The 144,076-nt window shown below is 47.7% G+C and overlaps 1 protein-coding gene and 1 pseudogene across 1 annotated transcript; one reads left to right on the plus strand and one right to left on the minus strand.

The window, feature by feature from the left end:
* Positions 1-23,842: 23,842 nt before the first annotated feature.
* Spsb4 (splA/ryanodine receptor domain and SOCS box containing 4) lies at positions 23,843-94,740 on the minus strand. The gene is made up of 3 exons (XM_032910676.1): positions 93,972-94,740; positions 73,365-74,211; positions 23,843-25,120 (listed from the first exon to the last, which is right to left on the minus strand). The coding sequence occupies exons 2-3, from the start codon at positions 74,056-74,058 to the stop codon at positions 24,993-24,995; spliced, it is 822 nt and encodes a 273-aa protein (XP_032766567.1). The 5' UTR covers positions 74,059-74,211; positions 93,972-94,740; the 3' UTR covers positions 23,843-24,992.
* Positions 94,741-130,582: 35,842 nt separating this feature from the next.
* On the plus strand, positions 130,583-131,095 carry LOC116908053 (annotated as a pseudogene).
* The last annotated feature ends 12,981 nt before the right edge of the window (positions 131,096-144,076 follow it).

Here is a 144,076-nt window from a genome sequence, read left to right on the forward strand (position 1 = left end):
TTCCTCAAGGCAGCTGGTCTGGTCTGAGTCTTCTCTGCAGCTTTTCTCCTCTGTCTTCTTGAGAGTTCAGCTTCCTTCAGTCTGAGGGGGACTCTCCGATTTTATTTTTTACTCTGGCAGGGAGGGGCTTAGTGAATCTGGTCAGTTTTGGGGACTCCCTGAAACTGCTTGAATTATTGAATTCAATAGCTTGCATACTTGACCCCCAGTTGGTGGAACTGTTTGGGAAGGATTAGGGGGTGTGGCCTCATTGGAGAAAGTGTGTCACTGGGGGAGGGCTTTGAGGTTCCAAAAGTCCATGCTCTCTTTCAGTTAGCTCTCTTTCTCTGCCTTGTACTTCTGGATCTGGATGTAAGATCTCAGCTACTGCTCCAGTCCCATGACTGCCTGCCTGCCTGCCTGCCTGCCTGCCTGTTGTCATGCTCCTTGACATGATAGTCATGAACTTACTTTCCGAAATGATAAGCCCCCAATAATTCTTTCTCCTACAACTTGCCTTAGTCATGGTGTCTCAGGCACAGCTATAGAAAAGTAATTGAGGCAGTTGTTAAATAGCAGGTAACATGGATCACCCTTTTCTTGGACCTTGCTCTGACCCAGATTTTGACAAGTCAGTGGTTGATGCAATAGGAGACTTGGCAGTGCTTTGCTGAAGCTGACTGTCATCTGCTGTAAATCAGCTTCATATACTGACTCAAGTTAGTTTGATTAGTGAGTGGTTTTAGTCTTATTGTCTGTTGTTGAGTAGCTATTTCTTCCAGATAGAAGCATTTCCTCCTGCAGGAAGGTGAGATGCTCACAAGACTCAGGAAGTTCACAAAATTTACAAGACTTATGAGTCCCTCCCTGAAGTTAGACAATCAGCAAACAATCGCTGGAGGAGACTCTTGGGTGGAACTGCCTGTGAGCTGAGCAGACAACTCCAGTTATGCAGCACTCATGAGTTGTCAGTCACCCATGCTAAGGCAAGCTTTTCACTAATGCTGCCTAAGTTACCGACACTCCTGTGAGTTACCCACTGGTCACCAAGCTGGGCTTGGGGTAGGATAATTCCTTTAGCCGGCTGTCATCAGTTCACTGTCTGATGTGTATCTGTTCACATCGTCACTGGCAAAGTAAGGAACACCTGTTTGGTTCGATCATCTGATAGTATAGAGAGTTAGAAAACAAAAAGATGGTGTGACATAGTAAATACAGTGCGGCGGGTGTCAAACAGAAACTTCAGAACAAACAAGAAGCTTGCAAGAGAGGCAGTTTTATTGTGCCCACAGCACAATAAAGTAGCTGGCTAAGCTGCCATTAACATCTACCCAGCCAGAACCACAGCACACTGCTTCTTGACTATTAATTTTTAAATTTAGTCTATATATTAATTAATTAATTATGTATCAGTGCTCTGTCTGCATGTATGCTTACACACCAGAAGAGGACACTGGATCTCATTATAGAGGATTGTGAGCCACCATGGGGTTCCTAGGAATTGAACTCAGGACCTCTGGAAGAACAGCCAGTGCTCTTTACTGCTGAGCCATCTCTCCAGCCTGACTCTTAGTTTTTATAACCAGCCTACAAACAAGAAGCAGAAACTAATGGTGTGGTTCAGTCATTATTTTGAAAACTTAAAGAAAAGCTTGCTAGCATTTGGAAGAAGGGAGAGATATTTTGACTAAGGGAGTCAAGAGATACCATGGAAGGAGGGTAAGCCTGGGAGTAGAAGCGAAAAGGTCACATCTTTATTTCTGAAAATACTCACATCGTCAACAATATATTTGATTGTCTGAATTCAGGCTTAGGAGAAAACTGACAGGTAAAAATCATTAAGTCTAAGATGTGCTAAACACTTGTCATCTGGAGCAATGACCAGAGGGACAGAGGGAATGGATCCAGGGTGGTCCTACTGTGGGGAGGGCGTAGTCAGGCCTCTCTCCCATCAGCAGTTCTTTGTCCCCCTCCCCCGACTTTCTAGTCAGCCTCAGGCATGTGCTAAAATCCCCAGAGCAAGCATGGCCTACTCGTGATTACAGTGGAGGAGGTGAAGAGAGAGGACAGCATTTCACCTGCAGGCCACTCCTAGAATCTGGTTTAGGACTCAAACAGAGCTTTCTAGACGCTCAGAACCCAAAGGGCAGGGACAGAGACAGGATGAACCACACGCAGTGTGCTCCTGCAGGGCAGGGCCAGAAGACCAGGGCAGAGAGGGATGGATTAGTCTGGGGGAGAGAATGCTTTTCTAGGGAGGAGGCGCCTAACCTGAGTTCTGAGGAGGTCAGGCTGGTAAGGAAGGCTGTCCACAGTAAAGCAAACGGTGTAAGTGGAGGAGGGACAGAAGGAAGTCTGCACAGCATCATGAAAAACAGAGGCTGCAGGAGTAAGGAGAGGCCAGGAAAGGGCAGAGCATTGGCTGGAGGGTGAATGGACTGTTTTCTTGTTCCCACTGGGCAACCTCCTCTTGGCTGTGCCCGGGAATCTCTTGTCTCTTAGGGCTTTCGGGCGTTTTGACTTCTGCTCTTCGTAGATGCCCCATCCCTCCCTACTGCTGGATTCAGAGACCCAGTTTAGATGTTGATGTGTCAGACCGCCATGGTTCTACTTACTAGCTTCCTTTCCATATCTGCCTCTCAGCTTGGGAACAGGGATGACCTTGAGCCCATGATCTGGTTCTGTGCTTTCCTCTGGGCAGAGAGCAACTGCTGGAATTCAGATAAGTGAGTGTTGGCTGGTCTCGTCGTTTGTGGCCTTTGGGCAGTGCTCAGTCTGCATGATCAGCCATGGTGTCCCTGATGATTCATTCAGAGTGGAGGGTCCTTCAGAGCAAGGAGGCCACCATACTCCTCTCCATAACAGGATCAGGCTCTCAGTGAGATGAATGGATCCTTCACACTCACGACATTCATTCCAACCGACAAAGTGGAGCCAGGAGTTACAAACTTAGCTTGCCCTACAGTGCCAGGGACACAGGCTGTTCTAAACCTGTGTATTCCCCAACGCTGGCTCAGGCCATACTGATCACTCTATCTCTCCCCTCAGGTGAGACACAGCATGGTCAAGCCTCTGAGGATGTAGAGGGAGTAGGGCTGTCAGATCCTTCTAGTGAAAGGAGGATTGAGTTGTGTGTGTGTGTGTGTGTGTGTGTGTGTGTGTGTGTGTGTATTGGGAGGAGCTAATTGGGATTAGACTTACGAAAGGAACAAACAATGAATAATTAAAATGTCAGGGCCACAATTGGGCTTCCCAAATCCACCATGACTATGCCCACCAAGCTTCTACTGAGACCCCTGGGAGTCTCAAGGAGCCCCAGATGCCTGCTACAAGCTTGAGGGCTCTTTGAAATTACCTACTTCGACTTAAAATTCATGAGGCCTCTGCACTGTACTTCTGGACTCATTTCAATCTAGCATTGATGTGTTAAATTACTTTCTGCTGAGATGTCCGGGTTTGCCCGGCTTCTGCATCCTGCTGGAGGGGGCAAAGGGAGGAGAATGCTACTCTATTCTTTTTCCCTGCCCTACCTCCATACCTTTTCTGGTTCCTGGCCTCGGTTTCCCCTGGGGGAACCAACTTTCTCCACCCTGCCCTCATCGACACTTTAGATTCCTTTCCTCTGAGCACAGCGACACCTCCAGGAATGAGCGCGCAGTCCAGGCAGAGACCATGAGCAGCAACGGGGATGAAACAGAAAGGCCTGTTCAGCTCAGATGCAGGGAACCCCAAGGCCTTCCGGGACGGAAGAGCTGCCTGATAATGAACCGACCAGAGAAAGCTGGGCTGAGAGACAGAAAGAGGCAAAACCTCTGGGAACACGGGCCCCAGCTTAGAGCACAACTTAGTGGGAGGGGTTGGGGGTTTGCCCTGGGAGTTGCCAGACTAGACTGGGGCGTCGGGTTGCTCCCCTAGAGGCGCCACACCTCACTGTGTGGTTTTAGGGGTTGGATTAGGTGATCTTCAGGGTCTCTTTCAGCTGTAAGACTCTCCACCTGGAACTGTAACAGAGATGCAAGGAAGGTTAAGCTTCCTGTTGTTGTAGAGCGGGATTCTGAGCTGCCAGTCTGAAGGGCCCCTGTAGGGCAGGGGTGGGAATCTGTATTTTGAGCACAGCAGCTTGAGGACCTTGATCTACAGCCAGGCTTGGGTGTGGATACTCTTCAGCTGTCCTTCGGCCACTCGAGGAGTCGTGACGGGAACTTACTGAACACCTACTATGAGTCAGTGGCACCTCTGACAAAGACCTCCTTGTAGGGTAGAGAGAGAATGACCTCCAGCCCATGCCAGACTTCCTGTCAAGTCCCAACTGCCAGCTCTGAGGAAAAACACACATTCCTGCAACTTCCTCTCACCATTCGATGGCCCCATAAGCGGCATTTCAAACTTTTATTGATGAATAAGCTATTCAGCGTCCAGTCGGTTCCCTTATAAACAGCACGTAGATGAACGCCAGCCTTTATGTGGCGGCTGCTGTTGATGGCTCATTTAAAACCTTAACAAGGCCACGCCATGGCAACCGTAACTCACACATTGCTTGAATCCAAATGGCTTATTATCAAGATAAACATTTATGATATTAAGGTATGCAATATTAGTGTCATATTTTATACGTGCTTACTTGTAGCATAGTTCAGCTCGAGGCCAACACCATATTGAATTATTTAAAGCCATCTCTCCCAGGCTTATTAAAAAGTTCAGTAAAATATATATTAGTATATAAAAGTTTAATACAGAGTTCACATTGCAGTGTTTGCAAGCTCTTGGCCTTTGGAAGAGAAAGCCAGGGCTGCAGAGCTCCAAACGGACAATGTCTTGAAGAAGCGCGGTGGGTGGGGGAAGATACCAAACACCCTTTCTCTGGGCCTCAGCAGTGACTTGACCCATTCTAGTTGTTAAAATATAAGAAGACTTGCGGGTCCCTCAGCCCGGTAATGAGACTCCCGAGAACGGGGATGGTGTGGGTCAATCGCCTCTGCTCTCTAGAACCCCATGTGGCTTACTGTATCAGTTACTTTTCTCATTCCCTCGACAGAAATACTAACAGGAACAACGCGAGGGAGAAAAGGCTTCTTTTGGTTTAGGATTTCAGAGACTACAGTCTGTCATGGAGGGGCACTCTTCCACCATTAAAGACTAAGAGTGTCTGAAGCCCTGTGAAACTCAATGAGAAGGCAGCAAGAACGTGTTGAGGAGGCTCCTCCATCATGGCGGGCCAGGGGTCAGAGATTTCCAGATAGAATCAAGAGGGGAATAACCTTCCAAGTCCAGAGCCTAGCACCAACTTCCACAAGCCAGGCCCTGCCTTCTAAGAGATCCACAGCCCCGCCTCCCTCGCACCAATAACTTGGGTGACATCCTTAGACATGTCGGTCCACCCAGACGTGGGCCTGCTATAGCCAAGTAGCCTCCCTGAGCCCCAGAGCTCTCACAATAGGGCAGTAGATCTTGCTGGCTGGTGATGGCTCACATGGAAGTCGGACTGTGGGACCGTACGGAACAAGTTGCTCTATTCCTTTTTCCCCACCAAGTACCTGAGGCTATGAATGAGATGTGTTCAAGTAGATTTCCCAGGAACTCATTCCTACACCCTGGACACTGATTTCATCTCCTAGGACCTGGGTCAGCAGCAGCCCCACCTCACCCCATCCCATTCCTTCTTCAGCCCTTCAAAGGTCGGGATCAGGCTGGATTTAGAAAAGTAGAGGTGCAACGATGTCTCATGTTGCTCGTTTCTCTTCTCCTTGTGAGGAGACTCTGGGAAGGAGAAAAGGTCATGTTTTTTTCTGGGTCTGGATTCCTTGGCTCCCTGGAGATAGTGATAGTTTGGGGGTCTCAGCTCTGGGGCATGGATGCCTCTAGGAATCCTGCTTCGTAGTCCTCAGAGCAGGTTCAAGGCTGAGGATTTGGGTCCTCTGAGGTGTCACTCAGAAGGCTCAGGTAGGAGAGAGAAGTGAAATCAGGAGAGAGGAATTTCAAATGCATGATATGGACAACGAAAGTCTCAGTGAGGAACTGAAGACCAGCGATGCTCTCCCAAGTTCTCAAGGCTGAAGGACTCAGTGGCTGTCCAGAGGACCCTAGGGAAACAAGAGCATCTTTGACTATTTAGTTAAACTGGGCATTGCCTTGGTAAGTCAGACTGAACTTGCTTTGGGGAGAAAGCGGGCAAGCTTCTTGTGCGTCAGTGTTGTGGAGTAAATGCTAACCCATTTCTGTAGGCAGAGATCACAGGATAGCTCTGAGCCATGCACAAGGGGAGCCTGAAGTGTAGGTACAACCCTGAAAATGAGCTGCACTCTGGAAGTCCCAAGTGGTCAGTCCAGGCATTGGAAAAATAAGAGTCATCTTTGCAAGGGGAGAAAGGAACAGGGGAGGGAGGGGAGAGGAACGGGGTGCATCAGAAGGTGTCTTGATTTGCTTTGCTTTGCTTTGGTTTTGATTTATTTTGTCTTTTCAAGACAGGATTTCTCTGTGTAGCTCTGGCTGTCCTGAAACTTGCTCTGTAGACCAGGCTGGCCTTGAACTCAAGAGATCCAAATGCCTCTGCCTCCTGAGTGCTAGAATTAAACATATAGGCTACTACCACCTAGCCAGAGGGAGGTTTTAAAAGTCACATTGAAAGTAAAAGGTATCTCTTCCCCCTCTTAAAGACAAGGAGTGTGAGAAATCATGGAGAAGAGGGAAAACCAGACTGGGATCTTTTGGCAGGGTCAAGACACATACAGCAATTCTCAAACACAGAGCCAGAGATCCCCTTCCCTTCAGGGCACCTGTAACTTAGAGAACACGGGCTGGGGACAGGGGCCAGCACCAGGCAGTCTAGGAGGCCTTCATAGTTAGAAAAAAGCAAGGGCAGCTGTTACCCGGGGACCACAGGTTTGTGGAGTCTATCGTTGATTGAGGAACACCCTTGTCTTCATAGACGCACCACAGCCGGTGAGACTCTGTGAAAGGGAAGACCTCTGGATCCAGGGTGGCCAGAGCTAAGTCACCACTGAGTGGGCAGGAGGAGCTATGGAAACATAACCATCAGTTACCTCAGGCATCTGCCCTGGGTCTCACACCTGCGGCATGCCTGAAGCCCTTTCTGCCAAGATACACAGCCCACTGGGGTAAATGAAGGTATTCATTTACCAGGTAAGGTACTAGCAGGTAATTTTCCAGGTAAGATATTACCAGGGAACTCACCAGATAAGATACTACCTGCTAAAGACAAATGTGACAGGCTCTCGGGGGCTGTGCTTTAATTAGCTTCTCAGATACCTGTGTGTGTCTCAGCCAGCCCTGAACTCCCATGGAAACTTTTGTATGACAGAGATGGTCTGACGCATCTTTATGGAGACAGAGTCTTGGTGAGAATGAAGAGGATGTACTCCAGAGATAGGCTAAGGCAAAGCATCATGTGCTTGCCTGGGCACATCGTCCTGTCATCTGGTTCACCTATATACCATGGCGACAAGTATGTGTTATGGTTTCAGTGTGAAATGTCCCTCACAAGTACCTGTATTTGAACACTTGGTCCCCAGCTAGTCGTGCTGTTGGGAAGACTGTGGAACTTTGGGAATGCAGGGCCTAACTATAGGAAGTGGGTCACTGGGCAGAGGACCTTGAAGGTTATACTTGTCTCTGGTCCATGCTTCATCCTGATCAGCCATAACATAAGATCCAGTTTCTCCCACCATGGATGGAGCCATTCCACTTTGCCTTCACAGCCCTCATGGACTGTGGTCCTCTGAACTGTGAGTCAAAAGAAATCTTTCCTAAGTTGCTTCTGCCATGTATTTCTGTCACAGTGTGAGAAAAAGCAAACAACACTGGGCAATCCATTTCTTATAGAGGAAGCAATGAAGGCCAAGTGCCCCTGAACAGAGTTAACCCTGTGTGCTTGGCTCCTACTTCTAGATGGCTCTGAGTTTCACCGAGCTTCCAAGCCTCCATTTTACTACATGGTAAGACTTTAGAGGTCATGAAAAATAGATGAGGCAACTGGATTTAGTGCCCAACTCCTTTTAGATTCCCAGCACATGGAAGCAGCTCTCACTGGAGCAGTGGGAGAATATTAAGTTCGTGGGGAGGTGGGGGGAGGGGAAGGAATAGACCTAAGCCTTCCTTCCTGCGGGTCTCCTTGGTCACACCATCTGGAGGTTCCCTCCTGCCCATTTCTCCTTGGTTTCCATGGCTGAGAAAGGCTTGTGGACACCTTGATCCGGGCGCCTGCATGCAGTGAGGTTATTTCAGAAGCTCGGGCTACAGCGGCTCTTGGCTCATTATTAAAACATGAAGTGACGGCTGGCTCCGACCATTTCTTCAAAGGGCTCCAGACGAGCAGGAATTATTAGAAACAAACCCGACTGCCAAGTTTTAAGGACTGCTGCTATCTGTTTGCGCCCATCTATTCACCTGCCTGTAAGGAAACTGGCTTCTAACCTGTGGTAAAAAGGGAGAGTTAAGAAGCCAGAGAGTGTGGGATCAAGAAACCACTGGAGTGGCTGTCTACACAAAGGCTGAGAACCTCACCTCCTTCCATAGTGAGGAGGCTGGACCATCTTCAGGAGAGTAGAGTCTCCCTAAAGTGCAAACTCGAGAAGCACATGGATATCCATCCCACAGAAACCTTGGCTCGGGCCCCCTTCCTGCATGCTCCAGGCTTTGATTCATATTGCTACTGCTCTTAAGGGGCAAAGTGGCATGCTGGCCAAGGATAAATCTCAGCTCCCTACTCACTCACGGCGGGCAAGCTCTCTAAGCTCCCAAGACTTCTACTTCCACATCGTCAAGGTGAGGGTGGATAAGGTGTCATGTTATGGAAGTTTTTGTGGGTCAAATAGAAGCGAGAGGTATTTAGAGTCACTCTGGGAGTACTGCAAGTGTCCATCAAATATCAGCTATCACCACCATCACCACCATCACCACTATCACCAGCGCCAGCACCCTCCCCTGACTCTCTCATCCTGACAACACAGTTGAGTTAGTGACTCACTGATGGTGATCCCAGAGTAGTTTCCAAAGAAGGTTGAGAAGGCCCATGGCTTCTGATGCCATAGAGAAAACTACACCACCAATGTCTGTTGTTCCTGATTGACAGAGGTAGGACAGTTCGATCATTCATCCATTCATTCTTCAGTGTCTTTGTAGACTGGGCCTCCTGCGTCTCTGTTTGAGCTGATGTATGCCAAGAACTTCCTAATGGGAGAGAAAGGAAATGAAACCTTCGTAGGGAGAGGTGAATTAGAGAACCGTCTACATTGGCAGTTCATGCGGGGCATTGTTTAGACAGTTGAAGTTTTGGCTGCCCGTCATCAGAACCTTCTTTCTGTCTGTGGAGAATCCTCTACCGGTGATGCTCAGTGGGAAAAGCTTCCTTCAGCTCCAGAACCTTGCAGGGTCTAGATCCTCTTGTCTGCCCCCATGGCTCCCTGGGGCAGGAACCCTGAACAAAGCTCTCAGTCACTTGGATATTCCTACAAAGAATTTTGACTCCAGGAAGTAAGGACAAGACACAGGAATGAGTTAGGCATCCAAGTGACGTTGATATTAGTGGTGACCGTGTTAGTGTTAGCTGAGCTCGGTCTCAATAAAGGTCTTCTGTGTAGTAGCTGGGGCATCAGTCGGGGATAGCGTTCTTTGCCTTAAGGAGAGAGCTGGGCAGGCAGGGAGTGTCAGATTCAACACCGTGTTCAGTTTTGACAGAGCTGTAGAAATGATGGTAGGGAAGGCCGCAGGGTGGCGAGCAGAGAAGCAGTGCAGAGCTGGGCAGGAAGTGTGGACACGAGCACTTCTGGTCACCTGGAGGTATGTGTTCCAAGATTTGGGTGGTGGCACCAGCACACAGACAAGGTAGAGTCCCCGTGGGCCTTACATGCAGGCTGATGCATAATTTGCTACTCACGCGTTTTCAGTTAAGCTGTTCGTTTTGAGATAACTGCAGACTTGTGGGCAGTTTTAAGAAATACTAGAGAGAGCCTGTGCTTCCTGGACTCTGCTTGTGAAGCTGGAGCCCTCTTTCACCCATGACATAGAACAACACAGTTAGGAGACAGAGCGGTCCGTCACACAGGATCCTGGATGCCCCCCTCTGCATCCACATCCACACCCTTCACCTTCACATCCGCCTTCCACTTACCTCTCTCCTGGTTCTTCCCCGAAGTGCTGGAGGCTGACCCAGGGCCCCCAACACCTAAGAAAGTGCTGAGCACCTCTGGGCTGTTGCTTTTTTGAGACAGGGCTTTGCTCTGTGGCTCAGACGTGCCTTGAGCTTAGGAGCCTCTTGCTTCTGCCTCCTTCCTGCTGGGGTCACAGATGTTTGCCACCGCGCCAAGCCACTCTCTATTTTTTTTTTTATGATTTTTGTCACTTAACAATGTTATATAAATGGAATTATGTGTTGCCGGGCACTTAGGACTGCTGTTCCGTTCCCACAGAGCAAATTCTCCGGAGAGCCATTCAGGTGGCTGCATGTGGCGTCGCTCATTCCTTTTTTATTGCTAGGCAGTGTTCTAGGGAATGGACACAGTTTGTTAAAACCCTCACCGCCATAGGACCCCGGCTTACCTTCCCAATGAAAACTAGTCTAAATGTTAATGGGCAGGATTTTCCTGAGTGCAATTGCAATGCATTGTGGGAGCTTGATACACGGTTTTTGAGAGATTGCCAAACTGGGAAAAAAAAAAAAAGCCTATCGCTTTATATTCAAGTTCCTCTGCATTCCTTTTTAAAAAGATCTATTTTTATGTGTCTGAGTTCTTGCCTGTGTGTGTGTGTGTGTGTGTGTGTGTGTGTGTATGTGTGTGTGTGTGCATCACACGTGTGCTTGGTGCCACAAAGGCCAAAAGAGGGCGTTAGATCCCCTGGAACATCAGTGATGGGAGGTTGTGAGCCACCGTGTGGGTGCTATGAACTGGACCCAGAGGCTCTACATGAGCAGAGGGTGGTCTTCCTGAGTATTCGGCCGTCCCCATTCCTCTGCAGTCTTATCAGCATTTATATGTCCCCCTATTTTTTTTTAAAGTTTTAGCCATCTAGGCCTCAGTATGGAGACATCTCATTGCGATTTTAATTTACATATCCCTGCTGGCTGGTGATGTGAGCATCTCTTCATGTGTATTCTACTCACTTCAGTAAAATTCCCCTGCTGTGTGTTCATTTCTTGATTGATTTTTGTTACTATTGAATTTTTAGAGCTTTTTATACTTTCCAAACATGAATCCTCCATGTAATCTTTGAATGGTCTCACCCGGTAGCTTGTCCTTTGATCCTGGAAACAGGATCTAATGGGGTAGAAGTTTTAAATTCTGCTTCTACGTACTTGGCCAAGGTTCCCTTCTACAGATCCAGCTTCTGCATTCAGACGGCCTACTTTCCCCTGGAGCCAACCAAGACATCCTGACAACAAATAGGAAAAACGGGGACAAACTGCACTTGGGGGTGAATCAAGGCATGTGATTGCATGTCCAGGAGCTACCTTTGTTGGCTTGTGCTAGGGTGTATGGTGATGGGCAGAAACAGAGGGAGATTTCTGTAGAGAACAAAAGGAGGAGGGGGGGAGGTTGCTACTCAAGGAGCTACCGCTCCTCGAGTTACCATAAAACATTGAGAGCTATGCCCTTTGGTGGCCCAACATGCAGAAAAACTTTCATATTCTTAGTACACTTGGAACGAATGTGAAGAGGGTATTTATTCCGTCAGCTGCTGTGCATGCAGATGCCAGCAGAAACCAGAAGAGGGCGCCAGATCTTCTAGCGCAAAAGTTACAGGCCGCTCTGAGTGGTCCAAAGTGAATGCTGGGAACTTGAATCCCGTAAGAGCAGCAGTGGTTCTTAACCGCTGAGCTTTCCTCTCCAGCCCCCAGGCCTTGCTAGTAGGGAAGGAGACAACAACAACAAAAACCCCAAAACAACCAACAACAACAGTAACCAACCAAACCAAACCAAACCAAACCAAACCAACAACACCCCAAAAACCACTCCCCAAAATACCACTGAGTTTATTTTGCCTTGGTCAAGGACGTGGAGCCTGCCCTTAAGAGTGGTTGTAGACCTGGTTGGCCTCCCCGGAAGAAAGGCTAGGGATGCAGGCTTATGTCCATTTCCACTGTCAGCACACGGAACACGTCAGGCCCAGACTGCTTTCCTGTGCGTCTCTGTGAGCTCACATGTGCACCGGACCTGCTGTGTTTTTTTGTTTTTTTTTGTTTGTTTTTTTTTTCGGAGCTGGGGACCGAACCCAGGTCCTTGCGCTTGCTAGGCAAACGCTCTACCTCTGAGCTAAATCCCCAACCTGCTGTGTTTAGAGGGCCTTTTTTTCTTGGTGTTCTCCATCGCTGCTGGCCCTTACACTATTTCAGCCTCCTCTTCTGCAGGACTCCCTGAGACACTCCTGAATAATAAAGGACCGGTGAGAGGTATCGCCAAGCTCACATTGTACTCCAGAGCCATAGTAATAAAACAGCATGGTATTGGCATAGAAACAGACACCCTCCCCATTCCTACCGACTGGCTTCCCTTCCCGAAACTCAGAGGAGATGGTTGACATCTCTCAAGAGAGCTGGTGGATCTGCCTACCCCTCTTTCCAGCGCGCTGGTGAGCCATCCTCCCCTCCCTCTTAGAAATACACACACGTGTTCTTTATAGTTGGGAATTTCACTCTGTGAGACGTTCATGGTTATCTCTGGTCATACAGCTTGATCAGAGATTTATTTTGCATGGCATTAATGTACTCATTTTTAATTTACATTTTATTTATTTATTTAGGAAGAGGTGAGCACGTGTAACTCAGGCGAGTGGGTCAGGAGACCTCTTCTCCCACCATGTGGACTCCAGGGATCAAAGTCGGGGTTTCAGGCTTACGGCAAGTACCTTTCTTTCCCACCGAGCTCTCTCTCACTCTCAAATCTTAGGTTTTTCTGGGTGTCCTATTCTTACTTCCAATCTGTTTCTTTAAAGTGTGGGTTTGGTTTTAGAAAATCATTAAACTGCTAAAGCCTCCTCCTCTGTCGCTCTCTCCTTTGAAAGCCCATTTACATCACTCCGCTGTCGTCCCCTTTGTGTGTGTGCTTCCTTCTGGCAGGCCCTTGTAGTCTTGGCGGGGTTTCTATTATTTATATATAAAACTTTATATACTGTTTGGTTCCATTTGTTAGCTGATTTGTTCCGGAGAGCGTATTTCAGGTTTTCCCAGAGTCCTAGATCTTAACTTTTTAATTAGAGGATTTGGGTCTCATGCTTTTTCTATGTCACAGATGAAAATAGAGATCCCAGGGAGATGAGAGTTTTCTTAATTGGCTCTATTTAGGTCTAGTGTATACACAATTAGGAGGATCCATTTGAAGGACACACATGGATGAAGCCAGCACCTGAATCAAGACTCAGAGCGTCCACACACCCCCACCCCAGCCCACGCACACTCTCTGGAAATGTGCCCACCAGTCCCGGGCGATGACTTCACCGCTTTTTTCGTTGTGGGTTAATATTTTCTGTTAGCCTCGTGTTGCTGGAACAATACAAAATGACCTTCCATTTTGTGTGTTTAAGTGCATGATCCACGCATATGTGTGTGGATTTGTGTGGGGTGTGTGCGTGTGCATTCATGCATGTGATTATGCACATGCCACAGCCCATGTGCAGAGTTCAGAAGGCTTCTTGGGTGTTGGTCCTTGGCTTGTTTCTTGAGACAGGCTTTCTTTGTTATTCATAGCTGGCTATGTCGGGCTAGCTGGCTCAAAAGCTTCCAGACATGATCCGGTCTTCATATCCCACCTCAAGCCGGGCATTGGGATTTCAGACGCAGACAATGTCACACCCAGCTTTGTGTGTGTTCCGGGGATTCAAACTCAGATCCTCACACTTGGGTAGCAAATGCTGTACTCGCTGAGCTGTTTCCCTGCCTCCAGAATGGCTTTCTAAAGTGTAATTCTTTTAAGTATTCTGTAAGTATTACTCCATATAATAATTTTAAGGTCCATCAATGTCGCTGAATGTTATGAGTAGTTCATTTATTTTTATTGCTGAGTAGAAATCCATTGTTCAGATATATTTTATGTATTCATTAACTGATTAGCTTTTGGGTTATTTCCATTTGAGACAAATTTAAATTAAAGCTTCTATATTTGTAACATTTGTCTATGGGCATTTTTTTTCCATTTCCTTTGGGATAATACCTGGAAGTTTGTATTAGTATTCACTAGGAGCAGAATTGACCAAATGAATATGCAATATGAAAGAGAATTTATTAGACTGGTTTACACAATGCAGGCCTGAGAGATCCAACAATGGTTGTCTTCACACTGGAGAGGCTGGGAATCCACTCATTAGGCTGCGTACTTCATGCCCTAGGCTGGCAGTGGTGGCCTGGGGTGCTCCAGTGGTCTCCAGTCCACGTTGGAAGCTGAAGAAGATGGGCTCTGATGAAAATGAAGGATGTCAGCAGCAGACACAGCAACTACAGGGCAGATGCGCGTACCAGCAAGGAGTGAAGTCAGGCTGGCAAGGCAAAGCTGCTTCCTCCTCAGCTCTCTTTACATCTCTGCCATGGCTAGACACTGACACCCGCCCTGTGGGAGAGGGGCCCATCTCTCTCAGCTAATCCTTCCTGAATATGCCTCCAAAGATCCTCAGAGACTTCTCTATCTCCCAACTCATATCTAGCCAAGTTAGTAACAATCCCAGAGTTAGATAACTGGATCGTACATTTCAACAGCTCAAGAATTTCAAATGTTCCACATCCTCCCAATGCTGACTGGCCCTTGTAAGCATTCAGATTTTATCTTTCCACACAGTGGTTTAAAATATCAAACCCGGGGATTGGAAACTAAAGTCCTTGTCACTGTTGATGTAAAGACAGGAGTGGAATGACCCCACAAAATTGTCCTTTGACTTCCATATACGCAGCACAGCATGTGTGTGTGTGTGTGTGTGTGTGTATGCGTGTGCGCGCATGCACGCCCCAACTCCATATCACTTGCACAACAAAATAAGCAATGAAAAGGTTAGCTGTTACCAAAAGCTTACAATTTCAGAGGTCTTAGCCCATCATAGTGAGGAGTGTAGAGACATCAGAGATACTCTCATCATAGAGGATCATAGAGGAAGAGTGGGGAGAGGGCAATGGGAAGGAGAGGGAAGAGGAGGAACTAGGAACTCTGGGAGAGGACTACTAAGGTAGCCCTCTGGTTTAGAAGTTCTTACTCATCTCAAACTGAAGGTCCTTTTTTTTTTTTTTGTTTTCCTGAACAGTTTGGGACCCTAGTTGTTTCTGCTCATCTTTTGTGTTTAGGTTTATAGACAATTTCAATTTAACTTTTGTCCGTGATATGAGTGAAGGCTCATTTCTGCTCTGTATGGTTCCACAAATCTAAGCAACCTTTACTGAGACCGTCTCTTCCCCCACTGAATGGTGGTGCCATAACTTATTGAGCAGCTACGCCCAGATCTGCTTTTGGCCTCTGTTCTGTTTTCTGGTCTGTTAATTTTTGCCAATGTTGAACTGTCTCAATTGTCATGTCTTTATTAGCTCACAGTGTCTGGTAACGTGGGCCTTTATTTTGTTCTTATTTTCTAAGACAGCCAGAGCTGTTTTAGGTCTTTTGCATTTCCACATTAACTGCTAATCAATTTTCACAGCAAAACATTTTACACACAAACACACACACATACACACACACACACACACACACATACTCATACACACACACACACACACACACATACACACACACAAACACACACACATACTCATACACACACACACACACACACACACACCACCCATCACACTCTCACGCATGGATGAATACATAGGCTGATTTCATTAGGTGACCCTTGTGAACTGTGCTACAATAAACAAGGAAGTGGCTGATGACATCCTGTTTGCCAACCCTCGCTATTGTTTCTTGAACTATGGGGTTGTATTCAGGAAGTCATTGTTTCTGCCCGGGGCCTGAAAGGTTTCCTCTATGTTTTCCTGTCTGTTCAGTTTCACATCTTTCCTTGAGGTCTTTGATCCTCTCAGAGTTGAATTTGTGTGTTTGTTTTTACAGGTCCAGAGGAGTCTAGCATCGACCTTTATAACCCTTTCAGGGATCTCTCTCTCAATGCACTGCTCTAATTCTAATTCAGCTACTCCAAAAGGTAATTGTGACAATGGAAGTCTTTCTCCCATTTCTGATTTTTGGAGAAACAGTTTCAGTTTTTCCCCAATTTAGTCTGATGTTAGCTGTGGGTTCGTTGCAAACAGCCTTTCCTGTGTTAAAGTATCATCCTCCTACAGTCATGTGATCTTTGTCTTTAATTCTATTTGAATGCCGTGTTAGGTTTACTGAGTGGTGAATCTTGATTGTCCTTGGATCTCTGGAAACCAAGTTGAGTGCATGGTGAGTGACCTTTGTAATGAGCTGTTGGACTCAGCGTGCAGGAAGTTCATTAAAACCATTACACTTACCAAGGAAATTGTGTGTGTGTGTGTGTGTGTTGTCTTGTGCAAGAAGAGCCTGAGCTGCTAATTGATGACTCTTCTCTCCAACTCCTGTGTGTGTGTCCATGTGTCTCTGTGTTTGTGTGTGTGTCTCTGTGTGTGTCCTCTCTCCAACTCCTTATCCAGTGCTGATAGCCGAGCAGTGAGGGCTTCATAGAGTGGTGTCCTTTCTGTTTTGTGGAATTGCTTGAGAAGCATTGGTGTTCACTCTTCCTTAAAGACCTAGCAAAACTCAGATGTGACTCCATCCAGTCCTGGGCCTCTCTTCGTTGAGAGATGGTTTGTTATTACATCATTATTTTTATTGATCTCTTCAGGCTATTCCTACTTTTTTAGTTCAACTCTGGTAAGCTGTGTGTTTTAGAGACTAACTGAATTATTTTAGATTTACATTCCACTTGGCATATAATGCAGTTTAACACTACAGTTTCTGTTTTTAAAGATTTGTCCCTCTGTGTATGTGAGTGTGTGTATATCTGTGTGTCCATCTGTCTGTGGTTTTTTTGTTTGTTTGTTTGTTTGTTTGTTTTTTCCTTTTCTATTTTTCGGAGCTGGGGACCGAACCCAGGGCCTTGCGCTTGCTAGGCAAGCGCTCTACCACTGAGCTAAATCCCCAACCCCCATCTGTCTGTGTTTGTGTGTGTGTGTCTCTGTGTGTGTCCATCTGTCTGTGTGTGTATAAGCGTATATACATGTGTGTGTCTGTGTGTCAGTATGTGTCTGTGTATCTGTGTGTATTCATGTATCTATGTGTGGGAGACAGAGACAGAGAGACAGAGAGTGACAGAGAGAGGCTGGAAGGAACATGAGGTGTCCTATCACTTTCTATCTTTTTCCTTTGAGGTGGAATAAAATAATCTATACTGATCATCTGGACTTTAGAGGGGTTTTTCAGAACATCCCATTTCACTTCTGATTCTATTAAAATGGGCTCTGTCTCTCTCTCTCTCTCTCTCTCTCTCTCTCTCTCTCTCTCTCTCTCTCTCTCTCTCTTAGATTAGCTAAGGGTTTGCCAGTCTTGGTTATCTTTTCAAGCCACCGTCTTTCTGCTTCATCGTGTCCTTTGACCTTTAGGCCTCCATTTCATTGCTTTCCATTGTGATCCTTGTAACTTCTTTCCTTCTGGCTTTAGAGTTTGTCTTGGTCTTGTTTGTAAGACTTTGAGATGTGCCATTATGTTCTTTATCTGAGATCTCTGATGCTCACAATGCCGGCTCTCATGGCTGCTGGCGATCCTCTTAGTTTTGCTTTGCTGGAGCTCCTAGATTCTGATTACACTTTCATTTGATCATAGGATTTCTTTAACAATACTTCAATTATTTGCGGTCAATTCTTCAATCCCCACATATGTAGATATTTTTCTGTTTTCCCCTGCTGTTCATTTCTCATTCCATCTCATTATGATCAGATGGGAAGTAAGAAATTATTTCAGTTTTCTGTATTTGCTAAGAATTTTTCACAGCCTAAACTATGGTGTACCGTGAAGAGTATCCCAAGGTCTGCTGAAAAGAGCTTGTAATCTGTAGTTGTTGGACGGGATAGCCTGTAAGTTGGTTAAGTCTGGTATATAGTGCAGTGTAACATTTTTAAAGATTTATTTTACTTATTTCTGGGTGTGTGTATATGCATGTGAGTGTGCACATTGTGTGTATCTGTGTGAGTGTATATGTGTGTTAGCATGTACATAGTCTGTGTGCATGAGTGTATATGCGTGTGAGCATATACATAGTCTGTGTACATGAGTGTATATGCATGGGAGTGTGCACATTGTGTGTATCTGTGTGAGTGTATATGCATGTGAGTGTGCACATGCACAGATGCAGAACGAGAGCACCCTTGTCATGTGCTCTACCTCTTTCCTTTGAAGCAAGGTCTCTCGAGAAACTTAGGGCTCATGTTTTCTTAACAAACCCTGATGATCCTCCTGTTTCTTCCTAACCCTTCCCCTGCCCCCCCAGAGCTAGGGTTAGAGACATTTGTGAGGACAGTCAACTTGTCACACAGGTGCTGGGTTTGTAACTCCAGTCCTCACGATTTGGAGCAAGTGGTCTTCCCCACCGAGCCATCGCCATCATTCCTCCAGCCCAACACTGATGTTTGCTAATTGACGTTTTGCTTGGATGGTGTTGAGATATTGAAGTCTTTCCAAGTTTCATTTCAATCGTTATAATAAATACAATGACCAAACCCAACTTGGTGTGGAAAGGGTTTATTTTATCTGACACTTCAAAGTAGTAGCTCGTCCTTGAGGGATTCAGGGCAGGAACGCAAGGCAGGAACCAAAGCCAAAGTCGTGGAGGAATGATGCTTACTGACTTGCTTTCCATGACTTGCACAGCCTGACTTAATTCAGCTCAGGACCACCTGATCTGGAAGGAGACTTCCCCACAAAGCTTGGCGTTAATCAAGAAATGCCCCAAAGACTTGCCTAGAAGCCAGTCTGATAGAGGTTTCTTCTTAACTAATGTTTCCTCTTTCCAAATGCCTCTAGTTTATACGAAGCTGGCAGAACCAACCAGCAGAGGGTCGCTCAACTCCTGTTGCATTTGGGCTTGTTTATCTGTCTTCTCTGAATTGAAATGTTTCCTCCTGGAGAGAAGAGGGAGGCTCTGCAAGATTCAGGAAGTTAATAAAACTTAAAAGCCTCGAGAAGCTAATGGAACAAGCAAAGACTGTCCCGAGAGTCCCAAGGCCCCTCTGCAAGGTCATAAAAGCATAAACAATTGCTGGGGGCAGAGGGAGCGCTCCAATTGGTGAAGCTAAGCACAGTTCTTTCAAGGAGTTCTGTGGATGCAGCTTTCCTGAGTTGTAGCTCGCATGGGAAGGGATTGTCAGTGGTAAAATTGCCCCCTCCCCCTGCAATGCTCTTGTTAGTAACTCCTTACCTTGACCTTCTAAATAATTCCAAAAGACCCACTGGGTCACTAAGCTAGACTGGGGTGGAATAATTTCTTTGGTCTATTTTCAGTACCCCCTCTAGGATGAATAGATACTTGTTCATGTCTCCCCAGGAAAAGTCACATAACATAATTGGTTCCTGAACAGAGACCAGCAGAGGCAAAGGTAAGTTGAGGATGAGCAGCTGTAGGATCCTATAACGGGGAATGAGATTGGTCTCATCAGACTGGTCTGTGGTAATGTCTCTGGGGCACTGTCTTGATTGCTAATTGACGTAGGAGGGCCTAGCCCACTGTGGGCGGTGCCATTCCCAAGGAGGTGAGCATGGATGGCAGAAGAAAATGAATTGAGTGGAAGCCAGTGAGTGAGTCAGTTAACATCATACCGCCATGGATTTCGCTTCGGTTCCTGACTGAGTTCCTCAAGATGGATTGTGACCTGGAAGTGTAAGGAACAAAAGCCATTTTCTCTCCTGAGTTGCTTTTGGCCAGAGTGTTTCATCACAGCAACAGTGGTACGGGATGGTGAGGTTCTTGCAGTTGTGGTGGATGGCAAAGCCATCTGAGAGTGGACTATCCTGGGGCATAGGGTCTGGAGTGGGCACCTTCCTATATGTAGAATGGGTAGCATGCCTCGCTGATGACTAAAGTCTGCCTCATGAATGAGGAGGCACTCTCAAAGGTTGATGGTCTAGATACTATTTTGCAATCCCTTAAAGTACACACAGGGCAGGATCAGTAAGCAGGCCCTGGGAAGCTTTTGATGTGTGCAGAAAGATACACAACTGAGGCTCAGCTGTCTGCCCATGAAGAGTTCGCCTGTACCACAGTGCAAACAATGTGCAGATGCTAGCCTCTGCGCTAGCCTCTGACTCGGCAGGGAAGGCGGGACAGGCAAGGATGAGCTGGAGGTTCCAGGTTGTCCTTTTATACAGTCGGCAGGATGCAAAGGAGAGAGAGAGCGTGTTAGATGTGTATTAAAGACCTCTTCCTGAGATCTTGGAGCCAATGAAGGATTCAGATAATGGGGCAGGGCAGAGAGAGAGAGAGAGAGAGAGAGAGAGAGAACAAAGTATAAATAATATAAGCTATCTCTCAGGTTCAACCTTTAACACAGAAAAACCTCGACTTGGCATACAGAACAGGTCCTAATAAACGGCCGAGCACCGGAAACTGGTAATCAAGGGATACTCCACATCTGAATTACTTGAATCAGGGAAAGCTTTTAAACAAGGAATAAAAGAGCTTCTCACAGCCTGGCTTGTGCAGCTGTGGGACGAGAGAGGGCAGATGATATCAGTCTGAGTGCTGTGGAAGCAGAGAAGCTAATAAAGCTACCCCTCCCATCCCCCACTCCCCAGGGCAACACAGTCTGCAGCAATACAAGTGAAATCAGTCCCTGATGGACCGGTTCATATGAGCCATTAAAAGCACTTGGTTATTGCCAGTCACTGTGCATGTCATAGACTGGAACGGAATAAAAAAAATAACAGGCATTTGTGAGGTGACTGAGCGTGAAAGGTGACAGATTTGATGCCCAGTTTACCAGGGCAGACAGGTGTGTGTTCACAGGAGTTAAGAGACAGGTGGATTGGCAGGGGCCTCAGGACGAGTGTGCTGCTTGTCTTAGTTATTTTCCTATTGCCATGGCAACGTGATGAAGCCAATTTATAGAAGAGAGCACTTAATGGGAGCTTACAGTTCCAGAGGGTGGATCCATTACCATCTTGGTAGGGAGCATAGCTGCAGACAGACAGGCGTGGCGCTGGAACAGCAGCTGAGAGCTCACATCTGGATCCACAAGCACTGGGCAGAGAGAACTAATGGGGAACGGCTTTTGAAAGCCCAAAGGCCCCCCACTGATATTCCTTATCTAATAATGCCCCACCTCCTAATCCTTCCCAAACAGTTCCACCAACCAGGAACCACATATTCAATATATGAGCCTCTGGGGGCTATTCTCAGGTAGACCACCAGAGTTGTAATGGCTTTTCTGGGCTCTATGATAAAGCATATTCTTTATGAGGGAGGAAAGGATATGACAGATCTGAGTATTTTAGACTGGCATATGGATTGTGCTTGTGAAGTGCTGAAAATAAAAGAACAAGGAAGCAAAGGATCTGTCCAGGGTCACTTGAAGGCAAATGTGACAGGATTCACATGGAGCCAGGGTCCTTAAGGGTAAAAGGTAACAGAAAGCAAATGCTTCCTCAGTGGAGCATAGATTGCAGGATGCATGTGGCCAAAGACAGCTATGAATGTGGCCCAACACGAAAGTGAAAACTACACGTTATATTTTTACTATATAAAAAAAGCCCCAATTGTGTGATTCTGGAGTATGAATTTCATAGGCGATTGTGTTTAGGACATTCCTTGTAAGCTTGGAGCCTGAGCAACGTGTCACAGAGGATAGGAAGGATAAAACCGTGCAGTTGAAGGAGGATGTGATCGTCTGAGGGTGGACAGTTATCCCCTCAGAATATGTGTACCTTTCTTCCCCGAAAGAAAATGCACTGGGGGGTAGAGATTGTTGATCTAGCCTGGGCTCTGTTTAGCAGCCATGGTAGCAGGCAAGGGCCACAGTGCTGGCCTGGAGCCTGTTAGAGCCAGGGACCTGCCTCCAGCTGCAGCATAGTAGGCTAGAGTGTAGTCCTGCTCTCCTCTGGGCCTGAGGTGGGCGGGGCAACACAAGCATCCCCCATTAAGGCCTTCACGGGCAGGGAGATGTGCAGGAGCCCTGTGGCAGGAGCAGTACACCCGGATACTTCACAGGCAGGACAGTTCACAATGATTATAGATTATGGACAGACAGCTGGACGTGATTGTGTCTCCTATTCATCGCTGCTGTATCCAACATTTTTCCAAGTTTTTTTTTTAAAGCATGTATATGAATGTTCTGCCTCCTCTCACTTACCCAGCTCCTTGTCAGGACTCAGTACCTCCCCAGTGGCTTTCTGTAGCCTAATTCCTAACACAACCTCACCCTGTCATCCTCTTTGAACACCACAGTTCTTCATTGCTTGGTGGCCATCTTTGTCCCACCTTAGACTATGAGGTGTGGCAGGACTAGGCCAGATCTCCGTCATTTCAGGATAATGCGTGGGCATGAGCATTAGAGGACAAGGGGCCCAGGAGGACTTAGGGGTAGGTTCTCAGCTCTAGGAGGACCTCATCTCCATTTAAATACCTTTGTAGTTTCCTAGGGGCATCCCAGTTTGTGGAGGACATCTTGCCCATCCTGCCCCTCTACAAGCCTTTGCAGAGCTGAGTGTCTGATGTGCAATGGTGTTGTAGGCACAGGCACAGGCCCAGCCCTCCAGAGACCCACAGCCTGCTAGGTACATGAGGCTACAGGGTATATGGGACTTAATCCAAGTGCTCAGGACAGGGACCTCAGTGCCAGGAGATACATGCTCAGGTGGGGACATGAAGAACTAATGGTTCAGAGCAGGACGACACTGGTAGTTGGTTATGGGGTGTCCAAAGGAAGGCTGATCCCATTAGATCACTAAAGGGTGAAGTAAGGGTGGGGAAGGTATTGCTGGAATAAGAGAATCCACACAAATGAGGCTTAGGAGCTCAGACAAGAGAGCTTCTTCCAAACTAGAAAGTGGTGCCGACACTTGGACCCTAGAGGTTAGGAGAGAGATGGTCCTTAGTCACTGGCTACCTGGCCTAGCTCCCAGTATCCAGAGGGGAAAGTGACTTAGCCAAAGTGACTGTGTAAAAATGACTCCAACCCAGGTTTCCTGACCAATGTCCAAGCTTGTGCCTCTTCAGAAAGCTGCTTTTAGCAATCAGGACAACTAAAGTGTTGGCCGCTGAGTCTGCCAATGGCCAGGCAGGTGCCTAGAGCCTGCAGTCAGGAGATGCCTCTCCTCTCCCATCTCCAGGCTCAGGGTGGGCAGACAATGTTTCATATCCACTCTTCCAATTACAGGAAACTCTCTTCCCTTCCCCTCCTCCTCCCTGCTGAGCGTCTCAAGATCTTACAACAAACTGTAAATGTCCCCACTCAGGACAGAGACATCAGTCTGACAGTGCCCTGGAGTCTGGTGTGGTGTGGTATATGGGTAGCTGCTGCTGCTGTGTGAATCCTGTACTGGTCCTGACCCAGTCCCCTTCCTGTCCCTAACTGCTAACACGCTACCAGTCCCAGCAGACCCAACCTAACTCTGCCTCATTAGCTCTGCATCCATCGGCAGTGCTCCCCGGTGGCCAGCTGCATTCAGTCTCAGCACCAAGTCTTGGGTTTACCCTGACCATCTAAGGCTTCATAGCATCAGGGCGTATGGTAGTCTTTGAACCTGGGGACAGAGTGTCTTCCAGATCTTGTCTCTACAACATCTCTGGGGTTGGGATCCATATGTGGATAGCGTGTGTGTGTGTGTGTGTGTGTGTGTGTGTGTGTGTGTGTAGAGCACGCCCAGGTTTGATGTCTGTGCATCTGGGGATAGACCAGCAAGGTTGAAGGAAAGAGCACTTTACACACAGCTCAAGGACAGAATGACAAACTTTATTAGAAATGTCCCTTGCTTGTAGGTCACATTCACATTAAAGTGTAGGCTGCGCTGCTGTCTGGCTTTGTATCCCACTCTGTGACAATTTCCAGTTAAAACCGAGTCTGGGTGGAGGGTATCTGGAACACACGAAAGATGTCAAATGGTGGCGCTGGTGGCAGTAGCAGCAGCGGCAGCAGCAGCAGCATTCTGTGAGAGGATAGGTCTCAGGTCCTGCAGAGACTGTCACACTTTGCAGTCCCAAGGCCACCCCACGGGGCCCCAGCTGATAAATAAACAGCGCACACCCACGGCCACACCCCACACACACACATATACACAACACACACACACACAACACACACACACACACACACACACACACACACACACACACACACACACCTGCGCTGGAAACGAGAGACAAACTGGAAGTCTCCTGCAGTGAAAAAATAATTTGCTCAGAGAAAGCTTTGTGACAGCCAGGCTTCACCCTGATGATGGCCACCAGAGCCCTGGGTACTCAGGGTGTCTCAGACTTGGTGTCACGAAGCTCCCCTCTTCCTTAGCACCTTTGGGAGAAAGCCACCTTTGCCACACTCCTCTTTCAAAATGCAAACGCTACCGACAACGAACATAGCCAAGAATAAGCTCTGTCCCCGGGGCAAGTCATCAGATTCGTGTCCCTGAATAGAGGGGTGGGGGGTAGCCAAAGAACTCTATCCGTGGGGCAAGAGGGCAGGAAGGGATGAGGAAGCCAAGCTCAGAGAGGTAAGGCCAGGCGTTTTAGCCCTGCTATGGGCCCTGGACCCGTCTCTCAAAGTGGTACTGAGTCTTAATATGGAAGGATGGTCGGATGGTCTCTCTGCCCTGGCCAGGGGCAGGCGGGGAGGAGAGCGTGAAGGCTCGTTCATTATTCAGAACCTATTTTCTCTCCACTGGCCAATCTTCCTGAGCCGTCTGCAGTGGGGAACCAGACGCCATCTCCTACTGAATGTTTTATTCATTCTCTGGAGGAAGAAATGGTCTCTACACTCTGGTTCCCTTGGTGGCCTCCTGGTCCTGGTTGATGGCAGCAAGTCAGTGATGTCATCCCAATGCTCCGGAGCTGTGTGACCACAGGTGACAGCAGGTCCTCAGTGCTGCTCATTGGTACTGCAGATAGTTTTTAAGAGACTGAGGCAGGGGCAGGGAGCCGATGTCCCGCAGGCGCTGTCTGCCCAGGGCTGAGCGGATGGATCGCCGGCATAGGTCCATCAACGGCAGAGGCTCAGCTGCAAAGACAGTGAAACGTGAGTACCCAGACCTCCTCACTCTGCCCCGCTGGCCCGGCACTTACCCTTGCCCCTGAGCAGGCTCAGTGCTCCCTGCTACTAGAGAGCCATTCCTGCCTGCTTGCAGTAAGAGGCCCTCGGCAACGATTGTGAAAGGCAGACGTAGCTGCTCGGACTCGAAGATTTAGAACAACCGGTAAATAGATGAATAGTGGAAATGAACTCATCCACGGCCAGGGTGAGTGCTGATGTGGAATGTGTGGCTCAAAACTTTTGAAAGGGGCATCCTTTTAGAAACAGGATGATTTGTCCCAGCTACTCAGGAGGCAGAGGCAGGAGGATCACTTGAGCTCAGAAGTTCAAGGCCAGCCCGGGCAAGATAGCCAGATCCCGTCCCAACACAAGCAAGCAGACAGGTTAGATGCCACCAGGCCAAGATTCTTTCAAACCCACACACTTTCCATCTAGTGTTTATTAAGGGCAGTGGAAGGATACGTTTTCTTACAGCCCTCAAGTTCGGGGTGGGTTGGGGGGAGGTAAGTTAAAATCCGCCAGGGGTCAGGAAGGTGGCTCAGGGGTAAAAGTGCTCCCCACACACGCCTGATAACCTGGTATTGATCCCCAGTAGCCACTTAAAAAGCCAGATGCACTAGGAGGCATCTGTAAGCCCAGCACTCCAATGTAGACATGGGAAACAGATGAGACCATGACTCAACACGGTAGGAAGAGGGAACCCCCTCCCCAAAGCGGCCCTCTGACCTTCATATGCACATCACGGTGCACTGTCACCTCTGGATACGGTTTACTGAGTTACACAGGCCCACTACAGATAAGCATGTTAATACTTTCCTCTTTCAGGTCCTGTGGTAACCAAGCCTAGGGATACAGAGACAACTCAGCCACGGTCAGAGCCAGCCCTGGAGGTGAGCATGTGGTCTGGGATTTCCTCAAAACCTGAGATTTTTAAGTAAATGAATGTTTTTGTTTTTGTTTTTAATGTTGCATACACAGTGTTCTGCTTACACGTATAGCTGTGTATCATGTGTTAGCCTTGTGCTTATAGAGGCCAGAAGAGGGTGTCAGATTCCCTGGAACAGAAGCTATCATGTTGGTGCTGGGAATTAAACCCTAGTCCTTTGGAAGAACAGCCTCTTAACCTCTGAGCCATCTCTCCAGCACCAGCAAGTGACTTATTTTAAAAGTGTTAATAATATATGAAAGAATTCCTGAGTGCACAGGGACAGAAAGTAGGCAGTTGCCAGAAAGCTTTGAGGATAGAAATCCGAATAGGGTTTTGAAGGATGGGTAGGAGTGTTGTAAGCACACGAGGCTGGGCAATCTTACAAGCAGAGAAAATAGACGTGGATTAGGGAGGCAGGGAAGCTGAGGACAGGAACAGGGCTGGTAGCTCAAACAGGCCAGTGGAGAATAAAGAAGACGGTGGTCCCATTCGCCTCACGGGACTGACATAGGGCCTAGGTGTTTGCTCGGCGGCTAAGCTGCCAGCCTACCATGATGCATGAGTGCACGGGGTAAGTCACGAGGTGAGTGTTAGACCATCGAAGGCGGATGGGAAAGCATTGGAGGGATGTCCTTAAAAGTCGATCTTAGAAGACTTGGGTGCTACCTGCTTAGCTTTTCATCAAGAAAACGAGGAGATACACAGCACACACAGGTGTCTTGTCTGCGTGTCTATCTGTGCACTCCTGGTGCTCAGGGACACCAAAAGACGGTACTGGAACTAGAGTTACAGACAGTTGAGAGCCATCATGTGGGTACCAAGTCCTCTGGAAGAGCAGCAGCGAGTTTGGATTTGGGGTGGAGGGGGGGGAGGATGAATAGTCTTTGCTTGCTTCAGAGAGCTGGGCTGGGGTGCAGAGACCTGTCCCAGAGGTAAACGTAAACCCACTTCAGCCTCTCCTCGGTCCACAGCCAAAGCCAGACACTTTCAACAGCAAACCTGACATCTCTCTACTAATGAAACGTGTCATGGATATCTGGGAAGAGACAGAAAACCAGTTTTTGAAATGAAAGAAATTCTAAACATGTGCATGTTTCCTTCTACTCTCCTAAATTCTGATCAGAACGATCAATGGCGGTGTTTCTGCTGCTTTTGTGATGGTTCTGTCCTGGGAGGGATGACATGAGGACTGTGAAGGTTGTCAGAATCTAAGTGAAGTCCCTTTGCCGAGTCCTAACGAAACGAAATAAACAAAGTGGGAGGCTGCCTTGTGCACGTGGCTGCTAACAAGAGCTGTGCACAAAAGGACTTGCCAGAAGTGTCACCTCATACAAAGGCCGCCACAACTTCACCCAGCCTCAAATTCTGCAGAGACATCATAGGCAAGTATGATCGTCTGAAATTAGCCATATCACCCATACTTTATACAGCTTTAGCCTTCCCGCGGAATGCCCTGCTATTCTCAATTCAACATCTTCATTCTTTGGTGAATCTCTCCAACTGCTGTTCGTGTTGACATTCCTCAACTCAATATTTGCTTTGCTCCTACTCTGATAACATTAGGGCCATTGTGACCTGGGACCTCTACCCTGGCTCTAGGCTGGGACCCTCATTAGCTTTGCCAAGTCATCTGTATGGGCTTCACATGGGGCCTTAAGATGCAGGATCCGAGGGTTCACGCAGACACGCTGCATCCAGACAGCCTTAAACATTGTTCTGCAGGCCAGTGTGCCCTGCAGAGATCACCACATTCTTTGAAGGAGTCAAATGCTTGTACCCTGTCCCTTCCTTAGAACTGGGTGGATCCCTATACTTTAAGCCCAAATACCAGGGCCTTCAGAGATACCCTGTGGGTTGTCACCCCTGAGCCCCTTGTCATCCTCCTTCTATGAGCCTGTGTTCTCAGTTTCTGTGTTTACTCAGCCCTTTGGTCTCTCCCTGATTCCACCATGAAGCACGCAGTCTCAGGTGTCCATGATGCCCTCTCAAACAGCTCCAACTTGCTTCTGCCCTCCCCATGTCACCCCCAGCAAGCCCAGCATCATCATGGTGACCAAGCCCAAGAATTCTGAGACAAACCTCATTTGCAGTACTCTGCCTTACTTGCAGACCTTGTCCTAAGTAGGAGTTTGAGGGAATCTGTTGTCCCCATCCCGGGCTCCCATCCAACCCTCAGCTCTTGAGTCCATACCGAATCACTTTTTGTTATCTCCTCCTTAATGAACTGTGGCTCCTACAGGCAGGAACCCTGCTGCCTAGTCTTATTGGAAACTACAAGGTCAGTAAGATGGAGAAGCCTAGGTTCTGGGAGGCAGAAGCAGCTTAAGTGAGCCTTCCTATCTATAAAAGGCACTGAAGCACTTCAAGGCAGGCAATGAATACTAACGACGACAGGACGTTGTCCTTTCCTGGGAGATGCTCGGCGATCACTGCACAAGCATTAGGGCCAGATGCTTAGAGCCTATGTACGCTGGATGTGGTAGCTTTCATCTGTAATCCCAACACACCTACTGGGAAGGGGAGACGAAGACGCTGGAAACTCACAGGCCAGTTAGATTCTGTTGCAAACAAGATGGAAGAGGACACACACACACACACACACACACACACACACACACACACACACACACGGGGAGGGGGGGTGTCTGGCAGAACCTTCCTACCTTCCTTCTGGCAAACAGCTGTACTGTACTGTGCCAATTTTACAAACCCATATAGGGATGATTTTTGACTCAGATGAAATAGTTACGCTTGGGTCCTGTTGCAGGGAGCTGCAGGGTAGCCGGATGTGCTGGCCTTGGGCAAGGACATCCCTAATCACACAGGGAGAGGGAAACTACCCTCCAGGTTTCTTCTCCTGATACATCTGGGGGCTATTTGCTACCCAGCAGATATGAAGATAAATATACCCACCCTGGGAAAGGGGCAGGGGCTGTGCTCTCAGAGACAGCTGGTGCTATGGGTGGGGGCGGGGCTCAGGAATGGGGTTCCCATTCCCAGGGTGCATTTGTTTTCGTACTAGAAGGATGAGGCATGTTGGGGCAGCCAGACCTGTCTACTAAATGCTCCCATTGGTTAGTCAATGCTGTAGCCATGAATCCAGAGTGGTCCTGATGCAGGAAGAGACAAACAGACAACCAAACAGAGAATCTTGTAGATGTACACAGGGATGCTGAAAATCAGTAAAGAAAGGGCCAAAGGAAGAATAAACAGAAAAGGCAGCCACCACCATGCAGCAGGGGAGTGTGGGAAGGAAGGAACAGAAATAGATACAGAGGCACTTGGTTGTCAGAGTTCTGAGTATGGGTGGTGAATTCGGGCATGCACATTAAATCTCAAACGAGTTGATAAGCAAATAAATAAGGAAGTTAGGACAAAAGAGAGCAGGGCAGGGGACTGGCAGTGACAGTGGTTATGAGTAAGGTCACGGCTGAGTGAGGGAAACGACCCGGGGGACTCGGCATGTATGAGATGTGCTCTGTCGCTATCAGAAGTTCAGTTAAAAATAGCAATGAGGAGAGAGCAAAACCGTACAAGAGAATTAGAGGACTGCTCTAACTCAAACAAGAGCTTGGCCAGAAGATGAATTGCAGCTAATTCTAGCTAATGAGTAATAATGAAGTCACTCCTGCCAGAACAGAGCTCGGCACTGCCTGAGAGAGGCATTACTACAATGGAGGAACGGCTCTGACCCGGAGTTCAAACCTAAGTTGAGTTCAGGCCTGATAAAACTGACCGCTTTTTTTTTTTTTTTTTTTTTTGGTAAAAACAGTGTAATTCCCTGCTTCATGGGGAGCGGTGGAAGGTAAGGGGCAGGGTCCAGGTACTTATTGAAGGTCCTGGACTTTGTGGCACTCGATCAATGACAGCTATTAATATTTCAGGGCAGCCAGTGTCCTTGGGTCCAAAGCAGAAAATGAGGCGGCTGGTGTAGAAGGTAGGGAATGTCTGGTAGCTTAATGCCCATGTTGAAAACCACAGATTGGTTATCTAAACCAGCGGTTCTCACCCTTCCAAATGCTGCGTGCCACCCTCCGATACAGTTGTGAGGGCCCCAACCATAAAATCATTTTCGTTGCTGCTTCCTAACAGTAACTTGGCTACTGTTATGAATTGTACTGTAGACATCTACTAGGCCACCCCTGTGGAAAAGTCGGTCCGCCCACAAAGGGAGTGGGAGCCCCGGGTTGAGAAACACTGATCTAAACACGCCCGAGCAGGCCAGAACGGCCACTGTGTGGGAGAACCAGGACTCAGCAGCTCTGTGACTGGAGTCACCAACCCTATCTACCAGTCTGCTGTGGTTTCAGGAGCCACATTCCAGTTCTTCCGTCAGACGGGCCTGGAGAAGCCCACGACTGTTGACATCCTCAAGTCTGTTGGCTGGGCTCTTGAACTCAATTTCTGGCAACAGCTATAATACAAAGAGCTGTAGTGAGGCTTGCACAGCACCTCCCATGTCACCTCCCAGGTCACAGAACGTCCTTGTGTTTTATATACCTCGTTGTATTTAATTCTCACAACAACCCAATGAGGCCGTGCCTTCTGTGGGCCCAGTTACAGACGAAGAAACTGAGGCCGAGAGGGGTCGTGCAGCTAGCTCAAGGCCACAGTTGAGTAGTGCTCAGTATCTGACTTGAGATTGTGTGTGTGCGTGTGTGTGTGTGTGTGTAAAAGCAATCTGCCTTCCAGCCCTGAAGAGTGGCTAGCTAGTCTCAAGAGACCCCCTTGCCTTGTCTATTCAATACTGCTTCATGTGGTGATGTCATCTGGTGGGTTGTGCATTAGAGACCCTTGAAAGCACGGAAGGTGGACCTAACCCAGGCAAGCCTAGCCTCAGGCTGGCAAGAGAGCAACTGACCCAGAGTAAAGGATTTTGCCCACTATCGGATAGTTAGCAAATGGGTCCAATTTGCTAGGTTCCATGTGGGATCTAGACCCCACCGGAGGCATTTTCCCCTGAAGGCCCAGCGACAAGGGTCTTTCGTCCTTCTTGAAGCAGCCTGGGGTGTGCTGCTCACAACTGCTAGCTTTCTGTGTTCAAACAGCCAAGGTAAGACAAACTTCCTTCCACTTAACAAATGTTACCATGTTAGCCTCTTGCTAATCAGCATAAGCCCCAGGGCCTTAATATGAAGGCGCTCTAATGGATTTACTGTGTTTACTTGACCTTTCCGAGTGTGAACTCAGAAACGGGCCCAGAGGAAACGGGGAAGCTTGCTTTTCTTAAGTTCTGCAAAGTGATGAGTAAATTGGATTCTTCGATATGGTCCGCTGGTTCTCATGCCCCTCCCTGCCTTCAGCCAAAAGATTCAATTAGGCTGAGGAAGAACCAGTCTTTTGGGGAGGGATAGCTCCAGAAGTGGAAAACGGCGTGTGTCTGTTCAGGACCGAATGAGGAGCTCTGTTCATTAGGATGTGCGGTGCACCAGGACCAGGATGCAGAATAAGAATCAGCAGCTTCAGAGGCGCTGACTCTGTTTCTACTTCTGACAACATCCACTTCGTGATGCCTTGTGTTAGCTAAGTTTCAAAAATGTTAGTGCCCGATGCATGAATGAAAATAAGCCCAAGTGGCACATCCATTACAGGCCAGAAGCTGCAAATCTCAACCCAACAGGACCGGGAGTCTCCTACGTATATCCTGAAAAGCAGCTGTGGAAAATGGCAGCAAGGCCCGGCCAACCAAAGAGCACATTCTAGGGGACCAGCGTTTGGTTCCAAGCAGGACAGTGAGCCCCCGTTACCAGGTCCCTGAGGAAATGCCAGCAGAGAGACCGTGTGACCTCCTGGCTTACCTACACTTAGTAAGGGCTGACAGGACTTTTAGGGCTCCAGGACCTGAACTCTATAAGATACCACTCAATGACGAGAAAACTAATATATTAGCTATAAAATGCCTGCAACATCTGTTTTCCCACGGACCAAGACGTCTTATTTCTTATTTTACTACAGAGAAGGTGTGGCAGACATTAATGGTTTATGAGCCAAAACGTATCTGGCAGGAAAGACATTGACAGGGAAAATTAACTTTTTTTCATATGTTCTAATTAAGTGGTGGCAAAACCAGTTTCCCAAAGTGGCCCAGATTGAGAATCCTGTTGATCTTGTTAGACATTGCCCAGGGCCTGCAGCAGCTGCCTGGGATGAACCCTGCCAGCGTATCCTCTGGCCTGACTTGGTTCAAACTCCTACTGCCATGCCAGATCCAGTACCACGGCCCCGACTGACCACTCCAGAGGACTGAGGGGAACAGAATCTGGCACCTTCCCGCCCCCCCCCTGCAGGGTCACTGACAGGACGCTCAGGAGAGTGGCAGAGGACACATCTGAGAGTTTAGCTGCAGTCCTGGAGATAGGTGTACCAGCCGCATCACAGACTCACTACAACAGTGAGGGCTATAACAGCAGCCCACTCCCGTGGCACGTCTCCTGTGGCAGGTGCTACTTTAACCCGAGACAAACCAACTCAGCTACTCTTTACACACTTCAGCGTCTTCACTTTCAGGTAAGGAAGGTTCTGTCCTGCCTCCACACCCAAGGAGCCTCTGGGCTGGGAGGAGTCCCTGGGGATGACCATCCAGGAGAAAGTCTTAGCCCGGTGGCCATGTCCTGTAATGTCCTGAACCATGGCTCTCCACCAGTGAAAATGTTGGTGAGCCTCTTCCACCAAGGGGGCCAGAGCCTTTTGTCAATGGCATTTAAAGAGAATCCAGAGCAGTGTAGCATCTAACGGGGGAGCAGCTTTGGACAGGAGAATCCTAGGTTCCCACTGTGAGGAAAGACACTAAGGTCCTCCAAGGAACAGGACTTTGGATCTGTCCCGTCAGCTCCGTGGTGTGGGATGTGAATGAAGGTAGCGCTGACGACTTGCAGACTCTTTAGAGGTAATCAGGGCGAGCACGCAGCCTCGTTTCCTTAGAAAGCCCTGTCTTTTCCAAGGACCTTTACAAACACCCCGTTTACTGTAGGAGTGTGAATCACTCCAAAAACTTGCTCAAGGACTAACGAGGCCCCAAAGAACCCCTCTACCTGAGGACGGAACATGCAGGAAACAGGGAGAACTGCTGACTTGGTTTTGTACAGGCAAACTGAAACATTTCCATGCCTTTGTGCTTTGGCTGCAGTTCGTGCAATCCACGCTCCTTCCTGACAACACCTAGGGCCCAAGGAGAACCATGTCTCAAGCACTCACTGTGCAATGGATGCTACGGTCAGGAATTCTGACACAGCATTTTTCGTAATCTTTCCTTTAAAGAAGAGTTGTGTAGGGACTGAACTGAACAGCACATATGTTTCACAACAGCACATGACAATGGATGTTTACTGACTTCCTGGTCCCAGCCTCAGTTTCTCGAGGCATAGGAAAACATTTAACTTGCCTTGATTTAATGAGTGATCTGTCTTGACTTATGAAGTATGATTGAGGAGGATTTTAGACACTCACAAAAATGCTAATGTTTCTTCAATATAGTCAATCATGTATCCCTCCCTCCCTCTGGCTTTAATGGGGCAGCTGGAGAGGATGGTGGAGTCTGGAGATAGAATTGTGACCCTTGGATAGACCTCCTGATAGATGTGTGTTAGAGCAGAACAAATATTCCCAAAGGCTGGGCTGCAGAGGGCCAGTGAATGTCAGGCCAGAAAGGCTGGGGGCCTACTGACAGCTGACAGCAAACGAGAGAGAGAGAGAGAGAGAGAGAGAGAGAGAGAGAGAGAGAGAGAGAGAGAGAGAGAGAGAGAGAGAGGGGGTGTTTCCCATTAAGGAGGGAGATGAGAGAGTGAGGTTGGAGAGGGAGTCACTGTGATGAAAACTCGTGATACCATGGGAACTAGCATTAAGACCCCATTTAGCAACACCGATTAAGGAGCTAGAAATAGCACCTGGCTTCTCTCGAAGGCCGTAAGTAAAACACACTTCCCTGCATTGCTCGTAGCCTTCAGCCAGCTTAATTGAAGCCCAAAATAAAATACCTGGAAGGCCTCTTTCTGACGGAAGACCCTTGTTGTCATAGTGACCAGACATGGGGACCAAGATGAGCTGAGGCTTGAAGCAGGGCTGCTGGGGAGGTGGGGAGAAGAGGAAGAAGAAGGAGGGAGGAGAGAGGGAGAAAGGGTTGTTAACAAAACAAAACAACCACCAAGGCTGCCTGAAGTCACAATTCTACACTGAAGGTTGTTGTGACATCAGCCTATTGCCTGCAATGCTTAAAAAAAAAAAATGGCAGTCTTACCCCTGACCTTTCTGGCTCATGGTTTGACACACTTGATCAAGGAGGTGGAGAACAAACCTGCCAGGCCTAAAGGGGACATAAGAGGCAGAGGTCTGAGCTTGAGTCCTAGCTCAGTCCTCAAACACCCAGGTGACCTTGGCTCTGCACCTATTACTGTGTAAGAGCTGCCTTTCCCGGTACAGAACAGAGGCTGAGGGACAGTCCTGATGCATAGCCTGGGGCTCTAAATGGAAACCGTTGCAGATGGCGAGCAAAGGGAAGGCAGAGATTCCCCATCTGCTGAGTCATCCCCGAGGTTTGCAACTCAGGGTGTGCGGTACTCTTGTTGCCTGTGTCTGTGGAAAATACCTGAGAGGAAGAGACAAAAATCCAATTGCTTCAGTGGCCTCTGGGGAGGTGGCTGAACACAGGAGTGGGCAGACTTAACGATTGTGATGTTTAAATTAAACCTTATGGATGCATTTAAATAAGGAAAAAAGAAATTAAAACACACACACACACACACACACACACACACACACACACACACACACACGCACACACAGGTCCAGATTCCTAGGTTTTGATGAGTAAAGAGCCAGTTACAGTTACATCAGGAGTTCAGCTTCCCTGAACTCTAGCGTTCTCGCTGAGCTCAGAGCCCTAGCTCAGATCTCTGGCACTCGGCAGGGACTCTTTAAAGCCTCTGTAGGCTTTTGTGCCTCCATACACTGTGACCCCTCCTCTGACAGGCCTTTCATGGCTTTCTCTACCTAACAATCTCTTCAATGCTCCTCCCAGTATTCCTGCCGTGGGTCCCTCGCAATTCTCTCTCGGGGGCCCAAATGGCCATTCTCTCTCCACCGCACTGCCTACCCTCTATCAGTGCTCATCTGACCAGTGATAACTTGGTGGCTGCCCCAGTAAGCGGGGGACTCTTTGAGGCAGGGCCTCTGTATGAGTACTGGTGGCCTTTGAACAGAAAGGTGATTGGAGAGACAATCCTCTGTTCAGATAGAGCATTCACTGTTCCGTTGCTTCTCTGGTTGATCATCCACCCAAACCCCAGGGCTCCTGCTCTCACCCCACCTCTGGCCTCACTGGCATGCCAGGCTAGTTGATTATTAACATCCAGAGCAAAGCATGGGGAAGAAGCGATCCAGCCCCCAGTCCTCAGCCCCCAGCAGAAATTAAACCTGGTAGATGTGGGCTTGTGGGTTTCTCACTGGTCTGCCGGCTGGTGCTGATTCATTCGTAGAACGCCCATGGGAAGGTGGTGGGTCTTCGCTTCAGCTGCCTCCTGGCTTGCTGCCTGTGGTAACCAGCCATCCCTGGGAAAGAACCACCAAGCCGAGGTTCCTGGTTTCTATAACCTAATCGGTTACGTGACTCAACTAAGACCCGGATCGTTTGTAGTCCCCACATTTAGGACAAGTCCCTCGACCCAGAGACTCTAGGAACCTAGTCACCTAGACCCTGTGTAGGGATTTTTCTTTTTCTAGTAGTGGAAATCAGACTCATGGTTCCTTCCGTGCTAGGCAAGTGCTCTATCACTGAGCTACACCCCCAGACTTCTTTCTTAGTTTTTACTTTGAGATGTGGTCTCACTAAGTTATACAGGCCAGTCTGGCACTCTGTCTGTATCTGTGGTGGCCCTGATCCATGTGATCCTCTTGCCTCAGCCTCCTGAGTAGCTAGGGTTGAATCAGCAGACTCCACTCTATCTGGACTCTTCGACACTGGGGTAGAACAGTAGGAGAGGCCACTATGAACAAACACGAACCTTCACTTCCCATCAGGAGACCAAGAGAGGGAGTGGAAGGATGACCATGAGCTCTAAGATGGGGTTCTGGTGTTCTGGGGGGAACTCACAAGCCTCAGGAAATCCCTCCCTCCTAGGTGTCTAAGTGAGGATACCAGTGGGATGTGTCTTCAACTAGACTGTTCAAATTGACAGCCAGGAGAGCCAGAGGCAGGCTACAGAACACAGACGAACTCTACCACAGAAGCTACCTTCTTGATGAATGAACGGCACTGCCAAGGATGGCCTAGATTTTCACTGTGGTTTATATAAAATGTAAACCACTTACAAACTCCTATCCTGCTAACGCTTATGTCGGTTACTGATGGTTTTCTGTGAGTTTTGCCTGCTGCTTCCTCTCTTTGGGTAAAACACCTGCAGATGCCTTCAAGGATGACTTGGGTTCGACTTCCTCTCAGCTCTGGATGGAGCTGAGCAAACCAGCACATTCCAATGCCATGATCACAGGGGTTGGCTCAGGGTGGCCATGTGACTGAAGGGACCCAATCAGCGTGCACTATAGAACTTACATTGGACAATGCTGATGCAAACCTGAGGGTCCTTAGGACTCAGAGTTGTTTGGGGATTTGATTCCAACCATGCTGAACAGGTTTCTGGGGCAGGAGGCCTTAGGTCAATATGGAAACATCATATTTGCTTGGGCCATGCTATTTTATGTAGTTTGAGAGCATGGTAGCTTAAAGCTCAGTAAGCCGCCTCCATGAACCAGAAGGGAGGAGAGACCAGAACCATCTGGAGATACAGCAGAGAGAAAAACATACACCAGCAGAGACACTGAAGTCAGACACAGGGGCTGGAACAAGGTTTAGTGTAGCACGAGTCTTCAAGAAAACACAACCATTTCCTTTCTTAACCGTGGCTCTCCAGGTTGGGTGTTCTGTTCCTTATAAGAGAAAGAAACATCCCTCACTGTGCCAGGCTGCTCTAGACCCTGACGTTGAACTCTACAGTCAGTGAGTCAGGTAGCATCTCTTCTCTGCCCTCTACAGGCGGGCATACTCATTGCCTATGTGTCTGTGTTATAAGACCGGAGTCTGAGGTCCATGGGCAATAGACACAATGAATGGCTCAAGAAGGGTGGGGCTGTCTATTGGCTTTCTCTACCCATTTTGTTCCAGCCTAGCCTTGGGCCTATTGAATAGTGATCTGCTTAGATGGCCTTCCCTTCCACTTGCTCTACCAGTCCTGTTTGGAATTCACAGAGCTCTGTGCATTCTAGGTATCTTTCCATCTGGTCAGGTTGACTATCTAGACCAACCATCACAATGGGCGTGGGATGCAAAGTGAGGTAAGGGGTCTGGGATCAGAGGACAGCAGAGGAGGACCAGCCCCAGGGCACCGTTCATTGGAAGAGTTAGTGTGACTTTCAGGAAGGGGTTAGGAACTTGTGAAAATGTTCTAGGCCTTCATCACCTGAGCCTCAAAGCCCATCTGAACATTTTCCTTCATGTTCACTGTGACATAGGAAGGAAATGAAAAATCAAGGGAGCTCCAAGCTTGAAGGAAGACTCCAGAGAGATCAGTCTACAAAGAGCTGCATAACTGAGAATCTCCACCCAGGAAACTGAAGGGGTTGCCTGCCTCTGCTACTGTGGCCAGGGCACAACACTGACAGGGACTTTGGGCTCCAGCTTCAAACTAGAGTCTCTTCTATTGGCCCCAGGCTGATGTCTAGCTGTCTTTGCTTACATCCCCTGCTTTGCAAAAGCAATGCCACCAGGTGGCAGTGAGGAGTTACCTCGAGTGGAATGTTACCCAAGTGGACATTTTGGATTTGCTCTCATGCAAATGTACTTTGATTTTAGCTCAAAGGGTAGTAAGAATCTACAACTACGGTCAATTTGAGTATGACTTTAGTATCAAAAGACTGAATTATAATTGGAGTTTTATACAAGATTCCCCGTATCGCTCGCTTCTTCACTAACCTTCCTCTCCCACTTCCGTGCTGGGGATTGAACCCAGGGCCCCACACTGCATCTTCAGTCCCTGCCCTGTGGCCCTCTCTCTAACCCTGTCAACGAGTGGGGAAGCTCTGCCGGATACTAGCTCTGTGTCTGCTCTTCTCTGAGCTCAAAGCATACCTCTGCCACAGCGGGCCCCATACACAGGCTCTCATGAGGAACATGGGAAGTTTTCAGTAAACCTCAGATGGATTAACGCAAGTGGGTGCCTAGTGAAGTACTCGATGTAACACAGGAAGCACCCAACAAATGACAGGTAAAGACAGGAGATGAGAGGACTCTCTGGGAGGCCAGGATTCACTGTGGCGGCCCACAGACTCACCTCAGGAGACGAATCCTTTTCAATTGCAGGTCAAAGCCCTCCCTGCCAGGTATTTTAGTGCCACAGCCCTTCTAGAATACTCTCTACCTTGTGCTAAACTTTGTGGGAGCATCCCTACCCGGTTCCCTGTGGACCTCTTAAAAGGTAAAAGGGCGTCACCTGTGGGAAAGCTGGCTTTGACAACATGGATGCTAACAACATCTCAAGTTCCGCCCCTGACACCATCCCCCAGTCTCCCTGCCCAGTGGTGTCCCCTCCAGGGGTGAAATCCTGAGTCTGCCCCTCCCCCCAGAGCCACAAGGCCTTGTCAGGGGCACGGAACTTGTGCAAGGAGAGCATTGGTTCACTTCAGACCTCCTCAACTGTAGCCATACAAATTATGTGACGCTTTATTTTCCCCAGCTTGCACGGGGAGAGCTAGCACCTCATAAAGCGACGGAGAAATATGCGGCTGGTTTCATAAACCAGGGCTACAAAGGCTCACTTGTGCTGGGCCAGCCATGCAGTCTGTGTAAGCACCAATGATGCCTCACGAGCCTGCCCAGGGCTGGGCAGTGAGGTCCACAGACATCATGGCCCGCCTGACACCGGCCACCTGCGTGCGGGCCACGGGACCTGGCAGCGTTTCAGCCTTGCCACACCATCACCTCTAACGGACCTGCAGACCCTCAGCTGCCAAAAGCAATAGCCACCAGGGCCATGCAGACTTGGGCTGTGCCTGGGAGGCCTCAAAGAAGCGTCTGTGGCCAGTCAGAGGGAACCACCCAGGAGCTGTCCACAGAATGGCAGTGTCCGGGTCACTGGCTGGCTCCAGCAGGCTCCCCTCATGGAATCTACCCACAAGTTCCGTCCTCCCAGACTCTATTCCTTCCCCTCCCCCAAGAAGTGAAGGCTGTCTGGCCTTCTAGCCATTGCTCCTGTCTGGTGTGGCGGGAGCATCTTTTACCCCAGGACCATGTTTGCCTGCACAAGGGCCACCCCGTAACCCTGCTCCCACAGAGGCTGGTTCTATCAACAAGCCGACGGCCCTCACTGCCTGTACCCCTCACTCAGTAGCTAATCATTCCCTTCTGGGTGAGGCTTACCACTTAACGCCAGGGTTATTTATTTCACCAACACCACAGTTACTTGGAGCTGCAGGAGAAAAGGTCCTTTCAACCATCACTGGATTTTCCTGATCAGCTCTCAGTGTATCAGTGTATTGAGTGACCAGTGACCAGTGACCAGTGACCGCTTGATCTCTTTGGGTGGAGATTTTCTAAGATACCTGTGCCCTCATCTTAAAAACAACCCCCCTACATAACTGAATCCATTTTGGACTACGGCTCAGCATTACAAGGGGAAAAGGTCACTTTTGGTGCCGCGCCTTGCTCTGCGTGACTTCTGAGGGGGCTGCGTCCTACTTCTTCAGAGGGCCTCCCACGACTATCCTAAAAGGTCCTTGCTCTCTCCCTGGAGGCAGGTAGGCAGACTGTGGGGCAACGGTGGGCTAGGCCCCCCTCTGGCTTCATCTTCTCACGTTCTTGATGCTTCTACTGAAGCAGAAGGCAGGTAACCATAAGGATCTACGTGAGCCGCTCACCTGTGAACTTCAGAGAGCCTCTGGGAAGGCTTAACAGACTGCAGAGTAGACGGCAAGCTCCTTCCAAGGCCGGGCGAACTTTCCCAGCCACTCTAGCAGGCATGAGTATAAATCTGTAGCTGTGTCCATGCTTCCTTAGTTAGGGCCCCGCTGTGGCCACTCGTGCCTGACCTAACAGCTCAGAGAAATCTGTCCTGAGTGACTTGTTCCAGGGGTGTGGCTTCCTCCACGGTGGCATCCTGCTCAGGATTAACTGCATTTTGAAAGGGCAGGCTGGACTAAGACTGGATGGGTTCAAAGCATGTATGCTGGTACCACCTGCCACGTGCTGTCTTTCAGACGATGCTCTTTGACACCTGTGGGGACTCTAAAACCTTGCAGCAAATAGTGGTTGTGGTCTTTGATCATGGGAAGACAGAGATGTCAAAGAGATTGAAGTAACACGCAGGACAGGCATGCACAACCACTTGGGGACATTTCTGGTTTGGCTTCTTTTTGCACATGACCACTTCTGATATAGGCTGAGATGGAAGACGGATTCCTTCTTTTGTGTCACAGTTGAGGAGCTAGACCAAGAGTGGGGCCAATGGCACTGAGCACAGGCTGACAGGGGCTTTTCGCAGGAGGGTTTGGGGAACCTTGGAGTCCAGGTGAGAGTCCTGTGGACAGGGACAACCTGGACAACAGCTGTGCCAACCGGAGCTCTCCTTGGGCAGCCACTGTGACCACAGGCATTCCGAGGTGCCGTGCCTGGTCCTGAGCAGTATTAATGCATACAGTCCCACTCCTCCCCTAACGTATCCTCGTGAAAACTCTTCCGAGTTGAAGGTTTTACTTCTGGCAGGCTGGCTTTGGCATTGGGAAGCACTGCTTCCCGCCTTGTTCCCTGCATGCTACCCACCAGCACAGCCTCAGTCCTGACATCTCACCTCAGGGCCTTTGCCAAAGCTCGTCTTTCTACTGTGAAGAACTTGTCTCTCCCCCTCCCATTCAACAGTCTCTTACTAGCTAAACCTCCTCGGTGTCTCAAGACAGACCAGGCTCCCGTCACCCCACCACCACCACCACCACCATTTCTCCCACATGCTACCCACCACACAAGTAACTCCCTGCTAAGTTTCTTCCTTGGGTGCCAACGGTGCCTGGCGTGAAGCATACACTCAGTGACACGCACTCTGTTAGGCAGTGACTGTGCTTTTCACTTGTCTGGGCCACTTCAAGCTGTCACCTGTTCTCAAGCTCTGTCCTAACCCTCATCCCTTGGTCTTTCTACCCAGATACGCCTTTGTATTAGCTACCTTCCTGTTTGTATGAAAAAGTACCGTGACCAAGACAACTTGGGGAAGGGAGGGTTTATTTGGGGCTTACAGTCCTAGAGGGACAGGATGAGTCCATCACCGTCATGGTGGGGAAGCACGGCAGGAGGCAGGCGAGGCGATTTGAACAGTAAGCTTAGAGCTCACAAATTTTGAAAAAAAAATTATTTTATGTATAGGAGTCCTCTGCTGCAGCTACACCTGCATGCCAGAAGAGGGCACCAGATCTCTTTATAGATAGGTGGTCACGAGTCACCATGTGGGTGTTGGGAACTGAACCCAGGACCTCTGGAAGAACAGCAAGTGCTCTTAACCACCAGAGCTCACATCCTGAACTGCAAGCAGGAAGCAGAGATGCTGGACAGAGTCCACCTCCAGTGGCCATACTTCCTCCAACAAGGCCATGCCTCCTAAGCCTCTCCAAACAGAGCTGTTTTTTTTTTTTTTTTAAAATCCATGGCTTTTTATTCTTCAATCATTACTATTGTTGCATGTGAATAAATATATAAATAAATATACACATGTATTTTGTTGAGTAATTTTGGTGATGGTTGTATCTATATGTTTTAATACTTTATTAGATTTACTCTTTGATGATTTCATTTTTTTTTTATTAACTTGAATATTTCTTATATACATTTCGAGTGTTATTCCCTTTCCCGGTTTCCGGGCAAACATCCCCCTCCCCCCTCCCCTTCCTTAGGGGTGTTCCTCCCACCCTCCCCCTATTGCCGCCTCCCCCCAACAGTCTAGTTCACTGGGGTTCAGTCTTAGCAGGACCCAGGGCTTCCCTTCCACTGGTGCTCTTACTAGGATATTCATTGCTACCTATGAGGTCAGAGTCCAGGGTCAGTCCATGTATAGTCTTTAGGTAGTGGCTTAGTCCTGGAAGCTCTGGTTGCTTGGCATTGTTGTACATATGGGGTCTCAAGCCCTTCAAGCTCTTCCAGTTCTTTCTCTGATTCCTTCAACGGGGTCCTATTCTCAGTTCAGTGGTTTGCTGCTGACATTCGCCTCTGTATTTGCTGTATTCTGGCTGTGTCTCTCAGGAGCGATCTACACTTCTGCACTTCTTTGCTTCATCCATCTTGTCTAATTGGGTGGCTGTATATATATGGGCCACATGTGGGGCAGGCTCTGAATGGGTGTTCCTTCAGTCTCTGTTTTAATTTTTGCCTCTCTCTTCCCTGCTAAGGGTATTCTTGTTCCCTTTTAAAGAAGGAGTGAAGCATTCACATTTTGATCATCCGTCTTGAGTTTCATTTGTTCTAGGCATCTAGGGTAATTCAGGCATTTGGGCTAATAGCCACTTATCAATGAGTGCATACCATGTATGTCTTTCTGTGATTGGGTTAGCTCACTCAGGATGATATTTTCCAGTTCCAACCATTTGCCTACAAATTTCATAAAGTCGTTGTTTTTGATAGCTGAGTAATATTCCATTGTGTAGATGTACCACATTTTCCGTATCCATTCCTCTGTTGAAGGGCATCTGGGTTCTTTCCAGCTTCTGGCTATTATAAATAAGGCTGCTATGAACATAGTGGAGCACGTGTCTTTTTTATATGTTGGGGCATCTTTTGGGTATGTGCCCAAGAGAGGTATAGCTGGATCCTCAGGCAGTTCAATGTCCAATTTTCTGAGAAACCTCCAGACTGATTTCCAGAATGGTTGTACCAGTCTGCAACCCCACCAACAATGGAGGAGTGTTCCTCTTTCTCCACATCCTCGCCAGCATTTGCTGTCACCTGAGTTTTTGATCTTAGCCATTCTCACTGGTGTGAGGTGAAATCTCAGGTTGTTTTGATTTTGCATTTCCCTGATGACTAAAGATGTTGAACATTTCTTTAGGTCAAACAGAGCTGTTAACTGAAGACCAAGTATTCGAATGCCTGGGACTTGGGGGTGGGGGTGCGGGGTGGGGCAGGGCAAATGACATTTCATTCAAACTACTACACAGGCCATGCCCAACTCCTGCCATTTGATGAGGGAATGAATGAATCACGTGGAAGCAGGAGTTAGACTGTCAGATAAGTCACCTGAGAGCCCAGGCGCTCCAATGCCTAGCTGACAAGGCCCCAAGACATGTCTAGAGAAGTATCCATAGATCCCAGGGCTCGGGGGTGAATTGGCAAGCATCCTTCTAAGCGTGAGGGAGACCCTGAGTGTCTCCAGTGAGCCACAGCAGGGAGTGGAAATGAACAGTGTAAGGCCATGAAGGCTGACTTAAGACACGGTGTACTACTGACACAGTTTGTGCTCAGCGAGAGGCTAGCTGTCTAGCCTTTTCTTAATATAGCTTTATTTATATTCATAATGGTGGGAAGGGCTGACATGTCCATCACTTGGGGGAAAATAGCAAGTGAGTTACTGCAAGGGTCCTTAGCAGGGATTACCTCCTAAGGTTGCTGGCCCGGTGCTGGCCGTTACGATGTTTACGCCTCGGGAGAACTATATCGGTGTGAGTTGTTATTTCTACTTCAGAACTGAGACAGGGGTCTGGGATGGCTGAGGAGTTTGACTGAGGTTCCAGAACTAACATGGCCCAGATAGACAGTTGGACTCTTAAGCCTCGGTCACAGCTACAGAATGAATGAGGTCAGGCTGGTATCCCCAAATCTAAAAGTGCATGTGTTGCCATAGAAACCAAGAGGCCAGTCTCTGGTCCTGCTATTAGGGTTCCTTGGATTTTTTTGGTCAAATTTTCCCCAATCTCCTAGACTAAGGGTCTAGAGTGCTGAGGAGAAACAAGGAAAGGTGGTCCCTTGGGCTATTTGGCCCTGGGAATTATCGAATATCAGGGGCAGCCAGTAGGGGATGTAGCCATCTCCAAAGGACAAGAACTGGGCTATCAGGTTCACCTGCACTGTCATATACTTCTGGGTAGTATTGCCCTAAGTTGGTGCCCTTGACCTACAGCAAGCTATTATAGGTACAGGCCTTGGAGGAGGAGGAGGAGGAGCAGCTCCTGTGTGGGTCCTGACCACTTCATAGGGACTTCCGTTGGGGTTACACCATGGCGGTCAGGAGCAGTCGGCAATGTGGTTGCTTTCCGAGTACCATGAGTACCCAGGGTTCTTTCCCCTTTCTCCTAGGCACTAGCCAGACCCAGGGTTACCAGGAACTTGAGGGACTCAGTCCACACTCTCCTCTCTCTCCACCTATACCTGACCGACCCCAGGTCTCACCTATTCCGGCCATCTTGCTTATTCATCTAACCCCCTTGCTCAGAGAGATTACATATAAACCCCACAGGCTGATTTCCTGATGATGTCAAAAGAGTGTCACAGGCTGCTGCGCAGAGACATTAAACATTAAACAACAGAGATGTGTGATCACAGCTCTGGAGGCCCAAAGTCTAAGGTCAAGGCATGGCCAGGATCACCATCTTCTGAGGCTGTAAGGGATGCTGTGCCTAGTCCCTAGCTTCTCGTCGCTCACCAACTGTATGTGTTGAGTGTAGCTGGTGTATTCAGCTTCCTGGTCTCTGGCCTCTGTCTTCATTACCCATGTGTGTTTCCCTGTCTCCTGAGAATACCAGCCACAGAAATTAAGGTCCTCCCAAGTGATCTCATCCTAATTCACTACAACTACAATGACTTCATTTCAGGTCTTTGTAGTGTGTGTGTGTGTGTGTGTGTGTGTGTGTGTGTGTGTTGGGGGGGTGGTGGTTACTGGTCATGTGAATTCAGAGGGACTTCAATTAAACTCACAGCCCCTCTGCTTCTGTGAAGCAAGAGCAGATGAGGGTTGTGAGGGAGCTTCCACATCCTGGGAGCATGTGGCTAGGTTCATGAGACATCTTCAGCAAATCATGAAGAGGGAGACATTGAGTACAGCTCAGAGGTAGCCGCAGTGGACAGCATATCTGAGACATTGCTGGGTACATGTCTGACCACTGTGTATGTCACACCTATCCCTGACAGAAGGAGACCCTGACTGAGGCGATGTGTTTTAGACCTTAGCTCAAGTAAAACCAGGGAGCAGGACTTGAACGGGTTCTGATGCCAGGCCTTGCTCTTCACTAACCGTAAGTTCACGACAATACCCTGTTCCGACAAAACAAGTAAGTGAATCTCATGGGTTATAAATTCCCTCTACGGAAATGTTCCCCAGTCCTGAGGTTCTGCAGGAGACTAGCTACCCTCAGACACTCTGAAGTGAATGCTTTAAATCAGAGTACAGAAAACTCTTTTCTGGAACATCAGGTAGCGTTCAGTACTGACGATCTCAAAACGGTTCACTGTCTTTGGCTTAGTATTTTTTACTTCTAGGGAACTTACTATGCTGAAACGAATTCAGTGGACGGAACAAGTACAAGAAAAGCATTCTGGACAATGCTATTTATAAAAAGGGAAGTTAGTAACGACCTCGGTGTACAAAGTACAGGGCACTGAAATTACAGTATAACCAAATAGTGACGTATTATTTGGTCATCGAAGACCAATACGACGATTTCCACAAACGCTACCTTTATCTAGTTCTAGTCTATCTAAGCAGTTAGGTAAGAGGAGGGAGACAAACTGTCATTATCTGTAGACAATACAACAGCATAGCTGGACCACCCTAGAGAGCCCCAAGACAGCTTTACTGAGGGAATGAGAATTCAGAGAGGCAGTTCATTACAGACTGGTTGGGTCTGCTTCCTTCTGAGATAAACAACGCTTTAGGAAATATAACAGAAAGTAGGAATCCTTTCGCAATAAAAACACAAAGATGAACCACCTAGGGATAAACAGGACAGGGATTGCCTAATACTCCTAAGAGTAACAATGTAAACAGACTGAAGGCTGTAAAAGGAGGTGCATTTTATGTCTGGATGGGCATGCTCACTGACTGGATAGTCAACTACCCCCCCCCAACCCCAGAAAAATGTCTAAACACAGTGTGATCTCAGAATACCAACAGGACTTTAACCGTAACCGATTCGAGTTTATCTGGAAAAGTAAACACAGAAGAAACAGAAGTAAAAGAAGGAACAGAAAACAATTCTCTGAGAAACGAGGGGGCACGGTCCTGCCAGCTCTTGAATCATACAACCATGGCATTACAATAATTAAAGCCATTTACTCCTGAGTGCTGACTGGACATGGACAGACCCACTAATGAAAACTTGGCCTTTCTACAGAAATTAGTAAACATCTATTGGCTGACATGGTAGTTTACGTGAAAATAGCCCCCGTGGGCTCCTATATTTGAATGTTTGGTTCCCAGTTGGCTGACTGTTTAGGAAGGGGTAGGATGTTGGCCTTGTTAGAGGAGGTGTGTCACTGGGGGTGGGCTCTGAGGTTTCAAAAGCCCAGTCCAGACTCGGTCTACTGTTCGTGAATCAGATATAAGCTCTCCAGTGCCATGCCTGCCAGCTGTCATGTTCCCCACCACGATGACCATAGATTAGTTCTCTGAAACTCTAAGCCAGTTTCCAATTAAATGCATCTTTTTAAACGTTGCCTTGGTCATAGTGACTCTTCCTAGCAATAGTAACTAAGAGGGCTGGTAAGAAAATAGTCTAATGAGGAAGAATGGACTTGAGGCCAGCTCCCATGACCTGACATCTCTGGTATCTGCCCTGTTTCTGTTTTATGTATTATGAGGATTTCATAAGGGTGATGTTATGTGACGTGCTCAGGAGTGGACATTCACTGACAGTCACTGTTAGCATCAGTGTACTAAGACCCCCCCCAGTACACGCCTGAAGCCACAATAGGAGAGAAATAGAAAGGGAAAGTCACATTAGGGACTTTTCTTGTTGCTGTGGAGGAAGGAGGGCTTGTTTCTGTCTTGCAGTTGAGGGTACATGGTGAGAAGGTGTGGGGCTCTAGCTGTGATGGAAGGAATGCGAGGCAGTCGGTCATGGTATATTTGTCGTCATAGAGACAGAGGAAGAGGTAGGGGGGAAGGGAGACAGAAAGAGAGACACAGACAGAGATAGAGAGAGACACAGAGACACACACAGAGACACAAAAAAGGAGAGAGACACAGAGAGAGGAATGATGTCTGTCTTTACACCTTTTCATTCAGTACAGGACCCCGCCCATGGGATGATGTCACTCATAGCTCTTCCTTGGTTGAACATCTCCGGGAACAATCTTACTCTAGACCAGACCAGAGTTTTATTCCTAGGTGATTCTAAATCTTGTCGAGTTAGCAATTCTGATCAGCGATCACAGAACCCAGTGATTTAATGAATACCTTTTCCACCTCAACTGTCCAGTGCACTGTGGTTCTAACTTCTGGGGTCTGAGGTGAGGCAGCCGTGCTCGCAGCAAGTGCTTTCTTCTCTCTCACAATCCTACAGATTCATTCATGCACCTCAGCAACCTCACCTACGTCATTTGTTTTCCTTCCCTTAGGAAACTGGGCCCATTTGCTCAAATGAACTACTTAACACATTCTCTTTAGGGAATCCAAATTGCTAGCATCATTTTCCTGCCACGTTGGAGCCACTATTCTGGAAAGTAAGCATTCCTTGAGCATGCACTATGGTGTGTAACAGGTGACCTAATGATTTAACAGTTTCTGAGAGACTAGCAGGCAGGGAGGTACGCAGCAGGGAGATACCAGACAAAGGGCTACCTTAGGTCCTGGGTAGGCTAGAGTGGACTGTGAGAGTTGTCATCACGTTATGCAGAATGGCATGAGATTTAAAGCTTATGAATAATTTACTTCTTGAATTTTGCATTAATCACTTAGGCACCGTGGGTTGTTTTCTTGTTTCTCATATAATTATTTTAATTATTGGACTTTGTAGAAGTTAGGGTCTGGTTCTTCCTCCCACCCCCATCTTCTCAAGACTCAAAATACATTTACAAATACCTTGGCCATATGGCTAGGCTCTTCTCTGGCTAGAATCGTAACTTAAGATAACCCATTTATTTTAATCTGTATTTTGCCATGTGACTGGTTGCCTGTGCATCCATCTTGTCTTCTTAGTCTTCTGGGCAGGTCTTTCCATGCCTGGCTCTATCCTAGCATTCTTTCTCCTCCTGGATGTCCCGCCTTCCATTTCCTGCCTAAGCCATAGGCCATAGGCTTTTTAATTGACAGGTGATGCATCCATACAATACATAAGATATTCTCTCTACAGAACACAATCTTGTTGCCACTCGGTTGGAAGCTTACTGACCTACTCTATGATACTAGTCCCGTGTCAGCTGCTTGTCTGGTCCTTCCTCTCAGGTGCAGTAAACCTGCAGATCCCTTCATGTGTCAGGGGGAAGTCAGTCTGTCTCCTATGGACAAACGGCAGAATCCACTGTCCCTCGTGTAACAGGAGGAAGTCAATCTGTTTTCTATGCCCAAAGGCAGAGGGGAGAGAGAATAAGAAGCTAGGGAGCTTGAGCCTTTGGTGAGAAACGTCATCTACCGAAGCATCGTTCTTGAGGTTTCTGGGCCATCAACGAGCGTCTAAGGTGGTAGTTGTCTAGTCTACGGTTCAGTTCCTTTTAGTCAGGCTACTTAATGAATGCACCAACAATGAGAACGGAAACCCTTGCATGACGGATCCCAGGTCAACAGAGGCCAAGGCTGACTGCAGTGATCGCCTATGTGAGAACAGAAGGACACAACGCACACAGGAACTGAGAGCTGGCATGGAAAGAACCCTGTGGCTCCTGGCTCCTGTCACCACCACAGACATCAAGGGAGGCGGGAACAGAGAGAAATGGTATTTCAGGGAAGCCACTTACAAAAGTCAAAAGGCTAAGTAAGCATGGGAGAAGCAGTCACAGAGGGACCAGTGAGGTGCAGTTAGCTGACCAGGAGTCAGGGGGAAGTGCTGTCCACTTTAGCTACAAAACACCCCACGCAGACACAAGCCCTAAGGGACACTTTCCCAGGACTTTAGAACACAATGAGACCTGGGGAGAACTGGTGGGCTCAACAGAGAGAAAGTCGCAAAGTTAAAATGAATACACATTTAATGCAATTATCTGCCCCCAAAGAGCTTGTGTTGGACAGTTCGGCACGACTCCACATGACTGGATCCATTGAGCTCACACCCACTGTGACTAGATTTATATATTGTAACACACTTATTAGGCTGTCCCCAAATGGGTGACAGGTGATGAAGTGTTGGTCTGTCTGGCCTCCGCCTTCATGCTCACATGCAGTCTACATGTTTGTCCAAGTTTCCCCATCTCCTAGTGACATCAGTCAGAGAGATTAAGGCCCACCCAAGTGACCTCATCTTAACTCACCATAGAACTACAATGATTTCACTTTTAAGTAAGGTCATTTTTTTGAGATACTGGCTATTAGGGCGTCAACATATGAATTCATTGCAAGCTAGAATATTCAGAGAGCATAGGAACATAGGGACCAGAAACCCAGTGTTCTCCGAACTCTAGGAAATCTGACCCTAGATAAAATCTATTATGGATTTCCAGGCCCAGACTCTGAGAGTAGATTAGAGCAGTCCGTTGGCTTTCAACCAAATGGACCCCAGATTTACACTAGGGTCACATCCTGGTTCCTCCCTTAGCATGGAAGGGTGACGTTCTGCCCTTAGGACTGTCCAGCCTTTATACTCCTTGGACCTCCTAGAGAGACTCTCCCTTGCATTCCAGGTCCAAGCCACTCTCAGGAAACTGGGGGAGACACCCCCCTTCCCCCCTGCACTGTTCATCAACCACCAACAAGCAGCCTACCCTCCCAGGGTCTGTTCCAACTGGCAACAGAGCCAGCAGACGCAGGAGCAACACAGCGGTTGATGGTACGCACTCGAGCGGAGCTGGGGGCCAGGGAGCAGGTGGGCAGACGGGCCTGTGTGAGTTCACTGAGCCCCCAGTCGGGCTCAGACACGATACGTTTGTATTCGCCGTAGCCATGGCACTCCAGGCAGAGGTCCAAACAATACAGAGGACACAGCTGTTGAGGAGCTTAGAGCCTCACATTTTCCCCCTCAGAGCAGCCCGGAAATCCCTTCCTGAACATGCCAGTGTGACTCCCTCCCAGGATGCAGTGCAGGTCTGATGGCATCCTCGTGACTAGCACCAGACAAGTGCCCTGCGGTGCTGGGAGGGTCTCAGCTTCACCCTTCAACAAATCTATTCCTCATTCTGTCATCTCATACCTCGGTCCTGGCTCTGGCCCTGGATCAACCTACCTAATTCCTCGCCCTGTCCCCCATCTGCCTTCAACTCTTTCCCTGCCTCAAAATCAAATAGAAACCATGTAGAGTTCAACCTCCCAGGAGATAGAATCCCATGCTAGCTGGCCAGGCCTCGGGTCCATACCATCCCTTCCCTGTGACTAAACACTTCCTTGTCTTCCCAGATCAAGGTGAGACCCTTCAAAAGCTCCATGTTTTCTATAGAACAACAGGGCCTCATGTGAAGGCAGAAAGACAGACAGACAAGCCCAGGCAGGAACACTCTCAGGCTAGTTCATTCAAAGAGTACAAGGCCTGGGCTAGAAACCACTTAGGGTGATGCCCCGAGGAGAAGGATCTGGGGATGTTTAGCCCTGACAGTGAGCAAGGGCTGCTCTCAGGGACAATTGGTGATATGGGAAAAACTGGAAAACCCTAGTCTGAGACGTACAGCCATTGGAATCTAGAGTCTGGCCACTGGCCAAGGAGGGGACAGCGAAGTCAGTATCAGGGGTCCCAAGGATAAAAGGGCCTCCCTCAACTAGCCTGTACCCCAGCTTGGCAGGTAACTAGCTTCTTCCTGGAGTACAATCAAATGGTTTCTACTAAAAGCCTTTCCTTACATCCCTTCGAGGGTAATTAAAAATCAAAAAGGCCTTGTAGCAAGCACAAGCTAAAACCTGTCCTCATCAAGGCCCTCTCAAGAATTGCCTTCCAGCAGCCTCCCGCTCACCAGCTGCCCTCTGAACAGGGTTGAGTCTCCCAAGGAGCTCGTGGGAGCCAGCCCAGAGACGGACACAGCCAAGTTCATAGTCAACGATGCATTCATTCCCAGCTTCCCATGTGCTTGCTCTGCTTACCTAGTGCTGGGGATCACAGGGGCAGCTCAGCAAGGCTCGCGGTCAAGGCAGGGTAGCAACAATAGCGGCAGCACATGACTGGCAAGGAGGAAGAGGATACCAGCGGTGCCAGCCTCCAAGGGTGACCATGCCAACTGCTGGGCACTGCTGTGGAAGTACAGAGGACATCCAGCTTCCGGCCAAGACTGGACAAGCCAGGATAACAGGGGTCACTTTCAAGTGCCTGCTAGTTCTGCTTGTATCTTTTACTGACACCCCACGGTGGTCCTGCTCACCTCTACTGCCTAGAGAAGAAACCAAGATAGAGAATAGGGCTGTGACCAGAAAGAGGGGCTGTCAGGAAACAATCATGTAGCCCAGGTTCAGCAAGGCGTGGCTTGGGCTCTGGGTGGCAGGGGAAATGGGTATAAGCTCTCTGTGTCAACTGACAGGACATCCTGGCTACACTCAGGTAGGAGGAGACACTGGCTCTGTCACTAGTGAAGGCTTCCACATAGCATGTTCTGACCAGTCCTTCTTGGCTGGTCACCTGTCATTGGTAGAGAGTAACAGACAGGTGAGTGAAGGAAAAAGGCTATGGCCGAACTCAGACTGATTTCTCCCTGGAAGAATCTCTTCCTCGTGCTACTGATGTGAACACTGATAGCACTGGTGATGGCCACTGTGTATCAGGTCCCGTCACTTTTCTTTACACGTGTCACCTCAGTTCTCAAGCTGTGCAAAAAGAACACAGTGTCACTCTGGCACTTGCCCAAGAGGATGCCAAAGTGCGTAGGGATACAATAACTTAGACCGGGTCCCTGGACTGGGGACAAGGGACGCTGAGGACTGAACACGATTCCATCTAGTTCAAAACCAATGCTCAGCTTCCTGCAATCCCAGGCTTCACCAAACCCCAAGCAACTAGCTCTGGCTCCATCACGAATTCCTGAGTTCATGGAACTTAACGTCTGGTGCTCCATGGACTGAGCAGCAGTGTGGGGGTGGAGCAGTCTGCAGGTCTCTGTTGGAAGGGGAAAGTGATGCAGAAGTCCCAAGTGATGCGCTGTCACCTTCTCCCTGAGTCTCAGACCGGGTCCCTCAGCCACGGAGAATGACCCCAGCTCCTGTGCCACCTATGGTATGCCCGTTGGGCATAACTGCAAACAAATTATCCAAAAGCTCAAATCCACCTTTCAGCTGCTAAGGAAGGGCTACTTGTTATTCTTTAATGAAGCCATCGGTCAGTGTTAGGAAGGACAGGGGCCAGAGGGGTAGAAGCCCCCACTGATAAATACTATTACAGAGGGGACTGTGCACCTCCCTCTGCCCCTCTGAACCTAACTTTCTTGCTGATTTGACGTGGGAGGCCATTAAGTCTTATTGCTCCAGCCGTTTTGATGGTTACCAGAGTAAGGTAAGTGGATCTCAAAGATGGAGAACTGAAAGGAGGCAGGGTGCTTTTGAGATGGTAATTCCGCTCCTAATCAGCTCCAAGCACTCACTAAAACTCATGCACTGGGTGACAGTGACACTGAGACGGGGTGCTAGGGCCTGACCCTGTTTTGCAGAAGGAGAAACTAAGGCTTGGGTTTTAAGCATTATAGCACCTTCACTCCTACCTAGAGATTTCCATAGAGCTGGGAAGGTCTTACACTGACCCTGTCCTTAACCTGCTCTGTTTGGGATGCCTGATTACCTCCTGACCCTTCTGTGTGCCTGACCAGCTCCTCACCCCAACCTGCAGTCCTCCAGGGCAACTCCCCTGTGTGGGTTGCTTGGACACCAAGTCTTGTGGTCATCTTCTCTCCTCACGGTCAGTCCTAATGGCCCCATTTTCATATCAAATCCAGATTTCCTGCTCCCCACCTCTATAAATTTAAAGCACATTATGTCACTTCTTATCCCCAAAGTGTATGGAGACCTCGAATCCTACTCAGAGACACTGTACTTGACCTTCCCATCTCTGTGCCTGGCTCCTCTCTGGCCCCATACTCCATCTCGTCCACATCTTGTCACGTGCCTCAGATCCTCTACGCTGGCAGCTCTGCCATGACAGCCTCTTTCTGAGAAAACCAAATGACTCTTTTCCTCTCTTTGACTTGGGTTCTTCGCTCTGTTCGTTTCTCAGTGTGGCCCTCCCTAACCACTTACACTGTCAGTTCCGGCAGCCTCCAATGCTCCGTTCTTCTCCTGACCTTTTGTCTAGAAGGCTTATCATTTGGTAAAACTTTGTTTCATGTTTACACCGACTGCTTATCTCTACCGGTGACACAGAGGCTTCCCGAAGACAGGTGACTGGCTGGTTTGTTTGTCCCTGCTGGTCCACATTCTCAGTGCCCTTCCTATACAGGAAGCACCCAGCAAATAACTGCAGAACAAGCAGGCACTAATTCTGTCTTAATTTACAGAGTTAATGTAATACCTACCAAAATTACAATATTGCCTTTTACTGATTTAGACAAAACAAGGATTCAGGTGGAATCGCAAGAGACCAGGGGTAGCCAGAAGAGTCCTAAGGAGTAGGAACACTGCTCTAGGTGTTACAATGCCCGACATCAAATTACACAGCAGAGCTGTGGTGATAAAGACACTCTGGTATTGGCGGACAAGTAGACCAATGGGACACAATACAGGACCCATAAATAGCATAGCAAGCAAAGCTATGCCCACTTAACTGTCAACAAAGGAGGCACAAACAGACGCTGGAGAAAGGAGCTTATTCAACAATGGTGCTGGCAAAACGGCATTTCAACCTGCAGAAGAATGAAATTAGATCCATATCTTTCACCCTGTGCAAAAGTCCATTCAAAATGGGAAAGGCCTTAATTTGAAACTGGAAATACTGAATCGTAGAAAACATGGGGGTACCCTCCCAAGATACTGGGGTAGGCGAGAACATTAGCAGCACAGTGACAGCCCGGAGCAGTTAACAGATGGGGCATGTGAAGATAACAAGTTTTTGCAAAGCAGCAGACTATCAGCATACAGACAGCCCACAGGATGGGAGAAAATGCCTACCAGCTACACACCAGACAAGGGGTAAATAGAATTTACAGAGAACTGCAGACATTAAACACCAAAGAAATAAAACTGCCAATCAACAAATGGGCAAATGAAGCAAATAATACCATTTTCAGAAACAAAGAAACACAAATGGCCAATAACTGTTTTTTACAAGCACTCAATATCCCTAGCCATCAGGGGACATGCAAATGAAAACTGCGTGGAGATGCTTCAGTCAGATGGCTTTCATCAACAAGTCTGACAACAAACATTGGAGAGGATGTGGAGGGCAAAGGAGCCCACTGTTGGTGGGGGTTAAAAATTAATATAATCACTGTGGAAATGTTTGGAGATTTAAAAGAAATCAAACTAGAAATAGGATATGTCCCAACTATTTGACTCCTGGGCATCTACCCCAAGAACACTGCCCTCTACCACAGAGCCGTTTGCCCTCCCATGATTCCTGCTGCTTTATTTACTGGAGCCAGGAATTGGTCAACTTAGTTGTCCCCCAAGAGATGGATGACTGATGAAAATTTGGCACATATATAAGTGGAGTACTAGTTAGGGCTAAAGAAAAACAAAATCACAAAAGTTGCAGAAAAACTGATGGGCGTATAATGTATAATATTGAGAGAGGTCACACAATCTCAGAAAGAGAAGAAAAAAACAAAAAAAAAACACCCTCTTGTTCTCCCTCATTTTGTGGAATGTAGCCAATGCTACCTGGAGAGACGTGAACAGATGTACCATGAGCACAGTACAAGTGGAAAGAGAGCAAGGCTAACTGTAAAGGGACGAGCAAAGACGGAGCATAGGTATTGGAAACCAGTGTGAAACGGGGACATAAAGTGAATCGTTTTGGTAGATGATGTTTACTTGCGATTTTTTTCAATACATAAGAAAGTTTGTAAAATAAAAAAAAAAAAAAAAAATGGGTAAAACCCAACCACACAACGGAACCAGATGACCAGATGCTGGGGGAGCAGAGCTGGGGAGGTAAATTCTGGAAGGCCTCCGTGCCCTCTGTGAGAGGCAAAGCAGCAGGGTAGGATGGGAATTCCGGCTCAGCTTCTTCAATTAGAAGCACTTGGCTTCGGGGCAGGTCCAGTGGCCAGTATCGCTCACAGACAGCCACAGGGCGCATGCTCTGACCAGTATCACGCACTCCTGCAGGCAGGGCGCATGCTCTGACCAGTATCACTCATTCCTGCAGGCAGGGCGCATGCTCTGACCAGCCTGTTGCTTTGTAAGAAGCAAGAAGAGAGATCCCACCACAGGCCCTGAAGGGACTCTCCCAAGGTCGAGGAGCTGATTAACAGCAGAGCTGTCAACGCCCACAGATTTTGGACCGATTCCCGTGAAATCCCTGAAAATTGGTTTTTCAGAGATAACGAGCTTTTGACAAATTCCCCAGAAAACAAGGGAGAGCGTGGTCCAAGCACATCCCTCCCTCATCTGGCCCCTGACCCTGAGGCTACCGGCAGCCATCAGCCTCAGCTGAGATATCTACTATGAGACTTCACTACAAGGCTGGGGTGTTGGAGAGGCCGTGGCCCGGGTCATTGGCAGATTGCCTGGCTAGCTTGTAAGTTCCATCCCACCATTCCTAGCATTGGGAAAAGGAAGGCTGATATCGCTGTGGTCCAGGAAATGATAGGCAAAGGAGCCTTCAGACCCGCTCAGACTCACTCAGGTCCCACCCTAGACTCCGCTTTCTGGGGCAGCCTCATCCTCCTGCCAGCCAAGGCTCTCCCGACTCTGCCCCACTTGGTAGGACGGACAGCACCACCACCTCTGCCCACCCAAGGCCTTCTCCCCTTTCTAAGGTTGGTGGATCCCTCTGGACTGTTTTGCTGGGCGTGTGGGTTGGATCATATCTGGAGGCTGAGGGGTGGTGTGCTCTGTCCGACCTTCATAAAGGTGGGGGAAACTTGATCAATGCTGGGAACAGACACTGACCTGTCAGAAGGGAAAAGGATTTCTCAGATTTTTCCCCCCTTGAGGGTCACCATCTAGCTGGACTAGACTCAACCGTGATACGGGAGGCTGAGGCTGTCAGAAAGGCCTGAGCGCCAACCTTCCAAACTCCTCCTACAGAGTCTCATTCAGCCACCAGGGAAGCAGGTGGCTGATGGGTGAGTCCAGCCCTATGTGTGCCCTGAATACCAAGCATGTGTATGGGGACTGCCTCTGTGCAGCTCCATGGGACACTGCTCCACCGGGCCAATCTTAGCTCGGACTACATCAGCGAGGATCTAGGAAAAGGTAGTTTTGGGAGAGAACTGTAGGAAATCAAACCGAGTTGTGGCGGTCAGGAAGGCAGGCAAGCGAGGGATGAATGAGTGGGCCCTCAATGGGCGGCAGGTCCTCCCTTAGACTCCCTTTGAGCCCTGATATAGAATGCCCCTCAGAGCTGTCGTACAAGCTCCCTTGTGTCCTGCGTCGGGGGAACATAGAGTGTTAACTTCTACAAATCTAGGCTTTACCTTGTTGGCTAGGCACTGTCTGTAGAAGGGGGGCACGGCAGAGCTGCGGCCACAGGGGTGAGGGCACACTGAGCATGCTGGGGACATCAGAGTTCTTGCCTTTATATTCCTTCGTACACATGGATTTGGAAAGCATTAAGATGGGTCAGCCATTCAGCTTCCATATATATGTGTGTGTGCGTGCACAGTCACACAAACATGCACACACACACACACACACACACAAACACACACACACACACAAATACACACACAAAAGGGAGGAAAAAGCAACAAAAGTCAGGCTGCCAGAGACAACCTTGGCTAAACTGGCTGAAGTCAAATAGACCTCCTTCCTCAGGGTCTCTCCTTCAGGCCCGTGTCCTCTTCGGGTAAAAACATTCGATGGAAAATTCCAGCAGTAAACCATTCGTACCTTCCCACTAGCTCATGCATTTCCAACATTCGCTATGGCTTCTCTCTTCACCACCCCTTACTTTGGTCACATCTCGTGGTTGTATTTGTCATCTTTAGACTTTAATCTATAACCCAAGCCAGCCTGGAACTCTGCGGTAATCCCACTGCCTCCATCTCCGAGGGTTGGAATTAACAGGTGTGGACCTCCGCGCGCGTCTGGGTCTCTGGTGGTGTTAACGTCTCATGGTGACTGTGTTATAAATTAAATTCTGTCATGAGCTTGTCTGCCTGGGAAAGAGCACAGGGCACACAGGGCCTGGCGTGGTCTGCAGGTGTTCAGGTTCATCAATCGTGGGGTGCAGCACCCCATAAATAAGGGGGTTCGTAGACGGCCCGGTGGCAGGATTTTCCATGATGTGTGCTTTTGTGGTGCCTGTCACTCTGGGCTCTTTTGAGTCCCCTAGTGACCTGATGGGAGCTTTCCCAGAAGGCAGCTCTAACAACAGGTCAGATCAGCGTGAGCGCCCGCCTGTCCATTTCCAAGAGAGGCCTGGGGGGGGTCCAGAGGGCCTGCAGAGGTGGGACACCGCTGAGCCACTCCTGTCCCCACAGCAGAAAGCAGATTCAGCACCCTCCCCCGCTCCCCCACTCCTCCCTCCCCCGCCCTCCCCACTCCTCCCTTCCCTGCGCTCCCCCCCCACCCCCCACCCCGCTGTAGTTCTGACTCTCTCTCAGCAGATGACACAGTTTTAAATCTCAGCTCTGGGGTCACTTCCATTTTCCTGCTCACTGAGCAGAACCAAACTTTTGCTTCTAAAGAAAAACCCATCATTCAGGGTTGTAAGTACAAAAGTGTCCTGCCCCGTGCCAGCCACAGACACCGCCAGCACCATCTCCCAGTCAGTTAGTCTAAGCAGGTGCTTGACACTGCCTTCCTCCCGACTTCTCTTCCATGAAAGAAAAGCAAACATCCAGTTTTGTTTAAACCTACGGATTAGTGGTTTGGATCACCAGCAACCAGACTCAACATCCACTGGCACTCTTCAAAACTCTCACCGTGGGATGTGTTTCCCGACTAGGTGATCCTGAACCCCACCAAACTGCCTCCCCTGTGCCCGTGCCTCCGCTCCCCCTCCCTGCCCCCCACCATGGGCTGTTCCTGCTATCAGAATGCCACATCTCCTTTGCAAATACCAGCTTGTCCACCTAGGCCAGCTCCTGCAGACCCGGTGGTCAGCCCTGTTGTGCACTCCCTAGGGAGAATGAGGTAGAAGGACTGCTCAGAGTTCCAGGGTAGCTAGCTTGGACTGCCTGGGATATGTTTCCATCCTGTCACAAAACAAAACGAGATTCATCCAGTCTCAGGGAAGCTGCCCTGGAGACAAAGAATGTGTTCCATCTTCAGTGTTCTCTGGGTCACCATCAGGTACCCTTAGCCCCGTTCCTATGGTTATCCAACGAGGAGCTTTTTGTGAGAATCCTAGTAACAAGGACACTGCCGGGCCCTGTGGCAGAAAGTAGAGAGAAAATGCTTATAGAAGGAATGAAGCACAAATGAAGACACACGAAGGGAGCAGGAGGGTGTGTGGCCAAGCAGGGCCTCTAGAAAGAGAAGGTGGCCTGAACCTGGACCATGCCAGTTTGGGCAATGAGCCACTCTGCTAACTATGACATAGGAGGCACACATTGCAAACCCTCAGGGGATCTTTGTGTGACTTAATGAAGCATAGCCACAATGCCTTGGAGGACCTAAGAATGGTCACAGCCCCCAGCTACTATCAGTGATTGACAGGGCAGCTGCCTACAAGAGCCCCAAGCAAGGAGGGGGGTAGCGGCAAGCACCGTGGGCTACTGAACTCAGCTTAAAGGATTGCCATCTGGTTTAGGTCAAAGGTCTCTGGGGGACTGTTTTGATTTATAGGCTGGGGCAGCCACCTAGGCGGCATGAGGGTGTGTGTGGAGAGAGCCTGGAAGGGGAGGGGGAGGGAGAGAAAAGGGACTGTAGGGGGGTTGGGGTGGGGGAGACATAAGCTCCGAGCTGAGCAGCCACCTGCTTCTGAGCACAGCTTCTAGATGTTTTCAATCTGGACTATGGTAAAAGAAAGCGTGGGACTGGAAAAGCAGAGGCATTTACTATGTGTCTGCTGTCTACCTTGGTGGGTACTAGTGTGGCCTCTGGGGAGAGACAAGCCACGCGGGTTTGAGATGGCGACGCTTGATCTTTTTTTCCTCAGAATGGCTCAGCTTCTCAGCCACGATTACTGTGTTTGACAGGTAGTGTCCCATGGCTGAGTCCTACAGCTTGCACTGCATGCCTGGCCCAGATTTCCTACCTAGCTATAGACCTTCCCTAAGTCCTGGCACTCATCGGAAAGGGACATTGGCTATGGCCTAGTCCCACAAGGAGAGTGTCAACCCCCTTCTGTCAACTGCAAATGCGGTCCAGCAGCCAGACAGTATGGACTAGGTCATGAAAGAGAATTGCATCATCATGTTATGCTATCATCTATCTCAGAGCCTCGAGGGAGGATGGTTTTGACCAGGGGTGATATCCAGGCAGGGAGTAGAGAAACAGCAGGTGTGGAGGCCAAGGCAGGAGGAGGTCTGGGAGGTCAAGCTCTTGTAATGGCAGAAAGAGCTAGGCAAGTTGGTCCTGGTAAGGCAGACCACTCAAGAGCACCCATCTTCCTAGGTCTTCTTGGAGGAAGAGGGAGAGCTTGGGCAATGGCCTCAGCCCCTAGCTACAGCCTTCTAGTCTTTAGCATGTACCCTGCTAGACATGCCCAGGAACCATGAGGACTACCCCCTCGTCTTCTGGGACGGGAGAGTAGGAAGCATGGAGACAGCAGAGGTCTTCATGAACCCGTAAGCCAGCCTTGAGAGGCCATGTACCTTTCAAGCACCCTGGATATGCAAAATAATCCAATGTCCAGAGAGGTCTAGGGTCCCAAGCCTAGCTCTGGACATACAGGTTGCTAAACCCAGCTTTAAAGCCAAATTTGGAGAAGCCCCAACTACCATTCTGAGGTCAAAGCAGGGACAGATACTGTGGAAGACACTGGTTGGGGAGGAGCTGGTGACTCTAACTTACCTATACTACAATTTTCCCTGGCAAGAGTTTAACTCTCTCTCTCTCTGTTTTGCCTGCCAGTGGCAGGGACTTCAAGAAAACCAGCTTTGGACCTAAGCAATAAACTGAGCCTAGGGCTGAGGTGTAGCCAGCACTGCAACAAATCAAGGATGGCCACCTTCGGCAGTGCCTCAGCCTCAGAGGGCAACAGTGAAACCTGATTCCAGACTGCTATTCACCAAGACGTCCCAGGGGGAAATGCTGTCGAGGCCCAGCTCTGGCCTCTGCCCTCTGACCTGGATTTGTTTATACACGGAAGGGTTGGGGTAGGGATCAGAGCTGAGGTGAGCCAGGGGTTCAGAGGATGACATCCAGACCCGGCCAGATGCTCAAATGTGTCGCAGACAAGGAAAGTGTTCAGCAAGTCTCGATCGAGCATGAATCCGAGGCTCAAAGGCCACAGGGGTCAGAGTGGAAGAATAAAGACAATATTCACCTCCTTGAGCAGCAGCCAACAGTGCCATCTGTTATGGAGGGACCGCATGGACTGTGAGAGGCTGCTGGGTGTTCAGGAGACAAAGGAGGAACGCACTGTCTCCTTCTCCAAATACTCTTTGGCCCTACAAAAAGTCAGGACAGATACCCTAAAGTCACAGAGGAGAATGTATCGTGTGTGTGTGTGTGTGTGTGTGTGTGTGTGTGTGTGTGTGTGTGTTTGTGTGTGTGTGTGTGTGTGTGTGTGTGTGTGGTGTGTTACCCTAAAGTCACAGTATACACTGTAACACACACACACACACACACACACACACACACACACACACGTGAGCTAGAATGTATGATCACAGAACTAAGTATGCTGCTCTGTGGGTGGCCTACCTGGGTACGCAGGACTCTTCGGTCTTGTTTTACTTTATCCCCAGAACCCGTCACGTCTACTCTTCACCTCTCGCCTACCAAGAAGCTCAGTGGGCTTATGGATTTGAGGAAATGGCAGAGCTAGGTGCTGACACACTCATCCTGGCTTCTGGGCAGTGGCCGCTACATTGCAGCTGGGGCCTCACCACCCTGGGCTGCCTTGGAATTCCTGGCATTCCTCCTGTCAGCCTCCTCCCTACCTAGTATGCTTTCTAAGGTTTCCTGTCCTGACTGAACAAACTTCTTACTCCTAGCCTCCCTGACTGGCTCTCGAGCCCTGAAAGAACTCCTAAGGAGCACACCTGAAGTCCACACTGTGCCTAGTAGTCCTGAGGGAAACCATATCCTTGCTCTGTCCATGAGCCCCCACAGTCGTCCCCAGAGTCCTGAAAGCCTCAACTCCTGGGTGGTGGGAACGGTCTGATGCTCCACTGTCTAATAGGGTGGCTACTCTCTGTGCGGGTTGGAGGACACCTGAATGTGGGCAGGGCGGCCCGGGAACTGAAGAGCTGCTTTGTTTCATTGTAGAAGCCACCTGTGGCCACCTGGTCACAGCATGGGCTTGAAAACTATTGATCAAGTCAGACGGTGCAGACAATCAACAGCAGAGATAACGGAAAGGTAGAGACCCTTGGGATTATGTCCAAATGTCTTTCCCGTGATGGGGAAACCAAGGCGCACCCAGAGACCTTTGCCCTAGCTGGAACCAGCGTTCCAGTCTCCTGGATCCCCATCCAGGAGACTTCCCTCACTTCTCTTCACATCCAGCACTCAGGGGACGCCAAGTTTAGTTCAACGCAAGAGCGCATTTTAACTTCCCTTTCACACATCTGAACAATCCATTCTGGCTCAGTATCTTCGGCAGTCGAGGAAGGTTGCCTGTGTCAGCCAAAAAGGAAACAGAAGCTCTCGATCCACCATACCACTCTGGGTAGTTTGAGGTGAAAGACACTCAGGCTCTCCGCGGGGCTCCCTCATCTTGGGGGATGCAAAGCATAGGGAGAACCTATCTAACAGAGCCTTGAACTGGCACCGCCTCCCCCGGAACACCCCGAAAATATAAAGAATTAGAAGCACTGTAGACCTAGTTGGCTTATACCCTGCATTACTTGCCCACTCCTCTGGACGGGAGGAACTGAAACGCAAACACCTAGCCAGAGATCAGCTCATATAAAAGACCCTCACTCCACAGAGGCGTCTGTGGGCTGGACCTCTAGATGGTTTTGAGCAAACCTAACGAACTCTGTTCAAACCAAACTGAACCCTGAATGTGGCTCGGAACAGAAGCAAGATGAGAAGAACGACCAGCAGGGTTCCAGCTCTACTCTGAGTTTCACCATAACCCCAACAGGTCTCCCAGGCACTGATTTCTCAACCAACTTGTGGGTAGAACAGAAAATAGTAAGGACTTTCACCAAGGCGCCTCTTCAACAGCTTTACCATGAGCCACTGTGTAGGATCAGGAGGCAAATGCCTGTGGAAGAGAGAAGGGCAGCCCTGTCCTCAAATGAGGTTCGAATACCCTTTCTTCAGACAGTGGACTAGAGGGACAGGCAGTGTTGACACCAAGTCCCGTGTCACCCCCTTTCCAGTGTGTCCAGGGTTGTTGGCAAGAGGCTCATCCCCACCGAGCTGCTCTCCCTATAACCTTCACTGGCCTCCTCCACCTCATCATATGGGCTCCTCTCGGTCCCTATCCCCACGGAGTTCCCACATAACAGTTGCCAGCCACCCCTTCTCGCTCCATTCTCTTAATTACACTTCTCAATATCCAGATTGACCATAAACGCTCGTTTATTTACTTAAGTGCTGTTCAGTCAGTTTCTTGCTCAAACTGTCATCACAGTGTTCCCAACGCTGAACACACAACTGGTAGTGGAGAATAGAGTCATGGAGTGGTCTGCTGATAAAGAAGAAAAAAACAAAAACAATAAAACGATAGGAACAAAACCCGTCCTGATCTTGAGGGCAGGCTGGACAGCGGTGGAAACCAGGCCTCACTGCAGCCGCCTGGCTCAGGCTTGTGTCAGTACAAACACCAGCACAGACTACTGGGTATCAATGACTGGGACGCATTGGTGAGGAGCGTGCGCGTTCCTGCTTCCTGTAGATGCTGTGGAAAGGGAGCGTTTTCCCATGATCTGGTCATGGCTGCTTCTCATATCACTGTCCCAACTCTCAACTAGGTAGCCATTCATGCAATTAGCACTTACTGAGAACCCACCAAGGGCCAGAAGCTGAGACACAGGGCAATGGGATGGCAAAGAGATGCAGATACCTGAGGGCCTGAGAATATCCCGACTGACCTGGAGGGGACAGAAGGACACACAAGAATGGGACTGTCTCTGGGGACCTGGCTTTGGGCAATGCTTCCACACACCTCCCATTGACCTAGAGGCCTTGCGAATGTCCTGAGGAGACATGGGTAGGGTATGGACACCTTTCCAAATAGTGGTGCCAACACTTCACTTAGGTAGCCCAGACGCCTTCTCCCTTCAGAAAGGAAAGCAGTTGAACTCTGCTAAGGCATACCTTTGGTCTCAGAGCCAAGGAAAAGGCTTTGGAAACTAGACCTTCACTTCTGCCTTGGACAACATTCCCCCACCTGTTTCTAGAAACTCAGGGTACCACTCTTTGCTCTGCTCTGTCCACACTCTTCCCAGCAGGGCATCCCGGACGGCTAGCTTCTAGCCAGCGCCAGGCTTCTGACCCAAACTAACTGGGAAGCTTGGAACGTTTCAGGGCCATTGGGCATTCCCGATTGAGCAGGTGATATGTAGCACAGTATTTCAACTGCTCCAAGAGATGTGGGTGCCAAGTGCACAAATTGAGGATGCCCACAGGGGACAGGCCAGCCGAGAGACCCTCCCAGAGGGAGACAACCAGAGGGCTACTGAGCCGGGACCAAGAACTTAAGATCAAGACCAGAGAAATAGGGTGTCACCTAGGACAGATTAAAGCTCTCGATATACAAAGGAAGGGACGGGGCAATGAGCAGCCAAGTGGCACCCAAACGATGAGGAGAGACACTCGCAAACTTGGTGATGGTTTAGGGGGAGAGTCTGAGGCCAATGTGTAGCTGAGGCACTGATAGAATGGCAGAGTCTCCTCCAATCCTGTGCCCACCACCAGCACCTGCAATTCTAACGTGCTCTTAACACTCACATCCCCGCTAAGGTAACCGGGCTCTTCTGGGTTCTAGATTTCCAAACAAGCCTTAAAACAAACATCCCATCTGACTCTTAGCACATGGCCTAACTTAGACTCTAGCCTTTCACTCCTGGTGGCAGCCATCCACAAAGCCCTGCTAGAAGGGCCCCAGCCTCAGGCTAAGGACTGCCTCACCACCTCACTAAACACCAGGAGCAAATCTGCTTCTGCTCTGGGGCACCCCTCTGAAACTATGGGGGGAGGCATCAACAGAGGGCAAGGACTGAAATTCAGGCCGGGTCCAAATGGAGATACTCAGAAGCACGTACTGGGTGCTGGAGAGATGGCTCAGAGGTTAGGAGCATTCGTTACTTTTGCAGAGGTCCCAGTCCCCACATGGCAGCTCACAGGCCTCTGCAGTATCAGTTCCATGGGATCAGACACACTCCTCTGAACTCTGTAGACACTAGACAGGAAAATGATGCATGTGTATATGTGTGGGCAAAACACACATAAAAATAACCTTTTTGTTTTTGAAAGCATTGAAACTGGGACAAAGATAAGTCTTTGCTAGTACCTGTCCCCCCACTGTAACCCAGTGGAGTTCTAGGCTGAGTTGGTGGAAGACGGGGACCACGTGCTAGCCAGGTGTGGTCTCAGGGGGCCCGTGGTAGGGCAGCCCTTGCCTGTCAGGGCTCCCAGCAGGCAGGTCACAAAGCAGGGTTCTCACAGCTCTATTTATAGAAGATGGCCCCTGAACAGGATAGACTGGGAAAGCCAGCAAGGCAGTATTTTCCAAGCTCACACTGCCTTGGCTTAATTTCATCCTAGGCAAATAAATCATTAAGGAGGCCCCGAGTCCCGGAAGATCTGACGAAGAAGGCCATTACACGGCACAGCCTTCCCTTGAATTATGGAAGGCCTCAGACAGCAGCCTTATTAGTGTCTGGGCCAGACTGTAACTCATGCTAACCACCCCCTTGCCTTAACCAAAGGACAAGCCAGGACGAATCAGCTGGCTCCCCAATGGAAGGCAGATAAATGCTGCCTGCCGCCAGCCTTGCAGGCTGCAGCTCTCCCCACTTACTGAAACGGCCCCTGTAAATAGGCTCGCTCATTCCTTGCTTTCTGCTCACCTCCTACTCGGATTGGCCACCATCGCCATGGCATGAGAATGGGTGGAGTGGGTTGGCCCCGGTTTAAGAGAACACAGGAGACTGTGGCAGTGCAGGCTACTAACCAACCTCAGTATCATCAGAGCATATTATAGCAGCGGCCTAGCCGTCGCCACAGAAGATTGGACATGACCCTCAGGGATCGAGTCTGTGAATTACCAAGGAAGTACTAGACAGTCTCCCTGAGCTGGCTTTTCAATCTCCTGAGCTCCAACATCCCATGCACAAATACGTTCATGGATGGCAAAGGGGGCTTTCATGGAGATTCAATGAGCCCTCAAGCAGAAGGCCCTGAGCAGCCAGGGATCTGTCATGGATGGGGTAGATGGGAGGTGAGGGTTTCCTGGCCACAATGTGATCGTGAGGACTCCTGCTCTTTTCCATACCTTCAACATACAGTATCGCTGTCATCAGCCCAGAGTTTGTTTAGAAATGCAGAATCTTGAACTTCTACAGACCTACAGGGTCACACATAATCTGTTCTGTAGAAGGATCCCCCAGGACAAATGCCATCCCTACAGTCAGTCCCCTGGTGAGGGTTCTGAGAAACATTGAAGTCAAAAAAGCTATAGCTATGTGGCCCATACAGTACCCAGTAGGGTTCTTTCCCCTACTGTTCGGATGTTGGTTCCATGTCCAAGTATCTGATTCCAGCATCTGCAGAGGATCTAGGCAGCATTTCCGGCTGGAAGACTCACCAGGAATCCAGCAAGATCTCTCCCTGTGTGTATTTGTGGTCAGAAGAGCAGGAAGGGAGACGCACGTCGAATCCCTGTGCTAAAGGCTTCCCCCCCAAAGCCTTCCTGGTCCTTCTAGTCCTCACCGATCTTGGCATTCCAGCCCCCCATATCCATATCCTGCATAGCACACCGACTTTCCAGTACAGAGCCGTGAACCACACTGGTGATTCAGTCTCTCGTTTCTTGCCAGGAACATCTTCAAAGGCTTTGGAGCCTGGGCTTCGACTGTGGTCCTGCTGCTCACTGGTAAGCGACCTTGGCAAGTCCTCCCACTCTCTGGATCATCCCATAACTGCCTGTACAGTGTGGCTACAGGAACCCTCGTCTTCTCACCCTAATGCTTGGAGACACTATGCCTCCTCCCTTTTCCCCCACTGATGTCCAACAGTAGCTGGTCTGTCCGCCTATCACCTCCTCCTGATATCACATGGCCCACAGCAGGAGAGGCGCCATTTGTCGGCATGCCCTTGCTGAGTACATGTTCCCCGGGCAAGTCACCACCAGGAGCTATACCTGCCAGAGAAACACTCGACAAGGCTCGCAGGGAGACCTTTGAAACGGCTCCCGGAGAAGGTCAAACACATCCAGCTCATCTGTGATGAAATGGCCTCTGAACCCCGCTGGTGCATATCCTAAAACCTCCAAATGCCAGCATCGTCCCTTGTGTGAAATCCCTCTGATTTCAGTGTGGACCAAACTTTACCAACAGCAATTGTCCACACAGCACTCTTCCGATCCACGGAACACTAAGAGGCCGAACTAGTAGTTTTGTGTCTGCTATTTTGTGAGTCCCTACTGTGTACCTGGAACTAGACAGGTCGCTTTTGATACATCATCAATGGTTCCAACACCTCACAGCAGAATAAACTTCTCCTTCTCAGATGAACAAACTGAGCTCAGAGTTAAAATGACTTCCTCAGGTGACAGCTAGGTAGAGAGACCCAGACCCCAGGGTGCCAGGGGATCCTGAGGCCAGCTCTACCTCCAGACTATACTCGCCCAGAGTGACATTTAGAGTGACATCAGTCCCTCCCACACCTGATTTCAGATACTGGCATCTACATGTCAAAGCCCTTGGTGATGACAGGGCTGTGTGGGACCGTTCATGACGATTAAATGTGGCAATTCCCTCAAAGCAGGGCTGTGGCAGCTGTGTAAGGCTCTTTCTCAGCCGAAAATCTGTCCCTTTTATGCAGAATAAAAGGTAGTGGTCCGGTTTCTGAATGGCAGGGTCCTGAATGGAGCTGCCTGGCCTATCACACAGCCCCCAGCTGGTCTGAATGTGGGGACAGATGTGCTAGGCAAAGCACACAATGAAAAGCAAGAGACAGGTCATGCTCGGGTCACACTGCAAGAGGGTGGGCAGTGATCGCGGGCAGCTCTCTGGCCAACTGTGACTTTCACAGTCCCTGCTGTGAAAGAAAAAAAGAAAAACTATTCAGGCAGTGAGAGGCCAATGCCTTCATGGGTGTTTACTGTGCACCTACTGTGTAGCCTATGCATGGGTGTGACAAGGCAGGCAACCATGAAGACTAAGGTGCAGGTCCCACTATAGAGCACCTACTGTGTGCTTTTCCACAGGGTGCTTTTAGGATGGGTAGACAGGAAGGCTAAATTAGTCTCCATTTCAGAGTCAGCTCCTTCTGCAGCAGCACTACCACAAAAGACGCAAATCGTGGTCTATTCCACGTAGGCAAGGAAGCCAGCTTCTTATGGTACATCCTATGTCTGGATTGGCTGGACTGGACGGCTACAGTTATCTCAGTGCAATAAGATGTCCACAGCCTTCTCAGCACCACAGCCATGCAACTCTACTGTATTGTCAACTGGAAACGGAGTCATCTACAGGGCTCACTGGGTGCCTGAGATGAGCTCAGTGGGATGATGGGAAATTTGAAAGTGTGGTGGCAGTTGCCATGGGGACACCTGCAGTGGGCCACCCATGTGCCGGGCTGGACTTCACGTTTGCATCACTTCAACAGCCCTTGGCACGGTCTTCTAACTATCCCACTGCACAGATGGCAAAACTGAGGCTTGGGGAACCTTAAACAGTGGGAAGGGGAAATAAATGAAGTTCAAATGAAGATTAAAGGTTTATTCTTACAGGAAACTGCCTGGCTGTACCAAAATAGGGATCTGAATAATTAAATTATGAGACAACCATACTATGAAAATACACGCAACTGTTAATAAGAAATGAGCCCACTCTACCGTAACCGATACTTAAACAATGGCCAAGATCCATTAAGGTGGGGGAGGAAGCCCTGAAGCGGAGCTCTGCTTACAGTGTGATCTAAAAATTCCCTGTCGCAAATATTTCTGGAAGGATACACCAGAAACTGCTGATGGTGGCTGGTGACAAGGATGGGAGGGGCTGGGGACCGGAGAAGGCAGTGGGGGTGCTTGGATGCGCTCTGCATGGTGAACAGCGGTTAACCAATCTCCATCTTTATCTACTAAAAGGGGCCATGCATGCGTTCACTCCTGACTTTCTCCACTTGTCACAAAGGTCTCCCTGGCCATCATCCCTGCCTGAGTGAGCCAAGAGAGCGACCCCACTGAGTGGGGCCTGGGGTCCTCGCTGCTGGTGCAGAGACAGGGTCTCTCTGGCTGGCAATGAGCTGGGATGGCCAATGGATAGAGGATGGAGAGGTCAGACACGGACCTTGCTGAAGGAGCCGCATCCAGTCATTAAGGAAGTTGGGAGGACCTCACTGCCCACACAATACTCGTGAGTGTCGAGCAGGAAGGCGGTAGGCTCGGCACGGAGCAGGAACACCATCTGACAAGGGGAGGGTGTCCTTGCAGTCATCCTGTGGAAAACCTCTCTGCCCCCCCCCCATCGATACCAGAAGCCCTGGCCAGCTGCCAGCCTCCTCCGCTGCACCGCTGCACCAATAAATTCTTGTTGGCAGATCGATTAAACCATCTAGGAATGGCGTCTGGAAATATAGCTCCTTCTGCTTGGCACAGGTGGACGAGGCCTCACAGCCAGCTAGTCCCGGGATACCACACCTGAGCTCCTATCCTCCAACCAAACGTCGGTCCTGAGCATCAAGGGGCCCTCTGTGCAGAACACCCCCGAAACAGCACAAACCAAACATCCGAGTAAAACACTCTTCTGTCAGCAATCGGCCACCAGCATATGGAAAGAGGAGGCTTCAGGCTAGGGAGCAATCCCAGACAGTAGCCAGGGCACACCCCAAGGGTGAACATCATGGGGCACCTTCCGTGACACGGCCTGCGCCGTGAGAAGTGCCTGATTCCAGCAGCCAGCGGCAGAGCTGTATTCTGCACTCGGCCTAGCTTTCCAGCGCCTTCTGCCGAGTTCCTTGAAGGCTGGGAAAGAAGCAGTCGAAGGAGAGAAAGCACCAGACAGGATGGCAGGATCTCAGCTGAGTTCACCAGAGGGCCACACAGTCAGGTAGCCCCGACTCTCCTGAGCTGTCTTCCCCTGCCTTCTTTGCTAGGCTCCCCACAAGCATCTCGTACAATTCGTCTCAGCCTGCATCCAGGCTCCTCAGCAATGAGTTGTGAGGTTTTGAGCAACATGCTTAAGCTCTTTTAAGTCTGATGATTAATTTTATAAAGGGATTAGAAAAGAGCCCAGAAGAACGAGGTATTTCTAGCTAGTATTATTAATACTATAAATATAAATATATTTATATAAATATAAATATACTTGAATATTATATATATTTAAATTAAATAAATATTTAAATATATATAATAGCTATCGTTATAGCTAATATTAGGCCGGCCCTAGACAACTGAGACACACAGCCTGGTGATGTTACTGGATTTGACTGTATTTATCTCATCTGCTACACCCCTTAGGCATCCTGCAGGTCTTTGCTGTAAAATCCCACACACTAGGCTGTATACTCCACGGTGTAGCAAAAGATCAATTCTATTCACAAGGGGTACCAGGGCATCAAGCATTTGCAAGAGGAAATTGCATGGCCAGGACGCTCTTGTCCTATCAAGCGTGTGCTGTAGAGTAGAGTTCGGTGTGGTAAGACCTTTTATGGCTTGCTTTTACAGTCATAAAAAATCATAAATTGAAAAACAGTAATCTATTAACAACATCCACTGCATTAGAGGAAAACGCTGTACAAAGGCCACTCTTTGTTCTATTCAAGACCCTGAGAACCTCCCTTAGCTCAACTGGGTAATTACTGGGATAGGTTTTAACTACTGAACATCTCCTCAATGCTGGGGTGCCAGATTACCCCAAGCTGTAGGGGGGACATTGAGGCTTTGAGGAAGGAGACCTTTTAGGGACGTAACCCCAAGGGGCCATTTTTAAATTCCTGATGATGCTTACAATCCAATCCCTTAACCCCAGTCAGGTTATCATGTCCACAATCAACAAAGGCTCAGAATTCTTTCAACCCACAGATCTTCACCTTGGGCTGTATATCCTACCCAGGGACTTTCCAGGGCCAAGTTATTTCCCTCCCTGGAATCCACAGTGGAATTTGTCCCAGGTCACCCTCTACATATACTGCATAGCCCTTTTTTAATCACCACCCAGTCCAAGGCTCCACCGTATGGAGATAAGTCCTACCTCTATGTCCTGTATGGCTACGTCCTACCGTAGTCAGAGCTGGTCCCAAGCTGAGCTACCCCTCTCTGCCATCGTTCCTCTGCCTACCCTACATGATACCACTCTTGTCTGGAGAGCAGCCCAGCACCAGATCAGACAAACTGACCCTGTCATCAAATAGGAGATGCCACAGGCTTGCATTGTGACATCTTACTCCACTACCACAGCCACTACTCCCACTCTCCTCCACCTCCTGAATCCTGCTCCAGATTCTGCCAAGCCCAGCCAACCCATTTGAGGAGGAAGAAACCATCCAAAGGACCCACCCATGAGGTGGAAACGCATCGAACACAACTGCCTTTCCCACCCAGCCTCCTTCAGCAGTGCCAGAGATCTCGGACTCTAACAGCCACAGGGACAGCATGATAGGGCCTTAGTTGTTGAAGACCAAGCAGTTAGAGTGGAGAGGATCAATAACCAAAAGGAAGTGTTCTTTCTTTAGGCTTTTGCATCCCTCCTCCTTCCCCCAGCCCCGGCTGTCAATGTCATTTAGTCCTGTCTACCACTTCGATGCTAACATTCAAACTAAGAAAGGAAACTGATGTCCCACTTTACAGATGAATAGTGTGGGTCTTGGGGAATTAGAGTGACTCTCTGTAGACCCAGAACTGCTGTGTGGGGGGATGTACAGAGGTGCAGGACACAGCCTCCCGAGCTGTGGTGCAAGCCGGAATGAATTCCAGCAGTAGACTTCCGGGCTGGACCAGAGTGCTCACTGCTGCCTTTGTTTGCCTCACCACGTCTAAGAGGATTCCGGACATTTGCCACAAGGCACCGTGATGATAGAATCACCCTGCAGGGCAGACTCATCTGCTCCAGGGTATTACAGTTAAACAGAAAATGGAGCACCATTCCACCAACAACCACAGAAACAAGCACTGGTAAAAATGCCGCCAATTATACCCCTGTTGGGAGCTCCGGCCATTTTTGTGTTTGCCTGCCACCCTTGAAAACCGTCAGTGCACATTTTGCTCAGGCAAACACAAATTTTACATGAGTCGAGCCTTGCCTGCCGCTTCTTTTTTCTGGAGTGTTCCTCTGGGGCTCTCAACTTCAGTTGGAAGCATGGGGAAATGCTCAGTCTCAGAGGCAAGCGGCCTGGAGGGGGAAGGGGTGGTGGTGGTGCTCATGGTTCTAGAGCTCTATGCTTCCGGTTGGTTTTTTTTCTTGTTTGTTTGGTTTTTTTTTTGTTTGTTTTTTGTTTTTTTTTTTTTTTTTTTTGCTTTTTATGGTCTGTCTGTTTGTTTCTGTTTTCTCTCTCTCAAAAGAGAAAGGGGTCTGGAATCAGCCACACTGGCTGGCAATTATATCTCCCATTTAAAACGAACCCTGGAATTGGGGCTCCAAACTCTCGACTCTGTACGTGTTGGAAGGTGTATGGGAGAAGTCTGAAGATGGGGGTTGGAGGACAAGGACATTAGTGACTTTTTTCACTGCTGTGACTAAGCACCTGGTCAGTCAAAAGGAACCGGTAACAATGGGCTCACCTTGGCTTAGGTTTGAGAAGGGATAAGAGGGAAATTGTCCCCATGATAAGGTAAGTATAATTAACAGTGGGAGTGGGAAGCAGCTGGTCACATGATATCTGCAGTCAGAAAGCAGAGAAAAAGCTGACCTAAGGCGAAGCTAGGCTGTCAAAACTCAGGATCCATCCAGCCAATAACCCACTTCCCCCTACAAGGCTCTGCTTCCTGAAGGTTCTATAACCCCCCATATCAGCTGGGTACTGAGTGTTCAGACATGGAACCCACGGGGGATGTTTCCTGTTCAAACCACAATAGCTAGTATGTATGAGTGAGCAAGCCAGACATCGGGTTGGAATTCAAGTTGGACCATGCGGTCATTCGTGCCTTTCCCGGGGGCTGCCGGTCCTCCTCCAGCAAGTTTGTTACTGTGACTTTTAAACTGCCTCATAGGTCATGCATTTTGAGGAAAGAAGGACTTCATGTGGCCGGGGTGAAACCCAACATACCACAGAGGACTTTGACTTCAACTACACAGTAGCAGTTGCTGGGACAGCTCTTGCAATCTAGATTTCTGGTTGTCTGGAAAAATGGCAAAATTCCATAACCCAGGGCTTTACTTCCATGCGGCTACAGTCAGTTTACCTCCTTTCACAGCTTCTGGAAGGAGCTGGGATTTGGGTGGTCAGACCTGCATACAGTAGGTGGCAATAAATGACAGTTGCTAACACTACATCTTCTTTGATAGCTGGTCTCCCACCCAGGGACTGGGACAATGGTGACACTCTCCAGCTGTGACCAGGTTGGGTCCTTTCATAAAAAAGTCTTCAGCACTCACGGTCATTATCAAGTGCCCTTACTGTTCTAAGCACACACATCCTACGTGACCCTCCTGAGTGCCCTGAGTTAGATTATGACCACCGTGCCACTAGTAGATGGGAAAATTGAGGTACAGTCCCCAAACTTCAAGCCTTCAGTCAGAATTCAAAACCACGCCCTGACCCCTGCAGTAAACTCCAGGACTTCCCAACTGTTAATTGTTTTACCTGTTCTGCTTCCCCTCATCCCAGCTTTCCCCAGGCAGGATACCTTTGCACCCCTTGCCACCTAGGCTAGGACACTTACGGTCAAGGCCATTGATGTAGCGCATGGTGACTTCGCAGTGACCCCATACGGCACTCACCACCGGGTATAGTTTCTTGCCCTTGAGGCCACGGAATGCCACGCCCAAGTACTGGCCGTCCACGATGAAGCTGAGCGTGCCCTCGTCCATGTCCAATACAACCAATAAGGAATCCGGCAGAGCAAAGGCCTCATCTGGCCCCAGGAAGGCAGGGTATGCCACCCCAGGCCGGTTCTTGCCGTCGTGGTAGAGGCGGCTACGACCCAGGTCCCAGCCCCACGACTCGGAGTCACTGCCTACCAGTGCGGTGTAACCCACAGAGTGCAAAGGGGCACGGGCTGTGGCCACGCCCACCACAGCGTGGGTACCCCGCTGCCTAGCTGGCCAATGGATCTGCCATGCATGCAGACCCCGGGCATGGCCAACCTTGCCACGGATGCCATCTGTGCTCTGGGCTACCGGGTGTCGGTGGAAGGTGAGGCGGTCGTCATCCTTTACGAAGACATTGAGGGAGCGGTCCTCAGGGTTCCACGCGTGTCTCAGCTGTACAGCCAAGCCCGCTGCAGGCATGTCTAGCAGCTGGTCTAGCCGTGCTGGCCGCCCAGGCTCTAAGCCTCGGAGCTCCCGCTTGGCTGGACGAAGCGCTGGCTCTCGCACCTCCACAGACTTGAGGCTCCCAGAGAGCTTCTGACCCATGGTTCACTATGGGGAGGGGACCGCTGCTGGCCACTGCTACCTCGCAGAAGCTTCCACTCCTGGTATCCAGGGATGGACCCTGGGGCTGGGAACCAGACTTTCTGACGGTTGTTCTCTACAGCCTCTGCTGGGCTGTGGCAAGGGCCCAAGCTCCTAGAAGGAAGCAAAGGGCACAGGTTATGATAGAAGGATCAACAGCCAGCTATTCATTGCTGCATTTATGCCCAGGCCTTGGTAGGGCCCTTTTGCAAATATGATAATTAATGCACATAATAATTAATGATACTTCAGATCTCGTACTTTCCAAGTATATGAGATACGGCAGGCACTGTCCTCAATGATTAAGGTTTCCCCGTTCACCTAAATCTCACAGAGGCCAGTGATTAGCTAGTCTCACAGGTAATAAATGACTGAGACTCCGTCAAACCAAGGTCCTCCACTCCCGGCCTGTTCTTGGCACCAGAGCAACCACTGGAAATCACTGTTACAAAAAGAGCTGACCCCAAGCAGTGGCAGTGCTGAGGCAAGATGCCATACGCATTAGGGTGTGGCTCATGGGTCTGGAGCTCCAGTTGCCTTGAGCTTTAAAAAAAAAAAAAAAAAAATCTTAAAATGTAACCAGGTTTGGGAAACAAGACACAGAGCAAGTATCCAGCAGGGTCACCCATGTTGCCACCCCAGGAAAATAAATGACAAAGGGCCTGGCCATTCCAAACTGGGGAGCCAGACAGCCCTGTTCCAAATCCCTCGTTACTTTAGGCCTCTCTTGGACTCCACTTTCCTCCTCTGTAAGATGGTCTAAATCAGCTCTCTCCGGTGGTATAAGATAATGATGCTGTAAGATAAAAAGGTGGTGTCAAACTCAGATCGAGGATGCTGGAGGCAGGTGTCCTCTTGGCTTCGTTCTCTGGGCATCCCACACGGAATTATTTCCCTCGGCTGCACCAGTGCTTTTCCTGGGTATACAGACATCACTGAAAACATTTATCCCAGTGAGCATCCCTTAATGCAGGATGACGGTTTTCCAGGAGGGGGAGGAACTGGCCCCAGGAAGGTCAGCCAGACTCCAGGGAGCATGGGTGTGTAGATGGCCCTCAGTAGGGGGAAAGAGGTTGAGCTTGCCCCGTTTGACACCCACTGCTGGCAGAGGACAGGTGTGTGCCTTCCTCTTCCTTAGTCCGAGAGAGAGCTGCTTGGCTCAGAACAACTTCCCCAAGACAAATGAGACAGGATGCTGTCCTACCAATCCACGACTTCCTATTAGCTAATCTTGTCAACTTAAGAAGCGCCTATGAGACCAATATGGCTCACCTCTAAGTATATCTGCTAGGACAGAGAGGGAGAAACCTCCCACTGTAGGCATGTTTTCTTTCCCCAAGACCCCCTGGCCACCATCGCCATGATGTGGGCTACTATGCTGGGCCACGCTCTCTTTGTTGTGATGACCAGAAATCTCTGCAATTGCGAGGAAAATAAATCCTTTTTTCTTCAGGTCATTTTTGTCAGGCATTTTGTCACGGCACAAAAGGTCCAAACAAACACAGGAACTGATACTGGGGATGCAGTTGGTGCCATGACTATACATGATATAGTATAGAAGGTCACAGAACCGATTTGGAGGGAGAAGTCAGAAAAGCTCGGAAAAGCCAGCTAGAGAAAATCTAGAACGCTGTAAGCACAGCTTAATGGGTGATTCTGAGACGACCACAGGAGACTAGGATTCTCATAGGAATGCCAACCAACAGTCAGTCCAGGCAGAAGCAATGTCTCATGGGAACCAGCCAAGGCCACTTGTGTTAACTTCTGGAAAAGAAGGTGTACACATTTGTCTGTGTCCGAGACCTCACAGAAGCTGGATTTAAAGTTAAAAAAAGAACTATTTTGAGGGAGGGCTTCTTCGAGCGGCCCAGTGTTCAGGCTGCGGCTGTGTTTGGATCTTTCAGCCATATTTACCGTGAGTTCTAGCGGCAAAATACACAATGGGATGATTCAAACACTTCAAGTTTGTCCATAAAAGAAACTACCAGAGGCTACCTCCTGTAGCCAGGCAGAACCCCCAATGGAAGGATAAGGATCAACCCACCCACAAAACTTTTGACCCAAAATTTGTCCTAAAAGGAATGCAGAGACAAAGATGGAGCAGAGACTGAAGGAACGGCCAACCAATGACCAGCCCGACTTGAGACCCATGCCTAACACTGTCAACCATACCCTGCTGTGCCTACAGACAGAAGCCTCGCATGGCTGTCCTCTGAGAGGCTCCATCCAGCAGCTGACTGAGACAGATGCAGATACTTACAGCCAAACATTGGACGGAGGTCGGGGACCCTTATGGAAGAGTTGGGGAGAAGGACTGAAGGCCGGGAAGGGAGATAGAACCCAACAGGAAGACCAATAGTGTCAACTAACCTGGACGGACCCCTGGAGCTTCCAGAGACTAAGCCACCAACCAGAGAGCATACCTGGGTTGAACCAAGACCCCCAGCACATATGTAACAGAGGACTGCCTTGTCCTGACTCAGTAGGAAAAGATGTTCCTAATCCTGTAGAGACCTGATGTGCCAGGGTTGGAGGATACCGAGGGGGGCACTACCCTCTCAAAGTCAAAGAAAAGGGGTGGGGGGGTAGAGACTCTGTGGGCAGCATTTTGGGATGTTAAATAATTAATGAATTAATTAAAAGATGCTTCTATGGTTAATACTGATCGTCAACTTAGCAAGATCTATAATTGCCTAGGAGATCAACCTCTGTTTATGCTGTAGGGGGCAGTTTCCAGCCTGGCCTACGTAGGAAGACTCACTCTAAAATGTGGGCAGTGCTATTTCATGAGCTGGGCCCTGGGCTGACTGAGGAGAAGATGAGCTAGCTGGGTCACACTCATCCCTCACTCGTCTCTCACAGTGGCTGCAATACGGCCACCTGCCTCACAGTCCTGCCTTTGGCTTTCTCCACCGACTTGAACCAAAGCCTTTCCTTCCTTAAGTTGCATTTGTCAGGGTTGCCACAGCAACGAGAAAAGTAACAAATACAGACATAATAAAAGTAGGGCCTCTAAAGAGATTAGAGCAGTGGTTCCCAACCTTCCTAAGGCTACCGCCTTTTAATACAGCTCCTCATGTGGTGCTGACACCCAACCATAAAATTATTATCACTGCTACTCCATAACTGTAACTTTGCTACCGTTATGAATCATACTGTAAATATCTGATATGCAGGATATCAGATATACGACCTCCTTGAAAGGGTCATTCGACCACCACCCAAGGTGAGAACCGTCAGATTAGAGCCATCACAGAAGGATATCAGCACAATGGAAGAGATGCTTCAAGAGTATCCCGGGTATTGACTCAAGAGTGTGAAGGTTTTCATTTGTTTGAAAGATTCTGCCCCAAGAGGATAACTCCAGGATACCCTGCCTGGATCAGGTACCTAGGAAATATTCCTTGCTTTCAACCATCAAAGCACTCAGGGACCATTTCATCCATGGTCCAAGATGCTCAGCTATTGCTGAAGGAGGTGGCAAATACCAGCATTATCCACTATGCTGGTTTTGCTGGCATGAGGAACACAAGAACTATTGGATCACGAAGACTTAAACCTAGATTACAAAGGAAGGCCTAGGTGGCCAGACAGCCTGTGACAGATGTGGTTTCCCTGCAGGCAAGGGAATCCCAGGAGAAGCCAAGTGATTCCTCCCAACGGGTGATGCATGAAACTGGGAAGGTGAAGTCAAGGACGACAGGAAGGCGAGATGCCTACAACAGAGAGGCCAGGTGATCTGCAGGCTACAGGACAGAGGACCAAGGATGCTGGGGCCTTTCAGAGCCGACGCCTTGTGCCCCATGTTTGCCCTAAGAGGTTTCAGTCTTGATTTGGTTCCATTCTTTCTACTCCCCCCACGCCGTCTGTTGAAATGGGGGATGTTTAGTCTCATCTTATCTTCGAAGTATGTGACTTGTTTTTGATTTTGCCGAATGTGCGAATGGAGAATAATTATTCAGAGAATAATTTGGATTTAAACAGTGAAGCCACTGCTGGGACTTTGGGGATACACAAGATGGACTCTACACATTTTAAGACATTACAAGAGAGAGCTGAACCTTTTGGGCACCAGAGGTGAAATGTTGTGGCTTGCCATATTATTGGTAAGAGGTGAAGTTTTGATAGTTAATTTCTCCCTCGAGTCCGTGTGCAGGTACAGGTGCGTCTATGTGTGTAAGTAAGCCAGAGGTCAACCTGGACTATGCTCCTCAGATGCCGTCTGCCTTTTTCGTTTTAATAAGGGTCTCTCACTGACCTGGAACTCACTGATTAGGCTAAGCTAGCTGACCAGCAAAACCCCAGGCATCCATCATCTATTTTCACCTTCCCAGGGCGGGCATTAGAAGTGCAAACCATGGCTTTTTCCAACAAGCCCAGGTCCTTGTTTGCACTGCAAACACTACCTGAACCATCTCCCCAGCCCCATGATAATCTTGAGTGCCCATTTAATTGGATTGAGGGAAGCCAGGGAGATAGTCAGGTGCATATCCGGTGCTACTGCAGGCATTCTCCACGTGCCTCTGGCCCCCAGAGATCAGATCTGATTGGCCCTCCTCGGCACATCCTCTCTGCCACCAGGAACTGAAACTCCGACACTGTGAGCAAAAACAAATCCTTCTCTCCTTGGGTTGTTTTCTCAGGTGTTTTGTCAGACAGGAAAGTCTAGCAATACGCCACCCTGACAGGAGTACACCCCAACCAAAGTCTAAAAGGCAAGGAAGGACCCCCGCTGACACACAGCATGGACACATTCTTCTTTGCCCTCCAGTCCTCAACTCCCCTGTTCTCCACTTTCTGTTGTCAAGACTGTTTCAGCTGGAAAGTTCTGGATGATGTTTGATCTGAGAGAATATTAGATCACAAAAAAACAACAAAAAAAAAAACCAAAAAAACAAACAAACAAAAAAACAAAACAAAAAACCCACACTAGACAGTTTAAAAGTGGCAGAATAAAGTTTTTACTTGAAAATCACCCAAAAATCAAGGAGAAAGAGAACTAGAAATGCAAACGCCCTCTTCAGCAAAACCCGACACATTTGTAACCCAAACCACAGCTTATGGGGGAAGGCTGCCAAACACAGCCAGAGGCAGCCCAGAGCAGCAAAGATCAAAGCCAGTCCAAAAAACACCTCCAGAAGGCACCTCACAGGTCAGGGCTTGGGGAAAGCCTGCAGAGCAGGCCAGCAGCTGGGATTCCTGAAGGAAGAATCCAATGGTCTAATCAAGGGCATTGGGAAGAGAATATGTAGCCTGGAGTCAGGACCTGCCTTTGGCTTCTCAGGGAATGCGAAAGGAGGGTGATAGGAAAGCAAAACCGGCCTTCACAGGCAGCCGAGTGTCCAGGAGGCTAGGAAGGAGGAAAGCATGCAGCCGAGAGAAGCCTACAGCCACAGCTCTCTGTTGACTGAAAAGAAGCAACTGCTAAAAGAAATCATGGCCCGAGTCCCCGGAAACTCGTTCCCGTGAGCCACAGAGCGACCCTGTGCTCCTTGCGTAATTTCCAGCACCCCTTGCACGTACTGTCTGCAAAATCCTGATCTGAGACTACGCACCTCCATCAGAAGGAACCATTACTGGCTGGAGTTAAGGTGCTGCTGCTGCAAGGCTGAGGGGGCAGCTCAGCTAGTCAGGTGCTGCTCGGCCAAGTCTGCAGACCTGAGTTTGATCCCAAGATGCAGGAGGTGGAAGGAAGGAACCAATTCCCAAGTTGTTCTCCGACCTCTACACGCGCACCACACCCCTCCCACACCCCGCACTCACCCTCCCCCCCCCGCACCCCACAAACACAAAGTAAGTAAATGCCATTTTTAAAAGTTTAAGATGCTATCAGAGAAACAAAGGAGAAAGAAGAAGGAAAAGGGCAAATCAAGAAAAGCTGCCGTTTAAAACAGCTGCCGTGAGGCAGATAGAAACCGCGATGGAATGGGCAAACCGTCTTCGCAGTTACTCATTTTAGAAGGCAGACAGTCTAAACAAAAGATTAAATTCATTCTACAGAGTTATTCTAAAGATAACTTCCACAGCTAACAATAAAACACAAACCTTCCAAACTGTCAGAAGGAAGGCAGAACAAAGTAAAACAGACCCGGTCCCCGAGGGCTTTGTTTTGAGAAGCGATTGGAGCAAGGAGACGTTAAGACCTAAGACAGGATAGTAAAACAGAGACCGAAGTAGTAGCCATAACAATGTACTAAGCAAAGACTAAAAACCAGGAACAAGACAAAATCCCCAACCACACGAGGGCCAGCCCAAAGCAAAGTGAGCCAGCGCCGGGGAACAATGAAGGATGACACATAGCCAAAGCTGTGCGCAAATTCACACCTAAGAACCTTAGCGTGCGGCGAGCAAAGCGGATTTCAAGGCCGAAATCTCGAATGAAGCGAAGGAGAGTACTTGGCAGTAATAAAAACCGTGATCCACGGCTGAAGATCAAACGCGTCGATGGAGCCCATAATTCAGGGCGAAAGCTGGAGGGGCTGCGGGACAGGTGATTGTAAGTCTCAACTCCTGCTCACGCCGGGATCAGCTAACCGAGTAGAACGCAGAGGATGAATAGGCAAGGTGCACGCAATGAATATGCTAGATTCAACCGGTGTGCGTACCGGGGCCTGCGCCTCAGCGGCAAAACGCTGTTGTTCTTTCTGGCGTTCACGGAACCATCAAGAACCTTCCCTGAATATTAGGCTACAAGTAAAGACGCAGAGTGAATATAACACAGGACCTGGTAATGGGGGAGGAGGGGACAAATCGCTAAAACAGACATCACGAAATCTGATCACTGAGCAGTCTTTACATTTTCTTTAAACAATTCGGATTTTAAATGTCCGCAGACAGATACCTGATATCGAGAAAGTAACAAAAGTCCACGTATTAAATCTGCTGGCTGAGAGGAAACCATAGATAATGTGCTCACATTGACAATATTTCTAAACATTTAGAAATATTTATTTTGGGGTGAGGGGCGTGCACACCAAGGTGCACATGTAGAGATCAGAGGGCAACTTAAGGGGATCAATTCTCTCCTTGTACCACATGGACCCCGGGATTGAACTCGGGTCATCAGGCGTGGTGGCAATGTACCTCTACATCCTGGACATCTCACTGGACCCCACATTGATCAACTTCTTAAAATGAAAATTCATAAACTAAGCACAATTAGGGAGAAAAATAGCATAAATAAAAGAAAAATCCAAGCACTGGTTCTTTTTTGTGAAGAGGGTGACTAGCTGTCACAAAATTAGAAGTAAGGCAGTAACACATAACTAACCCAACTTAATCATGCCACACTTTCTAGCAACCATTACGACCTATTACACACGCGTACCACAGTGGCCTCGATATACACAGTGAAGTGGCACTTTCTCTGTGGTTCCCTCTTCCCTAGACACAGAAGCACATTCTAATCATAAGGATAACAGAGCAAAGGCCAGTTGGGAGGTTGGAGGCCCAGAAATACCCAACAGCACTCCCTCCAACTGTCAAGGTCACTAACAACAAGAAAGGGTCAAGAGACTGTGACAGTTCAAAGGAACCCAAGGAGGCATAAGGACCACAGAGAACATGGGTTCCCTGGCTGAGACACTGGAACAAAAAAGGGACTGTAGGCAAAAACAGTTGAACAATAATGTAGCAACATCGAATGGTTAATTGTCACAAATATTTAATATTAGTGTAAGAGTTAACTGTAGGGGAGGGATATGAATGTGGGGCCAATACATGAGACTTCTCTATGTTCCTCTCCCCCACCCTCCCGCTTTCTCCTTTACACACACACACACACACACACACACACACACACACACACACACACAAATGTTCATGACACAAACTGACCTGAAACCAGAAGCAGGTCTGAGACCAGAAGGGATGAGTGAGAGGTGGGGGTGGGGGTGGGGGGGGAGTGGAGGAGGGTAAGGAGGGAAGAAACTAGGGAACTAGGAGAAACATACAAAGATACATATGTATGAAGATGTTTATGAAACATACTATTCTGAATTCTAACTAAAAATAAACAAATAGAAAGAAATGTCTCTGTGAAAGACCTGGTGGAGAAGAAACAACTTGTAACTGCAGTGGAATACTCCTTTTTTTTTTCTTTTGTTTTCTTTTCTTTTTGTCTTTCAGATCAGTAAAGATCCAAAAGTTGAGTGTTTTGGTTTTTTTTTTTTTTTTCCAGAAGGTATAGAAAAGCTGCCAGCCTTGAACATCATGAAACTGAATGTAAGTGAATGCATTCTGATTAACTCAGTAAATTAACTCCATCTTTCAAAATGAGAAATGTACTTAATCTAGCAATTCCACTTTCCCCATTTACTTACCTGCATTTTCAGTTGTACACAACATTTTACATACTGTGCACACTCGGCCTTGTTTCAACAGTAAAATGTTGAGGGAAGGCAAATAGGAGACTGATTATAGTGATGATCAACTTTTGTGCTGTGGTTTGAATGTGAACCGTCCCCCATAGATTCCCCCGTAGGTCATGTGTGTGAATGCTTGGTCCCCAGGTGGTAGCACTGTTTGGGAAGGCTGTGGAATCTTTAGGAGGAAGAACCCTTTGGAGGAAATGGGGTGGGTCTTGAGGTTTTACAGTCTGGTTCCTCTTCCTAGTCACTCTCCTTCCTGACTGCAGATGCAGTGTGACCTGCTGGCTTCCTGTTCCGGCCGGAGTGATGGAGTGTATCCTTTTGGACTCTGAGCCAAATTGAACTTTGGCTGAATTGAAAAGTAACAAACTAACTTGTTTAACAGAGGTAACATTTGGGTTCTGGAACCATCACTACCAACCAGTCTTACCCAGGTCTACAGTGAAAATCAGCAATAATGGGGCAGAAAGATACTTTTTAAATGTGTAATTTGGCAAGAAAGTAAATGAGTATGCTGGTTTGAATGAGAATGGCTCCCACAGGCCCATATATGGGAATGCTTTGCCTCCCAGTTGGTGGAACTCTTTAGGAAGGATTAGGAGGTGTGGCCTTGTTAGAGGAGGTGTGTCACTGGGGGAGGGATTTAAGGTTTCAAAGGCCCATGCCATTCCCAGTCTCCCTTACCCTCTGCCTGCTGCATATAGATCAGATGTAAGCTTTCATCTACTACTCCAGTGCCATGCCTGCCTGCCTGCCCGCCTGCTTGTTGCTATGTTCCCTGACATAGTTAGCATGGGCTCTAACCTAAAACCATGAACCTGTAGGTTGATGTTATTATGCAGGTGAGGGCTGGCACAAATTAAATTAAGGCCATGATTGGACAATAAAAGGATAAGGTGGGGACAAAGTTTTTGTAGGCGGGGAGAGAAGGAGAAGGAGGGAGAATCAAAAATGGAGACTGAGGATGACCCAGACCCGGGTGGTCCTGAATTGTCAAGGTAGATGGGATGGATTTCTGTAGACAAATCTATCTTATCTAGGTGGGCGGTTTATATCCTTATCAAATGATTGTAAGTTTATTGTGTGGATGTATTGTACATGGCGTATTTGACATATAAATCTGATTGTTGGGTTACAGTTTGTCGAGTCTTGATATTTCTGGGTAGCTGGAACCAGAGTTCCCCGCTGGCCAGAGCTGGCCAGGGTGGCTAGCAATGGGAGCGGAGAGATTGCTGGGGCCAGAAGATAGCGAGGCTAACATGGCATGGTGCCTCACTGAAGCCAGCCACTGCTGAGATAAATGAAGGTTAGTCCTATATGGTCCTACGGTGCCAGAACTAATGCTAGTGAGTGACTGCCCAGTTCTGAGAGTACCAGGGGCCCAGTGTGAGTGTTGATGAGCGGGAACGGTCATACCCTTTTTCAATAAACTGCAACACGAACCCCCACATTAAATACTTTCTTTTATAGGTTGCTTCGGTCATGGTGTTTGGTCATTGCAATAGAAAAGAAACTAAGACAATGTAAGTTTAAAGTTGCAGACCAGGAAGATACAGAAGAAGAGTCTCTAATTGTTTATGACTCCCCAATAGAGAGAAATCTCCTGCTCTATACTAGGACAATAGAAAAGGTCCATGCAGACAAGACACCACTCATCAAACACCCCGACTTTAATTGAAAGGAGAGAACCTGAACCAAGAAAGCATGTAAAGTGATTGATCCAAACAACTTCTTAGAAAAGAAATTTCAGAACTAACAACAAAACATTACAGAGACACTGCAGCTGTGACCAAGGTAAGCAGGCGTGGAAGTATTGGTACTAGTTTTATAGACATTAAAGATGATAGAGGCTTCCTCCATCATTCTAGAGAGCAAATGAAACCAGGCAATGCATGGCAACGTCAGAGTTCCCACAAAGAGGCCCTGAGAGGAGGCCATTGCTATGAAGATTTGAAGGTGAAAATCTATGCTGCAATGGAGAAATTAGGATGCTAGACATGTCAAAACTATAGGACATGTACTGAGGAAAGCTATATGTATAGACTAGAAATAGCCTAAGACAGAGGCTATATGTCTTGAAGGTGGAAGATCTGGAGGGCTGGGCTACCTAAGCTCTTTGGAGCCCAGATGATTTTATCACGAGTCCCAGGTGCTGAATATGGAGCTCCAGGATCTGATGCATTCCTGCTCTTTCCTTGATATGTCTCTCTGTTGTCTCTGCTTCCTGCCCCTGCTGGTACATAGTAACCAGTCCCTTTCCACTCTTGCAGCCTATTCTTTCCCACCACCATATACTATGTCCTCTTGAACTATAAACTCACATAAACTCTACGTTTCTTCTTGTCAAGTATTCTATTGGAGAACTGAAAAGAAAATGTACCCAATATACATTTTACAGAAAACTATGAAGAAGCGAATGTACCAATAATGGAAGACTCAAGAGGCTGACTGAATCTAACAAACAAGGAGCAGAGTGGCCTGTGTGTTACGCTGCTATTACTGTGGAGGGAAGAGTTCAAGGAGGGAGGGTGGGATAAAGGCTGTGACCCCAAAGTAGCAAAAGTTAATGTCCTAGTACAGTTTTAGAAGATGGCTTGGTTCTGTCCTCCTGCTCTTCCTATTGATCTCACCCAGCCCTTGAGCCTCAATCATGTTGGAAAAGATACACAGATGTTTGTGTGTGAAGCACAGCACCTGGATAGAGGAAACAATTGCTGAACCGGATATGGGTTCAGGACACACCTGTGAGTCTATATAGACTGCCCAAGGGTGTAAGCTGGGAGGCAGGAGAGCTGCAACCCGGCATTTTTGCTGATCATGAGAAGATACCTTATGCTCCTGTCATATCTAGGAAACAGAAGTGGGGAGGGTGCTGTCCTCAAGGATGGCAGAGCTGGTCCTGTCCTAAACTCAAAGGCTCTTCCGATTCTGGTCTCTCTAGCTTCTCCATCACTAACTTCAAATATCAGCATTAAGAGAGCCATTCTAGACCCAGCCACCATGGCAGACAGAGGCCACTACAGCTGTGTCCAAGGCCTTTTCTCAAGCTGGCAACAATGCCTAGGAGGTACTAGATTCCAGGCATGAAAGACAGATTAAGTGGGTCACAAAAGCTTGCTGCATGACCCCAGAGAGCCACTGAAACCAGGCAATGAGTAGCCGGATCAGAGTCCCCACAATGAGACCCTGAGAAGCCACTGAATGAAGCCAGGAAGGTAAAGCCTATGAATGCAGCAAAAGACCCAGGATGCTCAAGATGCCAGTCAACCTGCCAGCTCTCCCCCAGGCACTGTGAGGCAGACTGCATGTTCCTTCATTCAAGACACAGCTTCAGAGACACTGCATAATGTGATCCAGTCGCACAACTCGCTAAATAGCAGACTGAGGGTGGCTGGATGGGCAACCCTGAACTCTCACATCTCCCTCCATAGTGTTTAGAACAGGTCCCTCCAGGGCATTGTCACCACTCTGCACAGCAATCCTTCCCCACACTACCTACTTTATCCATTTACACAGCAGGGCAACTTTGCAGGAGCTGTGGTTTGGGGATTGCCTGGGGCAGATCCTGACCAGCTCTTGGTTGTCTCATGCTGGGTCATCCTGACAGTCTCCCTCCCAGTCTTTATCCCTGTAAGAGGCAGGAAGGGCTCCTGAAGGGCGTTCAGGATGTTTGGCATGTGACAAGGTGGGCATATAAATACCCTGTCCCTTCACTGCTCCAGTGCAGGGTCTGAATGTGCCTTACTGCTGAGACACTAAAGAAAACCAGCATCGGTACTACATCACACAAGCCAGGGGGAGAGGTTGGTCTGCTGGGCCCTGGGTGAGGACTTAGTTCCCGAGACTCAGCACTAAGGTGCTGTCGATTACCTCCTTGCCTTTCCTGCCTTCACAATAGGTGGAGTGGTTATCAGTAGCATCCTCATTGGGCATCCAGGGAAGGACATCCCTTTGAGGTAGGTGTATCTTCTGCCATTACTGTAGCACAGAGTGAATATCTGTGCTGAAAGTCTAGAGCTCACCGTGTGGGGGTGTTTGGAGGCAGGGTGCCTGGGTGGTGACTTCTTCCACCTCTTTCAGGAAACCTGCCCTGGTCCCCTGAATCTCTAGAGGCCTACTCCCAACTTCAGTGCACCCCAGAGTAGTCAGGAGGGACATCTTTCTGGACCTGATCACAAGCTCTTTGCTGAGGCCACCTACCCCAAAAACTCTACACTTCCGTGTGCCGCCCCAGAAAGTACTTCCTGTCTTCAGGAATGCCCACAGGGACTGCACACAAGGCAAGCATACAGGTAGGCTGTAGAAAGGAGGCACCCAGCTCAGGGAGGCTCTCAGCGGGCTCTTTCAGAGAAAGGAAAGAACCAGAACTTTTGTGAGGCAGGGAGAACACAGAGCACTGCACATGCCATACTCCCAGCTGCTGGCCGTTGACTAACTTGCTGGTCTCTTCCACTCAGGCTGCTCTGCACCACCTCTGCCTCATTTATTCATTCAACAAACACTTAGGAAATGCCCGTTGTGTGCCAACCAAAACACGTAGGTGAGAGCTAAGGACACAGCAATGACACTACCAGCCTTAGTCCCTACCCCCTCCCTCCCTCTAACTAAGCCACATTTCTTCTCTTATTTCTACTGCAGCGTGAGGCACATGGCCAGGCACACAAGGACGCACAATGGAATCTAACTTCCAGATGGGAATAAACCCAAAAAGCAGCAGTCACACATCAAGGAGTTCCAAATCCACTTCCCAAACCAAACTGGATGTTCACGCCATGCTCCGATGGGGATGCTAAATGACATTATCCTGAAGCACCCACTTTGTTCTGAGGCTTCAATCACCACCGAACAGGAGGGCAGAAACTCCAGTGGTTGGTGGCCCTTCCTGGGACTACTCAGCAGGGTAAGGAGGCAGCAAAAAACAGTCTCACTGCAGTTTAAAAAGCCCCAGAGCTTTCTTTGCACATTTGAACACACAGTCCACAGTCAGGCAGTCTCAGAGGTCTGGCTGGCTGGGCTCAACAGGGGAGGGGAGGGTCTGTCTGCCACGGGCCTGATGTCTGTAGACATTTGGTGATGGCTGAGTGACGTGCCTTCCCTTCAGTGTGGCCTCAGGGTTTAGCCTTGCTGGGCTCAGGGACCAGGGCAAGTTTCCTACCTTTTTTTTAACTATCGGTAATGATGTCCCCACTGGGAATCCACAGCTACAGGAAAAGTATGAAATCCAATTACTCCCCTCTAGGGAAGTGCACCGCAGAGAGGTCAGAACTGGCGATAGCTGTGAATGATGACAAGGACTGCAAAAGGCAAGGGGTTTGACACCAGCGAATTTCCTTTAGGGGATGGGAAGGTCCTTTTATAAGAACACAAACCTGGCCAGACCATGCTCTCCGCTTGCACCCACCTAAGGATTTGTTTGTTTGGGTTTTGTTGTTGTTGTTTCGGTTTTTGGTTTTCCTTTTTTAAAAAAAGATTTTATTTATTTAATATATTCATACACTGTAGCTGTCTTCAGACACACCAGGAGAGGGCATCAGGTCTCATGACCGATGGTTGTGAGCCACCAGGTGGTTGCTGGGATTTGAACTCAGGACCTCTGGAAGAGCAGTCAGTGTTCTTAACCACTGAGCCATCTCTTTCCAGCCCTTGGTTTTTCAAAACATGGTGTTTTGGTATAAACCTGGCTGTCCTGAAAATCACTCCATAGACCAAGGTGGCTTCGAACTCAGAGATCTGCTTGCCTCTGCCTTCCAAGTGCTGGTATCAAATGCGTGTGCCAGGTTCACTTCTAATCCTCCCAGGATGTTCAACAATGCTTCCTCAGGCCACTACCCTCAGTGAACCTCCTCTCTGTCTCCCCAGTGGGCTGCCACTGGCTGCCCTCCCACTCCTGTCCCTGCACACCTTACCGCATGTGCTATCTGTGTAATTCCACTTGGCTTGGACATCAAACACCTCCCCTGCCTGGCTCCAAAGTCTCAGAGGCCTGTGCTTGTCCTCCCCACAGCACCTATCATGAAGAGCCAGACTGGGGACTCCTGCAGAACAGGAGCTGAGCTTCCCTGGTTGAGTTCCCAGGACCTCATCCCTAGGGTCTGATAGAGAGACAATGGTGGGTGAAGGTCTTGGGAACTGCAGTATGAATTCATGAGTAAAGTCCCATGCTATCTCTGGTTCTTCCAGATGCCACCTCAGGGTGAATGAGACCTGACTGCCTGGTCTGGAAGCCGATGGATCATTTGGAAGCTTTTCTTGCTAAGAACACTAAATCGGATGGGTATTTCATTAAAAGATGATCACTCAGAATGAACCAACCAACAGCGAATAAACTATAGAACCTCCAGGGTTTTAATCATAGATGTCCATTAGATTTTTCCCATAATGCCCACAGAGAGCTCAGGCTACAACTGGCTAGGTCGGCCTTTCTCGCCCAGCACTCATAAAAGCAGCCATCTGTCCAGCCCAGATGGGGCCCACTCCTGCCTCCTGCCGGTCCCATCTTCCTAGAGCTCAATCAATGAGGCTTCCCCGGCCTCGCCTCCTCCTGGGGTTTCCATGGGAATCCTCCTCCCACACAGAGTCCAAGGCTCCTGGGATAAAAGCTCAGCTGTCAGCCAGCAAGAACAGGAGCTGGGAGGGAGGAGGCTTGCTGGGTGGTAACCAGGCCTGTACGCTCTCCAAGGTCATTTGAAAGAGACATAGCAGAGATCCAGTGGGGCAAGGAGCAGTCCTGGTCAAGGTGTGGTTGCCCCAGGTGCCTGTGGCTTGTTTCTTTGTAGGACAGCTGTCCTCTGTGAGGCCCAGCATTGGTTCAAGCTGAGGCAAAAAAGTATGGCAAAACAATCTGAGGAGGGTACTGCCAGTGAGACCCTCTAAGAAAATGTCTACTAAAAGAACCCACTAGTCTACATATTCAATCTGTCCTTTACCTCCCAAGATAAGTGTAACTCCCTGGATGTAAAGGCTTGTTTGAAAACAGGTTTCCTGGAAGAAAAGCACCATGGTTAATCCAGAGGACTGTAATGAAGACTCATGAACACCTCTGGTAAACTTGAGGCATCTTTGTGGGTGTGTGTTGAATACTAGACTTGGAAAGAGAGAAGAGAAGAAAAGAAGATGCAGGCAGAGTGGGGAGGGGGTCCCACATTCGAGGAAAAGTGTTTTCATCCTGAGGGCTCAATCACTCCCTCATTTACAGACCGTGGCTCACAGTGGGATGTCTTTAGAGGCCAGCGAACTGGGCCAAGCTCACTCATGTCTGGAAAAGGCAGAGATTGCGCCTCACCATCAACTCAGTTCACCGTTTCACAGCCCAGATAGACGCTGCGGGCGCCGCTCTGCACTCGGGAAGTGGAGTGTCTACACCAACTTTCCTGCCGGCACTACAAGTACAGCACCACAAGGCAGCTCTGCCTGGGCTCTGCCTCTTCCTCTCTCTCTGTGTGTGTATCCTTTCTTAAAATTTGCCCTTCCAGCACTCTAAGGACGTCTCCAGTCCGGCCTGCCCTCCCTCAAGTAGCCTCTGGTCACTCTAGATGCTCCTTAAATGACTTTGTAGTGTTTCCTTTCCATCCTGAGCTTCCTCCTGAGCTCTTGTCTACCTTCTCAGTGCTGCACATTGGCACATCCGGGGTCCACTAGAACTTGAGAATCGTGTGTCTTGGGGCTGGGCTCTGCTTCTTCCATTGCCCATAACCCAGGTTCCCATCTATGGCTCCGACCCAATAACTTTTTTACTTCCTCTCGGTTTACACCTTAGCACGGTGGTTCTCAACCTGTGCGTCATGACCTCTTTGGTGAGGGTCTCATATCAACAATCCTTCCTATCAGATATCATTATGATTCATAACAGTCGAAAAATTACAGTAATGAGGTAGCAACTCAAATAACTGTATGGTTGGAAGTCACCACAATACGAGGAGCTGTATTTAAGATCCTAAAGCAGAATTAGGAAGGTTGAGAACCACTACCTGACAGGATTACTGAAGCAGGCTCCGAGTGAGGGCCTGTGATTCTCTAACCCACCCCGCCTTGCCGCCGAAAGGCTAAACCCCAGCAAGCCACCTGTCACCTGCTCATTCAAGCATGCACCCTTTGAGCTGACACCCAAGGGTGTCACAGTCAACCTCTCCTTGTAGCCTTTCTCCAACCAGGATGCCAAACTCTCAGGTCAGCGTACCCGCTTCCTACCACAAGCATCTGGAACCTGCTCACCTTCACTGCCTACATTCCCTCACTCCTGTGCCCACCACGGCATCCTCCTCCATCTCTCTGCCCCAAGATGTTATCCTAAACGTCTAGTCCCGCCGACACCCCCTGCATCATGTGCTATTCCTAGAAGGCGAGCCAGTGCCCAGCTAATTGCCCCCATCTTCTAAGCCATGTACACACTACCTGTCTGCAGCAAGGTATTTGCCAGAACCAGGTACTCCAATCCTAACACTTGAGAAGAGGGCCTGGAGGATTCAGAGTTTAGGGCCAGCCTGGGCTACACTGTGAGTTCTAGTTCAGCATGGGCTGCAAGGTGAGAGCCATCTCAAAAAAAAAAAAAAAATGCTTGTTGGACTGAATAATTTGTGTTTTTACCATCAAGTGTTTTTTCCCCCCCACAACTGAAGTACACATTTGAAGCATGGATTAAGTTCCAAATTCAACGTGTGAAGCAAGAATCCCGAGCAATCAACACTCCACAAAGTTTACGACGGCTCAGCTGGGGTCTTTCCCAAAGGATGGGCCACACTGCTGCGTTCTGCAGCTTCCGAGCAGATCCCTGGGTCTGTCTAAGCAGCGGCAGGAAAGAAAGCCAGCCCCTCACGGAGGGGCCATGTTTTATTTAAATGCACTGCTAGATTTTTAATTTTTTCTTATTGATCTTTTTGCCAAGTATGAGTGATCGTGTTCACACAAGTTAAGTGCACACATAAGTACTTAAAAAAAAAAATGATTACCAGGAAAGACTTCTAATGGACCTAGCCAGCTAGGTCCCTCGAACCTCCTGATTTTCCACATCCAGTTTCTTGTTCTATCTAGGGAGCTCCTGGAGATCTTTTGTTACCGTGCCAACAGAGGAGGACCCTCTCAGGAGCACCGATGTGTGGCAGTGAGCCAGCCGGCTTAGCAAAATTAACAAACCGGGGCATGGGGTGCTGCACTAGGCCTTTCCCTCAAAGGGCAAAGACCTGGCCTGGGGCCTGAGCCTAGCCACATCCTGGGACATCCCTGAAGGATGACAAGGCTGCCGTCCTATAACCAACTGGGGGTAGGAGTGGAAATCAGGAAAGGAACAAGCCCTGGAGTGTTGGAGCAAAACCAAGATCTTAGGCCAGGGTTTCAGGGGTGGGGAAGGGAAAAGTGACAGAGAAGAAGATGGTATCAGTGGTAGCCAGGCCTAGAGGGCATACCCTGCCTTTACTCCTATCGGTCTTGAGGAAGTTCTAGCTAGAGAGGAATTTGGTCTATTTACAGTTTTGAGGATAAGCGCTCCTTGCTGGTGAACTGGCTATTACTATTGCTGATCTGATGTCTGAAAAATGGAATCTTACGGCTTCAACACACATTTTTCTTATTGAGTGTGGTAAGGCACTAGGTTTTTGTGTTATCTCTGTTTCACTCTCTCTGTGTGAATTGTCTGTAGTCTTTGTCCTTAGGGGCTCTTCCTTGTCTTGATTCTTTACACAGTTTAGACTGAGGCTAGAGCTCGGGGGTGGAGTGCCTGTCTAGCATGCACAAAGCCCTGGGTTCCACTCCTGGCACACCCTCCCCCCCAATCTGTTCCAAATTGGAAGCTATGAAACCATGGCAGCACCCCCCCCCCCAGATTTACCTGATTTGACTGCTTCTGGCAAGTTTTTTTTCCTTGCAGATTGTATTGCTGTGGCACTGATTCTTTAAAATCGAAGAGAAATGAAAACTGAAGAGATATTTGCATGGCATGGCTGGTGAGTCTATTTTGGTCGCAGCTTGCCAAAAGTGGCTTAAATTCTCTTTACCACCTTTGCTGTGGAAATCTGAAACATGGAATCAGGGCGTGTGCGTGCGTGTGTCTCAAAAACTGCGGCTGCCCGTGTAAAGGATGTCTATACCACACTTGTGACATTTTGCTGTTCTACAAGGAGGGTTTAAACCAATAAACCCTAAACCAATATTGAATGGTTTGGGAGAGCTAGCGGAGGGGAGAGTTTGAAGGATCCTCCATCATCCTGAGTAATAGAAATTTGTAGTTTAAAGACCGAGGTGTCAAAGTGAGGAAACAGACCTGAAGCCTCAGGCGCTAGTCGCTTTCCACAGGGCACAGTGGGAGAGTGAACCTTCCCATAATCCGTGGCATCTCTTCTAGATCTAGACAGACTCTAAACTGTTTGAGACAGATGAATGGAAGGATAAGAGGCGTTCACACCCAAATCGCCGAGTAGGGGGAGGGAGAGGAGCGAGGAGAGGGGGAAGAAGGGGGAGGGGAGGGGAAGCACAGAAGAGCAGCGGACCTTAGAAGAAATGCTCAAGGTCACACCGCGGGACAGTGCTGAACGCCGAATTCGAATCCAAGCCCGGAACTGCAGGACTGAAAGTTCCAGAGAGAGCCACACAAACGTGCCCTCTTCTCTCTTCTTGACTCAGCAGCCCTCGCTTGGCCACCGGGGCGGTGGGAATCACACTTCCTGGGCCTTTCCAGCCAGGGGTTTGGGGTCCCTTGTTTTTCCCGGCTCAACAGAAGTGGACTTATTTGCCGCACTCAGGGCTTTGGCTTCCTTCCTGTTTCCCAGAACCCCTGAGCCACCCATTCTTTCCAAGTTTGTCCCGCAGCCAGGCTGGGGACCGTCCGCGAGCGGCTCCCGGACTGGGCAATCAGTCTTCCCTACTCCAGCGTCGGAGGTGAACCATAACAATCATCACCAGCGCCTGCTGATTGCTCGGCGCTTTACTCCCAACGCTCCAAAAGCCACAGACCAGCAGACCCCCAGAAATTACTGTCCTCGCCACACAGATGAGGCAGCTCTGGGAACCTGGGTGATGTGCTTAGACTCAAAAAGCTAAGATTAACGCTAGTTAGTGCCTAAGTGCTTTCTGAACGCCAGGCGCAGGTCTCCGCACCAACCCAGCAGTTCCCTCCAACACTCTAGTAAAAAGGACTCAATTATCATCCCCATCCTATGGATGAGGAAACCGAGGTTGCGGTGCCTGGCCTAAGGTCACCCCGGAGAGTGACGGATGTACGACCGGAACATAATTGGGTGAGTCTGCGCTCAGTGTGTGTGTGTGTGTGTGTGTGTGTGTGTGTGTGTGTGTGTGTGTGTGTGTTGTCTCCACTACACCGAGAGCAGCGGTTTCAAACCTACAGTACCAGAGGCTGGCCTCAGTGCAACGCCCGAAGCTGGGCGCAAACCAACCAGCTAGGATTGCCACAATCCGCGGAGACATTTCCACCGACCCGGACCATTGAGTCCCCAAGAGCACCGGTGTGACCCGTACCGGCGTGTGATCACCCCTTAGCAGGAGCTGGAGAGCACTTACCATAAAAGAGAAGGCGAGCGCCTGCCTGGGAGGAATCCCCAGCGCTGGCAGGTCCGGGACTCCCGGGAGAGAGGTCTGCTGCCACTGCCGCCCACTCAGGGGCGCCCGAGCGACCCCGCGGATGCTGGCTGCTGCTTCTCAGTCAGCGACGCGTCCTCTCAGTTGTACCCGGCGGCAGCGCCCTCTCTCTCCGCAGGGTGCCCTGGAGTTAGGGACGTTCTTGGAGAAGTTGACGCTCAGGAGAGGCGAGTGGCCGCCGAGGTCCAGTCCCGAGTGGTGAAGTGCCCGACTACGCTGATCTCAGAGGGGCGCGGAAGCCCTTGCCCTGGTGGCCCTAAAGCTTGGCGCCTGACCTGGAGGGCGACAAGTCTCGCGCTCAGGGCACACGGGCCTCACCTCGGCCGCTCGTCCCCGGAGCACCCGGTTTCTTCCCCAAAGCACCGAGCACACGCCTGGAGGGCTGCAGCGGTGGCCAGGGCCCGGGCTGCTGTGCGCTCATTGCCTTCCCCAGGGGCTGGGCGCCTTTGTGCGCGGGGCGCGCCGACCGCCAGGGCCAGCTCTGGATGCTGCAGCCGCCGCCTCCCCCTCCTCCACGGCCGCTCGCTCCCCGCCTTCCCGGCCGGCCCGGAGGCTGCAGCTGAAAGCCGATCCGGCTGAGCTCATCCCTGAAGGCCACTAATCCAATAGCCGCGGAAGGCGCGGCCGCCGGGAACGCCCCTTCCCCCACCATCCCGCGCCCGGGCCGTCCCAGCTCGGGCCGCTCTCGGCTCTGCCACCTTCAGGAGGCCACCAGCTGGCGGGAAAGGGAAGTGGAACCCGCGCCCGCGCCCCTGGGCCGAAGTGGCGCGGACGCCATTCACTCATCTGCCGGCTGGCTGGCCTAGACACTCGCTCACACACGCGCTCATTCATGCGCACGGGTCCTCCCCCATTCATTCAAGCGTGCCTGGAGAGCCATGGTGGGTGTCCCTGGGGGCGGGGATGAAGAGAGCAGACATCACGGTTGCCAGATAGCTTTGGTGCCTGTATTCAAGGCCTGCGGGAAACAGCGACTGGGAAAGAGAATGCTTTAATATAACCCCTTGCCTTAGGCACACACATGTCCGCACTTTATTTCTGAGACCAGACTCCAACTCATCTTTCAGAATCCAATTTCACGCAGCACCTGCTCCACAGTGCCTTTCCCCGCCCACCTGAGGCCAGAGAGAAGATTCATTGCTCAGAGGGCTACTGGCGCTGATGGTGGGCGGCTCCCTCGTTAGCCAGAACATAGAGATAAGAGGGCGTGGCCAGAGCGAGGGATGCTCTGTATCTCTCCACTTAGGCTTCCTTGGGGAAAGCGAAGTTTCCAGGTCAGTACATCCTGCTTTCGATGCCAGAGTTAACATTAGGTCCATTCCATAGTCTTAACTGACCTCACTTCTCAGAAAGTGTCCTTTTTTTTTTCATGGACACAGAAGACAAGCACCTGTAATTCAACCCTGTGAGGGAAATGTGTTGACCCAGGTTCCGGAGTTCCTCTCCCAGACTGTGGAGGGCGATTTGAGAATGTTTCCTCATGAAAGTGTCTGCATGAATTAGCTGCTAGACGCAGAGGCATCATAGTCTCATGGTAGGTACCTGTAACAGCCTGTGGTACGACTGGAGTCAAAACAAGAGGTAAGATGAAACGAGAGTGGGTACTTAGGGTCTTGGAGAGCCTCCAAAGGCTTGGCTTTTCCCCAAGATCAGTTTGGCAGGCCTCTTGACCTTCACAGATTTGCTGTCCAGAAAGATAATCCGGTGGCGGTGTGGATAGATGGATGAATAGCACAGGACAGCTTGGAAGCTGCCTCAGACGTCCAAGACGTAAACGATGCTTTGCCAATTAGGACAGCTCAGTGGTGTGGCAAAGGGGTATCCTGAGCAAGTATTTACAGCGCTCGCGATTTGTGCTACTTCATCTGTGTCTGCATGTCTGTCTCTTTGTACCTGTGTGTCTCTGTCCTTGGGACTGCACAGTTAAAAGAATGTGACCCATGCACATATTTCCTTGTTTCCCTCGAGTCCCCTCCCTCCTCAGGACGTTTCTGGAGTACGTGCTCTGACCTTGGCTGTGGTGCTGACAGAGCTGGACAGCAAGAAATGAGGACGGGTCCCCAGCTCCGGAAAAAAAAAAAAAAAAAAAAAGAAATGAGGACGGAGGAAAACTCAGAGCAAAGGGGAACTTAAGCAAGACTTTGCAAGGACTGGAGAGGTGACTCAGATGGTTAAGAGTACTTTCAGTTCAACTGGGTAGTGGTGATGCATGCCTTTAAACCCCAGCCCTCAGGAGGCAGTGGCAGTCAGATCTCTGAGTTCAAGGCCAGCCTAGTCTACAGAGTGAGTTCCAATACAGCCGTGGCTATCCAGAGAAAACCTGTCTCAAACAAACAAACAAACAGTACTTTCTGCTCCTGCAGAGGACCAGGGTTCAGTTCCCAGCACTCACATGGTAGTTCACAGTTATCCAGAATATCAATCAGTTCCGGGGGATCAGACTCCTTCTTCTGACGTCCATTGGCACTGGATATGTATATGGTGCATGTACATTCATGCAGGCAAAACACTCATACACTTAAAATAAACCTTAAAATAAATACTCAAGACTCTGCAGCTGATGGTTTTTCCACCTGGATCCCAATACAACTGCCAACAGGCATTTCTTCTTTCTTTCTGGAAGGACCTCACAATAGCTTAAGAACAAGGCAAGGAAGGATCAGGCGCAACAATTTGAGAAACTACTCCCCCCAAACACACACCCGTGTGCCAGATAGGTTCACTCCACAGGCCTTTACAAATGTGACTTGCCTTAGGTATCAAGAAATGTGTACAACAGTACCCCTAAGTATCACTAAAGTTCCCCCAGTCCTCCACCCCCTGAATAGCGTGTGTTATGTCTCCATGTTTGAAATGTGGACAAATGTCTTCATTCCAGATAAGGTATCCATGGCAGATCAGGGAAATTATCCCACCCAAGCCTACTTTGGTGATCCAGTAAATGTATTGGTGTTACTTATTGGTGTCGGAGGCACAAAGTCATCGCTAAAAGCCCACCCCAGCATGGACGGCAAGTCGATCTGTGTGCCTGCACAGCCAGCAGTCAGAGGAGTCGTCACACCTCAGCTTTTTTTTTTTTTTTTTTTTTTTTTTTTTTTTTTTTTTTTTTTTTTTTTTCGGAGCTAGGGACCGAACCAGGGCCTTGCGCTTCCTAGGTAAGCGCTCTACCACTGAGCTAAATCCCCAGCCCCACACCCCAGCTTTTACAAGCTTGAGAAGGAGCCTTGCGAATCTTGTAACTTTCATGAGCTTTCCAAGCCTTCTATGTTTTATTGGCTTCCTGAGTCTTAGTTTAAAAAAATAAAAAGTCTTAGTAAACCTCTCTCCTCCCGCTCTGAGAGCATGTTTCAATTCAGAGGAAACAACCACACAGGAAGAAACAATTGCCACTCGAGGAATAGCCTGGATAACCTGATCTTTAAACTGAAGTTGGAAGCCTATAAACTGATCTCTGATAACCCCTGTCCCTGGATTGCCACATTCTGACTTCCTTTCACTGAAGTGCAGGCTGGACTCCCTGTCTCGCTGTTCACAAATAGAACACGGTAGGACAGACACGCTGCTCCTTCTGCGATTGGATAAGGAAAAGGCCAGCAACTCTGGGCACATGTCATGTCTTTTGCCCTTTTGGCTTTTGCCCCCACAAAGGAAGCCAGGTATTGTGGGGAAACTTGATGAGGGACTGAGGTCTGCCACCATGGGACTGAACTAGGTAGCACATCCCTCCTTGACGGAGCCTTCCCATCAGGCTGAGGTCCTTTCAGTGCCTTGACTACACTCAAGACAACTGAATCAGAGGCACAAACTAAGCCACACTGATTCTTGACTGGAAATGCTGAGAAAACAATTGTGAATCTTGGGATTGTTTGCTAATCGGCATCATATAGCTAATACAAGATATTCTTAACTGCCAAGGAGTGGATCTAAAGTAAATCCTTGATAAACTCAGTATGGTCTCACTCCAAAGAACACACACTATTTTATGGACGTATAGCTGTTGCTTGGCTATAGGTTTAAAATCTCAATTTAGACATGTGTGCTTTTAGCCTTCTCATTTGAGAAACAGGGTGTCTTAATTTGATGTCTATTACTATGAAGAGATGCCACGCTAGAACAACTCTTATCGAGGGAAATATTTAACTACAGCTTGCTTACAGTTCAGTCCATTATTGTCATGGCGGGAAACATGGCAACATGCAGGCCCACATGATTTGGAGAGACAGCTACATGCAGATCAGCAGGCAGTGGGAAGTGAACGGCACACTAGACCTGGCTTAAGCATCTGAGACCTCAAAGCCCACCCCTTAGCAATCCACTTCCTCCAACAAAGCCACACCTACTCCAACAAGGCCTTATCTCCTAATAGTGCCACTCCCTATGAACCTATTGGGACCATTTTCAATCAAACCACCACAATGGGAAAGAATATATTCTTCTGAGAGTGTGTTTTATGTCGTAGCATATCACAAAGTTGATATTTGGTCTTTTTCTTATGCTGCTTATCAGGAGACCAAAATCTACAACATTAGAATTTTGGAATAAGGAAGATGCATGCCTGAGGTAGAAGGTTGTCTTAGTTAGGGTTTTACTGCTGTGAACAGACACCATGACCAAGGCAAGTCTTATAAAGGGCAACATTTAATTGGGGCTGGCTTACAGGTTCAAAGGTTCAGTACAGTATCATCAAGGCTTGAACAAGGAAGCATCCAGGCAGTCATGGTACAGGAGGAGCTGAGAGTTCTTCATCTTCATTTGAAGGCTGCTAGTGGAAGACTGACTTCCAAACAGCTACGGTGAGGATCTTAAGCCCATACCCACAGTGATACATCTACTCCAACCAGGTCGCACCTCCTAATCGTGCCACTCCCCGGGCCAAGCATATACAAACCATCACAAAGGTCTATAAGATTGTGTCTAAATCTCTCTCTTAGGTTTTTCATCCATACAGATTTATGCAGCACAGTGTGATAAGTGGACACATGAGAACCATGAACTGGCCTTCTTCATCCTCTGCTTCTTCAGGTCTTGGTTTGCTGTCTATTGCCTATGTGTCAGCTGTCAAACTCTGGAGTCTTCCTTGGTATCGCACATTCAACATGGTTTCCTTGGTCTTGCAGAAGCACTTAGCATGGTTTTATGGCAGCTGAGGAAAATCCGTGAGTCCTGTGGCATTTTAGAGTGCAGAGTTTGCTGGAAGGAGGTTTGTGGCAGGGTAGGAGAAAGGGCATTTGGGGCTGCCTGTCTTCAACAGGAATAGACTGCTCAACCTGACCTACAGCACAGTATGACTCAGGGCGGGCTGAGAGGGGGTGTCAACATTTAGATCTTGTTCTCTTCAGCTTGGGTGCCATCATCTCTACCAGATGTCTGGAAGGTCTTCAGAAAAAGAAAACTAATCCGACACATCCTTCAAGGCTACTACCATGACTCACGGGGTGGTTTTTACACTTCTTAGTGGGGTCTGGGTCTGCCCATTCACCTTATTTTACCTCTTTCCATCTGGCCCTGGGGCAGGACATAATCAGCCGCAGAACCCCTGAAGTGTGTCCAGCTCATTCTCCCCAACACTAGGTTTGACACCTGCCAACTCTTTTCCCTGAAGCTGATTTGCCCCAGGAACCTCTAGCTTGTATTTCAGCCTGCGTGTACCACATCTTCGGGAAGCTTTCTTTACTCCAGGCTTGACAGATGTTCTGCGCGGTGTGTCTTCTGTCTTTCCCGCCCTTGACCCTGCTTTTCCTGTCCCCCACTCCAAGATAGGAGCACTTCAAGGGCAAAGTTTCTTTCCCCTCTTCATAGCTTTTCTAACGAGCCTACATTTTCTTGTTAATCTTGCAAGGTACAACGGTCTATATATTTTTTTTCTTAGTCACCCTGGCTCTTTGAAAATCCCACAGCACTTGGTTATGATATCTTGTGAATCCTCTGGGATTTGTCACATTCTTGCAACTGGTAGTGGCTCCCTTCTTTAAAACAAAACAAAACATCAAATCAGCTGGAATATTTGTAAATATTTATGTCGTGCCGTTAGGACAGTGAAGCTTTAGGACCGTCTGATTCACCCCAGTGCTTCTGACATTCACTTAAAGCCTGGTACGAAGTAGATAACCAAGGAGGTTTTTAAGGATGAATGATCAGACAGAGGCAGCTAAAGACAGTGGGTAGAAGGAAAAAAAGGCAAGTTCCCTTGTCCAGCTTCACTCTTCCCTTGTTTCTTTCTCCTGTGAGCTACCAGATAACCAGAGTTGGATTAACCATTGTCTTTGGTTCATGGTGTCACCATCATCAGATCATTATACAATGTCCTTTGTGGTAAGTGCTTTGCCACTGCCATGACAAAACAGTCTGAGGGAAAAAATTTCCCCAATAAAAGTGTTATAGTTCTGAGGGTTGGGGGGAGGCTTCTTCAAAGGAGGTGTTACAGTTCTGAGGGGGAAGGTCTTCCCCAGTGGAAGTGTTAACAGCTCCCAAGAGAAAGATATTCTGGCAGTTGGGAGCCAAGGAGTACCACAAAGTCACACCACACAACAAACCTCACACAGAAGATGCATTGGGAGAGACTCAGAGTGTAGCTGCCTCTGCTCCGGAGCAGGGAACTGAGCTGGAGACAAGCTTGTGTAGGGTTTGTTGGGGGAGGAGTTTTCCAGGGTGGAGATTTCTTGAGTAGGGATTGGTGAAATTTCAGGCCAAACACAGGGATTGGTGGAGTTTAGAGCTCAAGGATTAGGGGATTTTTGTGCTCAGGGATCGGTGAGGTTTTGGAAATTGGTGGGTTTTGGGGCTCAGGGATTTGTGGGTTTTGCAAAGTCTTCAAACCTAGAAAATGGGCTCAGACCTTGTACTCTACAATTTCTAAAGCAACTCATAAAATAGACTTTATGAGGACTTGCTTATAGTTTCACAGAATCAGTCCATTGACCATCATGATCAGGAGAAGGCAGCGGGCGTGATACTGCAGAATTTTATCAGTAAGCATGAGGTGTAGAGGAGGAAGAGGAAACTGGGAAAGCTATGAGACTGGCTTTGAAAATCTCAGTCTCCAGCCCCAGTCACCACAACTCCCTCAACAAGGCCACACTTCCTCATGTAAGAGTCTGAAACTCACTGAAGGAAGACCCCAGACTCAGATCGTATGCAGTACAAACAGCATTTATCCTGCAGAAACAACCAGCATGCGGGGGTCAACCATTCTTTGAAATGGTGACCCCAAAGGCATGCAGGACTTCTTTTAGGGGATGGGGAACTCTCTAGAAGGATTAGGTGATTAAAAATTCGTTGGTGGGTGCTAGGGGGTCCCAGGTGATCAGTGATCTATATTCCTATGTCATGAATGTTCAATCATGTGATGAAACGGGTTGCCCAGGACAGATGGCCCACTCTGAGATAAGACATTTCCCCATTTTTGTAGTTATCCCCAGGCTGTTCTTTGGGAGAGGGTTTTATGATCTTGTTCTGGATTTTATGGTCTGTTCCTGAAACTGGTGTCTTATAACTTAGTTTCTGGGACTTATGGCCTATTCCTGAAGCTGGTGCCTTATGGGCTTTTGTGAAATCAGGCCTGGTCCTCAAAATGGAGACAAATGGGATTTGTATTACCCTTTCACTAATCCTTTCCAAACAATTCCACCAACTAGGGACAAGCATTCTAATATACAAGCCTGTGAGGGCTATTCTCACTCAGACTACCACAACCCTTATTTAAACTTGAACATTTGTGAGCTCAACACACATCAGGAGAGCTGGAGATGTCCCGTCACAGAGTGGCCCTTTTGTTCGTTTGTGATTTTGATGTTATTACTGATAGTCAACTAAAAGGCTCTAAATTTACCCGGAAGACAAATCTGTAGGTATGCCTGTGAGAGAGTCTCCCGATTGGACTGATGGGGGAGGGGCCCACTATAAACACAAGAAGCACCATCTCATATGGTGCCTGCTAGCTCTTCTGTCTTGAGTCCATTCTCTATCAGGTAAAGAATTATAAAACAAGAAGGTTGCAGTCCATAGAAGACAGCCAAAATTCATTGCAACAACAACAACAACACCACACACACACACACACACACACACACACACACACACACACTGAGCACAGGATGGGGGACTAGGGCTAAAGCACCATTTGTCATCTTCCTTCCAAGTTTGGCCCTTCAGATTTTTTTATAGTGAGCTCTCTTGTCCTCCTTGAATTGGGTCAGTATTGCAAGTTGCACTTTGTGGGTGGAGTTGCTTTAAATAACAGCAGAAAACAGATAAGATAAGGGAGGGGACTTTTGGGATTACCATGAAGTTACCCTGGGGTAAGGAAAAGAATGAGGGGGTTGGGGATTTAGCTCAGTGGTAGAGCGCTTGCCTAGGAAGCGCAAAGGCCCTGGGTTCGGTCCCCAGCTCAAAAAAAAGAAAAAAAAAAAAAAAAAAAAAAAAAGAATGAGCCTTCCAAAAGAGGGTTTCCTTTAGATAAGGAAACCAACCAACCAACCAACCAACCAACCAGAAATAAGCTACCTAGGAGTCAATCCAGGACCACTTTCCTTAACTATATACCTACTTAAGAATTAACCATCTCCCATCTTCCCTGACCCTGACTGTGGTCCTGAATGCAAGCTGAGCACCCAGCATGTATGGTTCTCTGCCTCCTGAACTGCAGATGCCTTGTGCTCTGTAGGGATGGACTGTGTCTTTAAACTGTGAGCCAATCAAGCCCTTCCTTCCTTCAGTTGCTCGTTGCTTGATGTGTTACACATAAGCAAGAAGAGTAACTAAGGCAGAAAGCGAGAAAGTGGGGTGGTGATAAAAGCGATCATGTTTCTTTCCTTTTTATATTTATTTTATGTATGTGAGTACACTGTGGGTGTCTTCAGACACACGGGAAGAGAGCATCGGATCCCATCATGTTGTGAGGCATGATGCTTCTTAAGCCTTGGGAACTTGTTTTTAGGAGGAATGTAAAAGAGTTGGAACTTTGGATTACAAAAATCAAGAATGCTTATTGTGTGACATTTTTTTCTTTCCTGGAGGGATACAACACACACACACACACACACACACACACACACACACACACACACACACATCTATTACCCCAGAGAGTTTTAAGTCTCAAAGTGAGTCTTGGGAAGACCCTCCAAGTAAGACATGAGACTGGAGTTCGATGCAAATGCAAGAGGTTTATTTTTAGGTCAACCCTCAATCAGTCCCTCGTGGCGAGTGACTAGAAGGTGACCCCGACTGGCTATTACAAGCAGTTTTGTACTTTTTAGGGGCACAGGTTACATCAGCAAGGTTACAGTTCAAACTTACTGGCTAAGCACATTGACCTTTATATCTATTGGCTAGCAAGCATATGACACGTGTTCGAACTCTACCTGGGACCAGAGGGTCAGATGACTATCAGTCAGTACTCTCAGCAGTTTTTCAAGAATGTCCCTGCTCCTCCCAAAAGCTGTGGGTGGAGAATGGAATTTGACCTTGCCTTGACCGGAGGCAGGAAGCTGGTACTTGGCCTAATCTTAACCTAAGGCGGTGGGTGTAAGGCTGGTGAAAGCCCCTAGGGTCCTTCAGGACCCCATAGAAGCCGAGCTTGATGAAACAATGAGTTTTGTTAGAGTTACTTTGAGGGGTATGGGTGAGGGGTTGCAGGAGCAGAAATGACTTAAAGACAGCCGCATCACCAAAGTCCACCTCAGCATGGGTGACAGCTCAAAACCTGATAACCTGCAGCTCACAGCACATCCTGCAGGCAGAATAGGCTGGAGAGTGTCTTTTACAAGTGGCTCAGTCACTTGGTTGGTTTCTGCTTCTTCCAGGCAGCTGGTCTTCCCTCAGAGTCTTTTTACCACTTTTGCTCTTCTGTGTTTCTTCCTTGTAGCTAGGACTTGTTCATCTGAAAAGGAAGCTCAGGTTGTACTGTTTACTGTTGGGAAGGGGCTTGCTGAACGTGATCAGGTTGAGGGATTTCCTGAAGGTATTGTTTCCCTTTGGATTTAAGGGGCCATCCTGCAGGATGGAATGATTAGATCCCGCAGGAATCTAACAATGGCATAACAATGCTGTAAACAAAGGTCACTAGGTCATTTAGGTGGGAGTCTGGAAAACTACAGTGAAGAAAAAAAAAATTGAACGTGAGGTTTCTGAGGGGAACAAGGTCTCAATCTAGACTTGGTCTAGAAGCCATGTGAGTTATATTTTGCTAAGACTCTGGTTTCCATCTTACCAGTGTCCTGAGTTGTGACTAAGAGTGAACCTAAAAGTGAAGGCCTGTTGTGTTTGGCCTACAAGGGAGGATGGTGGGCTTTCAGACTGGCAAGTGCTCACCGCTCTTATGTTGGTTTGAGAAAGAGCAGAGAGTTGAAAACAACTGGGAATGTCTTGTTTTAGGGACAGCAGAAAAGGTGTGCCAAGGGCAAGGCCCCACCCACTGAAGGCTCAAACTTGGGAAAATGCAAGATCATTTGAAAGCAGAAACTGAGAATGCCCTAGATTGATTTCCTTACTAGAAAGCAATACCCCGGGGAAGACCAGAGGCTGTTGCACCCGTGGTCCACATTTTAAGCTACCGGAAGCACTTAGCAGTGTTGTTCAAGTGGTACTGGCTTTAGAAGGATGAAAGAAGGAAAAGATCATGGAAACTTGCGTCAACATCCCTAGAAGCTGGGCAAGCCAAGGAATGTGTGGCAGGGTTGCAGTCCTTTTGATGAGGCCCTGGGATATTATATATGAAGCTGATAAGATAAAGCCTAAACTAACAGTAGACACCCCCAAGATATTGATGCCAGGACTGTGAAATCACTCCTAAGAAACCCAGCCAAGAGAGGCTATGTGTACCGTAGGCAGCTGAGCTGGAAGATTGGAGCTAGCCAAGCCTATTAATCCCGTAGGATTGCACCAGGAGCCCTAGACACTGGACATAGAACTAAGAGAGTTGGCATTTTTCCCTGCTTGGTTTCAGTCTTCTTGTTGGATCTTCCCTTGCTATTACCCCATTCTTCCATGCCAAAATGGAAATGTTGATTCTGGTCCGTTGCATTACACAATCTCCCAGGTAGGAAGAGATTGCCTTGAGGCAATCCAAAGAGAGTTCATGAGAGGTCCACGGGTCTGGGCATCTAAGAAGGACTTTGGAAACGCTTGAGTGGGTCTACCAAAAGAAAGACGGGTGGGGTTCATGGCAGAGGCATCCAAGTTCATCTGTGAACTTGGTGCAGGATGTATGCCAAATGTATATATGTACAAGACAGCACTGACATGCATAGAGGCCTGGGGATGTGGTATGAAAGGTCAGAGAGGGTGGCACAGGATAGCTAGCTCTAAATTTATTATCACCTTCATTTTTCTTTTATATAACACAGGTGATGATATCCACTGCATGGAGTTGTGGGGATTAAAGGTAATGTACATAAATAACAGCTTGCCTAGCGTTTCTTCTTCAAGCTGTGGTCTTGCATGTTAGCAAAAGCCATAAGCTTCCAAAGCCATAGAATGAAACTAATAGATGTTTCTTCCCTGTGACATTTGTCACTTTTGCCCACAGAGCAACTGAACCACTGTGGTGGTTTGAATAGGAATGACCTTCATAGACTCATGTTTGAATGCTTAACCAGAAGAAATGAAGGTACTCTTAGGAGGTGTGGCCTTGTTGGAATAGATTTGGTCTTGGAGAAAATGTGTCACTGTGGAGGTGGGTTTTGAGGTCTTACACGCTCAAGCTATGCCCAGTATAGCACATAGTCTCCTTCTGTTATCTGCAGATCAAGATGTAGAACTCTCAGCTGCCTGTCCAGGACCATGTCTGCCTGCATGCCGCCATGTTTCTGCCATGGTGATAATGGGACAAACCTCTGAAACTATAAGCCAACCACGAATAAACATTGTCCTTTGTACTAGTTGCCACAGTCATGGTGCCTCTTCACAGCAATTAAAACCCTAACTATGGCAGCTACCTTCCTGGACTTGTAGACTTCCCTGCTGGTCCCACACGCTTCAGCCTTCCTGGCAGCCTGACCAGCCAGAACTTCCCTCTTGGGTCTTTCAGGCTGGAACTAGCTATTCTTTTTTTTTTTTTTTTTTTTTTTTTTTCCGGAGCTGGGGACTGAACCCAGGACCTTACTCTTGCTAGGCAAGCGCTCTACCACTGGGCTAAATCCCCAACCCTGGAACTAGCTATTCTAAGAACCCAGGATTTGAAGGAGCCCATTCTGATGGATTGGTAGTCTTGGCAATGGCCACTTCCTTTAGCAGCGATATCCGCCTTCCACGACCAGGGGCAAGGCCCTTTAACAAGTTAGTCTGGTGTGTGCTGTCAGCTGTGGTTCTGTGCTCTGAATGGCTGTTTCTGTCTGCCCCTCCCTCATCTGTTCCTCCAGCTTTCTCAGGCAGTCCATGATTTTCCCAATTTCCTTTCTTTCTGAGTCTGCTCACTGCAGAGTGAATCACACTGATTGAGATTTGAATGTGGAAGGAGTCTCCAATTCCTGCTATAAATTCCACATAGTCATGGTGTATTTTTTGTTTGTTTGTTTTTTGTTTTTGGTTTTGGTTTTTTTGTTTTGTTTTGTGTTTTTGTTTTTTTTTTTTTTTGAGAATTTTCATGCAGGAGTAGCGTATTGGTATCGTTTTTGTCTCTTCCTCTCAGCTCCCCATTCAACGTCTCCTCTGCTCACTCCCTCTCGATTTCCTGACGTCTCCTGTGTTATTATTGTCCATTTATATGAATGTATATACAACTATGGAGTTCATGTGCTGTTGGGTTCAGTCTTTGTGCTCACGAGGTTTTATTTGTTGGTTTAAACTATGCTTTTCTGGTAACATCTTGTCCAGAGATAGCCCCAGCCCAATATGATTTTAAAGAATGAACATTTCTTTTATTGTTTGGGAAAGTTCGCCTAGAATTGATGTTACTTGCTCCTTAAATGTTCCGTTCCATGGCTGGGCATGGTGGCACACTCCTTGAACTCTGGCACTCAGGAGGCCAAGGCCTGCCGACCTCTACGAGTTCAAGAGACCAGCCTGGTCTGCACAGCCAGTTCTAGGCCATCATGATCATGGCTTCATAATGAAACTATGGCCAGAAAAGAAAACGTTTCATAGGATTTACTAGTGAAATCATTTGACCTTGGGATTGAGAGGTCAAATCTTTTAACTTCAGACTCCATTTTAGAGAACCTGACCTCAGTTTAAACTAACAGGCTGGTACCTATCATTAGTTTCCAAGTTGACCCCCAACAAAACCCTAGCCTAGCTCTAGTCTCTAGGCCTATCCCCCAACAAACCTGCACCCCTACGTTACAAGTCCACCCCCTGCCTAATGACCACCAGTGCAGAGGGGAACAGAAATTAAGTTTATGCTATGACTCCCAGCACCAGCCAATTATGTTAAAGGCCACGGTAGCTCTCTAATCAGATGCTTGCACACTCACCCCTGCTTGCTGTTTACTGTAAAGCCTTGCCCCATAGACATTTGGGGCTTGCCCGCCATCAAAACCGTCCTGCTTGATGGCGATATGTTGGGGGTAGGCGGCAAGAGTTAGCTTGAATAGAATAAAGACCCTGCTGTGAGTTGCTTCAGATCGGCTCCTGTCTGTTTTTTTAGGGATCATGTCTCTTCCCTGGCACTGCAGGACCTTCTTTCTTTTAAAATAGAAAGTAATTATTTTTTAAAGATATATAGCTATTCTAGTTATATATTCTAGGGGCAAACTGGGGTCATTTATACTTTTCAAGAAATTGCCCCATTTTGCGTAATTGTAAAAAATATTAACATTAAGCCAGGCTTAGGGTTCCCTTATTATCTTTTTTTTTTTTTTTTGGTTCTTTTTTTTCGGAGCTGGGGACCGAACCCAGGGCCTTGCGCTTCCTAGGTAAGTGCTCTACCACTGAGCTAAATCCCCCAGCCCCCCCTTATTATCTTTTTAAATCCATGCAGTACCAGTAGCAATGACATTTCTCTCATTTCTGGTTTTGGTAATTTGACTCCCTCCTCAAGGTTGCTGCTGTCTTCTCTTTCTCCCCCTCCCCATTCCTTCTCCTCCCCATCCCTCCTCCTACATCCCTCCTCCTCCCCCCCTCCTCTCCCATCCGTCCTCCCCAACCCTCTCCTACCCTTCCTCCCTATCCCTCTCCAGTTCTTTCCCCCTTCTCCCCCACCTCCAGTCTCATTAAAAGCTCATCAGTTTTATTGACCTTTTCAAAGAATCAGTTTTTGCTACGATGTGTTTTCTATTTTCCTGGTTTCTATTTCATTAACTTTGAAGCAGAGATCACTGACTTGAGACTATTTTTCTTGTCTAATACAGGCACTTAGCTAGACAGATTTCCCTCTAAGTGTGATGTTAGCCGCATCCCACAAATTTTATGTTGCGTTTTCATTTTTCTTGCATTGAAAATATTCTGATCTTAACAAATGTATCTTTCGGCTCCTCATTACTTAAAAGTTGGGTTGTTTTGGGAGATTTTTTTCCAGAGATCGCTCCAACGTCTTTCTAATTTAACTTTGTTGTAGTCAGAAGACTTTCTTCATTAACAAGAATTGACCTGAGTTTGCTTTTTGCCTCAGAATGTAGTTGACCTTTGTGAATGTTTGGGAGCACCCGAAAAGACAGTGTCCTCCTCTGTTTGCTTTGGCAATGGGCTGTGGCTCAGCCCTTCAGAGCTCCCACTCTCAGCTGCTCGTCCATTACGGAGAGATGCTGAAGTCTGAGACTAGCAGTTTGTCCCTATCTCCAGCAGTCTTAGGGGTATACACTCTCGGTATGTTGTGTTCTGTGTTAGGATTTTATTACTGTGACGAGACACCATGACCAAGGCAACTCTTTATAAAGGAAAACATTTCAGAGGCTTACTCCATTGTCATCATAGTGGGAAGCATCCCCATGCGGGCAGACTTGGTGCTCGGGAGGGGACTGAGAGTGCTATCTCTGGATCCACAGGCAGCAGGGAGAGACAGTGAGCTACTAAGCCTAGCTGAGTTTCTGAGATCTCAAAGCTCACCCCCAGTGACACACCTCCTCCAACGATGCCACACCTACTCCAACAAGGCTACACCTCCTAATAGTGCCACTCCCTATGGGCCTTTGGGGACCATTTTATTCAAACCCCAACACATGCCTTTAAAATGTGATCCTCTTCTGCCAGATATTACTCATCACTCTGAAATCGACTCAGTTTAATATTAATATATCCACTCTAGGTCATTTTTGAAATTAGATTAACATGGCACATCTTTCCCAATATATTGACTGGGGATTTAAATGGCTTCTTATATTTAAAATAAGTTTAATTTAATAGCTTATAGATATGACTTGTTTTTTACTGTTGCGTCGTATCTGCTTTGTCAAGGGTTTTTAGATGATTGCAGTTAGGGAGCTTATCAATTATGAGGTTTAATGTCCCATCTTGCTATTGGTTTAGTGTCTATACATTTGTTCTTTGTAATATTCCCCTTTCCTCAACTCCCTTTATCACTCTTTGAGACAGTTTCGTGTAGTCCAGGATGTCCTTAGATTTGCTACTTAGCCGAGGATGACCTGTCTCCTGCTTCTAGTTCTTCCTAAGTGTTGACACCCGCATGCATCGCCAGGATTGGCATTCGATTTTTTAACTGTTCTATTTATCTTTACGAGTGTTTTACCTGAATATATGCCTGTGAACTATATTTGTCTGGCCTGGTTCCCAAGTCTGGAAGAGGGCATTGGATCCCCTGGAACTGGAGTTTGACAGTTGTGAGCTGCCATGTGGGTGCTGGGAAATAAACCCTGATCTTCCAATGCAGCAAATGCTCTTAACAACAGGCCCACTTCTCCTGGCCCCGACCCCAGATGTATTCAATATTTTCTTCATCATTGATTCTACTCACAGTGGTTTTAATGTGTCTCATGTACATGCAACATGTCTCATGTATGTGCAATGTGTCTCAGATATGTGCAATGTGTCTCGTGTATGTGTTCTTTTTCTTGGGTTTCATTGAGCATTTTGGCTCTCTGGGAAAACAGTTTTTATTTCAATGGGAATTTTCCCCTCCTCTTCCTCCTCCTGCTGCTGCTGCCCTCTTCTTCCTCCTCCTCCTCCTTCTTTCCTTCCTCCTCCTCCTTTCCCTCCCCCTTCTCCTCTTCCTTTTCCTTTTTTAGACAGGGTTCTACTGTATCCCTGGCTGCTCTGGAACTCGCTATGTAGACCAGGCTGGCCTCAAACCCACGAAGATCTGTCTGCCTCTGCCTCTGCTGGGATTAAAAGTGTGTGCCACCATGCCTGGCTCCCGTGGAAATTTTTGTGGAGGACGTAGTCTTTTCTGAATTTTTCCGCCTACTCTATTAATTTCAAAGGACTCTGCTTACCCTTGTAGGTTGCCCAAATCTGCTCACAGCTGTTAATCTGTCCCTTTTCATCCTTTTCTGTGAGTACTGCATTTTCTGTTGGTTCTGTCTGTGTCTTCGAGTTCACGTCTTCCTTCTGCAAGTCCAATCTGTCATCAATCCTGCCTACTGTGTTTTCCATCTCATGGTCTTGGCTCAAAACAACTTAGGTCATTATTACATCCAGTATCTCTTTATTTAACATGTACTCAGTTTCCCCTCTAGTTTCTTGAGTGCCTGGTGTATAGTCGTAGTAGGTTTTGTTTTATAATGTTTGATTTCATTATCTGCCAGTTCTACTCTCCATGTCATTTGGGAATCAGCTCAAGTGGTTGTATTTTCTCTTCATTTGGGGCTGTGTATACATGCTTTTTTTTTCCACTGAGAAGATTTCTTGATTACTCATTTTACCCAAGACCCATCTCCATTGGTAAGAGCTTTTCTGTCTTTTAGTCCTATTTGACTTCCAGACTGATCTGAGGTTCTTGGTTACTACTCTACAGGCCTTTGGTACTGCTGGTCTACACTCAGTTGAATCCTCCTGGAGGTCCCTTGTAAATCCCCACGGCCCTCTGAGTGGCTTTTTCCTTCCTGGTATTCTCCTTAGCAAATGAAATCACTGTGGCCTCCTTGCTCTCTGTTCTGTCTTCTCAAGTCAAGGACATAGCTGAGCTTCATCTGGCTTCCCCTATGACTGGAAGATGCTCTCTTCACAGCGGCTGTGTCAGTGTAGGACTCACCATGGTTATTTTGCACCTCAGAGATCTGTCTTACCACTAATTGTCTAATAGCCCAAGGACTTCATGTATTTTACTGACTTTCCAATGGTTTTTTTTTTCCCATAGTGGGGGCACATCCAGATTCTACTATTCTATTTTGGTTGGAGACAGAAGCCTTTGTTTTGGACTTCCTTTTGCACCACACAGCCTGAGTACTTTCAGTTGATTACCATGGAGAAGACTGGCTAAAACACAACTTTCATGACTAATGTGAAGAGAACAAATCGCAGAACATCCGTAGAAAGCTTGGGATGGTCCCAAGACTGGGCAAACGTTTGATGAATGTTGGCGATGTATTAGACAGCTTTTGCTGTGGTAACAGACAACCTCCGCGTCCCAGGGCTTACATAACAAACATTCCTAGTTGCTGCATGTGCCAGCCTACTGGTCTGCCAAACTCTGTAAACCTCTATATTGTTTTCCCCAAGCGCCAAGATTTCTCATTCTAGGATTCAAGCTGATAGTAGTCTCGTCCAAAATACACTGTTCCTGTGGTACAAGACAGGGCGTGAAGCAAAATAAGCCATGAAAATTCATGTAATGTTTTTGCCCTGGTGGGGCATTTGTTACATCTCATATGCCACAGTCCAAAGTAGGTTACACGTAGTCAAGCAAATCTGTGAGAATCTGCTGTACTCCACCCGGAAAGAGTCCTGGCAGAAAAAAGAGATACATACAAAAGACTTGGGCAACTAGTATCATCTATCACAACTAATGATAGCCATTGACAGATGCCTCTACGAGTAGGTTTCTCTCCACATTCTTGGAAATCGCAGTTCTTCGTTATGAGTACCGGGGCAGGCACAGCTTTGTGCGTTAGGCTTCCCTTAATCCCAAGCATGAGTCAGCTCTGTGCCAGGCCTGTTGTTGCAAAGGGGTCTCTGCGGAGCTCTGCATCCGTGAGAAGATGATTCTCCTTCAATGGGCTGAAAGGCCACCCAGACAGGTGGGCGATGGGAACACTGCTTGAGGAAGACAGTCTGTGGTCTTAGCATGGCGAGAAGACAGAGCTTCCATTTTCACTGTGACACTTTCATCCTGAACGCCTGAAGCTTTGCTCCTTATCATGGGTGTAAGGAAAGGGCTTGCGGCCAAGGCTCTTGTGCTGCACCTGAGAAAATCAGCCCATCCCAGGAGAGTGCCAGGCATGTCCTCTGTCGCCTGTATCCCTCCACCTCCTCCAGCGTGAATGGCTCTGCCCTACACTAAATTCTAAGAACCTTGTTTTGGATGGTATTTCATTTGGCAGGGAATTATAGGCTGTCTTGTAATAGGTCTCCTGTTATATTATTTAACTGCCGTGTGGCTTGATGATGAAGAGACTCAGATTTTCCAAGTGTTTGCTCTGTGCCAGGTCTCTAACATGAGTAGCAATTTAAAACTCATGATGGCAGGGGTACCAGTGTACCAGTGGTTCTATTTCTGCATAGGCTTGGAGAGAGACGCTAAGTGGTTGTTTAAGGGCTCAGGATCGTGCATGGCAGCACTGGAATTTAACACAGTTCTGTTGGCTTGGCCTTGTGATCGAGGGCATTTTTAGTTCTTGGAAAGCAAGAACCAAAGAGTCTCACCCTTTTTTTCAAATATCCCTCACCAGAACCCAATAAGGAGACTTCGAACTGGGTGGGTGTCTAAAAAATACATATTAATTCTTCTTTATGACAAGGGAAGGTGGTGCAATGTTCCTTGAGTTCTAAAGAGTATGCTGAACATGAAGTTAGGAAAAGGTATAGTTCTTCTTGGCTCCTGATCTCTGCTGATGTAATCCTCGGCTGACTGATGGGATATTAGGCTGAGGTCACCGTGGAGTGAAGAAATACATGGGCAGACTGGGTTTGGTTGGGAAACCCATGAAGTCACAAGGGGAGAAGGGAGTCATGCTAATGGCGCCTGTGGGCCTGGCTTTCACCATCCACCGATCCTCCAAGGCATGCTTTGTCTTCGGGAATCAGAGTGTCTTACTCACATTTAAGAGCATCACAAAGAAACGGGAACTGAATTTGGATTTCAGTTCAGAATATAGCTGACTCTAAAAGGCTAGGCTGCAGCTGTTATATCCTGATAGCACTGCTTTGATGGGAAGAAGTTAGGCCAGGCCATCAGTGAAGGAGGCTTGTGTTGAGAACGTGAGGAATAACAGGGAATGTGTTCCACCCCCATACCAAAAGTCACCCACACTACACTATCTGATCTATTGCTAACCGTGACCTCTTTTTGCTCACTATTACCTGTAAGGCAGTCAAGCATTTTGTCTATTTCATTGAATTATCTTTTATGTCCTTGACTTTATCATTCATCCTCTCTAAAACAAAACAAACAAACAAACAAAAAACCCAAGGTGGCCTAAGGTAAAACCTGTGCAATGTCATCTCTTAAAGGGATCTGCGGATGTGTGTCAGTTAAGGAAACACATGCTGTATTGGCCAAAACCACTCATTCGTGGTAAATTTGGAAGAATCATTTGAGCAACACATAGACAGGTTCATCCAGTCTTTCCTGGCATCACTGTGGCTCATGTGAGGCTCTGAGAAGTGAAAAATCTATCCATGGCCACACATCCAGTGCTCTTCAAATACTCAAAGATGTGCATTTGAAGCACATTATCTATGAAACTGGAGTGGGTGAGTTTACAAGATTCAGAAAGGACTTAGCTGGTTACACGTCTGAGGTTGGCTCTCCTGGGCCAGATATTTCCCCTGAACCTTGAAAGGTTCTTCTCCCTGTCCCTGTCTTCTCCCTGTCTTCTCTCTATCTCCTCCCTCCTTCCTCAATCCTTCCTCAAGTGTTCTCTAAATACTATCCTGTGTAGCCTCCTGGCTAGCCACCAAAGAGCCTCCCCCATCTCTTACATTAATAGAACAATCAGTGTTCAGTAGTGATCTACTAAGGCTCAGGAGATGATTCCTGATAGGCATTGGCCATCCCTGACCACATCTCTCTTCACCAGGGATTGATCTAGGAGCAGACAAATGGCAGGGAAATTGATCAGTGCAGTTGAAGAAGAATTCTCCTGGGCCTCCCAAGGAAGATTTTTCTCTCATGATAGATTGGAGAGAGGAAAACTCCACTGATTCATGTCATTCCAGTGTGAGACTTTTCCTTGCAATAGTGTGAAGTCACAGACCTCTCTCAACTATGAAGACAAGCCTGGGGAACTCGGAGATGCCAATTTAGTACCCTCATCGTGCTGGACCAAAGTCAACCATGGCGATGCTGCCTCCCCACATGCTCAGAACTTCTTGTGACACTAAGGACAATGTCAAGGGACATCAGTGGCTTTCAATTTTATAGAGTTTAGACACTGGGAGGGAGAGTTAGACACTCAGTACAACATAAGGGGAAATCATGAGAGGGTGGCAGGCATTATAAGGACAGAGGAAAGTGAGGGAGACTGTAAATACTGGGGGGTCCTACAGAAGGCAACATTGAAACAAAATTCTAAAAGTGGTTGGGAGTGAGCTACTGGGTAGATGGAGCATGGGATGGGTTCCTGGTAGCTAGGGGAGGCCCTGCTTTGGGAGTTGCGCTGGTTTGGCTGTGAGGAGACCAGCATGGCTGACCCTTCCACCGAAGTGCTGAACCACCCAGCGAGAACGAAGCAAAGCCATGCTGCTGTAGTTGATATTTCTGTTACTGTGAGTTCTCATAACATGAGGGGCAATTCCTCCGCTTTTCTGCCTCAGCCATTAACAGGAAGCTGGTCTGCTGGGTGCTGCCAGAAGGTTCCTAATTATGACCATGATCAAAAGTCAAACAAGCCATAAACCTCCTTGACTGGCTTCTCACTGAATAAAATACAAACTTCCTGACTCGACCTAATGATACTTCATGAATGGATGAATTACCAACCTGACTTAATTCTCAATTTTCTTAAGTCCTAAGTAGAGAGACTGTCCTGCCCATACACTGACAGAATTTGGCTATGAAGAAAGCTTGGCGTGTTTATTTTAAATAGGACTCTGAAGTCAAGGGGTATTGCCATCTGTCTCAGACATTGCTGGCCTGGATACCACTATAGCAAACAATGGCAATATTGAGAATTTCACAACATGTGACAAAATTTCATAAGCACTCACCCTTCAAAGCAGATAATCATTTTTTAAAAACTTACTCCAGGGCTGGAGAAATGACTCAGTCGTCAAGAGCACTGGCTGCTTTTCCAGAGGTCCTGAGTTCAATTCCCAGCAACCGCATGGTAGCTCACAACCATCTGTAATGGGATCTGATGCCCTCTTCTGGTGTGTCTGAAGACAGCTCCAGTGTATTCATACATAATAAAAACTTAACCCAGAGATAATGTACCCCCTACTGATATGAAGATGTATCTGTACAAGATCATTGCTGTGGCAGGCTTTATTACTGTGAACTTTGAGACACTACAAAAATGCTAAGACTTTGGTTGAATAAACAGAAACACACCCATACAATAAAGCATTGTACGATTATATTTGTATGCAATACTATATATACAATATATATATAATACAGTAAACTTGTAGTGAGCCTTTTACCCAGCCTCCCCAGTGCTAGCATTATGGAGGTATCCTACAATACCCAACTTCAAATATGCCTTTTAAAAAATACCAGGAACATTCTAGAGTGTTAACACAGAATCCTCAGAGTGTCCACTTCTCACTCAGGCTTTCTTAGGTCTCTGCCTCAGACATCCTCTTGCAGGGAAGTGAGCAGAGCCCGTCATATACTTGAATACTGGAACTGTTGGCAGCCTCCACACCTGCTGGCTTACAGACAAGAACCCAAATATTTAAAGAATGTTTTACACGAACAAATTGCAAACTCCAAGGAGGAAAAGAAGCTGAGAGAAGGCTCACCCGTGAGTGAGTGCTCACAACCGAACCCTGTGGCTGAAGGCTGGCCTTTCCACTCTTCTGAAGTGAGAATGCAAGACAGTATGAACCATTTTAACTAAGAGCCATGGTAGGTGCAGTTTCTTCACTGATATGAGAGAGAGAGAGAGAGACAGAGAGAGACAGAGAGACAGAGACAGACAGACAGAGAGAGAGAGACAGAGAGACAGAGACAGAGAGAGTGTGTGTCTGAGAGAAAGACAGAGACAGAGACAGACAGAGAGACAGAGACAGAGAGACACAGAGAGAACTTTTCTACTTGAAAAAAAATACAGAAAAACCCGGATGTATTTCACCCTCTCAGTATTCACAATTAGCTGCTATGACTCTGTGTTGCCCAGAGCAGTTGAGACTCCACACATCAGCTAAAGGCTGCCGGCACCCACTGGCATGTGCACATGTGAACTAAAATCTCTAGATTCGGATGGCCACAAACGCCACTCTGATCCTCGGTCCTGTACCTTAGGTCCCTCTATCCATACATGGAAAAACGTGTTCCTCTTGGTTTTGTTACTTTGCTTGCCTGCGGGCATCTGTACCTGCTGACCCTGTGCGGTGGAAGAGGCTGTCTATAGTACTTTCTGCTTTTACACTGTCTAGCCCAGTGTTTGATCATCTTAGTGGCTCAGGGTCCTCCTGTAAAGCATGTGGAATAGCTGCATCGCATACATGGAACCAGGCTGCCTTGGACCAGAGTCCATCATAAATAACAGCTTGGAACATGGAGACCTCTGTGGGAAAGCCCTTATGCAATGGGAGTGGGAATCTTTCCACTGCTTTTTTCCTCTGTTTGTCTCTCTCATTGCGCCCTGATCGTGTTTTTTGCAAGGAAGGATGGTTCTAACAAAGCACAGGCTGATGTTTAATGTCGTCTTAGCCACTCTGCTCAGGATCAGGCTGTGCACTGATACCGGCATATCCAGCAGTGACCACGCGGTGTTTATCTTCTCTGTACCATACACATTGTCTAGTCTCGTCGTCCCTGCACTCTTCAGCCAAAGCAAAGTCTATAAGAAATAACGCATTACAGAGATTCTCGGTGCTGTCAGGTTTGCTGTCTCTGGCCATCAAGTTCTTTGTATCCATATATTCATTTCTATTGGGCAGCGAACCTACTTCCAGTTTCCATTGTGAATCTTTCTGAACAAAAATTGAAGAAGTCTTTAAGGGCGGTTCCTAGAAGATCCATGGCGAGCTCATTAAAATCTTTTTCCTACCTACTTTATGGTCTTTTCCTATCAATTTAAGGAATCTTACAAGGTTGGTAAGCAGCTGTCCCTGTGGTCAAAAGAGACATAACTATGAATGGACAAAGCAACCAGACCCAACGGTGTGGTGTGGGAGTGTGGACAGCAGTGTTTCTGAATTTGTCCAGCAGAAGGGCCCCCAAACAACTGATGTCCTGGTGGTAATGAGCACTAGCCGGTGCGTGACTCCTGGTTTCTAAAAGCCATTCTTCTCTACTCTGAGGAACCTGGGACTTCAGAAGTGGCTGCCTCAAGGATGGGGACCAGGGAGATGCAAGATAACACTGAACATCAATGTTGTCACGAAATATTAGCAACATGCGTGCCATATGCCAAAGGGGACCCCTGAAGGCAAGGAGCACTGCAATATGTGAAATAATGGATTAAAGCCGTCTGAGCTCATTAAGAATTCCCATGTAGGGGGGCTGGAGAGATGGCTCAGTGGTTAGGGGAGTGCACTGCTCCTACGGAGGAGCCAAGTTTGGTACCCAGGACCCACGTCAGGTAGCTCATAACTGCCTGCAACTTTTGTTCCAGGGGACCCAACGTCTCAGACCTCTGCAGGCACTTCATGTGCACATAACCTCCACTCCACTCTTTCTTACTGTCGAGCACCAGCCGATGAGTGCATGCTATTAGTGAAGCCACACTTGCTATCATCCTAGTTGCAGATCCAGACAGGTATGGCCCTGGGAACCTGGCATGGTGACTGATGCTCCCCGCCATCACGCCTTTGCCTCCCGAGAGGTGGGCTCCATATTTAAAGCTTACACCAGACCACGTCACATCCTTGCTGGAAGCGTCCACAACTTCTGTTTTGTTCTTGACTTCTCTTAGGATGCCACGAAGGAAATTTTAAATTAAACTCAGAAAAAGTGTGTAAAACTCTGTAAGGCTGAAAACAAAGAAATTGGAGGGACGTATTTGTGACTCCACGTGATGGAGGACTGTACTATTTATCACACCAAAGTCCTCATCGGTCAACAAAATGATCAACATCAAGTCACAAATTCCACTCACCATAGAGAAACTCGGTGTGTTAGTAACACAGAAGTGCTCAATTGCCCTCATAGTTAAATATGAAACTAAGAACAAGGCAAAGCCTTTGCCTACCGTACGGGCATAGGTTTAAACGTTGAGAATATGCATCATGATGAGAATCTAAAGATCACAGCCATTTCCTACATGGTTGGTACAGTGAAGGCTATCCTAAGACCTTCTGAGACCCAGGCCTCCTTACTTTTAGAAATGAAGCTCCTATAGGATATAAAATATATATCTATTCATAGTCAGTATAATTTTTGCTGATATTGAAATATTGAAAGGGTTTTTCCAGTTTTGCTCTTAGAAATGGCAGTCAGTAATTCTCATGATAGGCTATTTAATTTATCATAAGCTATTTAATTTATAATCGTCTGCTTGATTTATGAGGGGCCACTTCTGAGCAGCCATATGCACTGGCGAATTCTCATACAATGAACAAAATATAACCAAACAAATTGTTTCTTAATATAATAAATTTTCTATGACTAAGGACATTGAAGTAGCCTGGTGTAGAGACACTTAATTACGCATTTATTGATCTCAGATGCTCGGGTTCTGTGTGAGGGGAAAGCTAGTACTGTTCAGTGACTGAGCTCATGGACTCCCAACAACAGCTGCCCCGGAAGAGCTCCTGCTGAAAAGACTGCGCATGGGCGTGTGGTGGAGGCAACTGGACGATGCCTATCAAAGTTTTAAATGTTGACATTTCTCACTGGGAGATTCTACCAAAATGAACTTATCCTCCGCGTGCTGGTGTTTGTGAAATAGTTCTACAGTTATACCCAGGAAACCTCCACAGCAGCCGTCTCTGTGGGGTGAAACAGGAGAGGCCAACGAGCACTCTTTGAATTAAATCACAATAATTTAACCGAGAACCAGGAGTCAGAGGAAGATGAAGCCGTGGAGGAGGCTGGGGAGGATGACTCAGCAGTTAAGAGCAATTGCTGTTCCTGCACAGGGCCCAGGTTTGGTTCCCAGCACCCACGTCGTCAGCTGCCTCGTGACACTGGGTCCAGGAGATCTGATATCCTTTCCTAACTTTCAAGGGCAAGTCCTTCATATAGACATAAATAGGAATAAAGACAAATTTTAAACTATAGCAGGCAAATAGCACATATCATCAAACCACTGTGTCCATCTCAGTGACAGTGAGGAGGTAAATAACAGTGACCTGATGATTATAAAGGGGGAGTTCTGGGGGCTGGAGAGATGGCTCAGTGGTTAAGAGCACTGACTGCTCTTCCAGAGGTCCTGAGTTCAATTCCCAGCAACCGCATGGTGGCTCACAGCCATCTGTAATGGGATCTGGTGTGTCTGAAGACAGCTATATACATATATATATATATATATATATATATACATATATATTAAATAGATACATCTTTAAAAGGGGGGAGAGGGGGCTGTTAAGTTAACCAGTTAGGCATTCCAGTAGTCAATAAGCATGTGCTTCATGGCATGGCTTTAAAAATTATGGAGCAAAACTATGAATGAAGAGAAAGTATCTGGGCTGGAGAGATGGCTCAGCGGTTAAGAGCACTGACTGCTCTTCCAGAGGTCATGAGTTCAATTCCCAGCAACCACATGGTGGCTCACAACCATCTGTAATGAGATCTGGTGCCCTCTTCTGGCCTGCAGTCACATATGCAGGCAGAATGAAGAGAAAGTATCAACTGTTTTAAGGACACAATTTGAGATTTCAGCACCACCTCTTTTTTTTTTTTTTATTAAAGAGTTCCTGATGATGTATGGACTTGGCAGAGCAAGACCAGGGGGATTGGTGATTTGGGTCAGAACCAGGAGGCTTATAAGATTATTGGGACAAAAATGACTTCATCAAGTCTGGAATTTAACTTCCGAGGAAAAGAAAACCAAGACCTCGTCCTCACTATTAGCAATGTTGATCTGGCGACAGCTGTAGAGCAGCCTGCAGAATATGTTTTTCCTTTTAATTTTTTTACATTTATTCATCCATTGTGGTGTGTTCGATGCACATGTGCACGTGCGCGCTCTGGGGATTGGATTTAGGTCACAGGCTTAGCAGCAGCTGCCGTTACCCATGGAGCAAGGTCACCGGTCCAATGCATGCTTTCCAAGTTTGCAGAGTATGTTCACCAAGACAGAGCACATGATGAGCATACAGTAAACTTAAATGCATCAAAACCACACGGATCAACCTACTCACATTTGAGTCTCCCTCCAAAGAGCAATATACACTCTTCCTAAATGAACATGAAAATGAAAGTAGGCCATGCACTGAGTCATGAGATTAATCCAATCTTGTTTAAAAGAAGCTACAGGATACAAAGTCAAATCAGAGAGAGAGAGAGAGAGAGAGAGAGAGAGAGAGAGAGAGAGAGAGAGAGAGACTAATAAACCGGAAATCATGAACTGAAGGTTGCCCGGGGCGTGTACTATTTGGAAATTACTCAACAAACCTCTTACTAACTCACAAATTAAAGAGACAGTCTCCTAAAAAATTAAAATGGAACAATAAGAAAGGTAACATAGTGGGTGGAGAGATAGCTCAGTGGTCAAGATACCAGGTCAACGATAAACTCAACTGCAAGCCTAAAAATAAAAATAAGAAATAGAGTACCACAAATAAGTGAGCATGGAAACAAAAGTAAGTATGTAGATCAATTAAATGCTAGTGTTATCTTAAAAGGAGAAATAAAATTATTTAAATTCTGGCCAAACTAACCAAGAAAGATTCACTGTCACTGTCATTATCGAACGAATAAATGTTAATTAATAAGACCTATAAGCATCTTAAGGATGATAACAGAAAACCTTTTTATCCCACTGTTATGTTCTGAACATGATGTGTGTGTGTGTGTGTGTGTGTGTGTGTGTGTGTGTGTGTGTGTGTTTTCCTGCAAGCACAGAGGGCTACCAACCCCAGACAAAGAACCCACAGCGGACACATGAAAGAGGCCTAATTTTGCACAGTGTCCCAGTAGCTTCTTGGGGTCCCATACAGGACAATAGCGAGGGGCCGTTTACAGGACGCGAGGTCACCAGTAGCTGCATCACAGAGAGGTCCACCCAGCATGGCTGATGATGTAGATAACATCCCTCATGCTCCCTGAACAACTGCACCCAGCCTCTCTCTGCAGCAGCTGTAACATAAGCAACTTGTGAAGCTGATAGCTTCCGAGGCTTGTACGTTGTGTTATCTTGCTGAACCTCCTGAGTCTCCCTCTGGGAGAGAATGTTTAATTTGAGGAAAACAGCTACACAACACCCCTACAGACTCATGGTGAAAGCTTGGCCCCCACTTGCAGAACTATTGATAAAGGAGCTGGAATTTTGGGGAGGTGGAGCTTAGTTGTGTGTGCGTGTGTGTGCGCGTGCGTGTGTGCGTGCGTGTGTGTGTGTGTGTGTGTGTGTGTGTGTGTGTGTGTGTGTGTGTGTGACATATCCTGCCCTGGGCCCGTCTGTCTGTCTGTGTTTAGCTGTTATGAGATCCTATTCCACCACAGCCTTCTACCGATATGAAATATCCCACAATCTCCGCAGCCCGAAAAACAGTGAAGACAGAAACCGGGGACGCAAGCTTTGAAACCGTGAGCCAAAATGAATCTTCCCTCCTTCCAAGTGCTTTTCTCAGGTAACCGCAGTGTGAAAGGTTATCACGTGGCCCTGTGCACAGCTTTATGGACAGCTTCGTGCATTTGATAGTGCAGAAGATATGGGAAGATGCCTTGAAAGATAACCAGTGAGCACAACCCCGTCAGTAGGAAGCAGACATCCTGAGAAACTGTCTGGGAGAAACTTTAAATTCTGAGTTAAAAATATTTCCACAAAGAGTTTCCAGTCCCAGATGGTTGTACTTGTGTTTTCTACTAAACCTTTATGGAGAAAATAGTGCCTGGTCTACATAGACTCCTCCGGAAAGTAGAAAATAGAAGGAAGACTCCCAATTCACTCTGAAAGCCGGAGACACCGTAAGAAAAGAAAAACAGACGGTTGTGGACACAGATGCAAATATCCTTTTCAAAGTCAGCGAATTAGGGGCTGGAGGGGTGGCTCATCAGTCGTGAGCATGTGTTCCTCTTGGAGAGGATGCAGGTTTTGTTCCCAGCCCCCACACGAGGACTCGATCATCTGTAACTCCAGCTCCAGGGGTTCTGAGACCCTGTTCTAGCCTCTGTGTCACGTGGTGCACAGACACACACACAGGCAAAGCATTCATGTATATAACATGAAAATAATCTTTTTAATTAGCAAACTTAATTTTAAAGTGTATTTTAAAAAGTAGTAATACTATAAGACCAAGATTTATGCCAAAGAGCTAGGAGGCAGAGGCAGGTGGATCTCTAAGTGAGAAGGCAGATAGGCTACATAGTGAAGTACTGTCTCAGGAGAATCTAACAACGACAAAATGATTTATGCCAGAAATGCAAAATTGGGTCAACATCGAGATTTAGAAATCATCCAATGTAATTCAGAATACCAACACACTAAAAAAGAACTCTATCAAGGAAAAACATTTAATAAAATTCACTTCCCACTTACGAATTTTGAAAACCTCTCAGAAAGAATAAAAGGAAACAAAAGCAAAATTCTCCACCTGATAAATGGTACCTTCTAAGACATTATAAATCCACTCACAAAACTGATGGGAGACTGAAGGGTCCCTCCAGCGAAGGGGAAGAGCAGAGCTCAGTTTTGGTATACCCATTCCGTATCTTACTAGAGATACTCGTAGTGTAGTCAGACTGTGTGCGTGTATGCATGTATATGTTTGTGTGTATATATATGTTTGTGTATGTATATATATATATGTTTGTATATATGTATATGTGTGCATGTATATGTGTGTATATGTATGTGCATATATATGTCTGTATGTTTGTATGTGTGTATGCATTTGTGTGTATACATATACATGTGTGTTTGTGTGTATGTATATGCATGTATGTATATGTGTATGCATGTATATGCATGTGTATATATGTGTATATGTGTGTGTTTGTGTGCATGTATATGTGTGTATGTATGTATTATAGATATATGTACATGCATGTATATGTTTGTGTGTTCATATGTGTGTACATGTGTGTGTGTTTGTGTGCATGTATATGTGTATATGTGTGTGCATTTGTCTCCTGGGCTCCAATCATTCCTCTTTCACCTCTTTGCCTTCATTTTCTCCTCTTTTCTGTGCTTGTTTTTCTCTTCTGGGGCCATCACAGTTGGCCTACAGCTCTCTGGCCAGAGCTGTCCCATACTTCCCTTCTCCACCAGGAGATCCCTGAGCAGCCCCAGCACAGGAGGGGAAGGAGAAGCATTTACATTGGGAATACCAGTGACCGTCCAGCTCACCTGGACTGACAGAATGGGTGGAAGGCCCACTTTCCAGGGAAGAAGACCGAAGCCCATGGCTGCCACACTGAGTCACACAGCCTATCCAAGAGCAAGCAATGCCAGCCCTGGCACCCACCATGCTGCACGTCGTCTGTCAGGAGACTGGAACCTGCGAGGTGAGCTGAGGCTCTGGAGCCAGACAAGCCTGGGCCTGTGTCAGCATCTGCCTCCTGCCACCTGTGTGCTTGTGGGAATTCTCTGGCCTTCTCTGAGTTCCCGTTTCCTGTGCTTTGCTGTGGATGAAGCTGTCTGTCTCACAGGGCTGCCAATGACAATCAAACGTATGATGTCTGCAGAAATCTACAAAGCGCTCATTTGATGAAAAGCACTCATTCTTGGTGAAGGCAAATTTGTTTAATGATTTCTTGTGTGTCTTTCTTCACTCATTTGGACTCGAAACTGTAAAGTCTCATTGTTCAAAGGCATATATGCATAAATACACATGGAAAACTGCCGCTTGCAATATTTAAAGCCATCACTTTCTCTCATTTGTCTCCATTTCCCTTCCTCCATTTTCCTTGTTCCTGAACATCACCACACACCCCATTTCCCAAATTCTCCCTGTACAGAGAGCCTAACCCTGCAAGAGTCAAGGAACTTCCTTAATGAAGACCCCTAATCACGAAGTATAATGCCCAGCAAGGAGCACACAGACAAGCTGGAAGGAGACAGAAGGAGCTGTATGGACACACGGACACACACACACACACACACACACACACACACACACACACGCACGCACACACGCACGCACACACGCACACACGCACACACGATTCTGTCTGGTCAGTCCCCACACATGGTCAGAACCAGCCTGTGAACAAACATTGTTAAGGCCTGAGCTCAACAGCGAGGAAGGGCAAGTCCAGGCCACTGTGGCAAACCCTATCCTTCTCTCTCCCACATCCCTTTCCATGCAGGCCCATCTGGGCTTGGCTCTGAGTGAGAGGGGCCCACAGGCATATATGAAGCAGGAGCATCCTGGACACTGTTTTAAGGAGGCCCGCACAGCCTCCAGGCTGGCAGAGGTGGAGCAGGCTAAGCTCATACGGCAGCTGGCCTTGGCTCGCCAGACAGATGGTGAACAAAACGAACACACACAAAGGAGGCAAGTCACATAGCTCAATTCCCATGGGAAGCCCTGCTTCACTGCCCACAGAGGCACATGGTGTCCTGGAAACAATGGTACACAGAAGGAAGGGGAAATGGTCATTGGTGGAAAAATCCAATTTCTTCATTTAAATGCCATAGCCAAATCTCCCGCCCTCACCTGTTTATAGACGTGGAAACGGGCTCACAGGAATGCTCAGCAGACTCAGGATTTAGCCCAGGTCTGCTTCTCAAACCCCACATGCTGGATATACTTTACCAGATTATTCTAGATGGTGAGTGCTAAGCTCATGGCATCTTGTATATACTGAAATTATGAAGAAAGGCTTAATGCAAAATGTATCTTACCCTGTGGTATCAAAAGTGGGGACAAGGGGCTGGAGAGATGGCTCAGTGGTTAAGAGTACTGACTGCTCTTCCAGAGGTCCTGAGTTCAATTCCCAGCAACCACATGGTGGCTCCCAACCATCTGTAATGGGAGCTGGCACCCTCTTCTGGTGTGTCTGAAGACAGCAACAGTGTACTCATATATACATTAAATAAAAAAAAAAAAAAAAAAAAGTGGGGACAAGTTAAGCCAGAGCCAGACTACTAAACTCAATGTATCACATAATAATAGAACAAATTTTTAAAAGATTTGTTTAGTTTATATACACTGTAACTTTTTCGACAGATCAGGAGAGGGCATCAGATCCCATTACAGATGAACCACCATGCGGTTACTGGGAATTGAACTCAGGACCTCTGGAAGAGCAGTCAGATTAACCACTGAGCCATCTCTCCAGCCCTGAAATACTTTTTACATACTTAAAAAACTATTTTGGAAAGAGTTTTGTCCAAGCACACTTGGATCAAAGCACAGTTAACCTGCTAGGCCCACTGGGTTCTACAAACACCTTATGGTGGCCTATGAAATTTCCATGTAACAGAACACATTAGCCTCTTAATTGTTTAATTATTGTAATTATTATTACCAATTCTAGGGCTACCTGACACCAGTGTAGGGAGAAGATGGTGACATACCATGACTGTTATAATACACACATGCAGGCTTTAGGGGACTCTGAAGGTCTAAGGCCCATGCCCACAAAAGGGTAGGGATGTAAGCCCACCAGAGAGAATGGAGGAAGAGCTCCCTTCATCCCAGGTTTGAGTGACAGGAACTTGATAAATCCCACTGAGACCTCAGGTAGGCCACAGCAACTTCATTTACAGATGAGGAAGTGGAAGACAGGCCATGGTGAAGTGACAGAGGGACATCATGTGTCTTCTTTGTCGAGGATCGAGCCCCTCCCCTTAGCAATATCGAGCTATTACCTGCCCCACTCAACCTGCTGTGGTTTAGGGAAAGCTGTGTAGCACTAGGGATAGAAGGCTAACCAAGCTGCCCCTCACAGAATTCAATTCCCGGATCACAGAGATAGGCTCAGAGGTATGGTTTGATCCAAGTCAGACAAGGAAAAGGGGATTCTGGGACTGATCATATTGGAAGAGGGGAGCCCCCCCTTTTGAAAGAAAAGAAAGACAGAGGGGTAGTGGGCTTCCTGATGAATAACCTCAGAGAGTAGGGTGGAGAGATCAATGTATCAGTTGCATGTGGAACTTTTCCGTAATCTAGTTTGGGATAAACTCATTGGCTCTCTTTTTCTACCATTTGCCATTATTTTCCTGAGCCCCCTTCTGTTCTTTGTAACTTCAAGTCAGGTGAGAGGGCATCCTATTCCTCAGTCACGGCCCTTGACATTAAGCCCAGGAGGGCCTCGGAGGGGCTGGAGCACAGGTGTACATGCACACAGCTTCCCACCCTTGCCAGCCCTGGACACGTGGATATGAGCAACACTAAATGTATGAGTAGGGCGTATGTTCATAATCGTAATAAAGAAGATAACATGAATTTGGAGTTCGAAGGGAGGGGACACGCAAAGGATTTCAGGGTGGGGGATGGTGGTATAGATACACCATTTGTGTGAAGGTCTCGATAAAATAGTAGAACTCAGATAAAGCTCTATTTAAAAATTAAGAAGAACATGAGAAAATATCATTATTGGACCCCCAGTTATGGCGACCAAAGGCTTCTACTGCCTTCTCCATCTTCACGTTCCCCGCTTTGTCTTAAGTGTCTTTCTGCTGTTGGCTTTTCTGAATCAGAATCCTCCGTCTCTTGCATACGGCTCACCTGTCTTACCCACACCCTCCCCCACATTGTACCCCATCCTATCTATAGACTGAGAAAACAAGATTCATTTCTCCTGCAGAGGCTCCGGCCCCCAGGACCTGAAGGACTGTGGCCCCACACTGTTTTCTGAAATGCTTGTTCACACCTGTAAAGTGGGGGGATGACCGGGAGGCCCTGTTTCCGTCGGGTTAAAGGACGTTTTTGGAGGACTATTTCCCCAGGCTGTTGGGTAATTTCTGTGACCTCTCACCTAGAAGCATGTGGCGCCAGAGCAGTGTGCTTTTCCAGCGTTAAGACTGATCAAAGTTCAAGGCTTCAATCATCTGGGTTTGTCCATCGCTTGATGACCTCACCATTCGCATCATTGCTTCAGACCATGAATGGCTGTGGCTCAGATACATGATGGCCTTAGGACTTGCAAAAAGTGGGGAAGCAGGGGGTTCTGACTCAACCATTTATTAGCTATGGTAAAATAACCACCAATTACTTGATTACTTTGGAATATAGTCAACCGAGTGAAGTCAGAGGGGACAGCTCAGTAAGTAAAATGTTTCCTGAACAACCATGAGGACTTAAGTTCAAGTCTTCAGCACCCATGACGTCACATTCATCAGCGTGCATCTGGAATCTCCACGTGGGGGAAGCAGACAGGGGCATCTCTGGGCTTGTGGCTAGACAGTCTGGCCGAATCAGTGAACTCTGGGTTTTGAGTGAAAGACCCCACCTCAAAAAAGTAAGGTGGAGATCTTTATAAATTTTGGCTATTAGTCCTCTGTCAGATACAGTGTTGGTGAAGATCCTTTCCCAATTTTAGGGCTCTCAGAGACTGAACCACTAACTAAAGAACAAACGCAGGCTAGGCCTAGGTCTCCCCACACATGTGTGGCAGATAAACAGCTTGGTCTTCATGTGGGTCCTGAACAACTGGAGCGGAGGCTATCCCAAAAGCTGTTGCCTATATGTGGGATGTGTTATTCTAGCTGGGCTGTCTTGTCTGGCCTCTGTGGGAGAGGATGTGCCTAGCCTCACAGAGACTTGATGTGCCAGGGTAGGGGGATACCTGGCTCAGAGAAGAACAGGGGATAGGGGAAGGATTGTGGGAGGGGGTGACTGGGAGGTGGGGAGTGAGCGGGATGTAGAGTGAATAAGTAAAAGACAAATAATAATAAAGAAAAAAGAGAGAAAAGTAAGGTGGAAAGCAACAGAGAAAGACACCTGACGCTGGCTTCTGGCCTCCCGATACACATGTATGAACCCATATACACACATGACATGCATACACTGCACACAAGGCAAGCTAAAAATAAAAGTGTTTGAAAACCATATGTCCCCATATATTTTGATCATTATTGTTTTTTGATGCAGAAGCCACTTTGTCTTTGGCCATCAGAAGTGTTGGCTTTCTAGTTGGGCTTTATGTCCAGTCTACTGGCTCTGGTTTTCTGTGCTCTCTGGATGTGAGCTATCCCAAACTTATCTTGTATATAGAAGGTCCTGTCCTGGCCCGGGAATCAGCCATGTTTCCCAGGAGACCTGGTTTCTCTGGATGTAAACGGTGCTTGAGGGAGAGAAGTCCTTTAAAAAGCATGTGGTGTGGACGAGAAGGGAATGAAAAGCTCACAGGATCCCCACTCAGAGCTTTACTTTGTGTACGGGAGGCAGATGCTGCAAGGGACTAGACTATGTTCAAGAGTTTGGCCTCTGGCTGCCCCTGCCGGAAAAGAACAGCCCAGGAAAACCAAACCCAGCTGTCTCCGCATCCTTCCCGCAGAGCTGGGGGCCAAGAGCCGACAGGTGTGAGGCGGGTGTTTTCCTTGAGACTCGCTTCCTCTGCTCACTGAACTGTGTGTGGAACCGTGCACCCGGCTTCCTCCTTACCGAGGGCCGGGCGCCGCTTATTGTTAAGTGTGGAACGGGGCAGGAGGAGGTGAATTTCTCAGGGCTTTGGCAGGACTCATCTTTAAAGTTCATGGTGACTCCAGAGGGTCGGTTCTATTTCTGTCTTCCGTGTACAGATAAGGAAAGGATAGCACAGAGGCTGTCATTTGGCTCGGGTCAGCACACAGTGGGTGGAGGGGCCGCAATTAGACTGGGTGTCTCTTGAATGACATAGGTTTTGTTCTTTGAAAGGTCATCAGCTCTCTGAGTCTGGGGAGGAAGGTATTTCTCCATTATCAACACTCTGAGCAGGTCACTGAGATCACTAAATGCCACGCCAATGTCCCTTTTCCCTTTCTTAATCGCTCCTGATTTCATCCCATAGAACAAAGCACTTCAGCTGAGAGACGGCTTCTCCCAGCCTCCCTTAACAGTAGGTGTGGCAAAGGGATGAACAGCAGCTGTTGGATGGGGCTTCTAGGTAAGGTCCTTAGCAAGGGACAGACAGCTGCAAGCTACCCTATTGCCCCCCTGCCTTTCCGAGCTTCCTGCCTAGCCTGTGATTGTGACGACCTGCGGCCCAGTGTCATCGTGAACTCAGTCTTGAAAATGAAAGCTTGACATTAAAGATAAGGGAACAGAGGCATAGAAGGAGCCTGGGTCTCTGGTGACTGCCGGGACTGCCATGCCAGCTGCAATCACTTTTCCTTAGATTCCATTTATGAGAAAGAGAAACAGACCTCTGTCTTGTTTAAACCACTTATTGGGGTACTTGGTTGCAGGGAGATAAGCAGCAGGAGCAGGAGGGCTGGGGACACTCTCAGCAGACAGATTGCTTCCTAGCTTTGCATGAAGCTCTCTGGTTTGATCCCCAGCACCACATAAAGCAGGCATGGTGATGCATGCCTGTAATCCAAGAGCTTCAGAGATGGATGGAGGAAGTTCGGAAGTTCAAGATCATCCTGGGCTACATAGAGTTTCAGGCCAACCTGGGAAGTCTGTCTGGGGTAGAGATGGGGGGAGGAAAAGCAGGAGCAGTAGAGAATCTAGAACTTCCGAGGTCTTAAGTCTTCCTGATATAAAACCTCCCCTTTCACGAAAAATATTTTGTAGGGTTCTCATTGATCATCTTGGAATAAAATCGCACACTGTATACCCAAATCTACACGCAGATGCCCCTCAACTTAAAATGGGGTTATATCCTAAAAGGCCCACCATACATAGACAATTCCATAAGCGGAAAATGCATGTAACACACCCATTGTTTCAGACATCAACGCCCCCCAGCACACTGCAGAGAAGTTTACTCTCATGATGGGAGGCTGGCTGTGGGCTCAGCTCCCTGATGGTTCACATCACTTACTGCCTAGCTGTGGAGAGAACCCAAAAGGCAAAATCTGCAGGGCTGTTTCTATTGAAAAGGTGTGGCTTGTACACCATTGTCAAAAATCTCAAGTCTCATCAGGAGTCCTAGCACCTAGGAGACTGAACCAAGAGGACCACAGTTTGAAGATGTCATGGGCTACATAGTGACTTGAGGTCAACTAAACCACATACTAAGTTCTAGATCAAATGTGTTACCCAGTCAGACCTTGTCTCAAAACTAACAACAAGGAAATCTTAGGTCATGATATTTTTTAAGTCAAGGTACATCTGTAATACTATAATTGTAGCTGCAGCCGCCGGGACGCACCGGGCAATAGGCAGCGACAGTGATGGACGGGTCCGGGGAGCAGCTCGGAGGCGGCGGGCCCACCAGCTCTGAACAGATCATGAAGACAGGGGCCTTTTTGCTACAGGGGATCGAGCAGGGAGGATGGCTGGGGAGACATCTGAGCTGACCTTGGAGTAGCTGCCCCAGGATGCATCCACCAAGAAACTGAACGAGTGTTGTGGAAACAGACTTCCGGAACACCCCCCACCCCACCCCCCGTGTGGCAGCTGACATGTTTGCAGATGGCAACTTCAACTGGGGTCGGGTGGTCGCCCTTTTCTACTTCGCTAGCAAACCGGTGCTCATGACCCTGTGCACTAAAGTGCCCGAACTGGTCAGAACCATCACGGGCTGGACACCGGACTTCCTCCGGGAGTGGCTGCTTGTCTGGACCCAAGACCAGGGTGGCTGGAATGGCCTCCTCTCCTACTTCGGGACCCCCACAGGGCAGACAGTGACCATCTTTGTGGCTGGAATTCTCACCGTCTCACTCACCATCTGGAAGATGGGCTGAGGCCTCCTGCTGCCTTGGACTATGTCTTTTCTTCATAAATTATGACATTTTCCTGGGATGAAGTGGGGAAGGGGAAAGGCATTTTTCTTACTTTTGTAATTATTGGGAGGGGTGGGAATGGTGGCCTGGGGGAGGCGCCAATAAACCTCAGGTCCACTTTGAAGAAAAAAAAAAAAAAAAACAACTATAATTGTACCATATGGGAGAAATAGAAAAAGTCATTTGTAGTAATGCAACGCCCAAATTTAACCTGTAAGCTACATCTGCCCAAGGACCAGGTAACTCCTGGAATGCTGGGAGTTGTAGTTATTGGAAAATAGCAAAGCCTCATGGGAAAGTAGAGTGCCTTAAGGCTTGCTTCAAATTTGGCCCAAACTCGTGGAGTCGTTTTTTCCCCGGAGAGTATCAGGATTCACAGTAATATATTCTTCAGTATGTGAATGTTTGGGGACAACTGGACCAGCTGCCAGAGTACAGCAGTTAGATGCCAAGACTCGGGCAAACTCAGCCCGTGGAGGAGTGAGTTCTTTTCCACTCAGGTACAGAACTCGTATCGCCACAAATGCACCTCAGTAAACTTTCAGTCTAAAAGACCAACTGCAGTGATTTATGCTACGGATACATCTTTAGAAAACACGTCACGGATAGACGCTCACAGAACAGAGTTTATTTATATAGAGAACAGAGAGTTGCCCGTTGAGGTGGGTTCTGGTGGGATACTGAGAACTCGCGCCCGGTAAGAGGCGGGTGAGCACTGACATGGCCTTGATGGACCGCAGCTCTCTGAGGTCACCCATCTCCGAAGCCTGTAGAGCAAGCTCACAGCAAGAGGTGTGCCTTCTCCTTCCAGATGCCTTGCCACGTGGGTCCCAGCCGTGGCTCTAGGATCTGTTATCCCTGCATCTCCATTTGTCAGATGAGGAAGGGGACGCTGGGAACTTGCTGGTGCTTGAACAGTTGTGTTTTGAGCTGCTTAACAAGTTAAACCCCAGATCTCTAAAAGATCTAGCACAGAATGAAGACCATAATCACTAACTCCATGTCGGTTTTATCCCGAGACACACAGCCAATGCTAGAGTGCTGGAGAATTCAAGGTGTGCCCCACCCTTCCCAGGTCATCCTTATCTTTCAACAGGGCCTTGGCCATGCAGAACTTTTGACAGGTGAACTTACTATACACTGTGGTTTTGCTCCCCTTGTCCATAGATGCCAAATGAATATGCAATTAACTGACTTAAATAGTTTCTCATTGTTTTCATATTTAATTTTCATTTTCTAATCAAGAAAAATGCTGTTTTTCCCCCCTATTATTCCCTTTCCAAAGCTGGTTGTATTTTGTTTCTCAAAACAAGAACGGCTGAGGTTAGAAGTTTCTCTGAGCACAGATTGTTTGGGTTTGAAGGAAGCTGTTATCAAGTGCTTTCCTCCACTTGGGACCATGAAGGATGCTGTACTCTGGTTTTCCCTCTATGCATCAAGCCTTTGCATAGTGTTTATCAAGCTTTATGCTCTGAGCAGTCCTGTGGTTCTCATCATCTAGTTTTATAGTTGGGAAAACAGAAAATAACCTCAAGTTTGAAGAAGAGCTGTTGGAACTGGAAAATCATATGATCCAAGATATCAATTGGTCGATGGTTGTTTGAATGTCTGGTCCCCTTCTACATTTTACATGGGGGCACAGAGTTCACTGCCTTGTTGAGTATATGGTGCTGGGCACCATGGGCCAGACTTCCTGTCCTTGGCATATGTCTCATTTCCTAAGTACAGAACTCCAGGAGCACAAAATGGTGCACTGGCTAGAGCTCTCTCCTGGGTATAGTATGAACACAGTTCAGTTGTCTTTCACCATATGCACCTCAGAGTTCTGGAACAAAGTTCCAAATGCCGGCGGCCAGCCCTTCATGGACAGCTTTAATTAGCAGATACTTGCTGATCATAAAAAGGGGATAAACAAGAAAATGATGGCTGCATTCTATGCTTCCCCAGGCTGTGACCACAGTCTCAGGGAGTGATGGGGAAGGGAAGAGCTGGGGTGGCTACCGAAGGCCTGGCCTCTTCTCGTCTGTCTCACCTGCTTGCAACTGAAACCCCCAGGGAACAAAGAGGAAATTGCACCAATAAACATGATATTACTTGAAATCCTTGGCTTCCTGAGTGACATGGCACCGTATTCGGCTAATGCTGCTCGAGCCGTGTGAAATCCCATCCCAGGAAAGAGGGAGATGAAGCGGGTACCTGTCTGAGTGGCAATTAGATAAGAATTAAATTGCTTTTAAAGATACAGTGTTGGTGTTTTGTAGACCCCTTTTCTGAGAGATGGGAAATCTGGGGATACTTGGCTACTATTTCCAACACTACAACCTCATTCTAGCTAAATTAGAGCATTCATTCATAAACTAACGAATATGCCACCGATGTCTGGATATATTCAACAGTACTAATAGGGTGGGGTCTTGCTCATTGGTTTCTTTTGTGACTCAAACTTGTGACATTTTTTTTTTATAAGTGTTGGGGTTACAAGCATGAGATACAAGACCAGCCTAATGGAATGGTACTACTGGGTAAATACCTAATGGTAAACATTTTTATTCAAATTACATTTAATTGTTCTTTACTATTCCTGCACAAAACATCAGGACCAAGAAGCAAGTTGGGGAGGAAAGGGTTTATTCAGCTTACACTTCCACATTGTTGTTTAATCACCAAAGGAAGTCAGGACTGGAACTCAAGCAGGTCAGGAAGCAGGAGCTGATGCAGAGGCCATGGAGGGATGTTACTTACTGGCTTGCTTCCCCTGGCTTGCTCAGCTTGCTGTCTTATAGAATCCAGGACCACCAGCCCAGGGTCGGCACCACCCACATGCCCCCCACCCCTTGATCACTAATTGAGAAAATGCTTTACAGCTGGATCTCATGGAGGCATTTCCTCAAGGGAGGCTCCTTTTTCTTCGATAACTCTAGCTTGGGTCAAGTTGACACATAAAACCAACCAGTACAGGCTAAATGGCTTTCTCTGAATCATCTTTCATCAAATTCATAACCTAAGATGGCCTGGTATTTATTTTCTAATTGCCTCAGGAATTACCAACTCTTTACATACCTTACAATAATACCATCCAGACATCTTAGAGGACAAAGCCCTCCCCGAAAACGTCTGACAACCTGACTTGAATTCTTGGGGCCCATAGTAGATAAAGAGAACGGAAAGTCATCGTCTGACCTTCACACATGCGTGCCGTGGCACACATGCTCATGCATACATCATATGCATGTAGATGCACATGTGAAAATGATAAATAAAATTAGAAATTAAAAATACCCTGTAAGAACACGATACTGTCCCTGAGGTATCTTTTCCCTTTGGAACGTCAATGTAAGCGTACGGACAAAATAAGACTATAAATGTGGGTCATTCTACACAAGAGCTAGCCTGTGCTCTAGACAATATCAGTGTCTCAAAATAGAAGACGGAGAGCAATCTCAAAGAAGGGTAAAAAGATGTGACAGCCACATGGGATCGTGAGCCAGTCCCTTTCGCAAGCGGCACGACTGAGGGTGTGTTGAGCATGGTAGCTGGCTTTCCTGAACTTGACCATTATTACATCGTGGTTATATGAAAATATGTGCTCGCTCATCTTAATTAAAAGCTCACAACCAGAACACGCCAAAGTGGGGGTGGGGTGGGGGTGGGGGAGGCTTAGAAGGGAAATTCTGAGTAAAAATACATAAAGGACCTGCACAGTTGAACCAACTTAAGCTTCCGTCCAGTTTACAAATGAAGAAGACTCACACTATGGTTATTCAATTTGGCTCTGACAATTACTGGGGGGATCATCCCTAATCTACTTTTCTAACTGATGGCCTGGCTATGTCCCCAGCGGTATTCAAAAACTAAATGGTACACCCCAGATACCTGCTATTTCTCCTGGCCACACACTCATGGGTCCATCTTCTCTCATGGCTGCTACCTCCTCTCTCCAAGGCCTTTCTTTGCTCTCCCTTCTCTGCAACTCCAACCAAGTAACTCCAAACCCACCTACCTCTAATTCCCCACCCCCAGTAATTGGCTTTCATCATTTTTATTTGACCAATGGTTGTAAATAAGGAATGAAGTCTGCACGATGAAAGCTGGTAACTGAGAATTCACTCCTAGGCAACCAGACCTTCCGGTGAGAGGCCAAATCTTTTAAATTCAGACTCCAGTTCAGAGAACCTGACCTAAGTTTGAACTCAGGTAAACTAACGGGTCAGTGCCTACCATTAGTTTCCAAGTCACTCCCCAACAAAATCCAAACCTAGTTCCAGTCTCTAGGCTAATCCCCAAGAAGACCTGTGTGTCCAGGTTACACCCCACAACAAGACCAGCATCTCCAGGCCATTCCATAACAAATCTGCACCCCACAGGTTATAAGCCCAACCCCTGCCTAACGACACCAATGCAGAGGGAAATAGATATTGTTTATGCTATGACTCCCAGCACCAGCCAATTATGTTAAAGACCATAGTAACTTCCCAATTAGATGCTTGCACACTCACTCTTCCCCCTGCCCAACCTCCACTTGCTGCTTACTATAGAGTCTTGCCCCAATAGACATTTGGGGCTCCTCATCACCAAAACCATCCTGTGGGACGGCAGTGCACTGAGGGACCCAAGTTAGCTTGGAAAAGAAAGGCCCTCCTGTGATTGCGTTGGATTAGCTCCTGTCTGTTTTGTGGGGAGGATCGCTAACATTTCCCTGGCACTACACGGGCACAGAATTCAGCCTTACAGTGCCTAGTAACAGATCAAACCGCAACAGCGCACTGTGTCGTTACTTTGACACACGCTGTCGTTTGGCTCTTGAGTGAGCCCTTGTGTTAAGGGTTTTCTTTCCTAGGGTTAGTGCTATTTTTTTTTTTTTTTTTTTGGTTCTTTTTTTCGGAGCTGGGGACCGAACCCAGGGCCTTGCGCTTCCTAGGCAAGCGCTCTACCACTGAGCTAAATCCCCAACCCCGGGTTAGTGCTATTGAAAGGTGTTAGAACCTTTAAAAGATGAGAAAGATGAGCCCTCTGGGAAGTAAGGTCATTGGATGTGTCCTTTTTTGTTTTTCTGTCGCTGTGATAGGTCACTCTGACCCAGGGCGACTCGAAGCAGAAAGGGCTTGTTTAGTCTACAGCATGTGGTCCACTGTGGAGGGAAGTCAGAGCGGGCACTGAAGCAGAGAGCATGGAGGGACACTGTTTACAGGCTCACAGCTCACTCCCACTGGCTTGTTACTCTGACTTGCTTACCTAATTCAGGACTACCTGCTCAGGGGCGAATCTGCCCACCAAGGCCTGAGACACCCCCTCCCCCACCTCCATCAGTTAGCAATCAGGAAAATGCCCCACAAGACATACCCACAGGTTAATCTGATGGAAACAGTTCCTCCACAGAGATTTCCTTTTCCCAGGTATGTCCTAGGTGTGTCCTTGTAGGGGGGGATGCTGGGATCCTGCCCCATCTCCCCCACCCCCACTCATGATTCCAGCCGCTATGAAGTGAGTGGCTTTCTTTCTTACCCACATACTCTTGCCCACACGGCCCAAAAGCCATGGGACCAATCGACGGCTCACCGAAGCCTCCAAAATCATGAGCCAAAAATATACCTTGCTTGATAGAAAGTGATTTTTCTCGGGTCACTGCAATAGAAAGCTGAGTGGCCCAACAAACTGCCACCAACTTAGTGGCTTTAAGGAACCCAGACTTACTGTCTTGTCATGAAAGGGAGGGGTCTGAGACGGCCCCACTAGGCTGCATTCCTTTCTGGAAACTCCGGCCGTTTTTTTTTTTTTGGCCTTTTTCAGCTCCCAAAATCCGCCTGAATTCTTTGGCTCCCAGCCTCCACCATCTAAAAAAAAAAAAAAAACCCCAGTTAGAACTGGCTGAGTCCTTCTCACAGTATCTCTCTGGTTCTGATTCTTTTCTCTTTCTTCCCAATTACAAAGACACTTGTGATTGAATTGGGCTTGAATAGCCCAGGATAACCTCTTAGCTTAAGGCCTGCTGATTAGGGACCTTAGTCCCTCCTTGCCACATACACATATCCTGATGTTAGGATGTGGACATCTTCAAGGATTCTCAACCTAACACCCAAGCATGCACGCACACAGAGGACATGTATCAAGATGTTGACAAATGAGTTAATAAATGAAGGACACAGATTAAGAACTTCTGTAGGTTTGATTTTTTTTCCCCCTCGTGATGAAAAGTCTCATTTGGAAGAAGGAAACGTCTCCCAATGATGGATGTTTCAAGCAAGCACAAATATACACTCCATTATCCGAAATTCAGAAGCTCTTAAATGGAACTTTTTAATGTGACAGGCTAACCTTTTCCAACTGTAAGACATCATAGAAGGCCCCCATAAAGAAGTGCCCTTCCCCCATTCTTTATAACCCCACACCACTGGGAACTTTACTTCGTCATGGCGACAACACATTTCACTGCAGGATTGCCCCCAGCCTTTCACTTGGTCCACACTGCTTCCCCTGCTCATGTTCTGGGAGGGTCCTCTGTCAGGCACCCACCAGGAGATCGTTTAGTCAACCTGCTCAGGAGACAGGTAGGGTGCGGTCAGGTCAGCGGATGGGGAAGGGTGAGGAGCTGGAGAGAATGATTCCCCTCAAAGTGCTACACACCAGGCTGTTTCGACGGGCTCCGTAGTAAAGCGTTTAGGGGTTTAGAGCTTCCCCAAGCTAAAACAAAACAAAACAAAACAAAACAAAACAAAACAAAACAAAACAAAACAAAATCAAGGACAAACTACTGGGGATCCAGAACCTTCGGCCAGCAATAGCGGGATGAGAAAGTGTGTTAGCAGGACCTTCGATTGTCTCCACCGCCTTCCCGCAGATACTGCGGAGAGTCCTGGAGATGGAGGACCCAGGCTTCTGGTCCCTAGAAACTAAATGGTGAGTGAATATTCTATTGTTTAATATCTGAGTGAAGTCTGGGAGTCATTTGTTATATGGTGACAGAATAGAAAAATATTTTCTCCTGTCCCAGATGACTATGGTCAGGAATTTGTTTACCATTCTCTTGGCTTTCATTTATCACATTGACCGGCACTTGCTTGCCTAAATACTTGGTTACATTCTTCGGGTTTGATCCTTCAGCCCTGGCTTACTTCTCTGTTTACCATTCTCATTTACTTTTCTTATTCAAAATCAGGTTCCTGGACCGAGTCAGGCTGCTCTTGGAGTTCATTCATTTTCCCTCATGTGAATTTCTCCATTCTCCTGTTCTTGGACAGAGAGAGTGTTTTCAGCGTTTTGCTATGGCAACCAGGCTGCTATGAACATTCTTGTGTGACTCCTGGAACATCTGAGCTATGTTTTCTCTAGGGTCTGTGTCTAGGAGCAAACCGGCCAGCTTATATGTTATTAGCATTAACTGTAGAACGCATATTTTTTCCAGTGTTAATACAGTCTCACTTTAGGCAACTGCAGCACCTAAGACTTTCCTTGTCCCTCATCCATTTGATATCGTCTGATTTATTACTTTTTGCAGTTTTGAAAGATTTAACAATTCATTGCAGTTTAACTTGCTGTTTCCTAATTGCTAAGATGAACCCCCCCAACGCACACATTTATTGTGGTATATTAGGTTTTATTCTCCTGTAAAATGCCCACTTACGACCTTTGTCCAGATTTTTATTGGAGTGCCTTTAAGGGACTGACTCATAGAAGTTTTTATGTATTCCTATTCTATCCCTTGACAGTTGTATACATGGCAAATATTTCCAGGCTTTGGATTAGATTTTCCTTTTTGTGAAGTATTTTGAGGAAAAGACGTTCTAAAATTTAATGTAAACTAATTTACCAGTCATTTCCTGTCTGGCGTACACTTTAATATTGAGCACAGAGAAACCTTTTCCTCCACTGGTTTACAGGCACTTTCCTCCTATGGTTTCTTACAGTTGTAAAAGGTTAGCCTGTCTCATGTAAGTCTAACCCACCTGAAAGGGACTCTCGGGCATGAGGCGTGCACCAATTGGAGATGATTATCCGGTTTCTTATCTTTCCATGTGGATAACCACAGAACCGGTACCACTTTGTTGGATGGTCCATCCAATTTTATGCTATTTCTGACCCCATGAAACGTCTTTTGTTTTCTTCTCCTTTTCTCTGTCAAGTGTTTTGTTATGTAGTCCAGGCTGGCTTCGTTCTCTGAATCTGCTGCCCAGGCCTTCCAAGCTGTGCAACTGCAGGCGTTCACCACCACACCCATCTTCCAGTCAAGATTCTGCTTTAAGCAAGTGAGTCTGCTCTTGGCTCTGTTTTCAACTCCATTGTTTTCCCTATGTCCCTGTATCCAAGCCATACGGTCTTTAATTATCCCAAACTTCGCAACTACAATGTCACCCTCTCCTCACCTCTGGACAAACATCCAAGCTGTTTAGGCCTTTTGTTCTATTGTAGATCTTGGGTTTTTATGCGGGCACTATCGTATGTGTACTCTTATGCTTGAAGGCATGTGCAGGTCAGAGGTCAACCTCAGGAGTTCTTCCTCAAGAGACTTACACCCTTTTGAGACAGGGTCTCTCACTGAGACCCAGGGCTTGGTGACTAGGCTAGGCTGGCTAGCCAGTGAAGCTCAGGGATCCATCTCCCTAGTGCTGGACAAATATTTTAAAACCAAGGAAAATTTCCCCTTTCTGTCCCTAATTTGCTAAGTAATGGTGAACAAACACCAGGTAAACTTCTGGTGTGGTAAATTTACACTAATATTTATTTAACAATAAATGAACCTGGGATTCTTGGGATTAATCCAATTTTGTCATGACTTACTATCTTTTTTACAAAACACCGTGAATAGAGCTGGTGAGATGGCTTAGTGCTTAAGTGTGCCTCGGCTCTCAGAGGTCCAAATTTTGGTTCCCAGCACCCATGTCAAACAGTACACAACCACCTCTAACTCCAGGTCCAGGAGGTCCGACTCTCTCCTCTGACTTCTGCAAGTCGCTGCATACATGGACACACATGAGTAACAAATACTTTTTTTTTTTTATGTCATGAGTTTGAGGCATGGCAGATCAGATTTGTAATCCTAGCATTCAGGAGACAGAAGCAGATGGCTCTAAGTTTAAGGCCAGCCTGGTTTACATAAATAGTTCCAGGCCAGACTGAGTTCTAGAGATCCTGCCTCAAAAGAAACCAAAAGAGACCTTTCAAGAGCCAGGAGTAACTTCAGTTGCTACAAGTCCGTGAGACCGGTTGTGTAGCTTTTCTTACCACTGTCATCGTAAGGAAGAACCGATTAGAAAGAAGAGTATGCAGAGCATGGTCTGTTTGCTCGCCTCTGGGGAAATGTGTACGTCTGCAGTGATCTGGTCCTTGTGTGGCTCTCGAACAGATGGCTGATACTCGTACATGCAGGCAGGAATTGATAGTTTTGGTGATCCTTATAATTTGCAATCTTATTAACATTTCCATGAATTAAGATGAGCTGCATTTTGTTCAATTTTTTCCTTTTGTTACAGAAATCCAAAATCTGGTGATTGAAGCAGGTTTTACTTTTCTTGTACATCAGAGGTGGGTTGTCTGGAGGGATGTGGTGGCTCCACTCTGCTCCTGGCACCCAGATTCCCTTCTTTCCACTCTGTCCCATAGCATATGCTTCTGACTGCTTTGTCACTGACTGGTTGGCTTCAAGCACAATGGTCACACTCTAGGCAAGATGAAATAAAGGGTACAAGATGTGGGCAGAATTGAGACAGGCACGCTGGTCGAAAATGTACAGAGACGAGCACACCGAGTCTATACCATGCATTTGAAAAGTGCAAATGCATGGATTTAGCTCCTACCAAGCTCTCAACTGCTCTAGCCAAGGCTGAAGTGATTAGCGGCTGAAAAGCAAAAATGAAAACCAGAGAGATGAGAAAGAGCATGATAAAACTCGTCTTCTAAGACTAAACACCTAACCAAGATGTCTGGTATGTCCAAGCCAGACGTGTGACTGAGAAGGAACAGGGCTCTAGATATGGTCATCTAGGTACGATGCCTCTGGAAAACTTAAATTCCTACCCTAGTGCTCAAAATAGGTACAGGAGCAAAGTAATCTACTTCACAGAGATGGAGGCATCCATCCCTGGGTCAACAGAATGGCTCTGTCAGGCTGTCATGTCAGGTCTGAGCTAGCTACTGCTGCCACCTAGTGGCTGTCTTCCTTTAATGGAGGCTGAAATATAAGTGCTAAGCATTGGGACCATTCTTTGAAGCCAGGAAACCATTGAGAAGCTGGCTGGCTGGCTGGCTGGCTGTATGTATGTATGTATGCATGCATGCACGCACACATTATACATACATATATACACAAATGTACATATACACATACATACATATGTATATATACATATCCACATACACACATGAACTAGACTTGAACTTCATGTGTTTGATTCTTTATGCCCGCCTCACGAGCACCACCATTTGTCAACTAAGAATGTGGTCAAACTGGGGTCACTTCAAAGGGGAAACAAAAATGTGAGAATTGGACCTATGACCACAGGCCTCTTGTATCATGCAATGTACCACATCCTAAGGACTTTGCAACGTTCTGATGGAGGTCCATCTGAGGCACACAAGTAACACTCAAAAGTAGCATATACACACTAAAGATGAAAGATGTGTCTGGTGACACAAGGCCTAAGGGGTTGAGTCACTCGGGGACTTGAAACTTTTTGGGCTCTGCAAATTTAGAGGCCCAGGTCTCCAAAGACAGAAACATTTCTTCAAACCGAAGTGCCTATTTAAATCATTGTAAGATGTATTTGCCACAATGGTTTTTTACGTCTAGAAGCAAGAAGAGCCACCGGTTTAGCCGATGGAATTGACTGTCATCTTTCAGTGAAAAGTTGGAACTTGGTTCCTAAGAACAGGATGGGATATGATGGTATCTCAAAGATCCACTTGTGGTTCTAGGCCACTTCCAGTGGTAACTGGACAGGTACAGGAGACTCATGTCCTGAAAATGATATAGTAACCAGATACCTGTCCTTTCAAAGATGGAGGTCTGGGTTTCACTAAGTGTAGTCACTGAAAGCTATATTAAGAACTAAGGGGAATCTAGAATGTGGCCGAGGTCACCCGTAGTGTTTGGGGCTGGGACTCATTCCAGCAGCTGTCCTAATTCTTCTGAGGAAGAGCCACACACTGGAGCCCGGAGCTGCTTCTGGAATGAAGGAAGCGGCAGCTGTTGAGCAGTCTGTGATGAGCAGAGATGCACAGTGCTGACTCATTTCAGACTTTCGAATTTTCTCTGAGCAGTTCGAGCTCTTGCTTGCTGCCCTTCAGGCATTTGCCCTTATCGGATGCCCATCTGCTTCTGGTCACGGTGGAGTCTCTTACTCTTTGTATCTTTCATCTGTTTAAAAGATGTAGCTGTTGATGATACAGATGTTTCTAGTTTTCTACTCAATTGACAGCTTTATCACTTTATTTCCTTTCTTCTATTTTTTTTTTTTTTTTTTTGGAGCTGGGGACGGAACCCAGGGCCTTGCGCTTGCTAGGCAAGCGCTCTACCACTGAGCTAAATCTCCAACCCCTCCTTTCTTCTATTTAGGGATTAATTTGATCTTTTCCAAGTTTCAGGTAGAAGCTTAAGCATTGATTTCGTGTTCCCCCCTTAGTGTAATGGTTTGAGTTGTTCTCTACTCTTTGGGCATATTCTTTTCTTTGAAACATTTTACATTACTTCAAAATTGTTTGACACATCTCATTATTTATTCTTTGATACATGTGTTAGTTAGAAGTATGCTGTTTAATTTCAGTGTACTGGTGAGGCTATTCCAGGTATCTTTCCATATTCCTTTCTAAAGTTTTTAAAATGTTTATTCTAACTTCCTGTCACCCAACACATGGTCTACCTTGAATATACCATATTCACTGTCCAGAGTGTTCTATAAATGCCAACTAGATCAAGTCAGCTTGTGTCAAGATGGTGTTGATGTATTCAACCTTTAGATTTCATGTAGATGTTTTTATTCTTTCTTTTTTCTTTTTTTTTTTCGGAGCTGGGGACCGAACCCAGGGTCTCTACCACTGAGCTAAATCCCCAACCCCTGTTTTTATTCTTTTTAGGTAAGTTATGTGTATGCATGTTTGCTTATATGTATGTGTGTACAAATCCCACTCAGGTGGTCAGACTTGGCAGCAAGCTCCTCCACCCTCTTAGCCATCTTGCCTGCCTACCAGCATTTTTATCCACATCCCCTACTATGAATGGACTCACCTTGTTATCCTACAAGTCCTTTGGTTTAAAAAACATTAACTTTCTTAAAATCTATTATTAGAACAGAAAGTTAATGTAAAATGTTACTACCTAGACAGAGTACGTCAATTTAATAATCTAACCAGACTCATATTATTCAATGTTGTATGGATTAGATTTGATAGATGAAAAGCCCTGGACCCAAACATCAGTAGATTTGTAAGACCGCACAATAGATGCAAGTTATGATGGAATTACGTATCTGACCTTCTCATACCCACAGATACTATCAGGTTTAACAGGCCCAAAGTTTTCTGCATGAATAAATGAGCAAGTGTGTAAGTCCGAAAGCGATGCAGTCTGTTCTGCACACAGCATGCCAGGGCAATGATTCTATCTCCACCATTACCAATATTAAGATACATATTTTAAAAAACACACATTTTCAGAAGCATATTTTAATTTTTTAAAATTTTAATTCAAGTACAAGTCAGCTAGTTAACATAAACAGAACATAAATGCACATAATTTGCAGCCATGTACAAAAGTGCAACAAGAGCAACACTCGCATGGCCCGGCAAAGCTCTCAGCTCTCAGGCTGCCTAGACTGACTCATTGGTGTAATGTACTTCACATCCACTGGGGTACATTCAGAAAGCTTTGCATGACTCATCACAACTAGTCCTTTAGTTTCTAAATGGATAGCATAAGAATCCAGGTATAATTAAGGAGAAACAAGGTTATAGGGG

Source organism: Rattus rattus, chromosome 8 (genome assembly GCF_011064425.1).
Source record: "Rattus rattus isolate New Zealand chromosome 8, Rrattus_CSIRO_v1, whole genome shotgun sequence".
NCBI classification, from domain to species: domain Eukaryota; kingdom Metazoa; phylum Chordata; class Mammalia; order Rodentia; family Muridae; genus Rattus; species Rattus rattus.

Bases quoted from the DNA above. Each gene is read 5' to 3' on its own strand.
- Spsb4 (XM_032910676.1), bottom strand. From the start codon at position 74,058: ATGGGTCAGAAGCTCTCTGGGAGCCTCAAGTCTGTGGAGGTGCGAGAG. The intron at 25,121-73,364 runs GTAAGTGTCCTA...CTGTCTTTGCAG, and splicing joins CTACATCAATGGCCTTGACC to CTGAGCCTCTGCCGTTGATG.